The sequence below is a fragment of the Oncorhynchus keta genome, unplaced genomic scaffold (genome assembly GCF_023373465.1).
Source record: "Oncorhynchus keta strain PuntledgeMale-10-30-2019 unplaced genomic scaffold, Oket_V2 Un_contig_28385_pilon_pilon, whole genome shotgun sequence".
NCBI lineage: Eukaryota > Metazoa > Chordata > Actinopteri > Salmoniformes > Salmonidae > Oncorhynchus > Oncorhynchus keta.
This window is the reverse complement of record NW_026286011.1, coordinates 1-105,653: the sequence shown is the minus strand read 5'-3', so window position 1 is coordinate 105,653 and position 105,653 is coordinate 1. Positions and strand designations below refer to the sequence as shown.

Genomic DNA, 105,653 nt, shown 5'->3' with positions numbered 1-105,653 from the left:
ATGCTGGCTATTAGGCAGTTTACTTTGGGCACGTCAGTCAGGTGGAAAAAGAGGCTTAGCCCTAAGGAGTCTCAACTTTCCATAGTGGGATCATACTAGTTTGTAGCCCAAACTGTTTGGACGCTACAGACGTTTTTGCAAGAAAAACGATTTTCGGGATGTCTCCTGGTCTAACAAACACCCCTGTAACTCTGTCACCTTCCACCATATATTCGAAAGGACAACATGTTATCTGGCCGTGGATTGAGACGCAGCCAATAAAACAAATCTGATCTTAAACAGATGGATTCTGATGGGGATTTTTTTATTATGCTAATTCTATTTTCACAGGGAAATCTGTTGCAGCCTACTGAACAGTGTCTGAGGGCTGATTTCTGAAAGTACAGACATACATCTCTGATACCGAAGGTAAATGTCCATAATGCTTCTCATTACCGCCTTGAGAGATGATCCTCCTTCAGCTGAACTGAGATATACAGAAGACTGATGCGTCTCCATGTCTTTCAGAAGATTCTCTGACATTAACGATTGGCAAGAAAGACCTCTGTGGAGGCAGGGAGGGCGAGAAGTTACATTCTGGCAGAGCAGGGGTGTAGAGGGGTAGAGGAGTGGAAGCAGCTACATCCGTTAGTGTTTATCAGACATTGACAGCTGTGCTGACTTAATGAATGTTTGTAATTAACATGGATTTCCGCTAATGTTCTGCGTTGTTGTCTCCTTAATGGAAAGTCACTGTTAGTTTCAGACAGACAGACAGACAGACAGACAGACAGACAGACAGACAGACAGACAGACAGACAGACAGACAGACAGACAGACAGACAGACAGACAGAAGAGTGGGCATAATTATCTAGTGTTTCATAAACATTATCAAACACATTAGTATTCGAATACCATTTTAATTTATTTCATTCTTAGAAAACCTTGTTCTTAAATCAGACCTAATAAAATCCCCATTCTCTTATTGTTATTATGAGATGATAAAACAATAAAACAAGTTATTCTATCACATAGCCATTTATTTTCTCTCTGTCAGGTTGGTTTCATTTGCATAGTGCTGTATACCCAACTAGCATGTGGTCTTCCTTCCTGCCTCTTCCATCCTTTGTGGATGTGTGCTCTCTTTCCCTAATTTGAAGAATGTCTCCAAGCTTCAGTCTCCTTATGAAGATTCTGTTTTGCCTTGATGAGTTCCCTGCCTGACTGGAAGGCAACTTAGACAGGAGCCAAGAGACCTCTCTCTCTCCCCTTTCTCCCAGCCAATGTCATTCAGATAATATCTGTTTGTTTTTTGGAATTGAAAAAATTCATTTTTTTATAAAAAATTATGACTTTGTAAATATTAATCTATATTCCTGAGGTCCAAGCTCAAATATAATGGGATTGAAAATCTGCATACATAAAAGGAAGTTTGGAAAGGACTTATGTGTCGGTCGGACTGTCAGTCACTGAAAGGAGAACAGAGTCTGTAGCCAATAAGCCATGTTCATAGCAGATCCACAGTCTAAAGCCATCTGCTCTCTACACCAGGTCCTGGTCTGTCAGTAGGTCCACAGTCTAAAGCCATCTGCTCTCTACACCAGGTCCTGGTCTGTCAGTAGGTCCACAGTCTAAAGCCATCTGCTCTCTACACCAGGTCCTGGTCTGTCAGTAGGTCTACTGTCTAAAGCCATCTGCTCTCTACACCAGATCCTGGTCTGTCAGTAGGTCCACAGCCTAAAGCCATCTGCTCTCTATACCAGGTCCTGGTCTGTCAGTAGGTCTACTGTCTAAAGCCATCTGCTCTCTACACCAGGTCCTGGTCTGTCAGTAGGTCTACTGTCTAAAGCCATCTGCTCTCTACACCAGGTCCTGGTCTGTCAGTAGGTCTACAGCCTAAAGCCATCTGCTCTCTATACCAGGTCCTGGTCTGTCAGTAGGTCTACTGTCTAAAGCCATCTGCTCTCTACACCAGGTCCTGGTCTGTCAGTAGGTCTACTGTCTAAAGCCATCTGCTCTCTACACCAGGTCCTGGTCTGTCAGTAGGTCTACAGTCTAAAGCCATCTGCTCTCTACACCAGGTCCTGGTCTGTCAGTAGGTCCACAGCCTAAAGCCATCTGCTCTCTACACCAGGTCCTGGTCTGTCAGTAGGTCTACTGTCTAAAGCCATCTGCTCTCTACACCAGGTCCTGGTCTGTCAGTAGGTCCACAGCCTAAAGCCATCTGCTCTCTACACCAGGTCCTGGTCTGTCAGTAGGTCCACAGCCTAAAGCCATCTGCTCTCTACACCAGGTCCTGGTCTGTCAGTAGGTCCACAGCCTAAAGCCATCTGCTCTCTACACCAGGTCCTGGTCTGTCAATAGGTCCACAATCTAAAGCCATCTGCTCTCTACACCAGATCCTGGTCTGTCAGTAGGTCCACAGCCTAAAGCCATCTGCTCTCTACACCAGGTCCTGGTCTGTCAATAGGTCCACAATCTAAAGCCATCTGCTCTCTACACCAGGTCCTGGTCTGTCAATAGGTCCACAATCTAAAGCCATCTGCTCTCTACACCAGGTCCTGGTCTGTCAATAGGTCCACAGTCTAAAGCCATCTGCTCTCTACACCAGGTCCTGGTCTGTCAGTAGGTCCACAGTCTAAAGCCATCTGCTCTCTACACCAACATCCACTGAGTTGGATGACTGTCAGAACCTCTCCACTGTAATGAGCCTTTTATTTCTCCTCTCCTCTCTCTCTCTATATATATACAGTGGGGCAAAAAAATGTTTAGTCAGCCACCAATTGTGCAAGTTCTCCCACTTAAAAAGATGAGAGAGGCCTGTAATTTTAATCATAGTTACACTTCAACTATGACAGACAAAATGAGAGAAAAAAATACAGAAAATCACATTGTAGGATTTTTAATGAATTTATTTGCAAATTATAGTTGCTGACTAAATACTTTTTTGCCCCACTGTATATATGGTTTTGAAAGGAAAACATTTTTGTGCATTAAAATAACATCAAAATGATCAGAAATACAGTTTAGACATTGTTAATGTTGTAAATGATGTAGCTGTAAACGGCAGATTTTTTAATGAAATATCTAAATAGGCGAATAGAGGCCCATTATCAGGAACCATCAGTCCTGTGTTCCAATGGCACGTTGTGTTAGCTAATCCAAGTTTATTATTTTAAAGACAAATTTATCATTAGAAAACCCTTTTTGCAATTCTGTTAGCACAGCTGAAAACTGTCGTTTTGATTAAAGAAGCAATAAAACTGGCCTTCTTTAGACTAGTTGAGTATCTGGAGCATCAGCATTTGTGGATTCAATTACAGGCTCAAAATGGTCAGAAACAAAGACCTTTCTTCTGAAACTAATGGGGATCCCTAATTAATACAAAAACTACACCGGTAATCAATGGCACATGTACACTACACAGGTAATCAATGGTACATGTACACTACACAGGTAATCAATGGCACATGTACACTACACAGGTAATCAATGGCACAGGTACACTACACAGGTAATCAATGGCACAGGTACACTACACAGGTAATCCAGGGTACATGTACACTACACATGTACACTACACAGGTACTCAATGGTACATGTACACTACACAGGTACACTACACAGGTACTCAATGGTACATGTACACTACACAGGTAATCAATGGTACATGTACACTACACAGGTACACTACACAGGTACTCAATGGTACAGGTACACCACACAGGTAATCAATGGTACATGTACACTACACAGGTAATCAATGGTACATGTACACTACACAGGTACACTACACAGGTACTCAATGGTACATGTACACTACACAGGTACACTACACAGGTAATCAATGGTACATGTACACTACACAGGTACTCAATGGTACAGGTACACCACGCAGGTAATCAAATGTGGTACATTGGTTGAAAGTGGTGCCTTGTTCCCTTTAAATACACCTTGCTTCATATCATATACACTGACACCCCATGAAGGGTACTTGTGGTACATTGGTTGAAAGTGGTGCCTTGTTCCCTTTAAATACACCTTGCTTCATATCATATACATTGACACCCCATGAAGGGTACTCGAAAATGTACACGCGCTGCGTGTTGTTGCTTTATTACAACACAATTAGCAGCTGTTTGGTCATTTAAAACAATATAACTGTGTGAGTTCCTGTCCCAAATGGCACCTTATTTCCAATATAGTAAAATACTTTTATTTTACAACAGTAGTACACTATACAGGGAATAGGTCACCATTAGGGACATTGTTTTAACACTGTTCAGTCTAATGCATATTCCACTGAGGCTGGAATGAAAGTGGCTGAATGTCCAGTCAACGCTTGTTCCCTATTAGCTTAGACCTTATCGCACCCATAACTTCGGTGTTGTAATCTTATTGGAGATTAGACTTATTTAATGTTATCAGTAAATCGCCTTGATTAAGGAATTTAAATGGTTGATTGGTCGGTAGATGGAAAAATAACATGTATTGAGCTGTTTATCCATTTCACTCTGTCTGCTGTTGTTATTGGTGTGGTACTTAGAATCACGTCAGAAACTGATTTCAGATCATCGTATTGAAGGTCACCCAGAAAAGTTTATCCTAAAATAGGAAGGCACCACCTGGGTTCACGGTGAACCAGTTTATGTAGCTTATACACTACAGTTCAAAAGTTTGGGGTCACTTAGACATTTCCTTGACACCATAGTACACTCCAAACTCGTCATTAAGCTTGAGACCCTGGGTCTTGACCCCGCCCTGTGCAACAGGGGCCTGAACTTTCTGACGGGCCGCCCCCAGGTAGTGAGAGTAGGAAACAACATCTCCACCTCGCTGAGCCTCAACACTGGGGCCCCACAAGGGTGCGTTCTCAACCATCTTCTGTACTCCCTGTTCACCCATGACTGCGTGGCCATGCACGCCTCCAACTCAATCATCAAGTTTGCGGACGACACAACAGTGGTAGGCTTGATTACCAACAACGATGAGACGGCCTACAGGGAGGAGGTGAGGGCACTCAGAGTGTGGTATCAGGAAAATAACCTCACACTCAAGGTCAACAAAACAAAGGAGATGATTGTGGACTTCAGGAAACAGCAGAGGGAGCACCCCCTTATCCACATCAATGGGACAGTAGTGGAGAGGGTGGAAAGTTTTAAGTTCCTCGGCGTACACATCATGGACAAACAAATGGTCCTCCCACACAGACGGCGTGGGGAAGAAGGCACAACAGCACCTCTTCAACCTCAGGAGGCTGAAGAAATTCGGCTTGTCTCACAAACATTTACAGATGCACAATCGAGAGCATCCTGTCGGGCTGTATCACCACCTGGTACGGCAACTGCTTCTCCCACAACCGTATGTCTCTCCAGAGGGTAGTGAGGTCTGCACAACGCATCACCGGGGGCAAACTACCTGCCCTCCAGGACACCTACACCACCCGATGTTACAGGAAGGCCATAAAGATCATCAAGGACAACAACCACTCGAGCCACTGCCTGTTCACCCCGCTATCATCCAGAAGGCGAGGTCTGTACAGGTGCATCAAAGCTGGGACCGAGAGACTGAAAAACAGCTTCTATCACAAGGCCATCAGACTGTTAAACAGCCATCATTAACATAGAGAGGCTGTTGCCAACATACTGACTCAACTCCAGCCACTTTAACAATTAATAGTAATTAATTTAATAGTATTAAAGATCATGAAGGACAACAACCACCCGAGCCACTGCCTGTTCACCCCGCTATCATCTAGAAGGCGAGGTCTGTACAGGTGCATCAAAGCTGGGACCGAGAGGCTGAAAAACAGCTTCTATCTCAAGACCATCAGACTGTTAAACAAATCTCAAATCTCTAGCCACTTTAATAATAAAAAATGTGATGTAATAAATGTATCACTAGTCACTTTAAACAATGCCACTTTATATAATGTTTACATACCCTCCATTACTCATCTCATATGTTTATACTGTACTCTATACCATCTACTGCATCTTGCCTATGCCGTTCAGCCATCGCTCATCCGTATATTTTTATGTACAAATTCTTATTCACTCCTTTACACTTGTGTGTGTATAAGGTAATTGTTGTGAAAATGTTAGGTTAGATTACTCGTTGGATATTGTCGGAACTAAAAGCACAAGCATTTCGCTACACTCGCATTAACATCTGCTAACCATGTTTATGTGACAAATACATTTGTTTTGATTTGTTTTTTAAAGAAAAGCATATTTTTGTCCATTAAAATAACATCAAATTGATCCGAATAAAAGTGTAGACATTGTTAATGTTGTAAATGACAATTGTGGCTGGAAACGGCAACATTAACCATGTTTATGTGACAAATAAATTTGTTTTGATTTGTTTTTTAAAGAAAAGCATATTTTTGTCCATTAAAATAACATCAAATTGATCCGAATAAAAGTGTAGACATTGTTAATGTTGTAAATGACAATTGTGGCTGGAAACGGCAACATTTTTTATAGAATATCTACATAGGCGTACAGAGGCCCATTATCAGCAACCATCACTCCTGGGTTCCAATGGCACATTGTGTTAGCTATTCCAAGATTATAATTTTAAAAGGCTAATTGATCATTTGAAAACACTTTTGCAAATATCTTAGCGCAGCTGAAAATTGTTGTTCTGATTAAAGAATCAATAAATCTGGCCTTCTTTAGACTAGTTGAGTATCTGGAGCATAAGCATTTGTGGGTTCGATTACGGGCTCAAAATGGACAGAAACAAAAACCTTTCTTCTGAAACTTGTCAGTCTATTCTTGTTCTGAGAAAGAAAGGCTATTCCATGCGAGAAATTGCCAAAAAACAGAAGATCTCATACAACGCTGTGTACTACTCCCTTCACAGAACAGCGCAAACTGTCTCTAACCAGAATAGAAAGAGGAGTGGGAGGCCCCGGTGCACAACTGAGCAAGAGGACAAGTACATTAGAGTGTCTAGTTTGAGAACCAGACGCTTCACAAGTCCTCAACTGGCAGCCTCATTAAATAGTACCCGCAAAACACCAGTCTCAACGTCAACAGTGAAGAGGCGACTCCGGGTTGCTGCGTTCTCGGCTAAGTTGCAAAGAAATTGCCATATCTCAGACAATACAAATAAAAGAACGCCAGCATCCCAGACTCTCATCTTCACTGTTGATGTTGAGACTGTTTTTTTGTGGGTACTATTTCATTGCAAAAGGGTTTTCGCATGATCAACTAGTCTTTTAAAATGATAGACTCAGCTAAAACAACGTGCCATTGGAACACAGGAGTGATTGTTGCTGATAACGGGCCTCTGTACGCCTTTGCAGATATTCCATGAAAAATCTGCCGGTTTCAGCTACAATAGTAATTTACGGGGTTCCACTAGCGAAACGTTTCTACAACATCCGGTGAAAATGCAGACCGCGAAATTATTAAATTAATAAATCTATTAGATAAATTATTAGATATATTTAACTGTCATACAATCAGAAGCGTAATACAATATAATACACCTTAACCTCTTAACTTCAGCCACCATCCCCGATTTAATAACGAACTTGTAAGCCATCTGTAAATGCGAATAAAGTTGTTCAATTACAAGCCAATTTGGTTTAGCCACAGAAAAGCTGCAGCTAGCTACAAACCAAATGGAAAATACAACATTGCAAACTGCAAACCGAAATTCAAAATAAATTATTAGATATATTTAACTGTCATACAATCAGAAGCGTAATACAATATAATATAATATATATATATATATATATATAATAATATAACCTTAACCTCTTAACTTCAGCCACCATCCCGATTTCAAAAGGCAAACCATGCTATTATCTGAGGATCCCATCAAACAAACACATGACAATCATATTTCAACCCGCCAGGCGTGACACAAAACTCAGAAATAACGATATAATTCATGCCTTAACGTTGAAGATCTTCTTCTGTTGACAGTCCAATATGTCCCATAAACATCACAAATGGTCTTTTTGTTTGATTAATTCCGTCGTTATATATCTCCAAAATGTCCATTTATTTTGCGTTTAATTCAGAAAAACACCGGTTCCAACTCGCCCAACATGACTACACATTATCTAATAAGTTACCTGTAATCTTGGTCCAAACATTTCAAACAACTTTCCTAATCCAACTTTAGGTATTTATACTTTAAATAATCGATCAAATTTAAGATTGAATAAACCGTGTTCAATAGCTGAAAAAATGAAAGTGGAGCGAGCGGGCCTGAGTAGCAGGCAGTTTACTTTGGGCTTTTCATCCGGACGTGAAAATAGCGCCCCTATCAAAACAGGTTTTAACAACGTCTACACTGTATTTCTGATCCCTTTTATGTTATTTTAATGGACAAAGAACTTTTGAATGGTAGTGTACATACAGTACATACAGTACATACATACAGTACATACAGTACACACATACAGTACATACATACAGTACATACAGTACATACATACAGTACATACAGTACACACATACAGTACATATAGTACATACAGTACATAATAATAATAATATATAATATATGCCATTTAGCTGACGCTTTTATCCAAAGCGACTTACAGTCATGTGTGCATACATTCTACGTATGTATACATACTGTACATACAGTACATACAGTACATACATACAGTACATACAGTACATACATACAGTACATACAGTACATACATACAGTACATACAGTACATACAGTACACACATACAGTACATACAGTACACACATACAGTACACACATACAGTACATACAGTACACACATACAGTACATACAGTACTCACATACAGTACATACAGTACATACATACAGTACATACAGTACACACATACAGTACACACATACAGTACATACAGTACACACATACAGTACATACAGTACATACAGTACACACATATTTATTTTTATATTTTTTATTTCACCTTTATTTAACCAGGTAGGCTAGTTGAGAACAAGTTCTCATTTGCAACTGCGACCTGGCCAAGATAAAGCATAGCAGTGTGAACAGACAACACAGAGTTACACATGGAGTAAACAATTAGCAAGTCAATAACACAGTAGAAAAAAAAAAATGGGCAGTCTATATACAATGTGTGCAAAAGGCATGAGGAGGTAGGCGAATAATACAATTTTGCAGATTAACACTGGAGTGATAAATGATCAGATGGTCATGTACAGGTAGAGATATTGGTGTGCAAAAGAGCAGAAAAGTAAATAAATAAAAACAGTATAAAAACAGTATGGGAATGAGGTAGGTGAAAAAGGGTGAGCTATTTACCTATAGACTATGTACAGCTGCAGCGATCGGTTAGCTGCTCGGATAGCTGATGTTTGAAGTTGGTGAGGAGATAAAAGTCTCCAACTTCAGCGATTTTTGCAATTCGTTCCAGTCACAGGCAGCAGAGTACTGGAACGAAAGGCGGCCAAATGAGGTGTTGGCTTTAGGGATGATCAGTGAGATACACCTGCTGGAGCGCGTGCTACGGATGGGTGTTGCCATCGTGACCAGTGAACTGAGATAAGGCGGAGCTTTACCTAGCATGGACTTGTAAATGACCTGGAGCCAGTGGGTCTGGCGACGAATATGTAGTGAGGGCCAGCCGACTAGAGCATACAGGTCGCAGTGGTGGGTAGTATAAGGTGCTTTAGTGACAAAACGGATGGCACTGTGATAAACTGCATCCAGTTTGCTGAGTAGAGTGTTGGAAGCCATTTTGTAGATGACATCGCCGAAGTCGAGGATCGGTAGGATAGTCAGTTTTACTAGGGTAAGCTTGGCAGCGTGAGTGAAGGAGGCTTTGTTGCGGAATAGAAAGCCGACTCTGGATTTGATTTTTGATTGGAGATGTTTGATGTGAGTCTGGAAGGAGAGTTTGCAGTCTAGCCAGATACCTAGGTACTTATAGATGTCCACATATTCAAGGTTGGAACCATCCAGGGTGGTGATGCTAGTCGGGCATGCGGGTGCAGGCAGCGATCGGTTGAAGAGCATGCATTTGGTTTTACTCGCGTTTAAGAGCAGTTGGAGGCCACGGAAGGAGTGCTGTATGGCATTGAAGCTCGTTTGGAGGTTTGATAGCACAGTGTCCAATGACGGGCCGAAAGTATATAGAATGGTGTCGTCTGCGTAGAGGTGGATCAGGGAATCGCCCGCAGCAAGAGCAACATCATTGATATATACAGAGAAAAGAGTCGGCCCGAGAATTGAACCCTGTGGCACCCCCATAGAGACTGCCAGAGGACCGGACAGCATGCCCTCTGATTTGACACACTGAACTCTGTCTGCAAAGTAATTGGTGAACCAGGCAAGGCAGTCATCCGAAAAACCGAGGCTGTTGAGTCTGCCGATAAGAATTTGGTGATTGACAGAGTCGAAAGCCTTGGCGAGGTCGATGAAGACGGCTGCACAGTACTGTCTTTTATCGATGGCGGTTATGATATCATTTAGTACCTTGAGTGTGGCTGAGGTGCACCCGTGACCGGCTCGGAAACCAGATTGCACAGCGGAGAAGGTACGGTGGGATTCGAGATGGTCAGTGACCTGTTTGTTGACTTGGCTTTCGAAGACCTTAGATAGGCAGGGCAGGATGGATATAGGTCTATAGCAGTTTGGGTCCAGGGTGTCTCCTCCTTTGAAGAGGGGGATGACTGCGGCAGCTTTCCAATCCTTGGGGATCTCAGACGATATGAAAGAGAGGTTGAACAGGCTGGTAATAGGGGTTGCGACAATGGCGGCAGATAGTTTCAGAAATAGCGGGTCCAGATTGTCAAGCCCAGCTGATTTGTACGGGTCCAGGTTTTGCAGCTCTTTCAGAACATCTGCTATCTGGATTTGGGTAAAACATACAGTACATACAGTACATACACACAGTACATACAGTACATACAGTACATACATACAGTACATACAGTACATACAGTACATACATACAGTACATACATACAGTACATACAGTACACACATACAGTACATACAGTACATACAGTACATACAGTACATACATACAGTACATACAGTACATACAGTACACACATACAGTACATACAGTACATACAGTACATACAGTACATACATACAGTACATACAGTACACACATACAGTACACACATACAGTACATACAGTACATACAGTACACACATACAGTACATACAGTACATACAGTACATACATACAGTACATACAGTACATACAGTACACACATACAGTACATACAGTACATACAGTACATACATACAGTACATACAGTACATACAGTACATACATACAGTACATACAGTACACACATACAGTACATACAGTACACACATACAGTACATACAGTACATACAGTACATACATACAGTACATACAGTACATACAGTACACACATACAGTACATACAGTGCACACATACAGTACATACAGTACATACAGTACACACATACAGTACATACAGTACATACAGTACATACATACAGTACATACAGTACATACATACAGTACATACAGTACATACAGTACACACATACAGTACATACAGTACATACAGTACACACATACAGTACACACATACAGTACATACAGTACACACATACAGTACATACAGTACACACATACAGTACATACAGTACATACATACTGTACATACAGTACACACATACAGTACATACAGTACACACATACAGTACATACAGTACATACAGTACACACATACAGTACATACAGTACATACAGTACACACATACAGTACATACAGTACACACATACAGTACATACAGTACACACATACAGTACATACAGTACATACATACAGTACATACAGTACACACATACAGTACATACAGTACACACATACAGTACATATACACAGTACATACACAGTACATATGTACAGTAAATACCATATGTAACAGTATATGTAACAGCGAACCAGGGACCCTCTGCACACACCAACAACAGTCACACACGAAGCATCGTTTCCAATCGCTCCACAAAATCTGCGGCCCTTGCAGAGCAAGGGGAACCACTACTTCAAGGTCTCCGAGCAAGTGATGTCACCGATTGAAACGCTATTTAGTGCGCACCACTGCTAACTAAGCTAGCCGTTTCAAATCGGTTACACATAGTACATAGTACATATGAACAGTACTTATATACATACATACAGTACATACACAGTACATACATACAGTACAAATATACAGTGCATACATACTGTATATATACAGTACATATGAACAGTACTTATGTACATACATACAGTACATATACAGTACATACATATACTACATACATAGTGCATGACCTTTCCGTGGGATCTATCTGCACAGTCGGACCTAGATAGAACATACAGTATATGAAATGTTGAATATCCCCAAAGGGACTGTAATGCTCCGGGTGTCGTGGGTGTGGAGTCAAAATGCAGGAGGCAGAGTTCAATGCTGTGCGTCTTTTACTAGCACCAACGCACCATAGGGTGCTCACAAAAGTAACGTTCCCAAACACAGGGAAAAATTACAATGAAGAAATACACGACTAGGCACTAAACACGTACCTCTACAACAGAGCCGAAGGTTACAATGAAAATAATCCCGCACAACAACCAGGCGGGCCGGCTGTCTAATAAAGACAAACTAATTAAACTAATTACACATGAACAGGTGCTACCACTAAACATACAAGGAGGGAGAGGAAAAACAATCAGTGGCAGCTAATAGGCCGGTGATGACGACCGCCGAGCGCCAACCGCCCGGGAGGGGGAAACACCCTCGGTCGGACTCGTGACAGTACCCCCCTCCTGACGCGCGGCTCCCGCAGCGCGCCGACACCGGCCTCGAGGTCGCCCCGGAGGACGAGGTGCAGGGCGATCCGGATGGAGGCGATGGAAATCCCTCAACATGGATGGATCCAAGATGTCCCTCACCGGTACCCAGCACCTCTCCTCCGGACCGTACCCCTCCCAGTCCACGAGGTACTGCAGGCCCCTCACCCGGCGTCTTGAGTCCAGAATGGCCCGGATCGTGTACGCCGGGGTCCCCTCGATGTCCAGAGGGGGGAGGGACCTCCGGTACCTCACTGTCCTGCAGGGGACCAGCTACCACCGGCCTGAGGAGAGACACATGAAACGAGGGGTTAATACGATAATAGGAAGGGAGTTGTAATCGATAACACACCTCGTTTATTCTCCTCAGGACTTTAAAGGGCCCTACACACTGCGGACCCAGCTTCCGGCAGGGCAAGCGGAGAGGTAGGTTTCGGGTCGAGAGCCAGACCCTGTCCCCGGTACAAACACGGGGGCCTCACTGCGGTGGCGGTCAGCACTCCTCTTCTGCCGTCCACTCGCTTGTCGTAGAGATTCCTGGACGGCCCTCCAGGTCTCCTTGGAGCGCTGTACCCATTCCTCCACTGCAGGAGCCTCGGTCTGGCTCGGATGCCATGGTGCCAGGACCGGCTGGTATCCCAACACACACTGAAAAGGGGACACGTTAGTAGAGGAGTGGCGTAGTGAGTTCTGAGCCATTTCAGCCCAGGGAATGTATCGTGCCCACTCCCCTGGCCGATCCTGGCAATACGACCGCAGAAACCTACCCACCTCCTGGTTCATTCTCTCCACCTGCCCATTACTCTCGGGGTGATAACCGGAGGTCAGGCTGACAGAGACCCCCAAGCGTTCCATGAACGCTCTCCATACCCGAGACGTGAATTGGGGGCCCCGATCAGAAACGATGTCCTCCGGCACCCCGTAGTGCCGAAAGACATGGGTAAATAATGCCTCCGCAGTCTGCAGGGCTGTAGGGATACCGGGCAACGGGAGGAGACGGCAGGACTTAGAAAACCGATCCACAATCACTAGAACCGCGGTGTTCCCCTGAGACGGCGGAAGATCGGTCAGGAAATCTATGGACAGATGTGACCATGGCCGCTGTGGAACGGGGAGGGGTTGTAGCTTCCCTCTAGGAAGGTGCCTAGGAGCCTTACCCTGAGCGCACACTGAGCAAGAGGAGACATAACCCTTAACGTCCTTAACCAACGTAGGCCACCAATACCTCCCCTGAAGGCTCCCCACTGTCCTCGTCACCCCAGGGTGACCCGAGGAGGGTAGGACGTGAGCCCACCGAATCAGCTTGTCCCGAACATCAAGCGGCACGTACCTTCGCCCCGCTGGACACTGAGGAGGCGCGGGTTCAGCCCGTAGCGCCCGCTCGATGTCCGAGTCCACCTCCCATACCACTGGGGCTACCAGCTTAGAGGCGGGAAGGATGGGAGTAGGTTCGGTGGACCCATCCTCGGTGTCGTAAAGGCGGGACAGTGCGTCAGCCTTCACGTTCTGGGAGCCCGGTCTATAAGACAAAGTAAACCGGAACCGGGTGAAGAATATGGCCCACCTTGCCTGACGTGGGTTAAGTCTCCTTGCAGCCCGAATATACTCCAGATTCTGGTGGTCGGTCCAGATGAGAAAAGGGTGCTTGGCCCCCTCAAGCCAGTGTCTCCACACCTTCAGAGCTCTAACCACCGCTAGCAACTCCCGGTCCCCCACATCATAGTTACGCTCCGCTGGGCTGAGCTTCCTTGAGAAGAAAGCGCAGGGGCGGAGTTTGGTGGCGTACCCGCGCTGTGATAGCACGGCACCCACCCCAGCCTCGGACGCGTCCACCTCCACTATGAATGCTAGAGAGGGATCCGGATGCGCCAACACGGGCGCATCAGTGAACAGCGCCTTCAACTTGTTGAATGCTCTGTCCGCCTGTGCTGACCACTGCAATCGCACCGGGCCCCCTCAGCAGTGAGGTAATGGGAGCCGCTATCTGGCCAAAACCCGGATAAACCTCCGGTAGTAGTTGGCAAAACCCAAAAACCGCTGCACCTCCTTTACCGTGGTTGGAGTCGGCCAATTACGCACGGCCCTAATGCGGTCACCCTCCATCACCACCCCGAGGTGGAAATGCGATATCCCAGAAAAGAGACGGCTCGTTTAGAGAACACGCATTTCTCAGCCTTGACGTATAGGTCATGCTCCAGCAGTCTACCAAGCACTTTGCGCACCAGAGACACATGCGCGGTGTGAGTGGCCGAGTAGATCAGAATGTCATCGATATAAACAACCACTCCCTGCCCGCACAGGTCCCTGAGAATCTCGTCTACAAAGGATTGGAAAACGGCTGGAGCATTCTTTAACCCATATGGCATGACGAGGTACTCATAGTGGCCGGATGTAGTACTAAATGCGGTTTTCCACTCGTCTCCCTTCCGAATACGCACCAGACTATACGCGCTCCTGAGATCCAGTTTTGTGAAGAACTGCGCTCCGTGGAACGATTCCACCGCCGTAGCGATGAGAGGTAGAGGGTAACTATACCCCACTGTGATGGCGTTTAGACCTCTATAATCGATACACGGACGCAAACCTCCCTCCTTTTTCCTCACAAAAAGAAACTCGAGGAGACGGGTGAAATGGAGGGCCGAATGTACCCCTGTCCCAGCGACTCCGTGACATATGTCTCCATTGCCAACGTCTCCTCCTGGGACAGCGGGTACACGTGACTCTTGGGAAGCGCAGCGTCTACCTGGAGATCTATCGTACAATCCCTTCCCGGTCGATAAGGTGGTAATTTAGTCGCTTTCACTTTACTGAAAGCGATTGCCAAATCGGCATACTCGGGGGAATGCACACCGTGGAACCCTGGTCTGGACTCTCCACCGACGTGGCACCGATGGAAACTCCCAAACACCTTCCAGAACACTCCTCTGACCACCCCTGGAGAACCCCTGTCTCCACGAAATTTTAGGATTGTGCCGGGCCAGCCAGGGAGTCCCCAGCACCACTGGAAACGCAGGCGAATCAATAATAAAAAAACTGATACGCTCCCTATGATTCCCCTGCGTCACCATGTCCAGTGGGACCGTGGTCTCCCGACCATCCCTGACCCTAATGGCCGGCTATCTAGGGAGTGCACGGGGAAAGGAGAATCTATCGGCACCAGCGGAACCCCTAACTTAAGGGCGAGTCCGCGATCCATAAAGTTCCCAGCTGCGCCTGAATCGACTAGCGCCCTATGCTGGGAAGAGGGAAAAAAGTGAAGGAAAGAGATTAAGACAAACATATGGCCAACAAGGGATTCTGGGTGAGTCTGATGCTGACTCACCTGGGGTGACCGAGAAGCGTTCCGCCTGCCATCTCTACTCCCAGACGGACCCCCCCAGCACCGATCAGACGTGTGCCCTCGCCGACCACAGTTGGTGCAGGGAAGGCCGCCTCCTCCGGTACCCCTCGGCGTAGCCCCTCCCAACTCCATGGGAATGGGAGCGGAGGGGCTGGGTGGTGGAACGCACAGAACCCTCTCTGAACGCCCGCGGGCAGCCAGCAGATTATCCAGTCGAATGGACATGTCGATCAGCTGATCCAGTGACAGAGTGGTGTCCCGACACGCTAACTCCCGGCGGACGTCCTCTCGGAGACTACACCTGTAGTGGTCCATAAGGGCCCTGTCGTTCCACCCAGATCCGGCTGCCAAGGTCCGGAACTCCAGCGCGTAATCCTGGGCGCTCCTCCTCTCCTGCCTGAGATGAAATAGTCGTTCTCCCACCGCTCGGCCGTCTAGAGGGTGATCAAACACGGCACGGAAGCGGCAGGAAAACTCTGTGTGGTGCTCCCGCGCTGAGTCTGGGCCATTCCAGACTGCGTTCGCCCACTCCAGAGCACGACCCGTGAGGCAGGAGATGAGGACACTCACCCTCTCTGCTCCTGAGGGAGTGGGTCTGATGGTGGCCAGGTATAGCTCCAGCTGAAGCAGAAACCCCTGGCAACCCGCCGCCGCTCCATCATAAGCCCTCGGTAGCGTCAGACGGAGGGTGCTGGCGTCGGGAGATGGGGAGTCCGGAACCGTGGGTGCCGAAGGTGGAGAGAGGAGACCACTCCTCTCCCATCTTTCCATTCTCTCCATCACTTGATCCATCGCGGATCCGATCCGATGGAGGACAGTGGTGTGGTGGAGAACCCGTTCCTCCATCGATGGGAGAGGGTTGGCTGCTGCTCCTGCTGACTCCATCAATCTAATTGGTGCGGGATTCTGTAATGCTCCGGGTGTCGTGGGTGTGGAGTCAAAATGCAGGAGGCAGAGTTCAATGCTGTGCGTCTTTTACTAGCACCAACGCACCATAGGGTGCTCACAAAAGTAACGTTCCCAAACACAGGGGAAAAATTACAATGAAGAAATACACGACTAGGCACTAAACACGTACCTCTACAACAGAGCCGAAGGTTACAATGAAAATAATCCCGCACAACAACCAGGCGGGCCGGCTGTCTAATAAAGACAAACTAATTAAACTAATTACACATGAACAGGTGCTACCACTAAACATACAAGGAGGGAGAGGAAAAACAATCAGTGGCAGCTAATAGGCCGGTGACGATGACCGCCGAGCGCCAACCGCCCGGGAGGGGAAACACCCTCGGTCGGACTCGTGACAGGGACGTTCTAAAATACCAACATACGCTGCTCTTTGACTTTCTGAGCTCCTCTTCCCTCTTCCAGCAACTTCATATAATTTAATGAATAATACAAGCTACTAAACCTGCATGAAGCTGTTTCGTTTCCATACCTGTATTGATTTGTATTTCCTTTTGTATTGTCTTTGCTTTATTTTCTCTGACAGGATAATGTTATTACGAAATAACACTCTGAGGATCATCAACTCCAGTCGCTCTGACGAGGGGGACTATGTATGTCGAGCTGAGAATCAGTTTGGTTCGGCTGAGATGACGGCCATGCTCCGGGTAAAAGGTAAGTGATGCCCAGAGGGGGCTTTATTTTTCTGCCAAATTAATGCTGGTCACCCACCAGTAAACAGTTCCCCAATGTCGTTTCCGCCACCTTTGCCTGAGTGCCGGGGCGGGGCGGAGGTGAGAGAGAGGGGGAGAAGGAACGGACTTTCTGTTCGCTCGACCGTGAAGCAAAAGGGTTTTCACATTCAAGAATCATTTCACAAGGGAACACTATTTGACAGCGTAAAAGGGCCTGTAATGTAACGCAGCATTCAGATCTAGTAGCTAGTTATATTCAGATCTAAAGATCTAAAGAGACCCTGGGTGTAGAGTGTTTGACCTGCGTCAGGGTTTAGTGTTCAGGATTTGTTTTGATAATGACACTTCAGATGCCAAACGTGCTTTTGTCAATTTCTCTGGATTATTGATGCCATGCCACTATAGCCATAGGCCTACAAATGGCATAGTCCCATGTAGCTCAGCTGGCAGAGCATTGCGATTCCCCTGGGGGACCAGAATAAAATATGCTCTCACTACTGTAGTAGCTCTGCAAAATGACTAAACATGTATAAAATAACACCTATAGTCAGAATTGTCTCATTAACACATCCAGATCTGTGACCAGTCTAGCGTCAACTATGGTGGGTCCTAAGATGGCAATGTAATGGGCTAGAGTTAGTGGTTATCTCTGAATATCTTTGTCTTATATTATAAACCATAGACACACCATAGATGGTATGACACTAATAGTCAGACGAGTTGACAATAACCAGTGTTATCACTTGAACAGGACAGAGTCTAGGTTAGTGTTATATCCTAACAGTATAGCAGTATTAGTATGTGAAGAGACCTAGTCTAGGTTAGTGTTATATCCTAACAGTGCAGCAGTATTAGTATGTGAAGAGACCTAGTCTAGGTTAGTGTTGTATCCTAACAGTACAGCAGTATTAGTATGTGAAGAGACCTAGTCTAGGTTAGTGTTGTATCCTAACAGTACAGCAGTATTAGTATGTGAAGAGACCTAGTCTAGGTTAGTGTTGTATCCTAACAGTGCAGCAGTATTAGTATGTGAAGAGACCTAGTCTAGGTTAGTGTTGTATCCTAACAGTACAGCAGTATTAGCATGTGAAGAGACCTAGTCTAGGTTAGTGTTGTATCCTAACAGTACAGCAGTATTAGTATGTGAAGAGACCTAGTCTAGGTTAGTGTTATATCCTAACAGTGCAGCAGTATTAGCATGTGAAGAGACCTAGTCTAGGTTAGTGTTGTATCCTAACAGTTCAGCAGTATTAGTATGTGAAGAGACCTAGTCTAGGTTAGTGTTGTATCCTAACAGTGCAGCAGTATTAGTATGTGAAGAGACCTAGTCTAGGTTAGTGTTATATCCTAACAGTGCAGCAGTATTAGTATGTGAAGAGACCTAGTCTAGGTTAGTGTTATATCCTAACAGTACAGCAGTATTAGTATGTGAAGAGACCTAGTCTAGGTTAGTGTTATATCCTAACAGTGCAGCAGTATTAGTATGTGAAGAGACCTAGTCTAGGTTAGTGTTATATCCTAACAGTGCAGCAGTATTAGTATGTGAAGAGACCTAGTCTAGGTTAGTGTTGTATCCTAACAGTGCAGCAGTATTAGTATGTGAAGAGACCTAGTCTAGGTTAGTGTTATATCCTAACAGTGCAGCAGTATTAGCATGTGAAGAGACCTAGTCTAGGTTAGTGTTATATCCTAACAGTGCAGCAGTATTAGTATGTGAAGAGACCTAGTCTAGGTTAGTGTTGTATCCTAACAGTACAGCAGTATTAGTATGTGAAGAGACCTAGTCTAGGTTAGTGTTGTATCCTAACAGTGCAGCAGTATTAGCATGTGAAGAGACCTAGTCTAGGTTAGTGTTATATCCTAACAGTGCAGCAGTATTAGTATGTGAAGAGACCTAGTCTAGGTTAGTGTTATATCCTAACAGTACAGCAGTATTAGCATGTGAAGAGACCTAGTCTAGGTTAGTGTTGTATCCTAACAGTGCAGCAGTATTAGCATGTGAAGAGACCTAGTCTAGGTTAGTGTTATATCCTAACAGTGCAGCAGTATTAGTATGTGAAGAGACCTAGTCTAGGTTAGTGTTATATCCTAACAGTGCAGCAGTATTAGTATGTGAAGAGACCTAGTCTAGGTTAGTGTTGTATCCTAACAGTACAGCAGTATTAGTATGTGAAGAGACCTAGTCTAGGTTAGTGTTATATCCTAACAGTACAGCAGTATTAGTATGTGAAGAGACCTAGTCTAGGTTAGTGTTATATCCTAACAGTGCAGCAGTATTAGTATGTGAAGAGACCTAGTCTAGGTTAGTGTTATATCCTAACAGTGCAGCAGTGCAGCAGTGATAAGATATAGCATTGCTGTGCTTCCAAGGCCAGACCCCTGCAAAGTCTGGGGGAGGTTGCTCAGCTGTTGTATCCCATAACAGTGGCAGCAGCCCTCATTAGGATGGCGGACATTTTGAATAAGAGAGATGACCAATACAGTCTAGGTATAACTGTAGCTATTATAACAGTGCAGCAGTATAACTAGTATGTAGTTATAACTTAGACCTAGTCTAGGTACAGTAGTAGTTATATTCAAACAGTGCAGCAGTATTAGTATGTGAAGAGACCTAGTTATAACTCAATACAGTTAGTTATAACTGTATTAACAGTGCAGCAGTATTAGTATAACTCAAGAGACTCAATACAGTCTAGTTATAACTCAATTATATCCTAACAGTGCAGCAGTATTAGTATGTGAAGAGAGCTAGTTATAGGTTAGTGTTGTTATAACTAACAGTGCAGCAGTTATAACTATGTGAAGATAACTCTAGTCTAGGTTAACTCAATACAGTGTTGTATAACTAACAGTACAGCAGTATTAGTATGTGAAGAGACCTAGTCTAGGTTAGTGTTATATCCTAACAGTGCAGCAGTATTAGTATGTGAAGAGACCTAGTCTAGGTTAGTGTTGTATCCTAACAGTACAGCAGTATTAGTATGTGAAGATGACTGAGTCTATATCAGTGTTAATACAGTGTTTATAACTCCAGTAACAGTGCAGCAGTGGTGTGTCCTGTTCAGAGGTGTTATAATGATGACAGTGCAAAAAATGTAGCTAGTTATAATTCAATGTTGTGATGACAGTGATAAGATAGTAGCATTGCTGTGCTTCCAGAGGCCATAGTGTAGGAATTGAATACCCCTGTTATAACAAAGTGGAGGTATAACTTAATGGGGTAGCTAGTTATAACGTACAGGTGCTCAGCTGTAAGGTGTCACATGACCCATCTCTGGAAGTGGGCTTCCAGTGGCTCCTCAACCAGCAGCCCCTTATAATTCAATACAGTAGCTAGTTATAACAATACTTCCAACAGGAGGGCGGACATTATAACTCAATACATAGCTAATAAGTAATAGATGATAATCAATACAGTAGCTAGTTATAATTCAATACAGTAGCTAGTTATAACTCAATACAGTAGCTAGTTATAACTCAATACAGTAGCTAGTTATAACTTAATACAGTAGCTAGTTATAACTCAATACAGTAGCTAGTTATAATTCAATACAGTAGCTAGTTATAACTCAATACAGTAGCTAGTTATAATTCAATACAGTAGCTAGTTATAATTCAATACAGTAGCTAGTTATAACTCAATACAGTAGCTAGTTATAATTCAGTTATAACTCAATACAGTAGCTAGTTATAATTCAATACAGTAGCTAGTTATAATTCAATACAGTAGCTAGTTATAACTCAATACAGTAGCTAGTTATAACTTAATACAGTAGATAGTTATAATTCAATACAGTAGCTAGTTATAATTCAATACAGTAGCTAGTTATAATTCAATACAGTAGCTAGTTATAATTCAATACAGTAGCTAGTTATAATTCAATACAGTAGCTAGTTATAACTTAATACAGTAGCTAGTTATAACTTAATACAGTAGCTAGTTATAACTCAATACAGTAGCTAGTTATAACTTAATACAGTAGCTAGTTATAACTCAATACAGTAGCTAGTTATAACTTAATACAGTAGCTAGTTATAACTCAATACAGTAGCTAGTTATAACTCAATACAGTAGCTAGTTATAACTTAATACAGTAGCTAGTTATAACTCAATACAGTAGCTAGTTATAATTCAATACAGTAGCTAGTTATAACTTAATACAGTAGCTAGTTATAACTTAATACAGTAGCTAGTTATAACTCAATACAGTAGCTAGTTATAACTTATTACAGTAGCTAGTTATAACTCAATACAGTAGCTAGTTATAACTCAATACAGTAGCTAGTTATAACTTAATACAGTAGCTAGTTATAACTCAATACAGTAGCTAGTTATAACTCAATACAGTAGCTAGTTATAACTCAATACAGTAGCTAGTTATAATTCAGCTAGTTATAACTCAATACAGTAGCTAGTTATAACTCAATACAGTAGCTAGTTATAACTAAATACAGTAGCTAGTTATAACTCAATACAGTAGCTAGTTATAACTCAATACAGTAGCTAGTTATAACTCAATACAGTAGCTAACTCAATACAGTAGTAGTTATAATTCAATACAGTAGCTAGTTATAACTCAATACAGTAGCTAGTTATAACTCAATACAGTAGCTAGTTATAATTCAATACAGTAGCTAGTTATAACTTAATACAGTAGCTAGTTATAACTTAATACAGTAGCTAGTTATAACTCAATACAGTAGCTAGTTATAATTCAATACAGTAGCTAGTTATAACTCAATGCAGTAATGAAATACACTTTATTACATTAAGTAAATATAACTTGATAGAGTATTCTGACCCCTTGATTTTTCCACATTTTGTTACATTAAAGACTTATTCTAAAATTGATTAAATGGTTTATTTGACAAAGCAAAACCCCTTTTGTATTTTATTTTAGCAAATATTTAAAAGCAAATATTTCAAAAAAAAAAATGAAATATCACAGAAGTATTCAGACCGTTTTTGCAGTACTTTATTGAAGCACCTTTGGCTGCAATTACAGCCTCAAGTCTTCTTGGGTTGGACACTACAAGCTTGGCACACCAGTATCTGTGGAGTTTCTCCCACACCAGTATCTGTGGGGTTTCTCCCAGACCTGTATTTGGGGAGTTTCTCCCACACCTGTATTTGGGGAGTTTCTCCCACGCCTGTATTTGGGGAGTTTCTCCCACACCTGTATTTGGGGAGTTTCTCCCACGCCTGTATTTGGGGAGTTTCTCCCACACCTGTATTTGGGGAGTTTCTCCCACACCTGTATTTGGGGAGTTTCTCCCACACCTGTATTTGGGGAGTTTCTCCCACACCTGTATTTGGGGAGTTTCTCCCACGCCTGTATTTGGGGAGTTTCTCCCACACCTGTATTTGGGTTTCTCCCACCTGGAGTTTCTCCCACACCTGTATTTGGGGAGTTTCTCCCACACCTGTATTTGGGGAGTTTCTCCCACACCTGTATTTGGGGAGTTTCTCCCACACCTGTATTTGTGGAGTTTCTCCCACACCTGTATTTGGGGAGTTTCTCCCACACCTGTATTTGGGGAGTTTCTCCCACACCTGTATTTGGGGAGTTTCTCCCACACCTGTATTTGGGGAGTTTCTCCCACACCTGTATTTGGGGAGTTTCTCCCACGCCTGTATTTGGGGAGTTTCTCCCACACCTGTATTTGGGGAGTTTCTCCCACACCTGTATTTGGGGAATTTCTCCCACACCTGTATTTGGGGAGTTTCTCCCACACCAGTTTCTCCCATCTGGGGAGTTTCTCCCACACCTGTATTTGGGGAGTTTCTCCCAGGTTGGATGGGGAGCTTCACTGCACAGCTATTTTCAGGTCTCTCTAGAGATGTTAGATCAGGTTCAAGTCTGGGCTCTGGCTAGGCCACTCAAGGACATTCAGAGTCCCGAAGCAACTCCTGCGTTGTCTTGGTTGTGTGCTTAGGGTCGTTGTCCTGTTGGAAGGTGAACCTTCGCCCCCAGTCTGAGGTCCTGAGTGCAGGTTTTCATCAAGGATCTCTCTGAATTTCGCTCTGTTCATCTTTGCCTTGATCCTGACTAGTCTCGCAGTCCCTGCCGCTGAAAAACATCCTCACAAGCCTGATGCTGCCAACACCATGCTTCACTGTTGTGATGGTGCCAGGTTTCCTCCAGATGTGACTTTTGGCATTCAGAGTGACCATCGGGTTCTTGGTCACCTTCTTGTCCAAGGCTCTTTTCCCCCGATTGATCAGTTTGGCGGGGCGGCCAGCTCTAGGAATAGTCTTGGTGGTTCAAACTTCTTTCATTTAAGAATGATGGAGGCCACTGTGTTCTTAGGGACCTTCAATGCTGCAGAATGATGGAGGCCACTGTGTTCTTAGGGACCTTCAATGCTGCAGAATGATGGAGGCCACTGTGTTCTTAGGGACCTTCAATGCTTCAGAATGATGGAGGCCACTGTGTTCTTAGGGACCTTCAATGCTGCAGAAATATTTTGAACCCCTTCCCCCCAGATCTGTGCCTCAACACAATCCTGTCTTGTAGCTCTCGACAATTCCTTCGCCCTTATGGCCTGGTTTTTGCTCTGACATGCACTGTGTCGTGACGTGACTTTCATTAATCTGATGACCCCTTATTTTTTTAATCCACTGACTATGTTAAATTGTTACCCGATTAAATGAATAATGAAACAATTAACTAATTAGGAATTTGGGAGAGAGTGGTTGTTTAAAGAGATACCATCTTCTAAATTGAACTCCGATGGTATTAATTAAACTCCAAAGGTATTAAATTATTGTAACGTCGTTTGTCTGTTGAATGAAGAGAGTCAGACTGAAATGCAGCGTGTAGGTTACTCATGACTTTAATGAATGAATACGGTACATGAAAATAACCGATATAAGAAAACAACAAACGAAACGTGAAACTAATTACAGCCTATCTGGTGACTACAACACAGAGACAGGAACAAACACCCACAAAATACAAAGCGAACTCAGGCTACCTAAATACGGTTCCCAATCCGAGACAACGAGAATCACCTGACTCCAATTGAGAATCGCTTCAGGCAAGCCAAGCCTAACTAGACACACCCCTAATCATACACAATCCCAATTAATACAAACCCCAATACGAAACCCAACATATAAACCCATGTCACACCCTGGCCTACCCAAACATATACCAAAAAACACAAAATACAATGACCAAGGCGTGACAATTATAACATCTTATCATATCATCATTCTGAAGAGTCGTAACTTCCTGCATTTGTATACTTACTTATGATTCAGCACTAATTGGGTTAATTATTTATTTGCTAGCTAACTAAATAATAACACAGAATAAACATACACACTTAATGGTAAAAAGGTCCCATGCGGACTGAAAACATGTGGCGGCTTGTTAGAAGAATATGGAGAGAGAGAGAGAGTGTAAGGGGTGCGTACTGGCGGCAGAGAAGTCACACGCAGGAGAGCAAAAACTGTTTCCAAACGATGCAGTTTAATAACAAAACTGTTCCATTTGAAGCTGCGTATTTGAAGATAGGCCAGCCAGCCGTGTCGATTGTCCAGTGGGGTTATGAGAGTAGTGTACTACGGGGATTTGACAAGAGTAATAGGATGGTTTGAAGAGTTTGCTTTTGTAGATATTTGACTCAGGACAGCTTATCAGCCCTACCAGTCTTTGTTCAAGAGGGGAGTTTTCTCCTCTCTCCAAATCGTGTTGTTAGCCAGAGTTTGAATCACTTTACATGTGCAGCTGCAGCCTGGCGATCTTCTGGTCTAGTCTGGGAGGTGAGTTTATTTTCTTCACCTTGTGTTGAGGTTCATAGTTCCAACCATTTCAAACATGTAGCTACCGCATCCACGCTTTTCTGGTCTAATGTGAATTTCTGTTATCAATCCTTTTATGCACTCTGGCCGAAGGGGACGGTTCCGTCAGTCTGACACGCTCTCTGACCTCACTTGGGGCATGGCTACTTACTATGCTCAGTTTCTAAGAGATAGATTCTCTTATACCTCCTAAAATCACATCTTAACACAAATACTTATGCTTTTTCAGATACAACGTTAAGTATGGAGATTTCATACCTGTAGAGTAAATACTTTAAGTTACAGTATTTCCTTTATAAACATGTTAATGACATCACAAAATAAAAAACAATATAACATTCATTTTCTACAGATCATCTCTGACCATCCCTCGTTCGTATGTTAGAAATATTGTTCCAGTATTGCTTTAGAATGTGTTAGAGTTTTGGTGTGGACAAGTATGTTAATAAAGAACATTCCTTGGTTTTGAGACTGAGATCTCCTTTCCTTTACATTTATGACAGGGTGTGAGCTGTCAAACCGTTGGACGCCAATCAGGTTGTAGAAACATTTTAGGGATGATCAATGGAAACAGGAGGCACCTGAGCTCAATCGAGTCTCATGGCAAAGGGTCTGAATACTTACGTAAATAAGGTATCTGATTTGTATTATTATTTTATTTCAAAAACCTGTTTTCACTTTATCATTATGGCGTATTGTGTGTTTTTATTTAATCCATTTTAGATTAAGGTTGTAACTTAACAAAATGTGAAATAAATCAAGGGGTACTGTATACCTCATTAGAGCAGGCCATTATACCTCAATACAGTAGGCCATTATACCTCAATAGAGCAGGCCATTATACCTCAATTAGAGTAGGCCATTTTACCTCATTAGAGCAGGCCATTATACCTCAATAGAGTAGGCCATTATACCTCAATACAGCAGGCCATTATACCTCAATAGAGCAGGCCATTATACCTCATTAGAGCAGGCCATTATACCTCAATAGAGCAGGCCATTATACCTCAATAGAGCAGGCCATTATACCTCAATAGAGCAGGCCATTATACCTCAATAGAGCAGGCCATTATACCTCAATACAGTAGGTCATTATATACCTCAACAGAGCAGGCCATTATACCTCAATAGAGCAGGCCATTATACCTCAATACAGGCCATTATATACCTCAATACAGTAGGTCATTATATACCTCATTAGAGCAGGCCATTATACAATACAGTAGGCCATTATACCTCAATAGAGCAGGCCATTATACCTCCATACAGCAGGCCATTATATACCTCATTAGAGCAGGCCATTATACCTCATTAGAGCAGGCCATTATACCTCAATACAGTAGGTCATTATATACCTCAATACAGTAGGTCATTATATACCTCATTAGAGCAGGCCATTATACCTCATTAGAGCAGGCCATTATACCTCAATACAGTAGGTCATTATATACCTCAATACAGTAGGTCATTATATACCTCATTAGAGCAGGCCATTATACCTCATTAGAGCAGGCCATTATACCTCAATACAGTAGGTCATTATATACCTCAATACAGTAGGTCATTATATACCTCATTAGAGCAGGCCATTATACCTCAATACAGCAGGCCATTATACCTCAATACAGTAGGTCATTATATACCTCAATACAGCAGGCCATTATATCTCAATACAGTAGGTCATTATATACCTCAATACAGCAGGCCATTATACCTCAATACAGTAGGTCATTATATACCTCAATACAGTAGCTGTTTTACCTGAATATTGCCGTCTTATAGCTCAATCAAATAGAACATTTTACCGCAATACAATAGGCCGTTATATCACAATACAGTGGGTCGTTATACCTCCATACAGTAGGTCGTTATACCTCAATACAGTAGGACAATATACCTCAATACAGTAGGTTATTATACCTCAATACACTAGGTCGTTATACCTCAATACAGTAGGACAATATACCTCAATACAGTAGGCCAATATACCTCAATACAGTAGGTCATTATACCTCAATACAGTAGGTCATTATATACCTCAATACAGTAGCTGTTTTACCTGAATATTGTCGTCTTATAGCTAAATCAAACAGAACATTTTACCGCAATACAATAGGCCATTATATCACAATACAGTAGGACAATATACCTCAATACAGTAGGCCAATATACCTCAATACAGTAGGTCTTTATACCTCAATACAGTAGGTCGTTATACCTCCATACAGTAGGTCGTTATACCTCAATACAGTAGGACAATATACCTCAATACAGTAGGCCAATATACCTCAATACAGTAGGTCTTTATACCTCAATACAGTAGGCTGTTATACCTCAATACAGTAGAACAATATATCTCAATACAGTAGGCTGTTATACCTCAATACAGTAGGGTGTTATACTTCAAAACAGTAGGTAGTTATACCTCAATACAGTAGGCCGTTATACCTCAATAAAGTAGATAGTTATACCTCAATACAGTAGGCCATTATACCTCAATACAGTAGGCCAATATACCTCAATACAGTAGGATATTATACCTCAACACAGTAGGCTGTTATCCCTCATTACATCGTTATACCTCAATACAGTAGGCCGTTATACCTCAATTCAGTAGGTCGTAATAACTCAATACAGTAGGTCATTATACCTCAATACAGTAGGCCAATATACCTCAATACAGTTGGCTTGCCTTTTATACCACAATACAGTAGACCTTTATACCTCAATACAGTAGGCCGTTATACCTCAATACAGTAGGCCAATATACCTCAATACAGTTGGCTTTTATACCACAATACAGTAGACCTTTATACCTCAAAACAGTAGGTCGTTATACCTCAATACAGTTGGCTTTTATGCCACAATACAGTAGACCTTTATACCTCAATACAGTAGGTCGTTATACCTCAATACAGTTGGCTTTTATACCACAATACAGTAGACCTTTATACCTCAATACAGTAGGTAGTTACACCTAAATTGTCTATGATTTTTAGATTTTTCTCATTTCTAATGGTCATGAAAAAACCACGTAGTCTCTCCTGTAAGGAAAATGTATTTCAGTGAGGATAAATGGACAAACCTGGTTAAATAAAGTAGAATGAAAGACCCCATTGTTTCTGTGTAATGGATAAACATTTAGTAGAAGTGTAGATTGTATTGATGGAAGCAGTTTGTTGGATGATCTAACCTGTATTTTCCTATACTAGAAGGGCCATATGCAGAGCCATATGAAGTGCCATATGCAGAGCCATATGAAGTGCCATATGCAGTGCCATTTTCCATTTTCTTAAGAATTACAATTTACCCCGGCATTTGGTAGGTTTGAGGGGGAGGGTTTATAGTTACTGAGTTTAGGCACGGCTCATTGCACCAAAGACTTTTTGAATTAGGATCAATTAATGTCAAGGTCACATAATCCCTGATGTCACTGTGATTAAATCACACAATCAAGTGTATCAACTTCTACACAGAGACAAAAAGACAGTGAATCTCTCAATCATGTTTATGAACGTATACACAGTGACAGAGACACAGAGATGCAGATAATTACACTATCAAGTGTATCAACGTCTACATAGAGACAGAGTGAATCACACAGTTGATTTTAATAACGTCTACAGAGACACAGTAATACACATCTACAACACAGGGGATAATACACATTTACAACACAGGGGATAATACACATCTACAACACAGGGGATAATACACATCTACAACACAGGGGATAATACACATCTACAACACAGGGGATAATACACATTTACAACACAGGGGATAATACACATCTACAACACAGGGGATAATACACATTTACAACACAGGGGGTAATACACATCTACAACACAGGGATAATACACATTTACAACACAGGGGATAATACACATTTACAACACAGGGGATAATACACATCTACAACACAGGGGATAATACACATTTACAACACAGGGGATAATACACATCTACAACACAGGGATGATAGGTATCTACAACACAGGGATGATAGGTATCTACAACACAGGGGGTAATACACATTTACAACACAGGGGATAATACACATCTACAACACAGGGGTAATACACATTTACAACACAGGGGATAATACACATTTACAACACAGGGGATAATACACATCTACAACACAGGGATAATACACATCTACAACACAGGGATGATACACATCTACAATACAGGGATGATAGGTATCTACAACACAGGGGTAATACACATCTACAACACAGGGGATAATACACATCTACAACACAGGGGAAAATACACATCTACAACACAGGGGATAATACACATCTACAACACAGGGGATAATACACACCTAAAACACAGGGATGATAGGTATCTACAACACAGGGATGATACACATCTACAACACAGGGGATAATACAGATCTACAACACAGGGGATGATACACATCTACAACACAGGGGATAATACACATCTACAACACAGGGGATAATACACACCTAAAACACAGGGATGATAGGTATCTACAACACAGGGATGATACACATCTACAACACAGGGGATAATACACACCTACAACACAGGGGATAATACACATCTACAACACAGGGATAATACAGATCTACAACACAGGGGTAATACACATCTACAACACAGGGGATAATACACATCTACAACACAGGGATGATACAGATCTACAACACAGGGATGATACACATCTACAACACAGGGGATAATACACATCTACAACACAGGGGATAATACACATCTACAACACAGGGGATAATACACATCTACAACACAGGGATGATACGATCTACAACACAGGGGATAATACACATCTACAACACAGGGGATAATACACATCTACAACACAGGGATGATAGGTATCTACAACACAGGGGATAATACACATCTACAACACAGGGGTAATACACACCTACAACACAGGGGATAATACACATCTACAACACAGGGGATAATACACATCTACAACACAGGGATGATACACACCTACAACACAGGGGATAATACACATCTACAACACAGGGGATAATACACACCTACAACACAGGGGATAATACACACCTACAACACAGGGGATAATACAGGGGATAATGCACATCTACAACACAGGGATGATAGGTATCTACAACACAGGTGATAGGTATCTACAACACAGGGGATAATGCACATCTAAAACACAGGGGATAATACACACCTACAACACAGGGGATAATACACATCTACAACACAGGGGATAATACACATCTACAACACAGGGGATGATAGGTATCTACAACACAGGGATAGGTATCTACAACACAGGTGATAGGTATCTACAACACAGGGGATGATAGGTATCTACAACACAGGTGATAGGTACACACCTACAACACAGGTGATGGGTATCTACAACACAGGTGATAATACATCTACAACACAGGTGATAGGTATCTACAACACAGGGGATGATAGGTATCTACAACACAGGTGATAGGTATCTACAACACAGGTGATAGGTATCTACAACACAGGTGATAGGTATCTACAACACAGGTGATAATATCTACAACACAGGTGATAATATCTACAACACAGGTGATAGGTATCTACAACACAGGTGATAGGTATCTACAACACAGGTGATAGGTATCTACAACACAGGTGATAGGTATCTACAACACAGGTGATAGGTATCTACAACACAGGTGATAATACACACCTACAACACAGGTGATAGGTATCTACAACACAGGTGATAGGTATCTACCACACAGGTGATAATATCTACAACACAGGGGATGATACACATCTACAACACAGGTGATAGGTATCTACCACACAGGTGATAGGTATCTACAACACAGGTGATAGGTATCTACAACACAGGTGATAGGTATCTACAACACAGGTGATAGGTATCTACAACACAGGTGATAGGTATCTACAACACAGGTGATAGGTATCTACAACACAGGTGATAGGTATCTACAACACAGGTGATAGGTATCTACAACACAGGGTGATAGGTATCTACAACAACACAGGTGATAGGTATCTACAACACAGGTGATAGGTATCTACAACACAGGTGATAGGTATCTACAACACAGGTGATAGGTATCTACAACACAGGTGATAGGTATCTACAACACAGGTGATAGGTATCTACAACACAGGTGATAGGTATCTACAACACGGGTGATAGGTATCTACAACACAGGTGATAGGTATCTACAACACAGGTGATAGGTATCTACAACACAGGTGATAGGTATCTACAACACGGGTGATAGGTATCTACAACACAGGTGATAGGTATCTACCACACAGGTGATAGGTATCTACAACACAGAGGTGACACACACAAACACACACAGTAGGTGATACTCCCATGTTCAAACAGCCCAGCGCTTCCTACCAGCTGACCAGACCAAGATGCAACTGAAGATTATATGAGCCATTATATGTTCTTGGTTAGAAAGTGTCATTCTCCCTTTGCCAAGGATGGAGAAGGAAGGGCTGAAGGCTTACATGACCTTGGCAGGGAAATGAAAAGTTTAACAGTCTTCAAGTATTGATTAAGGGGGAGGGTACAGAACCCAGGCGGTGCCAGGCGAAACATACAGACAGACACACAAACTCACAAATGCACAAGCACGCACACACTCATGATCCCACACACACATCACATGTATGCACACTTGTGAGCAGAGACACACACAAACACACCCCATATGGCATTAGGTTTAACTCCCACTCAAAGAAATCAGCCTTGTTATTATCATCCCTGTCCTAATGCGATGATTCTCCCTGTTCTCATCCCTGTCCTAATGGGGATGACTCTCCCTGTTCTCCTTCTGTTCCTAATGGGGATGAATCTCCCTGTTCTCCTTCCGTTCCTAATGGGGATGAATCTCCCTGTTCTCCTTCCGTTCCTAATGGGGATGAATCTCCCTGTTCTCCTTCTGTTCCTAATGGGGGATGAATCTCCCTGTTCTCCTTCTGTTCCTAATGGGGGATGAATCTCCCTGTTCTCCTTCCGTTCCTAATGGGGATGAATCTCCCTGTTCTCCTTCCGTTCCTAATGGGGATGAATCTCCCTGTTCTCCTTCCGTTCCTAATGGGGATGAATCTCCCTGTTCTCCTTCTGTTCCTAATGGGGATGAATCTCCCTGTTCTCCTTCTGTTCCTAATGGGGATGAATCTCCCTGTTCTCATCCCTGTCCTAATGGGGATGAATCTCCCTGTTCTCCCTCTGTTCCAATGGGGATGCATCTCCCTGTTCTCCTTCTGTTCCTAATGGGGATGAATCTCCCTGTTCTCCTTCTGTTCCTAATGGGGATGAATCTCCCTGTTCTCATCCCTGTCCTAATGGGGATGAATCTCCCTGTTCTCCTTCCGTTCCTAATGGGGATGAATCTCCTGTTCTCCTTCCGTTGATAATGGGGATGAATCTCCCTGTTCTCCTTCCGTTCCTAATGGGGATGAATCTCCCTGTTCTCCTTCTGTTCCTAATGGGGATGAATCTCCCTGTTCTCCTTCCGTTCCTAATGGGGATGAATCTCCCTGTTCTCCTTCTGTTCCTAATGGGGATGAATCTCCCTGTTCTCCTTCTGTTCCTAATGGGGTTGAATCTCCCTGTTCTCCTTCCGTTCCTAATGGGGATGAATCTCCCTGTTCTCCTTCCGTTCCTAATGGGGATGAATCTCCCTGTTCTCCTTCCGTTCCTAATGGGGATGAATCTCCCTGTTCTCCTTCTGTTCCTAATGGGGATGAATCTCCCTGTTCTCCTTCTGTTCCTAATGGGGATGAATCTCCCTGTTCTCCTTCTGTTCCTAAAGGGGATGAATCTCCTGTTCTCCTTCTGTTCCTAATGGGGATGAATCTCCCTGTTCTCCTTCCGTTGATAATGGGGATGAATCTCCCTGTTCTCCTTCTGTTCCTAATGGGGATGAATCTCCCTGTTCTCCTTCCGTTCCTAATGGGGATGAATCTCCCTGTTCTCCTTCCGTTCCTAATGGGGATGAATCTCCCTGTTCTCCTTCCGTTCCTAATGGGGATGAATCTCCCTGTTCTCATCCCTGTCCTAATGGGGATGAATCTCCCTGTTCTCCTTCTGTTCCTAATGGGGATGAATCTCCCTGTTCTCCTTCCGTTCCTAATGGGGATGAATCTCCCTGTTCTCCTTCCGTTCCTAATGGGGATGAATCTCCCTGTTCTCCTTCCGTTCCTAATGGGGATGAATCTCCCTGTTCTCCTTCTGTTCCTAATGGGGATGAATCTCCCTGTTCTCCTTCTGTTCCTAATGGGGATGAATCTCCCTGTTCTCCTTCTGTTCCTAATGGGGATGAATCTCCCTGTTCTCCTTCTGTTCCTAATGGGGATGAATCTCCCTGTTCTCCTTCCGTTCCTAATGGGGATGAATCTCCCTGTTCTCCTTCCGTTGATAAAGGGGATGAATCTCCCTGTTCTCCTTCCGTTCCTAATGGGGATGAATCTCCCTGTTCTCCTTCTGTTCCTAATGGGGATGAATCTCCTGTTCTCCTTCTGTTCCTAATGGGGATGAATCTCCCTGTTCTCCTTCCGTTGATAATGGGGATGAATCTCCCTGTTCTCCTTCTGTTCCTAATGGGATTGACTCTCCCTGTTCTCCTTCTGTTCCTAATGGGGATGAATCTCCCTGTTCTCCTTCCGTTCCTAATGGGGATGAATCTCCCTGTTCTCCTTCTGTTCCTAATGGGGATGAATCTCCCTGTTCTCCTTCCGTTCCTAATGGGATGAATCTCCCTGTTCTCCTTCTGTTCCTAATGGGGGATGAATCTCCCTGTTCTCCTTCCGTTCCTAATGGGGATGAATCTCCCTGTTCTCCTTCCGTTCCTAATGGGGATGAATCTCCCTGTTCTCCTTCCGTTCCTAATGGGGATGAATCTCCCTGTTCTCCTTCCGTTCCTAATGGGGATGAATCTCCTGTTCTCCTTCTGTTCCTAATGGGGATGAATCTCCCTGTTCTCCTTCCGTTCCTAATGGGGATGACTCTCCCTGTTCTCCTTCTGTTCCTAATGGGGATGAATCTCCCTGTTCTCCTTCCGTTCCTAAAGGGGATGAATCTCCCTGTTCTCCTTCTGTTCCTAATGGGGATGAATCTCCCTGTTCTCCTTCTGTTCCTAATGGGGATGAATCTCCCTGTTCTCCTTCTGTTCCTAATGGGGATGAATCTCCTGTTCTCCCTCTGTTCCTAATGGGGATGAATCTCCCTGTTCTCCTTCCGTTCCTAAAGGGGATGAATCTCCCTGTTCTCCTTCCGTTCCTAATGGGGATGAATCTCCCTGTTCTCCTTCCGTTCCTAATGGGGATGAATCTCCCTGTTCTCCTTCCGTTCCTAATGGGGATGAATCTCCCTGTTCTCCTTCTGTTCCTAATGGGGATGAATCTCCCTGTTCTCCTTCCGTTCCTAAAGGGGATGAATCTCCCTGTTCTCCTTCCGTTCCTAATGGGGATGAATCTCCCTGTTCTCCTTCTGTTCCTAATGGGGATGAATCTCCTGTTCTCCTTCCGTTCCTAATGGGGATGAATCTCCCTGTTCTCCTTCTGTTCCTAATGGGGATGACTCTCCCTGTTCTCCTTCTGTTCCTAATGGGGATGAATCTCCCTGTTCTCCTTCCGTTCCTAATGGGGATGAATCTCCCTGTTCTCCTTCTGTTCCTAATGGGGATGAATCTCCCTGTTATCCTTCTGTTCCTAATGGGGATGAATCTCCCTGTTCTCCTTCTGTTCCTAATGGGGATGAATCTCCCTGTTCTCCTTCTGTTCCTAATGGGGATGAATCTCCTGTTCTCCTTCTGTTCCTAATGGGGATGAATCTCCCTGTTCTCCTTCTGTTCCTAATGGGGATGAATCTCCCTGTTCTCCTTCCGTTCCTAATGCCATTGGCTCCCATACAGCAGCAACTCACACCTCACATTTCAGACTGATCTGGCTCTTCCTTCAGGCTTATGCCTTTAATATTGTTAATTTTATACCATCTTCACTTATCATTGCTGAGCTATGAAGGACTCATTGAGCTCAGTAATTGGGATGGCTAAGTTTTAATAGCTGGCAGTCAGATGGGGTTGGCTAATTTATTAATCCTTGATTAGTCTCTGGGTAATCAAGATGGAGTGATGTTAATGAAACTAAACAGCATGTGCTGTATGTAGAAGAGATGGGCTGTTTGACAGGAAAATAAACTAAAACACATTTGATGAATCCAGACACTTACTCTACATTTCCATTTCCCTTAATTAGAAACGGAATGTAAAGAAAGTACACAGTTGGTACTTCCATTTCTGCCATGTTCGGTACTGAAACAAAAGGTGAGATTCAGGGTTCCATACAGATGTAGGACCTTAATTTGATAAAGCTGTTGCAGGAGAACTTTTCTTTAACTGGTATTTTACACCAAATTGGTTCGGAGAGGTTTTTCAAACTGGCGGGTTTCCCTCCTTCGGTTTCTTTGGACTGGTGTGAAAACTATCCACACTAAGGAGCGCACTTGTAAGGTGTGCGTGTTGGTGTCAGGGAAGTCAGGCGCAGGAGAACGAACTTGGTATAAACAGAGTTGTTTAATAAATGCTGATAAAACTCCAAAAACCAAAATGTACAAAAAAACAAAAGTGGGTACAAAACCCGTCGCACGCCAACACAATACATGCACATCACAGACAAGCAAACACTCTCCGACAAAACATGAGGGGAAACAGAGGGTTAAATACACAACATGTCATTGATGGGATTGGAACCAGGTGTGAAGGAAGACAAGACAAAACCAATGGAAACTGGATCAGTGAAGGCTAGAAGGCCGGTGACGTCGACCTCCGAACAAGGAGAGGGACCGACTTCGGCGGAAGCACTAAACATCGTTGTTTTTGGAAGACCAAATTGAAAGTAACACAGTATCAAGTTTGGGACAAACAAGTTATGTTTCAAGATAATCATAGATTTATTTTTCTACAATAAAAAAAATGACTTGCATGAAACGTGATTTTGTTTAGGCATTTTAGTTCATTTGACAGTTGGCAATAAAAAAAACAACCTGACCAAATGACGTAAAAACGTAAAAAACGTAAAAAACAATCGAACTCTGATTGGAACGATATATATAATGTGTGAAAACACCCTAAAAAGTAAAGCTTTTGATGTTTAAAAACGCTTCTGTAGTTGGGAATTTGGTCATTTCCACTTTTAAATTTCAGACTTGATTTTCCCTTACGAAAAAAGGTATCCATCCTTACAAAAATGTCCATTAATAATATCACATCATAATTCACATTTCTTGTTGATACAGGATTATCTTCCTGCTGAAGCAAACTGTCTCAAATAAAGATCCTTCATCTCATCTCAAACTGTCTGATGTTGCCTGACAGACCATGAAGATGATGATGTACAGTATACTGCATGTAAGATCCCACAGTTGACAGTGAATGTCAAAGCAAAAACAATCCATGAGTTGGAAGGAATTGTCCGTAGATCAGAGACAGGATTGTGTTGAGGATCTGGGGAAAGACACCAATAAAAGGAATTGTCTGTAGAGCTCAGAGACAGGATTGTGTTGAGGATCTGGGGAAAGACACCAATAGAAGGAATTGTCTGTAGAGCTCAGAGACAGGATTGTGTTGAGGATCTGGGGAAAGACACCAATAGAAGGAATTGTCTGTAGAGCTCAGAGACAGGATTGTGTTGAGGATCTGGGGAAAGACACCAATAGAAGGAATTGTCTGTAGAGCTCAGAGACAGGATTGTGTTGAGGATCTGGGGAAAGACACCAATAGAAGGAATTGTCTGTAGAGCTCAGAGACAGGATTGTGTTGAGGATCTGGGGAAAGACACCAATAGAAGGAATTGTCTGTAGAGCTCAGAGACAGGATTGTGTTGAGGATCTGGGGAAAGACACCAATAGAAGGAATTGTCTGTAGAGCTCAGAGACAGGATTGTGTTGAGGATCTGGGGAAAGACACCAATAGAAGGAATTGTCTGTAGAGCTCAGAGACAGGATTGTGTTGAGGATCTGGGGAAAGACACCAATAGAAGGAATTGTCTGTAGAGCTCAGAGACAGGATTGTGTTGAGGATCTGGGGAAAGACACCAATAGAAGGAATTGTCTGTAGAGCTCCGAGACAGGATTGTGTTGAGGCACAGATCTGGGGAAAGACACCAATAGAAGGAATTGTCCGTAGAGCTCAGAGACAGGATTGTGTTTAGGCACAGATCTGGGGAAAGACACCAATAGAAGGAATTGTCTGTAGAGCTCAGAGACAGGATTGTGTTGAGGATCTGGGGAAAGACACCTATAGAAGGAATTGTCTGTAGAGCTCAGAGACAGGATTGTGTTGAGGATCTGGGGAAAGACACCTATAGAAGGAATTGTCTGTAGAGCTCAGAGACAGGATTGTGTTGAGGATCTGGGGAAAGACACCAATAGAAGGAATTGTCTGTAGAGCTCAGAGACAGGATTGTGTTGAGGATCTGGGGAAAGACACCAATAGAAGGAATTGTCTGTAGAGCTCAGAGACAGGATTGTGTTGAGGATCTGGGGAAAGACACCAATAGAAGGAATTGTCTGTAGAGCTCAGAGACAGGATTGTGTTGAGGATCTGGGGAAAGACACCAATAGAAGGAATTGTCTGTAGAGCTCAGTGACAGGATTGTGTTGAGGATCTGGGGAAAGACACCAATAGAAGGAATTGTCTGTAGAGCTCAGAGACAGGATTGTGTTGAGGATCTGGGGAAAGACACCAATAGAAGGAATTGTCTGTAGAGCTCAGAGACAGGATTGTGTTGAGGATCTGGGGAAAGACACCTATAGAAGGAATTGTCTGTAGAGCTCAGAGACAGGATTGTGTGGCCTCCATCATTCTTAAATGGAAGAAGTTTGGACTCTTCCTAGAGCTGGCTGCCCGGACAAACTGAGCAATCGGGGAAAAGGTCCTTGGTCAGGGAGGTGACTCTTATACAGGCAGGTGTGCCTTTCCAAATCATGTCCAATCAATTGAATTTTCCACAGGTGGACTCCAATCAAGTTGTACAAAGGATGATGAATGGAAACAGCATGCACCTTAGCTCAATTTCAAGACTCATACCAAAGGGTCTGAATACTTATGTAAATAAGGTATTTATTTTTTAATAAAAACAGAAATGCTTTATTAAAACCTGATGTCAGTTTGTCATTATGTGTGTAGACTGATGAGGAAATGTTTTGATTGAATCCTATTTAGAGTAAGGCTGTAAAGCAACGTGGAAAAAGGGCTTTGACCACTTTGCGAATGCACTGTATATACAGCACCAATCAAGTTTGGACACAGCTATTCCTTCCAGGGTTGTTCTTTATTTTTACTTTTTTCTACATTGTACATTGAAACACGAGCAATGTACATTAGACCGGTGGAAATCTGTCCTTTGGTCTGATGAGTCCAAATTTGAGATTTCTGGGTCCAACCGCTGTGTCTTTTTTTTCACCTTTATTTAACCAGGTAGGCTAGTTGAGAACACCTTTATTTAACCAGGTAGGCTAGTTGAGAACACCTTTATTTAACCAGGTAGGCCAGTTGAGAACACCTTTATTTAACCTGGTAGGCTAGTTGAGAACACCTTTATTTAACCAGGTAGGCCAGTTGAGAACACCTTTATTTAACCAGATAGGCCAGTTGAGAACACCTTTATTTAACCAGGTAGGCCAGTTGAGAACACCTTTATTTAACCAGGTAGGCCAGTTGAGAACACCTTTATTTAACCAGGTAGGCCAGTTGAGAACACCTTTATTTAACCAGGTAGGCTAGTTGAGAACACCTTTATTTAACCAGGTAGGCTAGTTGAGAACACCTTTATTTAACCAGGTAGGCTGGTTGAGAACACCTTTATTTAACCAGGTAGACTAGTTGAGAACACCTTTATTTAACCAGGTAGGCTAGTTGAGAACACCTTTATTGAACCAGGTAGGCTAGTTGAGAACACCTTTATTTAACCAGGTAGGCCAGTTGAGAACACCTTTATTTAACCAGGTAGGCCAGTTGAGAACACCTTTATTTAACCAGGTAGGCTAGTTGAGAACACCTTTATTTAACCAGGTAGGCCAGTTGAGAACACCTTTATTTAACCAGGTAGGCCAGTTGAGAACACCTTTATTTAACCAGGTAGGCCGGTTGAGAACACCTTTATTTAACCAGGTAGGCTAGTTGAGAACACCTTTATTTAACCAGGTAGGCTAGTTGAGAACACCTTTATTTAACTAGGTGGGCTAGTTGAGAACACCTTTATTTAACCAGGTAGGCCAGTTGAGAACACCTTTATTTAACCAGGTAGGCCAGTTGAGAACACCTTTATTTAACCAGGTAGGCCAGTTGAGAACACCTTTATTTAACCAGGTAGGCTAGTTGAGAACACCTTTATTTAACCAGGTAGGCTAGTTGAGAACACCTTTATTTAACCAGGTAGGCCAGTTGAGAACACCTTTATTTAACCAGGCAGGCTAGTTGAGAACACCTTTATTTAACCAGGTAGGCCAGTTGAGAACACCTTTATTTAACCAGGTAGGCCAGTTGAGAACACCTTTATTTAACCAGGTAGGCCAGTTGAGAACACCTTTATTTAACCAGGTAGGCTAGTTGAGAACACCTTTATTTAACCAGGTAGGCCAGTTGAGAACACCTTTATTTAACCAGGTAGGCCAGTTGAGAACACCTTTATTTAACCAGGTAGGCCAGTTGAGAACACCTTTATTTAACCAGGTAGGCCAGTTGAGAACACCTTTATTTAACCAGGTAGGCTAGTTGAGAACACCTTTATTTAACCAGGTAGGCCAGTTGAGAACACCTTTATTTAACCAGGTAGGCCAGTTGAGAACACCTTTATTTAACCAGGTAGGCCAGTTGAGAACACCTTTATTTAACCAGGTAGGCCAGATCACCTTTATTTAACCAGGTAGGCCAGTTGAGAACACCTTTATTTAACCAGGTAGGCCAGTTGAGAACACCTTTATTTAACCAGGTAGGCCAGTTGAGAACACCTTTATTTAACCAGGTAGGCCAGTTGAGAACACCTTTATTTAACCAGGTAGGCCAGTTGAGAACACCTTTATTTAACCAGGTAGCCAGTTGAGAACACCTTTATTTAACCAGGTAGGCCAGTTGAGAACACCTTTATTTAACCAGGTAGGCCAGTTGAGAACACCTTTATTTAACCATGTAGGCCAGTTGAGAACACCTTTATTTAACCAGGTAGGCCAGATCACCTTTATTTAACCAGGTAGACCAGTTGAGAACACCTTTATTTAACCAGGTAGGCCAGTTGAGAACGCCTTTATTTAACCAGGTAGGCCAGTTGAGAACACCTTTATTTAACCAGGTAGGCCAGTTGAGAACACCTTTATTTAACCAGGTAGGCCAGTTGAGAACACCTTTATTTAACCAGGTAGGCCAGTTGAGAACACCTTTATTTAACCATGTTGGCCAGTTGAGAACAAGTTGTCATGTACAACTGTGACCTGGCCAAGATAAAACAAAGTGGTGCGACACAAATAACAACACATCCTATCCCCCATCCTCCCCTGTCTCCAGATAGCTACTCATCCTATCACCCATCCTCCCCTGTCTCCAGATAGCTACTCATCCTATTACCCATCCTCCCCTCTCTCCAGATAGCTACTCATCCTATCCCCCATCCTCCCCTGTCTCCAGATAGCTACTCATCCTATCACCCATACTCCCCTGTCTCCAGATAGCTAGACATCCAATCACCCATCCTCCCCTGTCTCGAGATAGCTACTCATCCTATCCCCCATCCTCCCCTGTCTCGAGATAGCTACTCATCCTATCCCCCATCCTCCCCTGTCTCCAGATAGCTAGACATCCTATCACCCATCCTCCCCTGTCTCCAGATAGCTAGACATCCTATCACCCATCCTCCCCTGTCTCCAGATAGCTAGACATCCTATAACCCATCCTCCCCTGTCTCCAGATAGCTACTCATCCTATCACCCATCCTCCCCTGTCTCCAGATAGCTACTCATCCTATCCCCCATCCTCCCCTGTCTCCAGATAGCTAGACATCCTATCACCCATCCTCCCCTGTCTCCAGATAGCTACTCATCCTATCACCCATCCTCCCCTGTCTCCAGATAGTTAGACATCCTATCACCCATCCCCTAGAGACCTCAGGTGCTAGCAGTGACAACAGTCTTCTGGCACACAGGAATCCTATCAGTCTGCTTCATGGGATGTCATTGTAATCAGGTTTCGTGCTAAACAGGTGTCTTTAGACTGAATGATTCCCCAGTTTTGCCTTAGGCGTTTCTCATTTCAAGAGAGAGAGTGAAGAAAGACGAGTGAGGAGTGGAGGAAAAGTAACAGCTAGCAACCACCTGAACTTGACAAGAATCCCTTTAAAGCCTGCATGAGCCTAGTACAGGATGTGAGCAGCATCAGATTTCTCAGGTGCCAATGACAGAGAGGCCAGACTTGGATTTCTCTCTGCTAACTTTATGTTACACACTCAATCAATTATACATGTGCACACACACACACAAACATACCCCTCCACCCCCACATATACACACAAACATACCCTCCACCCACACACACATATACACACAAACATACCCCTCCACCCACACACACACACAAAACATACCCCCCCACACATACACACACAAACATACCCCCCCCACACAAACATACCCCTCCACCCCCAACACACACACACACATACCCCCCCCACACGCACACACAAACATACCCCTCCACCCCACACACACACACAAACATACCCCCCACACACACACACAAACATACCCCTCCACCCCCCCACACACACACAAACATACCCCTCCACCCCCCCCACACACACACAAACATACCCCTCCACCCCCCACACACACACAAACATACCCCTCCACCCCCCACACACACACAAACATACCCCTCCACCCCCCACACACACACAAAACATACCCCTCCACCCCCCACACACACACAAACATACCCCTCCACCCCCCACACACACACAAACATACCCCTCCACCCCCCCCACACACACACACAAACATACCCCTCCACCCCCCCACACACACAAACATACCCCTCCACCCCCAACACACAAACATACCCCTCCACCCCCCCCACACACAAACATACCCCTCCACCCCCCCACACACACACAAACATACCCCTCCACCCCCACACACACACACAAACATACCCCTCCACCCCCACACACACACAAACATACCCCTCCACCCCCCACACACACACAAACATACCCCTCCACCCCCCACACACACACATACCCCTCCACCCCCACACACACACAAACATACCCCTCCACCCCCCACACACAAACATACCCCTCCACCCCCACACATCACACACAAACATACCCCTCAACCCCCCACACACACACAAACATACCCCTCCACCCCCCACACACACACAAACATACCCCTCCACCCCCCACACATCACACACAAACATACCCCTCCACCCCCACACATCACACACACACACCACACACATATCACGCACACATCACACACACATCACACACACACATCACACACACATCCTACACACACATACCCCTCCACCCCCACACATCACACACACATCACACACACACACATCACACACACATCCCACACACACATCACATCACACACACAAACATACCCCTCCACCCCCACACATCACACACACACATCACACACATATCACACACACTTCACACACACATCACACACACATCACACATCACACATCACACACACACACACAAACATACCCCTCCACCCCCCACACATCACACACACACACATCACACACACATCACACACACACACTTCACACACACATCACACATCACACATCACACACACACACACACAAACATACCCCTCCACCCCACACACATCACATACACACACATCACATCACACACACATCACACACACACTTCACACACACATCACACACACATCACACATCACACATCACACATCACACACAAACATACCCCCCCCACACACACACACAAAACATACCCCTCCACCCCCCACACATCACACACACACACCACACACACATCACACACACACACCACACACATCACGCACACATCACACACACACATCACACACACATCCTACACACACACATACCCCTCCACCCCCACACATCACACACATCACACACATATCACAAACACATCACACACACACATCACACACACACATCACACACACACACCACACACATCACGCACACATCACACACACACATCACACACACATCCTACACACACACATACCCCTCCACCCCCACACATCACACACATCACACACATATCACAAACACATCACACACACACATCACACACACAAACGTACCCCTCCACCCCACACACATCACACATCACATCACACACATCACACACACACACATCACACATCACACACACACAAACATACCCCTCCACCCCACACACATCACACATCACATCACACACACATCACACACACACATCACACATCACACCCCCACACACATCACACCCCACACACATCACATCACACATCACACACACATATCACACATCACACACACACACACACACACAAACATACCCCTCCACCCCACACATCACACACACATCACACACACACAAACATACCCCTCCATCCACACACACACACACAAACATACCCCTCCACCCCACACATCACACACACATCACACATCACACACACACAAACATACCCCTCCATCCACACACACACAAAACATACCCCTCCATCTACACACACACACACAAACATACCCCTCCACCCCACACATCACTCTCTCTAATTTTATGTTGTTGTTGACTTTCTGCCTGTCACACAGCAGTCCTCCACGGTGGACCTGATGATCAGAAGCATCTTACTGCAGCATGCTGGGAAATACAGCTGCCGGGCTCAGACCAGCGCCGACACTTTGTTTGCTGAGGCTGAAGTCCTTGTCAGAGGTGAGCTCATTAATCTCTCAAGTCGACAGCAGGAACATGGGGCATTTGGGAAGCAGCCCGAACCTAACCCCTGTGATAAACTAAACTATCAGGGGATGAGAAAAAGCTAACTGTGGATTAGTAGTTACGGGGCTAGTTTCTACCTACTACCTTGTTATCTGTAGGTTGGAGAGAGAGAGAGAGAGAGAGGGTCATATTTTGTTTCATCCTCTAATTGTTAAGGTTAGGGTTGATGCTAGGGTACATTTATCCTATACCAGCGGTTAGGGTCACATTCAACCCTCCTCCCTGACACTATCACGGCTTGCCTCCTGCTACATCACCCATGGAGGGTTACACTGTGTGATTGGTATTACACTGAAAATCACCTTCATTTTGACGGGATGAGGAGGGATGGAGGAAGAGGAGGAGGAGGAAGAGGAGGAGGAAGATGAAAAGGAGGAGGAATAAGAGGAGGATGAGGAAGACGAGGAAGATGATGAACAAGATTAGGTTGAGGAGGAAGAAGTGGCGGCAGATGAGTAAGATGAAGAGGAGGAATAGGAGAAGGACAGGAGGAGGAGAGGAGGACAGGGGAAGACAGGAGGAGTAGGATAAAGGGAGGAGGAGAAGAGGACAGGGGGAGGAGAGGAGGAGGACAGGAGGAGTAGGATAAGGGGAGGAGGAGAAGAGGACAGGGGAGGAAGAGAGGGAGGACAGGAGGAGAAGAGGAGAAGGGGAAGAGGACGGGGAGGACAGGAGGAGGAGGAGAGGAGGACAGGAGGAGAAGAGGAGAAGGGGAAGAGGACAGGGGAGGACAGGAGGAGGAGGAGAGGAGGACAGGGGGAGAAGAGGAAAGGACAGGAGGAGGAGGAGGAGGACAGGAGGAGAAGGAGGAGGACAGGAGGAGATGAGGACAGGAGGAGGAGGAGGGGAACAGGGAGGAGGAGGAGGAGGAGGAGGAGGAGGAGGAGGAGGTGGAGGAGAGGAGGAGATGAGGACAGGAGGACAGGAGGAGGGATTTGTTTGAATAGAACCAAGTATTGCCCTGTTTGAATGTCTCAGCAGTCTCAGCAGGAGGAGGAGAAGGGGAGGAGGAGAAGAGGACAGGGGAGGAGGAGAAGAGGGACAGGGGAGGAGGAGGACAAAAGGAGTAGGACAGGATTATAAGGGGAAGAGGAGAGGAGGACAGGGGGAGGACAGGGGGAGGGGGAGCGGAGGACAGGGGGAAGAGCAAAGGACAGGAGGAGGAGGAGGAGAACAGGGGAGGAGGAGGACAGGGGGAGGACAGAAGGAGGAGAGGAGGACAGGGGGAGAAGAGGACAGGAGAAGAGGAGGACAGGAGGAGGAGGAGGACAGCAGGAGGAGGAGAAGAGAACAGGAGGAGGACAGGACTAGGAGAGGAGGACAGGGGGAGGAGGAGAAGGACGGGGAGAAGAGGACAGGACGAGGAGGAGGAGAAGACAACAGGAGGAGGACAGGGGAAAAGGAAAGGATAGGAGGAGGAGAGGGAGGACAAGGGGAGGAGGAGGAGGACAGGAGGAGGAGGACAGGAGGAGGACAGGAGGCGGAGGAGGAGGACAGGCTGAGGAGGAGGACAGGAGAAGGAGGAGAGGAGGACAGGGGGAGAAGAGGACAGGAGAAGAGGAGGACAGGAGGAGGAGGAGGACAGGAGGAGGAGGAGGAGGAGGACAGCAGGAGGAGGAGAAGGGAACAGGAGGAGGACAGGACTAGGAGAGGAGGACAGGGGAGGGAGGAGGAGGAGGACAGGAGGAGGAGAGGAGGACAGTGGGAAGAGGAAAGGACAGGAGGAGGAGGAGGCCAGGGGGAGGAGTAGGACAGGAGGACAGGAGGGCAGGAGGAGGAGGAGAACAGGGGGAGGAGGAGGACAGGGGGAGGACAGGAGAAGGAGGAGAGGAGGACATGGGGAAAAAGAGGACAGGAGAAGAGGAGGAGGAGGAGGAGGAGGAGGACAGGAGGGAGGAGGAGGACAGGAGGAGGAGGAGGAGGACAGCAGCAGGAGGAGAAGAGAACAGGAGGAGGAGGAGAGAGGAAGACAGGAGGAGAAGAGGAGAAGGGGAAGAGGACAGGGGTAGGACAGGAGAGGGAGGAGAGGAGGACAGGGGGAGAAGAGGCAAGGAGATGAGGAGGAGGAGGAGGAGGAGGACAGGAGGAGGAGGAGGACAGGAGGAGGAGGAGGAGGACAGGAGGAGGATGATGAGGAGGAGGAGTGAGGACAGGAGGAGGAGGGGGACAGGAGGTGGAGGTGGTGGAGAGGAGGACAGGAGGAGGAGGAGGAGGAGGACAGGAGGACAGGAGGCGGGATTTGTTTGAATAGAACCTAGTATTGGCCTGTTTGAATGTCTCAGCAGTCTCAGCAGGAGGAGGAGAAGGGGAGGAGGAGAAGAGGACAGGGGGAGGAGGAGAAGAGGGACAGGGGAGGAGGAGGACAGGATTATAAGGGGAAGAGGGGAGGAAGACAGGGGGAGGACAGGAGGAGGCGGAGAGGAGGACAGGGGGAAAAGAGGAGGAGGAGAACAGGGGAGGAGGAGGACAGGGGAGGACAGGAGAAGGAGGAGAGGAGGACAGGGGAGAAGAGGACAGGAGAAGAGGAGGACAGGAGGAGGAGGAGAGGAGGACAGGGGGAGAAGAGGACAGGAGAAGAGGAGGACAGGAGGAGGAGGAAGAGGAGGACAGCAGGAGGAGGAGAAGAGAACAGGAGGAGGACAGGACTAGGAGATGAGGACAGGGGGAGGAGGAGAAGGACGGGGAGAAGAGGACAGGAGGAGGAGGAGGAGGAGAAGAGAACAGGAGGAGGACAGGGGAAGAGGAAAGGACAGGAGGAGGAGAGGGAGGACAGGAGGAGGAGGAGGAGGAGGAGGAGGGACAGTAGGAGGAGGAGGACAGGCAGAGGAGGAGGACAGGGGGAGGGGGAGGATGACAGGGGGAGGAGGAGGACAGGAGAAGGAGGAGAGGAAGGACAGGGGGAGAAGAGGACAGGAGAAGAGGAGGACAGGAGGAGGAGGAGGAGGACAGCAGGAGGAGGAGAAGAGAACAGGAGGAGGACAGGACTAGGAGATGAGGACAGGGGGAGGAGGAGAAGGACGGGGAGAAGAGGACAGGAGGAGGAGGAGGAGGAGAAGAGAACAGGAGGAGGACAGGGGAAGAGGAAAGGACAGGAGGAGGAGAGGAGGACAGGAGGAGGAGGAGGAGGACAGTAGGAGGAGGAGGACAGGCAGAGGAGGAGGACAGGGGGAGGGACGATGACAGGGGAGGAGGAGGACAGGGGAAGGAGGAGAGGAAGGACAGGGGGAGAAGAGGACAGGAGAAGAGGAGGACAGGAGGAGGAGGAGGAGGACAGCAGGAGGAGGAGAAGAGAACAGGAGGAGGACAGGACTAGGAGAGGAGGACAGGGGAGGGAGGAGGAGGACAGGGGGAGGAGGAGGAGGAGTACAGGGGGAGAAGAGGACAGGGGACAGGAGGACAGGAGGAGGAGGAGGACAGGAGGAGGAGGAGAGGACAGTGGGAAGAGGAAAGGACAGGAGGAGGAGGAGGCCAGGGGGAGGAGTAGGACAGGAGTACAGGAGGACAGGAGGAGGAGGGGGAGGAGAACAGGGGAGGAGGACAGGAGGAGGACAGAAGAAGGAGGAGAGGAGGACAGGGGGACAGGGGAGGAAGAGGGGAGGAGGACAGGGGGAGGAGGAGAAGGACGGGGAGAAGAGGACAGGAGGAGGAGGAGGAGGAGGAGAAGAGAACAGGAGGAGGACAGGGGGAAGAGGAAAGGACAGGAGGAGGAGAGGGAGGACAGGAGGAGGAGGACAGGAGGAGGACAGGAGGAGGAGAAGGAGGACAGGAGGAGGAGGAGGAGGACAGGAGGAGGACAGGAGGAGGAGGAGGAGGACAGGGAGAGGAGGAGGACAGGAGAAGGAGGAGAGGAGGACAGGGGGAGAAGAGGACAGGAGAAGAGGAGGGCAGGAGGAGGAGGACAGCAGGAGGAGAAGAAGAGAACAGGAGGAGGACAGGACTAGGAGAGGAGGACAGGGGGAGGAGGAGGACAGGGGGAGGAGGAGGAGGACAGGGGGAGGAGGCGGAGGACAGGGGGAGGAGGCGGAGGACAGGGGGAGGAGGAGAAGGACAGGGGAAGGGGAGAGGAGGACAGGGGGAGAAGAGGACAGGAGGAGGAGGAGGACAGGAGGAGGAGGAGGACAGGAGGAGGAGGAGGATAAGAGGAGGACAGGAGGAGGAGGAGGAGGAGAAGAGAACAGGAGGAGGACAGGGGGAAGAGGAAAGGACAGGAGGAGGAGGAGGACAGGAGGAGGACAGGAGGAGATGGAGGAGGAGGACAGGGGAGGGGGAGGACTGGGGAGGAGGAGGACAGGAGAAGGAGGAGATGAGGACAGGGGGAAGAGGACAGGAGAAGAGGAGGATAGGAGGAGGAGGAGGACAGCAGGAGGAGGAGAAGAGAACTGGAGGAGGACAGGACTAGGAGAGGAGGACAGGGAGGGGAGGAGGAGGAGGACAGGGGGAGAAGAGGACAGGAAAGAGGAGGACTTGAGGAGGACAGCAGGAGGAGGAGAAGAGAACAGGAGGAGGACAGGAATAGGAGAGGAGGACAGGAGGAGGACAGGAGGGGATGAGGACAGGAGGAGAGGAGGACAGGAGGAGGATGACAGGAGGACAGGAGGATGGATTTGTTTGAATAGAACCAAGTATTGGCCTGTTTGAATGTCTCAGCAGGTCACTATTTTGTCTCCTGCTGCATCACCCATGGAGGGCCCTTAACAGGCCCTTTTAGTGGACAGATGAGATGGGCTTCCTTCCCTGAGCTACACTCTGATGTCTGAATCTGACTCCACCATGATGTATTCTCCACCATTCAGATGACTTATTAAACCCACCATGCCACACAGCTCGCTCATAGTCCTCTCAATAGACATGAGAATCACACAGGAATCAAATGGAGCTCAATGACACCCTAATGATTTCCTAAATTCTGTTAACTCACCCGTACAGTGATTTGATGGTTTAATGGTTTCATACACCTGGGTTTTAATGGCTGACTGACTGCTGTGGAGCAGAACCTATTAAGGGCCATACAGACCAGACAGGGATGCGTATTTCACGCTGTTCATCCAGACTAAAAAAATGAATCCTCCTCTACTGGTTAGCTAGTTCCCATGGCGACACAGAATGCATATTAAATATTAATATCCCTCCTCAGAATGCAAATTTAACTTTTTATTGACCCTTCTCTGAGATACACAGCGTTGGCTTTCATTGGCCAGCACCAGCTGTCAGGAGAGGTTGATTTCCAGCGTGTCTCTCACGGCGCCTCCTGTCCTCTCCTTCAGACGTTTTTGGAATGTGTGTTTGTATGTGTTGCACCACTTGCAGATTACACATACTTCAGGTGAAGCTGCTGAGGTAAGCATATGTTTGACAGTTTGAAACCGGAGAAGGGTCCACATCCACACCATCACACAATCATGAAGTGATTGAAATGAAAACCTAAATATATAATAAATAAATAAATATATAAATAAATATAAACCTCATTCGTATTCATTTTAAGACCATATTTGGAGACCTGGGCAGCCTCCAGACCTCCCACTTCTTGTGTTGTGTTTCAACTTTGAATGAAAACAAGGGGTTGAGACCTGTGCCGCTTTGGGCTGGCCTTCTGGGCAAGGTGAGTCTTTAGTTGAGACCTGTGCCGCTTTGGGCTGGCCTTCTGGGCAAGGTGAGTCTTTAGTTGAGCCCTGTGCCGCTTTGGGCTGGCCTTCTGGGCAAGGTGAGTCTTTAGTTGAGCCCTGTGCCGCTTTGGGCTGGCCTTCTGGGCAAGGTGAGTCTTTAGTTGAGCCCTGTGCCGCTTTGGGCTGGCCTTCTGGGCAAGGTGAGTCTTTAGTTGAGCCCTGTGCCGCTTTGGGCTGGCCTTCTGGGCAAGGTGAGTCTTTAGTTGAGCCCTGTGCCGTTTTGGGCTGGCCTTCTGGGCAAGGTGAGTCTTTAGTTGAGCCCTGTGCCGCTTTGGGCTGGCCTTCTGGGCAAGGTGAATCTTTAGTTGAGCCCTGTGCCGCTTTGGGCTGGCCTTCTGGGCAAGGTGAGTCTTTAGTTGATCACTGAGCCGCTTTGGGCTGGCCTTCTGGGCAAGGTGAATCTTTAGTTGAGCCCTGTGCCGCTTTGGGCTGGCCTTCTGGGCAAGGTGAGTCTTTAGTTGATCACTGAGCCGCTTTGGGCTGGCCTTCTGGGCAAGGTGAGTCTGTCTCCACCAGTATCTCAGGTTCCCTCTAAATCAGACTGTCTCCACTAGTATCTCAGGTTCCCTCTACATCAGAAACAACCACAACTGGTACAGATTCAGGTTCCCTCTGGATCAGATTGTCTCCACCAGTATCTCAGGTTCCCTCTAAATCTGACTGTCTCCACCAGTATTTCAGGTTCCCTCTAAATCATAATTTATACTGTCTCCAACAGTATAAAATTGTATTTGTCACATGCTTGGTAACAACCGGTGTGGACTAACTAACTACTATCTATCCTACCCTGTCTTTCTAAGGTCTTCGAAAGCCAAGTGAACAAACAGATTACCGACCATTTCGAATCCCACCGTACCTTCTTCACTGTGCAATCTGGTTTCAGAGCTGGTCATGGGTGCACCTCAGCCACGCTCAAGGTTCTAAACGTCATCATAACCGCCATCGATAAGAGACATTACTGTGCAGCCATATTCATCAACCTGGCAAAGGCTTTCGACTCTGTCAATTACAACATTCTTATTGGCAGACTCGACAGCCTTGGTTTCTCAAATGATTGCCTAGCCTGGTTTACCAACTACTTCTCAGACAGAGTTCAGTGTGTCAAATCGGAGGGCCTGTTGTCCAGATCTCTTGAAGTCTCTATGGGGGCGCCACAGGGTTCAACCCTCGGGCCGACTCTCTCTCTGTATACATCAATGATGTTGCTCTTGCTGCTGGTGATTCTCTGATACACCTCCACGCAGACGACACCATTCTGTATACTTCTTGCCCCTCTTTGGACACTGTGTTAATTAACCTCCAGACGAACTTCAATGCCATACAACTTTCCTTCCGTGGCCTCCAACTGCTCTTAAATGCAAGTAAAACTAAATGCATGCTATTCAACCGATCGCTGCCTGCACCTGGCCGCCCGTCCAACATCACTACTCTGGACGGTTCAGACTTAGAATACGTGAACAACTACAAATACCTGGGTGTCTGGTTAGACTGTAAACTCTCCAACCAGACTCATTTAGCATCTCCAATCCAAAATTAAATCTAGAATCGGCTTCCTATATCGCAACAAAGCATCCTTCTCTCATGCTGCCAAACATACCCTCGTCAAACTGACCATCCTACCGATCCTCGACTTCGGTGATGTCATCTATAAAATAGCCTCCAACACTCTACTCAACAAACTGGATGTAGTCTATCACAGTGCCATCCGTTTTGTCACCAAAGCCCCATATACTACCCACCACTGTGACCTGTACGCTCTCGTTGGCTGGCCCTCGCTTTATATTCGTCGCCAACCCCACTGGCTCCAGGTCATCTACAAGTCTCTGCTAAGTAAAGCCCTATCTCAGCTCACTGGTCACCATAGCAGCACCCACTCGTAGCACATACTCCAGCGGGTATATCTCACTGGTCACCCACTAAGCCAATTCCTGCTTTGGTCGTCTTCCCTTCCAGTTTTCTGCTGCCAATGACTGGAACGAACTGCAACAATCTCTGAAGCTGGAGACTCATATCTCCCTCACTAGCTTTAAGCGCCAGCTGTCAGAGCAGCTCACAGATCAGTGCACCTGTACATAACCCATCTGTAAACAGCCCATCTATCTACCTACCTCATCCCCATACTGTATTTATTTATTAATCTTGCTCCTTTGCACCCCAGTATCTCTACCAGACTGGGAGGGACAGACCAGGGCAGGGGGGGAGGCAGCTGTACCAGACTGGGGGGGACAGGGCACCTGTACCACACTGGGAGAGACAGACCGGGGCAGGGGGGTGCAGACCATGAAGATGATATAATCGCAAACCAGAATGGTAATACAAATCGCTAACGTCCAGACCAGAGTAGATGGTCACATAAAAGCAGGGAGCAACATGTTTGGTGATCAGTTCCAGTGTGATAGAGGAGGAACATACATGTGAGATGAGTAAAGCAGCAGGTAAACATTATTAAAGTGACCAGTGTTCCATTATTAAAGTGACCAGTGTTCCATTATTAAAGTGGCCAGTGTTCCATTATTAAAGTGACTAGTGTTCCATTATTAAAGTGACCAGTGTTCCATTATTAAAGTGACCAGTGTTCCATTATTAAAGTGACCAGTGTTCCATTATTAAAGTGACTAGTGTTCCATTATTAAAGTGACTAGTGTTCCATTATTAAAGTGACCAGTGATTCCATGTCTATGTATATTGGGCAGCAACATTTAATGTGCAGGGTTGAGTAACCGGGTGGTAGCCAGCTGGTGATGGCTGTTTAACAGTCTGATGGACTTGGGATAGATGCTGTTTTTCAGTCCCTCGGGCCCAGCTTTGATGCACCTGTACTGACCTCGACTTCTGGATGCTAGCGGGGTGAACAGGCTGTGGCTCGGGTGGTTGATGTCCTTGATTATCTTTTTTGCCTTCCTGTGATATCGGGTGCTGTATGTGTCCTGGAGGGCAGGCAGTGTACCCCCGGTGATGCGTTAGGCAGACCGCACCACCCTCTAGAGAGCCCTGCTGTTGCGGACGCTGCGGTTTCCGTACCAGGCGGTGATACAGCCTTTACAGGAAGCTCTCAATTGTGCATCTTGTACATGTTGGAAAGAGTCTTAAGGGCAAAGCAAAAAATGTTCAGCCTCCTGAGGTTGACGAGGCACTGTTGCACCTTTTTCACCACACTGTCAGTGATGTGTACTGCGAGGAACTTAGGGGCGTGCTCCCTCTGTTGTTCCTGAAGTCCTTGATCAGCTCCATTTAGTTGACGTTGAGGGAGAGGTTACTTTCCTAGCACCACTCCGCCAGGACTGTTACAGTCCTACTGCTGTTGTGTAGTCTACAAACTTGATGATTGAGTTGAGGTGCGTGGCCACACAGTCATGGGTGACCAGAGAGTACAGGGCTGAGCACGCACCCTTGTGGTGCACCTGTATAGAAGATCAGCGAAATGGAGGTTTCGCACCTTCAGCAAACCTGGGCAAACTATCAGGAAGTCCAGAATCCAGTTGCGTAGGGTGGGGTTCAGACCCAGAGCCCCGAGCTTAATGATGAGCTTGGAGGGTACTATGGTGTTGAAAGCTGAGCTATAGTCAATGATTGAATCGTCTGTTGATCTATTGGGGTGGTAAACACATTGAAGTGGGTCTGGGGTGCCAGGTATGGTAGAGGTGATATTATCTTTAACCTCTCAAAGCACTTCATCATGACATAAGTGAGTGCTACAGGGTGATAGTCATTTAGTTCAGTTACTTTCGTTTTCTTGGGTACAGGAACAATGGTGGACATCTTGAAGCATGTGGGGACAACAGACTGGGATAGAGAGATTGAATATGTCCGTAAACACACCAGCCAACTGGCCAGCACATGCTCCGAGGATGCGGCTTGGGATGCCGTCTGGGCCGGCAGCCTTACGAGGGTTAATACCTTTAAATGTCTTACTCACGTCTGCCATGGAGAATGAGAGCGGGCTGCGTCGATGGCACTGTGTTATCCTCAAAGAGGGCGAAGAAGGTGTTTAGCTTCTCTGGCAGCAAGACGTCAGTGTCCACTATGTGGCTGGTTTTCCCTTTGTAATCCATAGACCCTGCCACATACGTCTCGTTGAATTGCAACTCCACTTTGTTTGACATTTTGCTTGTTTGATTGCCTTGTGGAGGGAATAACTACACTGTTTGTATTCATCCATATTCCCAGTCACCTTGCCATGGTTAAATGCATTCAGTTTTATGTGAACGGTGCAATCTATCCACGGTTTCTGGTTTGGGTAGGTTTGAATAGTCAAAATGGGAACAATATCCCCTCTACACTTCCTGATGAACTCAGTCACTGTCTCCATGTATACGTCAATGTTATTCTCAGAGGCTACCTGGAACATTTCCCAGTCCACGTGATCAAAATAATCTTGAAGCATGGATTCTAATTTGCCAGACCAGCATTGAATAGACCTTAGCACGGGTACATCCTGTTTGAATTTCTGCTCATAGGAAGGGAGGAGCAAAATGGAGTTGTAATCTGATTTGCTGAAAGGAGGGCAGGGGAGGGCCTTGTAGTCATCTCAAAAGGGGGAGTAGCAGTGGACACGTGTTATACCAGAGCAACATCTACAGGTAATGTGTTGATAAAACTTCAGTAGCGTTTTCCTCAAATTTGCTTTGATAAAATCCCCAGCTACAATAAATGCCGCCTCAGGATATGTGGTTTACAGTTTGCAAAAAGTCCAGTGTTCATTGAGGGCCATCGTGGTATCGACTTGAGGGGAATATATTTGGTGGTGAGTTATTCTAGGTCAGGTGAACAAAGGTCTTGAGTTGCTGTTATTTTTATTTCACTTGTATTTAACCAGTTGACCAGTTGAGAACAAGTTCTCATTTACAACTGCGACCTGGCCAAGATAAAGCAAAGCAGTGCGACAAAAACAACAACACAGAGTTACACATGAGATATTAACACTGGATTGAAAGATGTGCAGATGAGGATGTGCAAGTAGAAATACTGGTGCTCAAAAGGGCAGAAAAACAAAAACAAATATGGGGATGATGTAGTTGTGTGGGCTATTTACAGATGGGCTATTTACAGATGGGCTGTGTACAGATGGGCTGTGTACAGATGGGCTATTTACAGATGGGCTATTTCCAGATGGGCTATTTACAGATGGGCTGTGTACAGATGGGCTATTTACAGATGGGCTGTGTACAGCTGCAGCAAATGGTAAGCTGCTCTGACAGCTGATGCTTAAAGTTAGTGAGGGAGATATAATTCTCCAACTACAGTGATTTTTGCAATTCGTTCCAGTCATTGGCAGCAGAGAACTGGAAGGAAAGGAGGCCAAAGGAGGTGTTGGCTTTGGGAATGACCAGTGAAATATACCTGCTGGAGCTTGTGATACAGGTGGGTGTTGCTATGGTGACCAGTGAACTGAGATAAGGTGGAGCTTTACATAGCAAAGACTTATAGATGACCTGGAGCCAGTGGGTTTGGCGACAAATATGTAGCGAGGACCAGCCAACGAGAGCATACAGGTCGCAGTGGTGGGTAGTATATGGGGCTTTGGAATACAAAATGGATGCACTGTGACAGAAGTCAAGGATTGGTAGGATAGTCAGTTTTACGATGGTATGTTTGGCAGCGAGAGCGAAGGAGCCTTTGTTTCAAAATAGGAAGCTGAAAATGATTATTTGCTGCAGGAGGGACTGGTGAACTTCACAAAATAGACCGCATCATGAGGGAGGAAAATTATGTGGATATATTGAAGCAACATCTCAAGATATCAGTCAGGAAGTTCAAGCTTGGTCGCAAATGGGTCTTCCAAATGCACAATGACCTCAAGCATACTTCCAAAGTTGTGGCTAAATGGCTTAAGGACAACAAAGTCAAGGTATTGGAGTGGCCATCACAAAGCCCTGACCTCAATCCCGTATTAAATTTGTTGGCAGAACTGAAAAGTGTGTGCGAGCAAGGAAGCATATAAACCTGACTCAGTTACACCAGCTCTGTCAGGAGGAATGGGACAAAATTCACCCAACTTATTGTGGGAAGCTTGTGGAAGGCTTCCCGAAACGTTTGACCCAAGTTAAGCAATTTAAAGGCAATTCAACCAAATACTAGTTGATTGTATGTAAACTTCTGTCCCACTGGGAATGTGATGAAGGGAAAAAAGCTGAAATAAATCATTCTCTCTACTATTATTCTGACATTTCACATTCTTAAAATAAAGTGGTGATCCTAACTGACCTAAAACAGGGAATTTTTACAAGGATTAAATGTCAGGAAATGTGAAAAACTGAGTTTAAATGTATTTGGCTAACATGTATGTAAATTTCCAACTTCAACTTTATGTGTTTTTGCTGTTTGTTCTTTGTTATAGAGCCAAAAAGTTTGGAGAAGTGGTTTTGGATAGATAATGCTTCGTGTTGTTTAGAGTTTTCCAATTTTCCCAGAACTGGTTAGATTCTATGTATTCTTGTAGTGATGCTCGTTCTTTGTCCGTAGTGTATTTCTGTATTGTTTTTGTGATTTGTGATTGTTTTTGGTTGGATAGGTTTCTAAATTTCTCTCCGTCTCTCTCTCTCTCTCTCTCTCTCTTTCTCTCTCTCTCCCTCTCTCTAAATCTCCCTCTAGGCCCCCCAGGACCCCCTGGTGTGGTGATAGTAGAAGAGATCACGGACACTACAGCCACCCTGTCTTGGAGTGGAGGGGTGGACAACCACAGCCCCATCAGCAGCTACAATCTCCAGGCCCGGAGCCCTTTTTCCCTGGGCTGGCAGACCCTCAGGACAGGTATGGATGCTGTCCTGTTTTAGGCCAGAGATGTTTAGCTCCATAGGGGATGTATTGCATTGTGGAAAACGATATGGAGGCCAGAGATGTTAAATTGCATACAGGATATATTGGCTTGTGGAAACCGATATGGAAGGAAATATAAACTCTAGACTTCGAATGTCCCCGACTGGAGACTAATGCTGGATGTGCATTGTTTTGTTCTTGTCCATGATGATGAATTCATTGTAACTGTAATTTCCTGTTCAGAACTTGGCTGTTGTTCAAAAGAACTTAATAAAAACAAGTCTGTGGAGCTCAAAAGGTCATTTCAGTGGTCTAAATTACATGCAGAATTATGTCAGATTTTACCGGAAAATTAACCTCTATCCGTTAAGAATGGCAAAGCTGATTCCTGAGTTGGCAGTGAGAAACCACAGGATTTTTACTGAGCTTTCGCTATTTCATTGGGTTTATTTCCCCGTACCATGACAGTAATAGCGTATAATTATCTGTTCATGTCAGAGGATGACTGCTGACTCAGTAGGTGTAATCTGCACCGCTGCTGCTTCGGCGTTGGGAGGATAATAATAATAGAAAAGTTTAGAGCTCCATAATGAATCATGTCCATAGATTTAGGATGATTCACAATAACTGTGGCCCAAATGACACCATATTCCCTAGATAGAACACTACTTTTGACAAGAGCACTATGGTGATCCCTATGGGCTCTGGTCAAATGTAGTGCACAAGTGAATAAGGTGCCATTTGGGATACAACCCTTTTCATTTTGTTATTTTACATTAAGCCGTGTTCATTAACATAGAACATGAAGAAAGGCCATTAGGCCTTGTTCAACAACACAGACTGGGAAGAAAGGCCATTAGGCCTTGTTCAACAACACAGACTGAGAGGAAAGGCCATTAGGCCTTGTTCAACAACACAGACTGGGAAGAAAGGCTATTAGGCCTTGTTCAACAACACAGACTGGGAAGAAAGGCCATTAGGCCTTGTTCAACAACACAGACTGGGAAGAAAGGACATTAAGCCTTGTTCAACAACACAGACTGGGAAGAAAGGCCATTAAGCCTTGTTCAACAACACAGACTGAGAAGAAAGGCCATTAGGCCTTGTTCAACAACACAGACTGGGAAGAAAGGACATTAAGCCTTGTTCAACAACACAGACTGAGAAGAAAGGCCATTAGGCCTTGTTCAACAACACAGACTGGGAAGAAAGGCCATTAGGCCTTGTTCAACAACACAGACTGGGAAGAAAGGCCATTAGGCCTTGTTCAACAACACAGACTGTGAAGAAAGGCCATTAGGCCTTGTTCAACAACACAGACTGGGATGAAAGGCCATTAATCCTTGTTCAACAACACAGACTGAGAAGAAAGGCCATTAAGCCTTGTTCAACAACACAGACTGGGAAGAAAGGCCATTAGGCCTTGTTCAACAACACAGACTGGGAAGAAAGGCCATTAGGCCTTGTTCAACAACACAGACTGGGAAGAAAGGCCATTAGGCCTTGTTCAACAACACAGACTGTGAAGAAAGGCCATTAGGCCTTGTTCAACAACACAGACTGGGATGAAAGGCCATTAATCCTTGTTCAACAACACAGACTGAGAAGAAAGGCCATTAAGCCTTGTTCAACAACACAGACTGGGAAGAAAGGCCATTAGGCCTTGTTCAACAACACAGACTGGGAAGAAAGGCCATTAGGCCTTGTTCAACAACACAGACTGGGAAGAAAGGCCATTAGGCCTTGTTCAACAACACAGACTGGGAAGAAAGGCCATTAGGCCTTGTTCAACAACACAGACTGGGAAGAAAGGCCATTAGGCCTTGTTCAACAACACAGACTGGGAAGAAAGGCCATTAGGCCTTGTTCAACAACACGGACTGGGAAGAAAGGCCATTAGGCCTTGTTCAACAACACAGACTGGGAAGAAAGGCCATTAGGCCTTGTTCAACAACACAGACTGGGAAGAAAGGCCATTAGGCCTTGTTCAACAACACAGACTGGGAAGAAAGGCCATTAGGCCTTGTTCAACAACACAGACTGGGAAGAAAGGCCATTAGGCCTTGTTCAACAACACAGACTGGGAAGAAAGGCCATTAAGCCTTGTTCAACAACACAGACTGGGAAGAAAGGCCATTAAGCCTTGTTCAACAACACAGACTGGGAAGAAAGGCCATTAGGCCTTGTTCAACAACACAGACTGGGAAGAAAGGACATTAGGCCTTGTTCAACAACACAGACTGGGAAGAAAGGCCATTAAGCCTTGTTCAACAACACAGACTGGGATTAAAGGCCATTAGGCCTTGTTCAACAACACAGACTGGGAAGAAAGGCCATTAATCCTTGTTCAACAACACAGACTGGGAAGAAAGGCCATTAGGCCTTGTTCAACAACACAGACTGGGAAGAAAGGACATTAAGCCTTGTTCAACAACACAGACTGAGAAGAAAGGCCATTAGGCCTTGTTCAACAACACAGACTGGGAAGAAAGGCCATTAAGCCTTGTTCAACAACACAGACTGGGAAGAAAGGCCATTAGGCCTTGTTCAACAACACAGACTGTGAAGAAAGGCCATTAGGCCTTGTTCAACAACACAGACTGGGAAGAAAGGCCATTAAGCCTTGTTCAACAACACAGACTGGGAAGAAAGGCCATTAGGCCTTGTTCAACAACACAGACTGGGAAGAAAGGCCATTAGGCCTTGTTCAACAACACAGACTGGGAAGAAAGGCCATTAGGCCTTGTTCAACAACACAGACTGGGTGGAAAGGCCATTAGGCCTTGTTCAACAACACAGACTGGGTGGAAAGGCCATTAGGCCTTGTTCAACAACACAGACTGGGAAGAAAGGCCATTAGGCCTTGTTCAACAACACAGACTGGGAAGAAAGGCCATTAATCCTTGTTCAACAACACAGACTGGGAAGAAAGGCCATTAGGCCTTGTTCAACAACACAGACTGGGAAGAAAGGCCATTAGGCCTTGTTCAACAACACAGACTGTGAAGAAAGGCCATTAGGCCTTGTTCAACAACACAGACTGGGAAGAAAGGCCATTAGGCCTTGTTCAACAACACAGACTGGGAAGAAAGGACATTAAGCCTTGTTCAACAACACAGACTGGGAAGAAAGGCCATTAGGCCTTGTTCAACAACACAGACTGGGAAGAAAGGCCATTAAGCCTTGTTCAACAACACAGACTGGGAAGAAAGATATTTTAGGGGGGTTGAGAAGGATTACTTTATCCTATCCTAGGTATTCCTTAAAGAGGTGGGGTTTCAGGTGTCTCCGGAAGGTGGTGATTGACTCCGCTGTCCTGGCGTCGTGAGGAGTTTGTTCCACCATTGGGGGCCAGAGCAGCGAACAGTTTTGACTGGGCTGAGCGGGAACTGTACTTCCTCAGTGGTAGGGAGGCGAGCAGGCCAGAGGTGGATGAACGCAGTGCCCTTGTTTGGGTGTAGGGCCTGATCAGAGCCTGGAGGTACTGAGGTGCCGTTCCCCTCACAGCTCCATAGGCAAGCACCATGGTCTTGTAATATTATTAGTATTAAATTCAGTATTTCATATTACAGTATATCTACAGTATTATTATATTATTATTATTAAATTCAGCATTTCATATTACAGTATATCTACAGTATTATTATATTATATTATTAGTATTAAAGTCAGTATTTCATATTACAGTATAACTACAGTATTATTATATTATATTATTATTATTAAATTCAGTATTTCATATAACAGTATATCTACAGTATTATTATATTATATTATTATTATTAAATTCAGTATTTCATATAACAGTATATCTACAGTATTATTATATTATATTATTAGTATTAAATTCAGCATTTCATATTACAGTAGAACTACAGTATTCTTATATTATTATTATTATGTTATCAAAGCACACAACACTTAGTACAATACCCTAAAACTGACTGTATCATACTGTACAAAATTAAAAGCTACCATCATTGGAGTGAATGTTTGACTACAGTATTTTACTGTAATTACAAGGGATTGGTGAAAGCATGTTGGCTGCTAGGTAAAGTATTTCCACATTACAGCATATTAATGAATATTTGGTGTTTCATATGACTTACACTTCTAGAGCCAAAGGCTTCCAAACTGGTGACTACATGGCAAAACAGACTAAAAGAACATGGCAACATGCTCAACCATTTCAGGGTTATGACTTCCTGCCACTCCAATTTGTCCCCTATACATTTTAAATGGATGAGGCACTGTAACCTCATAAGGAGTTTAATTGGTACAGCATTCTCACTCAAGGGTGCAACAAATATAGCCTCTTACAAGAGACGCCTCAAAATAAATGAATGAGACAGAAACAACAACACCGTGCACCCACTAGCAGTCAATCGGTTTTTGGACCACCAAAAATACAATATGGCACTGTATTCTGTGGGGTTGAATTACACTACCATTCGAAATACAGCTATTCTTTCCAAGCCGACAACATTTTCCCACAATGCACCATCTTTTACAGTAAAACGTTTCAGATGATTTTACTGTGGATGATACCCCAAATGACAGTATAAACGAGTAAGTAAGGGTAAGTTAGGGTAAGTAAGGGTAAGTAATCCTTCTCACCCCCCTTCTCCCCCCAACAAGATTTAGATGCAAGTGGCTGTTCCACTGGTTGTCATAAGGTGTATGCACCAATTTGTAAGTCGCTCTGGATAAGAGCGTCTGCTAAATGACTTAAATGTAAATGTAAATGTAATTTTCCATTACTGTGTGTTTGTATCTTGTTGAAGAGACGGAGCTAGTTATACACAGTGTATAATATGAACATTGACAAATAGGCTCTATGCATTACACCGCATCCAATGTTCTAATTTACTTCCTACCGGGTTGATGACTTCCGGAGAGATTTCTGCTATTGTTTTCATCATTAGCTTGCTAGCTATCTAACTGACGTCGATACATTTATAGCTGAAATAGTTCACAATGACTACTTTTAAATTACAGCCCCACATGATTACTGTACCGTCTCTGATCTGGTCCAGACACATGATTACTGTGCCGTCTCTGATCTGGTCCAGACACATGATTACTGTGCCGTCTCTGATCTGGTCCAGACACATGATTACTGTGCCGTCTCTGATCTGGTCCAGACACATGATTACTGTGCCGTCTCTGATCTGGTAAAGACACATGATTACTGTACCGTCTCTGATCTGGTCCAGACACATGATTACTGTGCCGTCTCTACTCTGGTCCAGACACATGATTACCGTGCAGTCCTTGACCCCGCAGCCCTGGACATGGCAAACCATAAGCACGTAAGAGAAATTGAGGAGCTTTAATCCAAGCTGGAGAAACTGACCACCCAACACGGCTTTGGTTTACAGCGATTTGCTGGTTCTGACGAGGATATACATTTTTACACAAGGTACAGTAATCATTCATGACTTTATTGTCTCCATGGCGAAATTTTGTTTCAGCGTCATGTACACATTTAAAGTAGCATTTAAATACAAAACAAAATTGACAATACAACCTTCATAACAGTTACATACCAATAAAACATTTTTAATAAACAGACTAGGCTGGTGGCCTTACTGACTCGATAGGAACATTAGCCCTTTAGCTATTTAGGAGGGAGGCACAAATGACTGTCTAGTTGTTTTTCCTGCTGAGGGTTGCCCTATACCATATTTATTATTATCAAGTATTGTTTATTTACTATGAATTATTATCCCAAAGTCCATCTTACATTTAAGAACATGTTCACTGTTATTTAAATTAAACACTGAAGTGATAGATGTGCAGAAGACGAGTGTTGCAAGTAGCAGTACTGGGGTGCAATGGAGCTAAATAAATAACAATATGGTGATGAGGCATGTCATGACGTTGCCCTCTTTGGGTACAGCAAGCCCCACCCCCTCTCCCTGTCTCCTACACCCAGGCTGCTGTGGTCAGAGAGAGGTCGTAAATTCCTGGAGGAGATTATCTCCTCATGGCCACAGTGTAGAGACAGAGTGCATTTTCATAGAGAACAAAGGAATTTCTTCCACCTCACAGAACTGGAGAACCAAACTTAATTCATGTTCTGGAGAAGGTATAAAAGATCGGTGAAGAATCCAGCTAAGAACTGGTCCGTTTGGTACAATTTTGTGAAACTCATGGGAGTCGGTGGAACCCCGTTCCCAGACAGGTTAACTAAATCAGAGGACCGCCCATGAGCACAGTTAGGACCTGGCGTCATGAGAAAGCTTTTTCTGCTCTCCCGAATAAAACCCCCACTTTGAAAATTTCTCAACAGACCATGTTGTTCTCAATTACGAGAGGACAAAGGTTGCAGACCAGCTTACCTCGATAGCGAGAGGGACAAGGTTTGAGACCAGACTGCTGAATATTTTAACCATCCCACATGGTTAAACTCTTAGACTATTGATACCGACAGAATAAGAACAAGTCTTTGATATTAATTACTAGTCTGCCGACAACCACCGAAACATCTATTCTATAACGACATGAATGAATGTCACTCTGAACTCCCCATTCTAAGAGAGAGAGAGGACGGACAGATTCCAACAGAAACTTTTCAACAGAGACCCGACGACACACTGATTGTAAATATATATATTGATTGCAATTATTCCCGAATGAGTGAGCGTTCATGTGCAAAGGATTAGCATTTCAATTGTTATAATTATCAACTCTGTGTTGTCTTTGTCACGCCTTGGTCATAGTATTTTGTGGTTTCGTTATATATTTGGTCAGGCCAGGGTGTGACATGGGTTTATTTTGTTGTGTTTCGTATTGGGGTTTTGTAGGCATTGGGATTGCGGCTGAGTAGGGGTGTAGCATAGGTTTGGCTGCCTGAGGCGGTTCTCAATCAGAGTCAGGTGATTCTCGTTGTCTCTGATTGGGAACCATATTTAGGTAGCCGGGGTTTCACTGTGTATTTCGTGGGTGATTGTTCCTATCTCTGTGTAGTTGTTCACCAGACAGGCTGTATAGGTTTTCACGTTCCGTTTGTTGTTTTGTATTTGTATAGTTATTTCATGTATTCGCTATTCGTCATTAAAGAACATGAATAACCACCACGCTGCATTTTGGTCCGACTCTCCTTCAACAAACGAACGGCGTTACAGTCTTATCTCAGTCAACCCTTTTGTACACCAAGCCACGATGCTGGTTTATCCCACTAGGAAACTCCGTTGTCATTTCCTTGTAACTATCGACTGTTTGTGTGAATTTGCATTTCTGTGAATAACTTAGTTAGTAAACAAATTATTTTAAGACAATTGATGTATGGATGACTCATAGTGAAGACTTGGTTCGTGTAGTTAACCAACAATTTACGATGTTTGGAATGAGACTTAAAAAATATATATTTAACCTTTATTTAACCAGGTAGGCAAGTTGAGAACAAGTTCTCATTTACAATTGCGACCTGGCCAAGATAAAGCAAAGCAGTTCGACACATACAACGACACAGAGTTACACATGGAGTAAAACAAACATACAGTCAAAAATACAGTATAAACAAGTCTATATACGATGTGAGCAAATGAGGTGAGATAAGGGAGGTAAAGGCAAAAAAAGGCCATGGTGGCAAAGTAAATACAATATAGCAAGTAAAACACTGGAATGGTAGTTTTGCAATGGAAGAATGTGCAAAGTAGAAATAAAAATAATGGGGTGCAAAGGAGCAAAATAAATTAATTAATTAAATACAGTTGGGAAAGAGGTAGTTGTTTGGGCTAAATTATAGGTGGGCTATGTACAGGTGCAGTAATCTGTGAGCTGCTCTGACCGTTGGTGCTTATAGCTAGTGAGGGAGATATGTGTTTCCAGTTTCAGAGATTTTTGTAGTTCGTTCCAGTCATTGGCAGCAGAGAACTGGAAGGAGAGGCGGCCAAAGAAAGAATTGTTTTTGGGGGTGACCAAAGAGATATACCTGCTGGAGCGCGTGCTACAGGTGGGTGATGCTATGGTGACCAGCGAGCTGAGATAAGGGGGGACTTTACCTAGCAGGGTCTTGTAGATGACATGGAGCCAGTTGGTTTGGCGACGAGTATGAAGCGAGGGCCAGCCAACGAGAGCATACAGGTCGCAATGTTGGGTAGTATATGGGGCTTTGATGACAAAACGGATTGCACTGTGATAGACTGCATCCAATTTGTTGAGGGAAATTGGGGAATGGTAGAGGCAGTCTGGTGGTGAATAAGGGGGATGGTAGAGGCAGTCAGCATAGACAGGCTAGTGGTGAATATGGGGATTGGTAGAGGCAGTCCCTATTACTTCTGGGCCCTGGTCAAGAACCCTATTCCTTATGGGCCCTGGTCAAGAACCCTATTCCTTCTGGTTCCTGGTCAAGAACCCTATTCCTTATGGGCCCTGGTCAAGAACCCTATTCCCTTCGGGCCCAGGTCAAGAACCCTATTCCTTCTGGGCCCTGGTCAAGAACCCTATTCCCTTTGGGACCTGGTCAAGAACCCTATTCCTTCTGGTTCCTGGTCAAGAACCCTATTCCCTTTGGGCCCTGGTCAAGAACCCAATTCCTTCTGGTTCCTGGTCAAGAACCCTATTCCCTTTGGGCCCTGGTCAAAAGAAGTGCTTTATAACTGGAATTGGGCCATTTGGGACGAATCCATCTACTTTTTTAGCCAACTGTTCACTGACTTGCCCTATGGATAATTGGTTTAACCTTGACAAGCTGGGTTTGTGGCTAGCCAGCCGGCATTGGCTATCCCAGCCAGCCAGTCCTGTCCTGTTATATTTATCTTTACAATATTAGAAAGTCAGCCATAATAAGGAATCAGAGAGTACGATACAATATAACTGTAGTGGATCATCAGAGCGTATAGTGATCAGTTCAACTGCAGAGTAAGTGTATCTGCATTGGGTAAGTAAGGGTAAGTAATCCTTCTCTCCCCCCCCCCAACAAGATTTAGATGCAAGTGGCTGTTCCACTGGTTGTCATAAGGTGTATGCACCAATTGGATAAGAGCGTCTGCTAAATGACTTAAATGTAAATGTAATGTTAAAAATGCATTGTGGCAAGATTACATCATACCATTCCACGAGTGTATTTCAATAACAGAGTTATGATTCGAATATACAATATTTTCCCAACTGCAATGCTGCGGTGTCAACATGTCCTGTTTAATTCTGAGCCAACATCTCTGTTCTCCAGTGATGTATTTCGACTGTTCTGGCCCTGTTTATCATGCAGTTCTGGTTGTGAATGTCTCTCTATCTCCCCTCTCCCTCCGTCCTCTCCAGACCCAGAGCCAGTGACAGGGGACATGGAGTCAGCCATGGCTGTGGAGCTCAACCCCTGGGTGGACTATGAATTCAGGGTGGTGGCCAGTAACGCTATCGGGACAGGAGACCCCAGTGCCCCATCCAGAGGGGTCCGGACTAAAGAAGCAGGTAACTTTAATGTGTGTGTGTGTGTGTGTGTGTGTGTGTGTGTGTGTGTGTGTGTGTGTGTGTGTGTGTGTGTGTGTGTGTGTGTGTGTGTGTGAAACTGTGCCACCAACACCACCTCTGTGGGTCCCTCATGATGGAATATAGCTCCCCTTCAGGTGTTGGAGGTCTGGGTTGCGGTGTGGGCCTAGCAGGTGGAGGTCTGGGTTGGGGTGTGGGCCTAGCAGGTGGAGGTCTGTGTTGGGGTGTGGGCCTAGCAGGTGGAGGTCTGGTTGGGGTGTGGGTCCAGCAAGTGGAGGTCTGGTTGGGGTGTGGGCCCAGCAGGTGGAGGTCTGGTTGGGGTGTGGGCCTAGCAGGTGGAGGTCTGGTTGGGGTGTGGGCCTAGCAGGTGGCGGTCGGGTTGGGGTGTGGGCCTAGCAGGTGGAGGTCTGGTTGGGGTGTGGGCCTAGCAGGTGGAGGTCTGGTTGGGGTGTGGGCCTAGCAGGTGGAGGTCTGGTTGGGGTGTGGGCCTAGCAGGTGGAGGTCTGGTTGGGGTGTGGGCCTAGCAGGTGGAGGTCTGGTTGGGGTGTGGGCCTAGCAGGTGGAGGTCTGGTTGGGGTGTGGGCCTAGCAGGTGGAGGTCTGGTTGGGGTGTGGGCCTAGCAGGTGGAGGTCTGGTTGGGGTGTGGGCCTAGCAGGTGGAGGTCTGGTTGGGGTGTGGACCTAGCAGGTGGAGGTCTGGTTGGGGTGTGGGCCTAGCAGGTGGAGGTCTGGTTGGGGTGTGGACCTAGCAGGTGGAGGTCTGGGTTGGGGTGTGGGCCTAGCAGGTGGAGGTCTGGTTGGGGTGTGGGCCTAGCAGGTGGAGGTCTGGTTGGGGTGTGGGCCTAGCAGGTGGAGGTCTGGTTGGGGTGTGGGCCTAGCAGGTGGAGGTCTGGTTGGGGTGTGGGTCCAGCTGGGTGAGAACATATAGTATATAACTGACTACAGTTCAATCCAAAAATATTTTTCTCTCACTAAGCGAAAGCATCATGTTTAACTGACATGTTTTTCTTACTCAACTAGCAAAACAAAAGAACCCGTCTCGGCAGGATACTATTTCTAAAATAGAAATATACATAGCATTCAAGAAATCAGTATCTCCTGTTAAAAACGCAATGCAGATAAAGCAGCTGGTAAAATAGACTATTTACACCAGTCAACTTTGCTACGGCATTTCTTTGCGTCCCAAATGGCACCCTATTCCCTCTGTAGTGCACTATTTTAGACCAGGGCCCAAAGGGTTCCTATTCCCTATGTAGTCCACTACTTTAGACCAGGGCCCAAAGGGTTCCTATTCCCTCTGTAGTCCACTACTTTAGACCAGGGCCCAAAGGGTTCCTATTCCCTCTGTAGTCCACTACTTTAGACCAGGGCCCAAAGGGTTCCTATTCCCTCTGTAGTCCACTACTTTAGACCAGGGCCCAAAGGTTTCCTATTCCCTCTGTAGTCCACTACTTTAGACCAGGGCCCAAAGGGTTCCTATTCCCTCTGTAGTCCACTACTTTAGACCAGGGCCCAAAGGGTTCCTATTCCCTATGTAGTCCACTACTTTAGACCAGGACCCAAAGGGTTCCTATTCCCTCTGTAGTCCACTACTTTAGACCAGGGCCCAAAGGGTTCCTATTCCCTATGTAGTCAACTACTTTAGACCAGGGCCCAAAGGGTTCCTATTCCCTCTGTAGTCCACTACTTTAGACCAGGGCCCAAAGGGTTCCTATTCCCTCTGTAGTCCACTACTTTAGACCAGGGCCCAAAGGGTTCCTATTCCCTCTGTAGTCCACTACTTTAGACCAGGGCCCAAAGGGTTCCTATTCCCTCTGTAGTCCACTACTTTAGACCAGGGCCCATAGGGTTCCATTTGGGATGTAGACTGTTTCTGTTCCTAACTGCGTATGTATGTAATCCAAACCAGGGATTGTTTTCCAGAAATATAATATATAAACCTGGCCATGGCTGAGTGGCTGAGGCTCTGAGTGGCTGAGGCTCTGAGTGGCTGAGACTCTGAGTGGCTGAGACTCTGAGTGGCTGAGACTCTGAGTGGCCCAGTGGCTCAGGCTCTGAGTGGCTGAGGCTCTGAGTGGTTGAGGCTCTGTGGCTCTGAGACTCTGTGTCTCTGTGGTTCTGAGGCTATGTGTCTCTGAGACTGTGGCTCTGAGGCTCTGGGGCTCTGGGGCTCTCTCTCTGTGGCTATGAGGCTATGAGGCTCTGAGGCTCTGTTTCTCTATGTCTCTGTCTCTGTGTCTCTGTCTGGCATCTGCTTATTTAACAAACTCCTCAACCAATTAAAGCAGCTGCTCACATGCCCAAGATCACCATGCGCAATACCAAGCGTCTGCTGGAGTGGTGTAAAGCTTGCCGCCATTGGACTAGGGAGCAGTGAAAATGCGTTCTCTGGAGTGATTAATCACTACTCTTCACCATCTGGTAGTCCGACGGACAAATCTGGGTTTGGCGGATGCCAGGAGAACGCTACCTGCCCCAATGCATAGTCCCAACTGTAAAGTTTGTTGGATGAGGAATGATGGTCTGGGCCTGTTTTTCATGGTTTGGACTAGGCCCCTTACTTCCACTAAAATGATATGTTTTTATGTTTTATTAAACCGTTTGTAGGGGGTGAAGATCAGCTTTAATATTGCAGCTAGATTGTGGCTTCCATCAATGTAATTGTCTGCATCATCTCCAATCACCCAACATCAGTACCAGTCTCGCTAATACTCTTGTGGCTGAATGTAATGAAATCAAATCCAATGGAATCAAATGTTATTTGTCACTTGCGCCGAATGCAAGTCGTGGCCAAAAGTCTTGAGAATTACACAAAAATGAATTTCCACAACGTTTGCTGCTTCAGTGTCTTTAGATATTTTTGTCAGATGTTACTATGGAAGACTGAAGGATAATTACAAGCATTTCAAAGGCTTTGATTGACAATTATATGAAGTTGATGCAGAGTCAATATTTGCATTGTTGACCCTTCTTTTTCAAGACCTCTGCAATCCGCCCTAGCACGCTGTCAATTAACTTCTGGGCCACATCCTGACTGATGGCAGCCCATTCTTGCATAATCAATGCTTGGAGTTTGTCAGAATTTGTGGGTTTTTGTTTGTCCACCCACCTCTTGAGGATTGACCATAAGTTCTCAATGGGATTAAGGTCTGGGGAGTTTCCTGGCCATGGACCCAAAATATCGATGTTTTTTTCCCGAGCCACTTAGTTATCCCCTTTGCCTTATGGCAAGGAGCTCCATCATGCTGGAAAAGGCATTGTTCGTCACCAAACTGTTCCTGAATGGTTGGGAGAAGTTGCTCTCGGAGGATGTGTTGGTACCAGTCTTTATTCATGGCTGTGTTCTTAGGCAAAATTGTGAGTGAGCCCATTCCCTTGGCTGAGAAGCAACCCCACACATGAATGGTCTCAGGATGCTTTACTGTTGGCATGACACAGGACTGATGGTAGCACTCACCTTGTCTTCTCCAGACAAGCTTTTTTCCCTAAATAATCGGGAATGGGTTTCATCATAGAAAATGACTTTACCCCAGTCCTCAGTAGTCCAATCCCTTTACCTTTTGCAGAACATGAGCCTGTCCCTGATGTTTTTCCTGGAGAGAGGTGGCTTCTTTGCTGCCCTTCTTGACACCAGGCCATCCTCCAAAATGGCCTGGAGTATATGCAAATTGCCATCATACAAACTGAGGCAGCAGACTGTGAAAATGTATATTTGTGTCATTCTCAAAACTTTTGGCCACGACTGTATACCTTACAGTGAAATGCTGACAGACAAGCCCTTTACCAACAATGTATTTATAAGAAAAATCAGTGTCAAGAAAATATTTATCCAAATAAACTGAAGTAAAAAATAAATTAATAAAAAGCAACAATAAAATAACAGTAGCGAGGCTATATGCAGGGGGTACTGGTACAGAGTCAATGTGGAGGCTATATGCAGGGGGTACTGGTACAGAGTCAATGTGGAGGCTATATGCAGGGGTACTGGTACAGAGTCAATGTGGAGGCTATATGCAGGGTGTACCGGTACAGAGTCAATGTGGAGGCTATATGCAGGGGGTACTGGTACAGAGTCAATGTGGAGGCTATATGCAGGGTGTACCAGTACAGAGTCAATGTGGAGGCTATATGCAGGGGGTACTGGTACAGAGTCAATGTAGAGGCTATATACAGGGGTACCGGTACAGAGTCAATGTGGAGGCTATATGCAGGGTGTACCGGTACAGAGTCAATGTGGAGGCTATATGCAGGGGGTACGGTACAGAGTCAATGTGGAGGCTATATACAGGGGGTACCAGTACAGAGTCAATGTGGAGGCTATATGCAGGGGGTACTGGTACAGAGTCAATGTGGAGGCTATATACAGGGGTACCGGTACAGAGTCAATGTGGAGGCTATATACAGGGGGTACCGGGACAGAGTCAATGTGGAGGCTATATACAGGGGTACTGGTACAGAGTCAATATGGAGGCTATATACAGGAGGTACCGGTACAGAGTCAATGTGGAGGCTATATACAGGGGTACCAGTACAGAGTCAATGTGGAGGCTATATGCAGGGGTACTGGTACAGAGTCAATGTGGAGGCTATATGCAGGGTGTACCGGTACAGAGTCAATGTGGAGGCTATATACAGGGGTACCGGTACAGAGTCAATGTGGAGGTTATATACAGGGGGTACCGGTACAGAGTCAATGTGGAGGATATATGCAGGGGGTACCGGTACAGAGTCAATATGAAGGCTATATACAGGGGTACCAGTACAGAGTCAATGTGGAGGCTATATACAGGGGTACCGGTACAGAGTCAATGTGGAGGCTATATACAGGGTGTTACGGTACAGAGTCAATGTGGAGGCTATATACAGGGGTACCGGTACAGAGTCAATGTGGAGGCTATATGCAGGGGGTACCGGTACAGAGTCAATGTGGAGGCTATATACAGAGGGTACCGGTACAGAGTCAATGTGGAGGCTATATGCAGGGGGTACCGGTACAGAGTCAATGTGGAGGCTATATACAGGGGTACCAGTACAGAGTCAATGTGGAGGCTATATGCAGGGGTACCGGTACAGAGTCAATGTGGAGGCTATATACAGGGGGTACCGGTACAGAGTCAATGTGGAGGCTATATACAGGGGTACCAGTACAGAGTCAATGTGGAGGCTATATACAGGGGGTACCGGTACACGAGTCAATGTGGAGGCTATATACAGGGGGTACCGGTACAGAGTCAATGTGGAGGCTATATGCAGGGGGTACCGGTACAGAGTCAATGTGGAGGCTATATGCATGGGGTACCGGTACAGATTCAATGTGGAGGCTATATACAGGGTACCGGTACAGAGTCAATGTGGAGACTATATACAGGGGGTACAGAGTCAATGTGGAGGCTATATACAGGGGTACCGGTACAGAGTCAATGTGGAGGCTATATACAGGGGTAGGTACAGAGTCAATGTGGAGGCTATATACAGGGGGTACCAGTACAGAGTCAATGTGGAGGCTATATGCAGGGGTACCGGTACAGAGTCAATGTGGAGGCTATATGCAGGGGGTACCGGTACAGAGTCAATGTGGAGGCTATATACAGGGGTACCGGTACAGAGTCAATGTGGAGGCTATATACAGGGGTACCGGTACAGAGTCAATGTGGAGGCTATATACAGGGGTACCGGTACAGAGTCAATGTGGAGGCTATATACAGGGGTACCGGTACAGAGTCAATGTGGAGGCTATATACAGGGGTACCAGTACAGAGTCAATGTGGAGGCTATATACAGGGGGTACCGGTACAGAGTCAATGTGGAGGCTATATACAGGGGGCACCGATACAGAGTCAATGTGGAGGCTATATACAGGGGTACCGGTACAGAGTCAATGTGGAGGCTATATGCAGGGGGTACCGGTACAGAGTCAATGTGGAGGCTATATACAGGGGTACGGTACAGAGTCAATGTGGAGGCTATATACAGGGGGTACCGGTACAGAGTCAATGTGGAGGCTATATACAGGGGTACCGGTACAGAGTCAATGTGGAGGCTATATACAGGGGTACCGGTACAGAGTCAATGTGGAGGCTATATACAGGGGTACCGGTACAGAGTCAATGTGGAGGCTATATACAGGGGTACCGGTACAGAGTCAATGTGGAGGCTATATACAGGGGTACCAGTACAGAGTCAATGTGGAGGCTATATACAGGGGTACCGGTACAGAGTCAATGTGGAGGCTATATACAGGGGGCACGGTACAGAGTCAATGTGGAGGCTATATACAGGGGTACCGGTACAGAGTCAATGTGGAGGCTATATACAGGGGTACCGGTACAGAGTCAATGTGGAGGCTATATACAGGGTACCGGTACAGAGTCAATGTGGAGGCTATATACAGGGGTACCGTACAGAGTCAATGTGGAGGCTATATACAGGGGTACCGGTACAGAGTCAATGTGGAGGCTATATGCAGGGGTACCGGTACAGAGTCAATGTGGAGGCTATATACAGGGGGTACCGGTACAGAGTCAATGTGGAGGCTATATACAGGGGTACCGGTACAGAGTCAATGTGGAGGCTATATACAGGGGTACCGGTACAGAGTCAATGTGGAGGCTATATACAGGGGTACCGGTACAGAGTCAATGTGGAGGCTATATACAGGGGTACCGGTACAGAGTCAATGTGGAGGCTATATACAGGGGTACGGTACAGAGTCAATGTGGAGGCTATATACAGGGGTACCAGTACAGAGTCAATGTGGAGGCTATATACAGGGGTACTGGTACAGAGTCAATGTGGAGGCTATATACAGGGGGTACCGGTACAGAGTCAATGTGGAGGCTATATACAGGGGGTACCGGTACAGAGTCAATGTGGAGGCTATATACAGGGGTACCGGTACAGAGTCAATGTGGAGGCTATATACAGGGGGTACCGGTACAGAGTCAATGTGGAGGCTATATACAGGGGTACCGGTACAGAGTCAATGTGGAGGCTATATACAGGGGTACCGGTACAGAGTCAATGTGGAGGCTATATACAGGGGTACTGGTACAGAGTCAATGTGGAGGCTATATACAGGGGTACGGTACAGAGTCAATGTGGAGGCTATATACAGGGGTACCGGTACAGAGTCAATGTGGAGGCTATATACAGGGGGTACCGGGTACAGAGTCAATGTGGAGGCTATATACAGGGGTACCGGTACAGAGTCAATGTGGAGGCTATATACAGGGGTACCGGTACAGAGTCAATGTGGAGGCTATATACAGGGGTACCGGTACAGAGTCAATGTGGAGGCTATATACAGGGGTACCGGTACAGAGTCAATGTGGAGGCTATATACAGGGGTACCGGTACAGAGTCAATGTGGAGGCTATATACAGGGGTACCAGTACAGAGTCAATGTGGAGGCTATATACAGGGGTACCGGTACAGAGTCAATGTGGAGGCTATATACAGGGGTACCGGTACAGAGTCAATGTGGAGGCTATATACAGGGGTACCGGTACAGAGTCAATGTGGAGGCTATATACAGGGGGTACCGGTACAGAGTCAATGTGGAGGCTATATACAGGGGTACCGGTACAGAGTCAATGTGGAGGCTATATACAGGGGTACCGGTACAGAGTCAATGTGGAGGCTATATACAGGGGTACTGGTACAGAGTCAATGTGGAGGCTATATACAGGGGTACCGGTACAGAGTCAATGTGGAGGCTATATACAGGGGTACCAGTACAGAGTCAATGTGGAGGCTATATACAGGGGGTACCGGTACAGAGTCAATGTGGAGGCTATATACAGGGGGTACCGGTACAGAGTCAATGTGGAGGCTATATACAGGGGTACCGGTACAGAGTCAATGTGGAGGCTATATACAGGGGTACCGGTACAGAGTCAATGTGGAGGCTATATACAGGGGTACCGGTACAGAGTCAATGTGGAGGCTATATACAGGGGTACCGGTACAGAGTCAATGTGGAGGCTATATACAGGGGGTACCGGTACAGAGTCAATGTGGAGGCTATATACAGGGGGTACCGGTACAGAGTCAATGTGGAGGCTATATACAGGGGTACCGGTACAGAGTCAATGTGGAGGCTATATACAGGGGTACCGGTACAGAGTCAATGTGGAGGCTATATACAGGGGTACGGTACAGAGTCAATGTGGAGGCTATATACAGGGGTACCGGTACAGAGTCAATGTGGAGGCTATATACAGGGGTACCGGTACAGAGTCAATGTGGAGGCTATATACAGGGGTACCGGTACAGAGTCAATGTGGAGGCTATATACAGGGGTACCGGTACAGAGTCAATGTGGAGGCTATATACAGGGGTACCGGTACAGAGTCAATGTGGAGGCTATATACAGGGGTACGGTACAGAGTCAATGTGGAGGCTATATACAGGGGTACCGGTACAGAGTCAATGTGGAGGCTATATACAGGGGTTACGGTACAGAGTCAATGTGGAGGCTATATACAGGGGTACCGGTACAGAGTCAATGTGGAGGCTATATACAGGGGGTACCGGTACAGAGTCAATGTGGAGGCTATATACAGGGGTACCGGTACAGAGTCAATGTGGAGGCTATATACAGGGGTACCGGTACAGAGTCAATGTGGAGGCTATATACAGGGGTACCGGTACAGAGTCAATGTGGAGGCTATATACAGGGGTACCGGTACAGAGTCAATGTGGAGGCTATATACAGGGGGTACCGGTACAGAGTCAATGTGGAGGCTATATACAGGGGTACCAGTACAGAGTCAATGTGGAGGCTATATACAGGGTGTACCGGTACAGAGTCAATGTGGAGGCTATATACAGGGGGCACCGGTACAGAGTCAATGTGGAGGCTATATACAGGGGTACCGGTACAGAGTCAATGTGGAGGCTATATACAGGGGGTACCGGTACAGAGTCAATGTGGAGGCTATATACAGGGGTACCAGTACAGAGTCAATGTGGAGGCTATATACAGGGGGTACCGGTACAGAGTCAATGTGGAGGCTATATACAGGGGTACCGGTACAGAGTCAATGTGGAGGCTATATACAGGGGTACCAGTACAGAGTCAATGTGGAGGCTATATACAGGGGGTACCGGTACAGAGTCAATGTGGAGGCTATATACAGGGGTACCGGTACAGAGTCAATGTGGAGGCTATATGCAGGGGTACCGGTACAGAGTCAATGTGGAGGCTATATACAGGGGTACCGGTACAGAGTCAATGTGGAGGCTATATACAGGGGGTACAGAGTCAATGTGGAGGCTATATACAGGGGTACCGGTACAGAGTCAATGTGGAGGCTATATACAGGGGTACCGGTACAGAGTCAATGTGGAGGCTATATACAGGGTACCGGTACAGAGTCAATGTGGAGGCTATATACAGGGGTACCGGTACAGAGTCAATGTGGAGGCTATATACAGGGGTACCGGTACAGAGTCAATGTGGAGGCTATATACAGGGGGTACCGGTACAGAGTCAATGTGGAGGCTATATACAGGGGGTACCGGTACAGAGTCAATGTGGAGGCTATATACAGGGGTACCAGTACAGAGTCAATGTGGAGGCTATATACAGGGGTACCGGTACAGAGTCAATGTGGAGGCTATATACAGGGGTACCGGTACAGAGTCAATGTGGAGGCTATATACAGGGGGTACCGGTACAGAGTCAATGTGGAGGCTATATACAGGGGTACCGGTACAGAGTCAATGTGGAGGCTATATACAGGGGTACCAGTACAGAGTCAATGTGGAGGCTATATACAGGGGTACCGGTACAGAGTCAATGTGGAGGCTATATACAGGGGTACCGGTACAGAGTCAATGTGGAGGCTATATACAGGGTACCAGTACAGAGTCAATGTGGAGGCTATATACAGGGGTACCGGTACAGAGTCAATGTGGAGGCTATATACAGGGGTACCGGTACAGAGTCAATGTGGAGGCTATATACAGGGGTACCGGTACAGAGTCAATGTGGAGGCTATATACAGGGGTACCGGTACAGAGTCAATGTGGAGGCTATATACAGGGGTACCGGTACAGAGTCAATGTGGAGGCTATATACAGGGGTACCGGTACAGAGTCAATGTGGAGGCTATATACAGGGGTACGGTACAGAGTCAATGTGGAGGCTATATACAGGGGTACCGGTACAGAGTCAATGTGGAGGCTATATACAGGGGTACCGGTACAGAGTCAATGTGGAGGCTATATACAGGGGTACCGGTACAGAGTCAATGTGGAGGCTATATACAGGGGTACCGGTACAGAGTCAATGTGGAGGCTATATACAGGGGTACCGGTACAGAGTCAATGTGGAGGCTATATACAGGGGGTACCGGTACAGAGTCAATGTGGAGGCTATATACAGGGGTACCGGTACAGAGTCAATGTGGAGGCTATATACAGGGGTACAGAGTCAATGTGGAGGCTATATACAGGGGTACCGGTACAGAGTCAATGTGGAGGCTATATACAGGGGTACCGGTACAGAGTCAATGTGGAGGCTATATACAGGGGTACCGGTACAGAGTCAATGTGGAGGCTATATGCAGGGGTACCGGTACAGAGTCAATGTGGAGGCTATATACAGGGGTACCGGTACAGAGTCAATGTGGAGGCTATATACAGGGGTACCGGTACAGAGTCAATGTGGAGGCTATATACAGGGTACCAGTACAGAGTCAATGTGGAGGCTATATACAGGGTGTACCGGTACAGAGTCAATGTGGAGGCTATATACAGGGGTACCGGTACAGAGTCAATGTGGAGGCTATATACAGGGGTACCGGTACAGAGTCAATGTGGAGGCTATATACAGGGGTACCGGTACAGAGTCAATGTGGAGGCTATATACAGGGGTACCGGTACAGAGTCAATGTGGAGGCTATATACAGGGGGTACCGGTACAGAGTCAATGTGGAGGCTATATACAGGGGTACCGGTACAGAGTCAATGTGGAGGCTATATACAGGGGGTACGGTACAGAGTCAATGTGGAGGCTATATACAGGGTGTACCGGTACAGAGTCAATGTGGAGGCTATATACAGGGGTACCAGTACAGAGTCAATGTGGAGGCTATATGCAGGGGGTACCGGTACAGAGTCAATGTGGAGGCTATATACAGGGGTACCGGTACAGAGTCAATGTGGAGGCTATATACAGGGGTACCGGTACAGAGTCAATGTGGAGGCTATATACAGGGGGTACCGGTACAGAGTCAATGTGGAGGCTATATACAGGGGTACCGGTACAGAGTCAATGTGGAGGCTATATACAGGGGTACTGGTACAGAGTCAATGTGGAAGCTATATACAGGGGTACCGGTACAGAGTCAATGTGGAGGCTATATACAGGGGTACCGGTACAGAGTCAATGTGGAGGCTATATACAGGGGTACCAGTACAGAGTCAATGTGGAGGCTATATACAGGGGTACCGGTACAGAGTCAATGTGGAGGCTATATACAGGGGTACCGGTACAGAGTCAATGTGGAGGCTATATAGGGGGTACCGGTACAGAGTCAATGTGGAGGCTATATACAGGGGGTACCGGTACAGAGTCAATGTGGAGGCTATATACAGGGGTACCGGTACAGAGTCAATGTGGAGGCTATATACAGGGGTACCAGGTACAGAGTCAATGTGGAGGCTATATACAGGGTGTACCGGTACAGAGTCAATGTGGAGGCTATATACAGGGGTACCGGTACAGAGTCAATGTGGAGGCTATATACAGGGGTACCGGTACAGAGTCAATGTGGAGGCTATATACAGGGGGTACCGGTACAGAGTCAATGTGGAGGCTATATACAGGGGTACCAGTACAGAGTCAATGTGGAGGCTATATGCAGGGGTACCGGTACAGAGTCAATGTGGAGGCTATATACAGGGGTACCGGTACAGAGTCAATGTGGAGGCTATATACAGGGGTACCAGTACAGAGTCAATGTGGAGGCTATATACAGGGGTACCGGTACAGAGTCAATGTGGAGGCTATATACAGGGGTACCGGTACAGAGTCAATGTGGAGGCTATATGCAGGGGTACCGGTACAGATCAATGTGGAGGCTATATACAGGGGTACCGGTACAGAGTCAATGTGGAGACTATATACAGGGGGGTACAGAGTCAATGTGGAGGCTATATACAGGGGTACCGGTACAGAGTCAATGTGGAGGTATATACAGGGGTACAGAGTCAATGTGGAGGCTATATACAGGGGGTACCGGTACAGAGTCAATGTGGAGGCTATATACAGGGGGTACCGGTACAGGGTCAATGTGGAGGCTATATACAGGGGTACCGGTACAGAGTCAATGTGGAGGCTATATACAGGGGTACCGGTACAGAGTCAATGTAGAGGCTATATACAGGGGTACCGGTACAGAGTCAATGTGGAGGCTATATGCAGGGGTACCGGTACAGATTCAATGTGGAGGCTATATACAGGGGTACCGGTACAGAGTCAATGTGGAGGGTATATACAGGGGTACAGAGTCAATGTGGAGGCTATATGCAGGGGTACCGGTACAGAGTCAATGTGGAGGCTATATGCAGGGGTACCGGTACAGAGTCAATGTGGAGGCTATATACAGGGGTACCGGTACAGAGTCAATGTGGAGGCTATATGCAGGGGTACCGGTACAGAGTCAATGTGGAGGCTATATGCAGGGGTACCGGTACAGAGTCAATGTGGAGGCTATATACAGGGGGTACCGGTACAGAGTCAATGTGGAGGCTATATACAGGGTACCAGTACCGAGTCAATGTGGAGGCTATATGCAGGGTGTACCGGTACAGAGTCAATGTGGAGGCTATATACAGGGGCACCGATACAGAGTCAATGTGGAGGCTATATACAGGGGGTACCGGTACAGAGTCAATGTGGAGGCTATATGCAGGGGGTACCGGTACATAGTCAATGTGGAGGCTATATGCAGGGGGTACCGGTACAGAGTCAATGTGGAGGCTATATACAGGGGTACCGGTACAGAGTCAATGTGGAGACAATATACAGGGGGGTATAGAGTCAATGTGGAGGCTATATACAGGGGGTACCGGTACAGAGTCAATGTGGAGGCTATATACAGGGGTACAGAGTCAATGTGGAAGCTATATACAGGGGGTACCGGTACAGAGTCAATGTGGAGGCTATATACAGGGTGTACCGATACAGAGTCAATGTGGAGGCTATATACAGGGGTACCAGTACAGAGTCAATGTGGAGGCTATATACAGGGGTACCGGTACAGAGTCAATGTGGAGGCTATATACAGGGGTAGCGGTACAGAGTCAATGTGGAGGCTATATACAGGGGTACCGGTACAGAGTCAATATAGAGGCTATATACAGGGGTACCGGTACAGAGTCAATGTGGAGGCTATATGCAGGGGTACCGGTACAGAGTCAATGTGGAGGCTATATACAGGGGTACCAGTACAGTCATTGTGGAGGCTATATGCAGGGGTACCGATACAGAGTCAATGTGGAGGCTATATACAGGGGTACCGGTACAGAGTCAATGTGGAGGCTATATACAGGGGTACCGGTACAGAGTCAATGTGGAAGCTATATACAGGGGGTACCGGTACAGAGTCAATGTGGAGGCTATATACAGGGTGTACCGATACAGAGTCAATGTGGAGGCTATATACAGGGGTACCAGTACAGAGTCAATGTGGAGGCTATATACAGGGGTACCGGTACAGAGTCAATGTGGAGGCTATATACAGGGGTACCGGTACAGAGTCAATATAGAGGCTATATACAGGGGGTACCGGTACAGAGTCAATGTGGAGGCTATATGCAGGGGTACCGGTACAGAGTCAATGTGGAGGCTATATACAGGGGTACCAGTACAGTCAATGTGGAGGCTATATGCAGGGGTACCGATACAGAGTCAATGTGGAGGCTATATACAGGGGTACCGGTACAGAGTCAATGTGGAGGCTATATGCAGGGGTACCGGTACAGAGTCAATGTGGAGGCTATATGCAGGGGTACCGGTACAGAGTCAATGTGGAGGCTATATGCAGGGGTACCGGTACAGAGTCAATGTGGAGGATATATACAGGGGTACCGGTACAGAGTCAATGTGGAGGCTATATGCAGGGGTACCGGTACAGAGTCAATGTGGAGGCTATATACAGGGGTATAGAGTCAATGTGGAGGCCATATGCAGGGGGTACCGATACAGAGTCAATGTGGAGGCTATATACAGGGGTACCGGTACAGAGTCAATGTGGAGGCTATATGCAGGGGTACCGGTACAGAGTCAATGTGGAGGCTATATACAGGGGTACCAGTACAGAGTCAATGTGGAGGCTATATGCAGGGGTACCGGTACAGAGTCAATGTGGAGGCTATATACAGGGGTACCGATACAGAGTCAATGTGGAGGCTATATACAGGGGTACCGATACAGAGTCAATGTGGAGGCTATATACAAGGGGTACTGGTACAGAGTCAATTTGGAGGCTATATACAGGGTATTACGGTACAGAGTCAATGTGGAGGCTATATACAGGGGTAGCGGTACAGAGTCAATGTGGAGGCTATATACAGGGGTACCGGTACAGAGTCAATGTGGAGGCTATATACAGGGATACAAGGGGTACCGTTACACAGTCAATGTGGAGGCTATATACAGGGGTACTGGTACAGAGTCAATGTGGAGGCTATATACAGGGGGAACCAGTACAGAGTCAATGTGGAGGCTGTATACAGGGGGTACCGGTACAGAGTCAATGTGGAGGCTGTATACAGGGGTACCGGTACAGAGTCAATGTGGAGGCTATATACAGGGGGAACCAGTACAGAGTCAATGTGGAGGCTATATGCAGGGGGTACCCGTACAGAGTCAATGTGCGGGGCACCAGTTAGTCGAGGTAATTGAGGTAATATGAACCTGTAGGTAGAGGTAAAGTGACTATACATAGATAAACAGAGAGTAGCATCAGCGTAAAAAGGTGGTGGGTGACATTGGGTATCCATTTGATTAGCTGTTGAGGAGTCTTATGTCTTGGGGGTAGAAAAGCTGTTTAGAAGCCTCTTGGACCCAGACTTGGCACTCCGGTACCGGTAGAAGTGAGAACAGTCTGTGGAGTCTTTGACAATTTTAGGCCCTTCCTCTGACACCACCTGGTATAGAGGTCCTGGTAGGATGCTTACCCTAGTGATGAACTGGGCTATACGCACTACCTACCCTCTGTAGTGTCGTGCGCTCAGAGGCCAAGCAGTTGCCATACGAGGCAGTGATGCAACCAGTCAGGATGCCCTCCCTGCAGCAATGTTCCAACATCTAGTGGAAAGCCTTACCAGAAGAGTGGAGGCTGTTATAGCAGCAATGTTCCAACATCTAGTGGAAAGCCTTCCCAGAAGAGTGGAGGCTGTTATAGCAGCAATGTTCCAACATCTAGTGGAAAGCCTTACCAGAAGAGTGGAGGCTGTTATAGCAGCAATGTTCCTACATCTAGTGGAAAGCCTTACCAGAAGAGTGGAGGCTGTTATAGCAGCAATGTTCCTACATCTAGTGGAAAGCCTTACCAGAAGAGTGGAGGCTGTTATAGCAGCAATGTTCCTACATCTAGTGGAAAGCCTTACCAGAAGAGTGGAGGCTGTTATAGCAGCAATGTTCCTACATCTAGTGGAAAGCCTTACCAGAAGAGTGGAGGCTGTTATAGCAGCAATGTTCCTACATCTAGTGGAAAGCCTTACCAGAAGAGTGGAGGCTGTTATAGCAGCAATGTTCCAACATCTCGTGGAAAGCCTTACCAGAAGAGTGGAGGCTGTTATAGGAGCAATGTTCCAACATCTAGTGGAAAGCCTTACCAGAAGAGTGGAGGCTGTTATAGCAGTAAAGGGGGACCAAACACCATATTAATACCTATGGTTTTGGAATGAGATGTTGGATGAGGAGGTGTCCATGAGATGTTGGATGAGGTGACTATGAGAAGGTTGGATGAGGAGGTGTCCATGAGATGTTGGATGAGGAGGTGTCCATGAGATGTTGGATGAGGAGGTGTCTATGAGAAGGTTGGATGAGGAGGTGTCCATGAGATGTTGGATGAGGAGGTGGCTATGAGATGTTGGATGAGGTGCCTATGAGAAGGTTGGATGAGGAGGTGTCCATGAGATGTTGGATGAGGAGGTGTCTATGAGATGTTGGATGAGGAGGTGTCCATGAGATGTTGGATGAGGAGGTGTCCATGAGATGTTGGATGAGGTGACTATGAGAAGGTTGGATGAGGAGGTGTCCATGAGATGTTGGATGAGGAGGTGTCCATGAGATGTTGGATGAGGAGGTGTCTATGAGAAGGTTGGATGAGGAGGTGTCCATGAGATGTTGGATGAGGAGGTGTCTATGAGATGTTGGATGAGGTGCCTATGAGAAGGTTGGATGAGGAGGTGTCCATGAGATGTTGGATGAGGAGGTGTCTATGAGATGTTGGATGAGGAGGTGTCTATGAGATGTAGGAGGAGGTGTCTATGAGATGATGGATGAGGTGTCTATGAGATGTTGGATGAGGAGGTGTCCATGAGATGTTGGATGAGGAGGTGTCCATGAGATGTTGGATGAGGAGGTGTCTATGAGATGTTGGATGAGGAGGTGTCTATGAGATGTTGGATGAGGAGGTGTCTATGAGATGTTGGATGAGGTGTCTATGAGATGTTGGATGAGGAGGTGTCCATGAGATGTTGGATGAGGAGGTGTCTATGAGAAGGTTGGATGAGGAGGTGTCTATGAGATGTTGGATGAGGTGTCTATGAGATGTTGGATGAGGAGGTGTCTATGAGAAGTTGGATGAGGAGGTGTCTATGACATGTTGGATGAGGAGGTGTCCATGAGATGTTGGATGAGGAGGTGTCTATGAGATGTTGGATGAGGAGGTGTCTATGAGATGATGGATGAGGTGTCTATGAGATGTTGGATGAGGAGGTTTCCATGAGTGGTTGGATGAGGAGGTGTCCATGAGATGTTGGATGAGGAGGTGTCTATGAGATGTTGGATGAGGTGGTGTCTATGAGATGTTGGATGAGGAGGTGTCTATGAGATGTTGGATGAGGAGGTGTCCATGAGATGTTGGATGAGGAGGTGTCTATGAGATGTTGGATGAGGAGGTGTCCATGAGATGTTGGATGAGGAGGTGTCCATGAGATGTTGGATGAGGAGGTGTCTATGAGATGTTGGATGAGGAGGTGTCTATGAGAAGGTTGGATGAGGAGGTGTCCATGAGATGTTGGATGAGGTGGTGTCCATGAGATGTTGGATGAGGAGGTGTCCATGAGATGTTGGATGAGGTGGTGTCTATGAGATGTTGGATGAGGAGGTGTCTATGAGAAGGTTGGATGAGGAGGTGTCCATGAGATGTTGGATGAGGTGTCTATGAGAAGGTTGGATGAGGAGGTGTCCATGAGATGTTGGATGAGGAGGTGTCCATGAGATGTTGGATGAGGAGGTGTCTATGAGAAGGTTGGATGAGGAGGTGTCCATGAGATGTTGGATGAGGAGGTGTCCATGAGATGTTGGATGAGGAGGTGTCTATGAGATGTTGGATGAGGAAGTGTCTATGAGATGTAGGATGAGGAGGTGTCCATGAGATGTTGGATGAGGAGGTGTCCATGAGATGTTGGATGAGGAGGTGTCCATGAGATGTTGGATGAGGTGGTGTCTATGAGATGTTGGATGAGGAGGTGTCTATGAGATGTTGGATGAGGAAGTGTCTATGAGATGTAGGATGAGGAGGTGTCCATGAGATGTTGGATGAGGAGGTGTCCATGAGCTGTTGGATGAGGAGGTGTCCATGAGCTGTTGGATGAGGAGGTGTCCATGAGATGTTGGATGAGGAGGTGTCCATGAGATTTTGGATGAGGTGGTGTCTATGAGATGTTGGATTAGGAGGTGTCTTTGAGATGTTGGATGAGGAGGTGTCCATGAGATGTTGGATGAGGAGGTGTCTATGAGATGTTGGATGAGGAGGTGTCCATGAGATGTTGGATGAGGAGGTGTCCATGAGATGTTGGATGAGGAGGTGTCTATGAGATGTTGGATGAGGTGTCCATGAGATGTTGGATGAGGAGGTGTCTATGAGATGTTGGATGAGGAGGTGTCCATGAGATGTTGGATGAGGAGGTGTCTATGAGATGTTGGATGAGGAGGTGTCCATGAGATGTTGGATGAGGAGGTGTCCATGAGATGTTGGATGAGGAGGTGTCTATGAGATGTTGGATGAGGAGGTGTCTATGAGATGTTGGATGAGGAGGTGTCCATGAGATGTTGGATGAGGAGGTGTCTATGAGATGTTGGATGAGGAGGTGTCTATGAGATGTTGGATGAGGAAGTGTCTATGAGATGTAGGATGAGGAGGTGTCCATGAGATGTTGGATGAGGTGTCCATGAGATGTTGGATGAGGAGGTGTCCATGAGATGTTGGATGAGGTGGTGTCCACCCACTGTATATTATGAATAGTGATTCTTTATAAATAAAAAGTATTCTAAATGGCATATACTGGTATAACTCTACTTTTACGATTCCGTTTGGGTTTCTTGGGACAAGAGCTATGGGTCACCGATACTGTAGTGGTATTGAAGCTTGTATTTTCCACATTTCAACTCGTCTTGAGTCTCTTCAAATGAGTAGAGCTATGGGTTGAGCAGAGTTGAACTGACTTGGTAAACAACAGTCAACTAGGGTCTTGCAGGAGATATGACGTGTGATGGCTGGTGTTGTTTTCTTGTGTCCAAAACTTCCAGTCCCCTCGGTGGCCCCAGCTAACGTCAGTGGAGGGAACGGCCGCAGGCATGAACTGGTCACCTCCTGGGAGGTAAGGGCCTTTTTTAACCTCTAATCCTCAACAACACTGCCCTCGCTAGCTCAGATACACACACTCACACACTCACTCACTCTCACACACACAGATACACACACTCACTCACTCTCTCACACACTAACCCTAGTCCTCTTAACCCCACTCCATAAAACAGAACTCTCCTATTTCAGGCGCTTAGTGTCGTGACTTTCATTAATCTGATGACTGTTATTTATTTATTCCACTAACTATGTTTAATTGTTACCCGATTCAATTAATCACATAACAATTAACTCATTAGGAATTTGGGGCACCATGGAAGAAGTTGTTAATGAATTACTATCTCCCAAATTAAACTCAAGAATATATAAAGTTGATATATATACAAATATACTACATACAGTTGAAGTCGCAAGTTTACATACACGTTAGACAAATACATTTAAACTCAGTTTTCACAATTCCTGGCATATAATCCTAGTAACAATTCCCTGTTTTAGGTCGGTTAGGATCACCACTTTATTTTAAGAATGTGAAATGTCAGAATAATAGAAGAGAGAATGATTTATTTCAGCCTTAATTTCTTTCATACCATTCCCAGTGGGTCAGAAGTTTACATACACTCAATTAGTATTTGGTATCATTGTATTTAAACTGTTTAACTTAGGTCAAATGTTTCGGGTTGCCTTCCACAAGCTTCCCACAATAAGTTGGGTGAATTTGGCCCATTCCTCCTGACAGAGCTGGTGTAAATGAGTCAGGTTTGTAGGCCTCCTTGCTCGCACACGCTTTTCATTTCTGCCCACTGTCACGCCCTGACCTTAGAGAGCCTTTTTATGTCTCTCGCACACCACGCTGCACTTTGGTCCTCTTCCTTTGACGGCCGTGTACACCAACAAATGCTCTATAGTATTGAGGTCAGGGCTTTGTGATGACCACTCCAATACCTTGACTTTGTTGTCCACAACTTTGGAAGTATACTTGGGGTCATTGTCCATTTGGAAGACCCATTTGCGACCAAGCTTTAAATTCCTGACTGATGTCTTGAGATGTTGCCATCTATTTTGTGAAGTTCACCGGTCCCTCCTGCAGCAAAGTACCCCCACAACATGATTCTGCTACCTCCGTGCTTCACAGTTGGGATGGTGTTCTTCGGCTTGCAAGCCTCCCCCTTTTTCCTCCAAATATAACGATGGTCATCAAGGCCAAACTGTTCTATTTTTGTTTCATCAGACCAGAGGACATTTCTCAAAAAAGTACGATCCTTATCCCCATGTGCAGTTGCAAACCGTAGTCTGGCTTTTTTATGGCGGTTTTGGAGCAGTGGCTTCTTCCTTCCTGAGCGGGCTTTCAGGTTATGTCGATATAGGACTCGTTTTACTGTGGATATAGATACTTTTGTACCTGTTTCCTCCAGCATCTTCACAAGGTGCTTTGCTGTTGTTCTGGGATTGATTTGCACTTTTTGCACCAAAGTACGTTCATCTCTAGGAGACAGAATGCGTCTCCTTCCTAAGTTGTATGATTTCTGCGTGGTCCCATGGTGTTCATACGTGCGTACTATTGTTTGTACAGATGAATGTGGTACCTTCAGATGTTTTGAAATTTCTCCCAAGGATGAACCAGACTTGTGGACGTCTACAGTTTTTTCGGGGGTCTTGGCTGATTTATTTTGATTTACCCATGATTTCAAGCAAAAAGGCACTGGGTTTGAAGGTAGGGCTTGAAATACATCCACACGTTCACCTCCAGTTGACTCAAGTGATGTCAATTAGCCTATCAGAAGCTTCGAAAGCCATGACATAATTTTCTGATATTTTCCAAGCTGTTTAAAGAACTTCTTTGGGATAGGAGTAAACTGCCTATTACTCAGTCCCACATGCTAATATATGCATATTAGGGCAGTGCCATCCCACTGACAAGCTTTCTGACCTCATTTGGGGCGTGACTACCTAATGTGCAAAGAATATGATTAGAAGTTCTCTCTTATGACTCCTAAAATCACACTCCAATCTTAACAAAAATAGTTTAATCCATTTTGATATTACAGGCAATGTATTTGATGGAAACTTGACAGATAAAGGGGATTTCCTTCCTAAGTTACAGTATTTAGTTCATACCGTTTTTAATAACATCCTCAGCCAGGAGTCATGACACTAGCTACTAACATATGTGACACCAGGAACTGTATGTAATTGATCCAAACCGATTGCACAGGGCTTGAGTCAGAATAAGGCCCTAAAATGACTACAAAGAAAGCATGTATACATGCCCAGAGCCTGGAGCTACTAACCTCAGCCCGGAGCTACTAACCTCAGCCTGGAGCTACGAACCACAGTCTGGAGCTACTAGCCACAGCATGGAGCTACTAACCACAGCCTGGAGCTACTAACCTCAGCCTGGAGCTACGAACCACAGTCTGGAGCTACTAGCCACAGCATGGAGCTACTAACCACAGCCTGGAGCTACGAGCCACAGCCTGGAGCTACTAACCACAGCCTGGAGCTACTAACCACAGCCTGGAGCTACTAGCCACAGCCTGGAGCTACTAAACACAGCCTGGAGCTACTAAACACAGCCTGGACCTACTAATTATAGCCTGGAGCTACTAGCCACAGCCTGGAGCTACTAACCACAGCCTGGAGCTAGTAGCCACAGTCTGGAGCTGCTAGCCACAGCCTGGAGCTACTAACCACATCCTGGAGCTACTAGCCACAGCCTGGAGCTACTAACCACAGTCTGTAGCTACTAACCACAGCCTGGAGCTACTAGCCACAGCCTGGAGCTACTAACCACAGCCTGGAGCTACGAGCCACAGCCTGGAGCTACTAACCACAGCCTGGAGCTACTAGCCACAGCCTGGATCTACTAGCCACAGCCTGGAGCTACTGACCACAGCCTGGAGCTACTAACCACAGCCTGGAGCTACTAACCACAGCCTGGAGCTACTAACCACAGCCTGGAGCTACTAGCCAGAGCCTGGAGCTACTAGCCACAGCCTGGAGCTACTGACCACAGCCTGGAGCTACTAACCACAGCCTGGAGGTACAAACCACAGCCTGGAGCTACTAGCCACAGCCTGGACCTACTAACCACAGTCTGGAGCTACTAACCACAGCTTGAAGCTACTAGCCACAGCCTGGAGCTACTAACCACAGACTGGAGCTACTAGCCACAGCCTGGAGCTACTAACCACAGCCTGGAGCTACTAACCACAGCCTGGAGCTACTATCCACAGCCTGGAGCTACTAGCCACAGCCTGGAGCTGCTAGCCACAGCCTGGAGCTACTAACCACAGCCTGGAGCTACTAACCACAGCCTGGAGCTACTAGCCACAGCCTGTAGCTACTAACCACAGCCTGGAGCTGCTAGCCACAGCCTGGAGCTACTAACCACAGTCTGGAGCTACTAACCACAGCCTGGAGCTGCTAGCCACAGACTGGAGCTACTAACCACAGCCTGGAGCTACTAACCACAGCCTGGAGCTACTAGCCACAGCCTGGAGCTACTAACCACAGCCTGGAGCTACTAACCACAGCCTGGAGCTACTAACCACAGCCTGGAGCTACTAACCACAGCCTGGAGCTACTAGCCACAGCCTGGAGCTACTAACCACAGTCTGGAGCTACTAACCACAGCCTGGAGCTACTAGCCACAGCCTGGAGCTACTAACCACAGCCTGGAGCTACTAGCCACAACCTGGAGCTACTAAACAGAGCCTGGAGCTACTAGCCACAGCCTGGAGCTACTAACCACAGTCTGGAGCTACTAGCCACAGCCTGGAGCTACTAACCACAGCCTGGAGCTACTATCCACAGCCTGGAGCTACTGATCACTAATGAGGATCAATGACAAGTTGGTGTATAATGGCAATGTTTGGGACTATCACTGACTTTGTGGAACAGAACGAGGACTGGATGGAATATGTGGAAAGTTTGGGACACATTTTTGAGGAAATGGAATTACAGATTAGGCTAAACACACTATTGAGTGTCTGTGGGACTAAAACCTACAAGCTAATGAGGAATTTGGCTACACCACGGACACCGGGAGTTGCTCTCGTTCAGACTCACCACAATCCAACACCTTCAGTGATTGTCCAGAGGTTCAAGTTTAACTGCCATTTCCAGAAATGTGGTCAGTCTGTTACTAACTTTTGTTGCTGAATTGCGTGAGCTCTCTGAACGTTGTGCATTTGGGGCTGTGTTATAGGACATGTGACATATTAGTCTGTGGCATTAATGAAGACGCCACACAGCGCCGTTTGCTGGGAAGCCACACTGATTTTCAAGAGAGCATTGGAACTATCTCAAGGGATGGAGATGGCCGCTAGTAATGTAAAAATATGCAAAAAGTGGTGCAGCGCATCAGGTGACTAAAGGGATAAATCAGTGGAAAGTTTCAGATGTGGGGAACACATTATGCAAATAACTGTACATTCAAGGGTACTTACTGTACGTTCAAGGTACTTACTGTATGTTCAAGGGTACTTACTGTACGTTCAAGGGCACTTACTGTACGTTCAAGGGTACTTACTGTACGTTCAAGGGTACTTACTGTACGTTCAAGGAGTACTTACTGTATGTTCAAGGGTACTTACTGTATGTTCAAGGGTACTTACTGTATGTTCAAGGGTACTTACTGTATGTTCAAGGGGTACTTACTGTACGTTCAAGGGTACTTACTGTACGTTCAAGGGTACTTACTGTACTTTCAAGGGTACTTACTGTACGTTCAAGGGTACTTACTGTATGTTCAAGGGTACTTACTGTATGTTCAAGGGTACTTACTGTCTGTCACAATTGCAACCATAGGCCATAGGATGGGCAGACTGGACAAACACAAGTTCACAGCACCACCTAGAGAGCACAGAGGTGGAAGAGCACTGTTCCTACAACATGTTTATTGTGAGTGAGCCACGCACTGAGCCCATCTATGTTACAGTGGAGGTAGATGGAAAGCAGATGAGGATGTGGGTTGACACGGTGGGCTCTGCCGCTGTTATCAGTGAGGAGACCACCTTCAAAACAAATGTGGGGTTCAAAACAGGCTTTCACCCTTACACTGGCAGGGATCAGACTGTGTATGTACACTGGGGAGATCATACCATTGCTGGGGGCTCTGGAGATGGACATTGCATACAACATCCAGGAAGCGAGAGCACGGCTCCTGGTGGTTAAATGGAATGGGCCTGGTTTACTAGGGTGTGACTGGCTCACCAAAATACAACTGAACTGGGGTGAGAAAAACACACACGAAAGACTGAGAATGTCATTCAAAAGTACCCAAAAGTACCCTGATTCAAAGATGAACTAGGCGAACTGCAGTTAAGCTGTTAGTAGATCCTCAAGCCTAGTCTCACTTTTTCAAGCCCAGGACAGTGCTTTATGCCATTAAAAGAAAATGGAGGTGGAGTGAATTGCCATGGTAAGTTCCTCCCTGAGCTGTCAACAGTGTTAGCTCCACTTTATCACCACAAAGACTGTAAATGGAACTGGGGAAAGATCAAGAGAAAACTTTCAAGGAAGAGAAAGGGTTAGGGGTTAGGGTTAGGGTTAGTTTTAGGGTTAGGGGTTAGGGTTAGGGTTAGGGTTAGGGGTTAGGGTTAGGGGTTAGGGTTAGGGTTAGGGTTAGGGTTAGGGTTAGGGTTAGGGTTTAGGGTTAGGGTTTAGGTTTAGGTTTAGGTTTAGGTTTAGGTTTAGGTTTAGGGTTAGGGTTAGGGGTTAGGGTTTAGGGTTAGGATTAGGGGTTATAGTTAGGGTTAGGGTTAGAGAAAGCACTACTACAATCAGCACAAGTGCTGGTTCCTTTTGATCATGACAAGGAGATCATTCTGTCATGTGACACCTCGCCCTATGGCGTCGGGGCAGTACTCTGTCATCAGATGGAGTACCGGTCAGAGAAACCCATTGGATTCGCATCACACATGCTGACGAGTTCTGAGAAGGGTTATTCACAGTTAGACAAGGAAGGTCTGGCCATAGTCTTTGCTTTGAAACGCTTTCATTCATGCCTCACCATATGCACTGACCACAAACCACTGATGAGACTTTTCAGTGAATCAAGATGCATTGCTTCCATGGCTTCAGCGCTGGGCCCTTACACTGTCAGCTTACCAGTACACTATCGTGTACAGAGCGGGAAGGACAATGCAAATGCAGACGCGCTCAGCCATCTCCCGCTACCAGAGATGCCTGCCACAACTGTGGTACCTCCCGAGACAATTTTCCTAATGGAGAGATTGTCAAACTCATCTGTGAATGCCAAATAGATCAAACAGTGGACAGACCGGGATCCTATCCTGACCCAGGTGAAAAGGTTCCTTATGCAGGTTTGGCCTCCCGTCATAGAGGATGAGGGACTGAGACCTTCTGCAAAGTGTTAAACTGAGCTGAGTGTGCAGGATGGCTACATACTCTGGTGGTCCAGAGTGGTTGTTCCGGCCTCTGGCCGTGCACAAGCCATGGATGAGGTCCATGAGGCTCACCCGGGTGCCTCCCGGGGAACAGTTTAGCCAGATCTGGTGACCTAACATGGATCAGGATGCAGAAACCAATGTGAAATCATGTTCTGAGTGCCAGATCAACCAGAAGATGGCTCCGCCCACGCCACTACATGGTCCAGGCTGCACATAGACTTTGCAGGCCCTTTCGTGGATCACATGTTACTTGTCATGGTGGAGTCACGCACTCCAAGTGGCTGGAGGCTCACATCATGAGCAACATCACAGCGACCAAAGCTTCGCCAGGTGTTTCCATAGTCTGCCTGACTCTTTTGTGTCTGACAATGCGACAACCTTCCCATGTGACTTGTGCCAAGAATTCATGCGGAGAAACGTTATTCGCCATTTCCGCAGCACTCCGTTTCACACGGCCTTGAACGGCTTAGTGGAGCGGGCTGTGCAGACACTGAAAGAAGGGCTCAAAAAGATGACTGGGGGAACCATCACAACTAAGCTCTCTGTTCCAGTACCGCATCACACCACAAACAACCATAGGTCAAGCTCCAGTTGAGATGTCCGGACATCAAAGCATGAGTGGAACAGAAGCAGGAGAAACAAAAATAGAGACCACCACGCGAGGGACAGACAGTTAAAACCCAATGACACTTTCTACATCCGCAACTTCACAAGCAGCCAACGCTGGTTGCCAGGTATCAGTCAGAGTGGTCCAGCCTCCTGTGTGGTGACTGATGATCATGTAGAGGGCTCTATATGTCTTTCATTAGGCACCTCTCATCGTTCCGGGAATACTAGTCAGACGTTTCAACTTCATTAACCTCTTCAACCTATGGGGGCGCTATGTCATTTTTGGATAAAAGACGAGCCCGTTTTAGGCGCAATATTTTGTCACGAAAAGATGCTCGACTATGCATGGAATTGACAGCCTTGGAAAGACAAAACTCTGACGTTTCCAAAACTGCAAAGATATTATCTGTGAGTGCCCCAGAACTAATGCTACAGGTGAAACCAAGATGAAGTTTCATATTGGAAATGCCCCAGATTCTGAAGGCGCTGTGTTCCAATGTCTCCTTATATGGCTGTCAATGCGCCAGGAATGAGCCTGCCCTTTGTGTCGTTTCTCCAAGGTGTCTGCAGCATTGTGATGTGTTTGTAGGCATATCATTGGAAGATTGACCATAAGAGACTACATTTACCTGGTGTCCCGCGCGGTGTCCTGTGTCGAAATTATTGCGTAATCTGTAGGTCCATGCGCGTTCCATTTCTTCAGAAGAGAAAGTCAACTGCCACGAAGGATTTTATCGTCGATAGATATGTGAAAAAGACCTTGAGGATTGATTCTAAACATCAGTTTGCCATGTTTCTGTCGATATTATGGAGTTAATTTGGAAAAAAGTTTGCGTTTTAATGACTTAATTTTTTTTTTCTTACCCAAACGTGATGAAGAAAACGGACCGATTTGTCAACACAAATAATATTTTTTGTAAAAACGGAACATTTGCTATCTAACAGAGTCTCCTCATTGAAAACATCTGAGGTAAATTATTTTATTTGAATCCTTTTGTTTTTTTTGTGTGAAAATGTTGCATGCTGAAAGCAAGGCATAAATCCTATGCTAGGCTATCAATACTGTTACACAAATGCTTGTTTAGCTATGGTTCAAAAGCACATTTTGAAAATCTGAGATGACAGTGTTGTTAACAAAAGTCTAAGCTTGAGAGGAAATAGATTAATTTCATTTCATTTGCGATTTTCATGAATAGTTAAAGTTGTGTTATGCTAATGAGCTTGCTGATAGATTTACACAATCCTGGATACAGGTTTTTTTAAATGTAGCTAAACGTGACGTAGAAAACGGACCGATTTGTCAACGCAAATAATATGTTTTGTAAAAAAAAATATTTATTTATTTCACCTTTATTTAACCAGGTAGGCTAGTTGAGAACAATATCAGCCCAACATAATCACATGCATATCAGCCCAACATAATCACATGGATATCAGCTAACATAATCACATGGATATCAGCCCAACATAATCACATGGATATCAGCCCAACATAATCACATGGATATCAGCCCAACATAATCACATGGATATCAGCCCAACATAATCACATGGATATCAGCCCAACATAATCACATGGATATCAGCCCAACATAATCACATGCATATCAGCCCAACATAATCACATGGACATCAGCCCAACATAATCACATGGATATCAGCCCAACATAATCACATGCATATCAGCCCAACATAATCACATGGATATCAGCCCAACATAATCACATGCATATCAGCCCAACATAATCACATGGATATCAGCCCAACATAATCACATGGATATCAGCCCAACATAATCACATGGATATCAGCCCAACATAATCACATGCATATCAGCCCAACATAATCACATGCATATCAGCCCAACATGAATCACATGCATATCAGCCCAACATAATCACATGGATATCAGCCCAACATAATCACATGCATATCAGCCCAACATAATCACATGGATATCAGCCCAACATAATCACATGGATATCAGCCCAACATAATCACATGGATATCAGCCCAACATAATCACATGCATATCAGCCCAACATAATCACATGGATATCAGCCCAACATAATCACATGCATATCAGCCCAACATAATGTGTGGTTCTGGCATACTGTATGGCTTAATTGCATATCAAAACAATTGCTATATCCCCCTCTTACTATGTAAAATGTTTATGTAAATCTAATAAATTAATATTTATATTGATTCTATGTAGTTTTTCCCTGCTTGTGAAGGGAATTAGTTTTCCTCTCTGCAGTGATTTGATTTATACAGTAGTCAGTTTCAGTTCATATTTAGCTGTTATTTAGTGGAAAATGTGGGTCATTTTTGGTACCGTCTCTTACAAGATTGTTTGGTACCAAATGGCAGTTGGTGGTGTTTGTTTCAGGTGACCTGCTTTAACAATGGACACACCTGTTACTGCAACATTATTGAAAGCTGTTACATGTTTGTTGTCATCTGATGGACTGTATTGCTGTGAGCAGGCATGTCTGTTGGTAGTTTTTAGTTAGTGTGTGTGGTGCCTGCATGTGAGTCTTTTTAGTCTTATCTGCAGCAGTGTGGAATGGATGATTATGAAGCTGTGGTCTCCATGGAGAGCAGTAATGATCATTAACCTTCAGTCTCCATCCAATCCCCCATAACGCCATGCAGGGATGTTTAGGAACATCTGCTGTCCCTCTTCTTCTTTACAATGCTGCTACAAAACTTCATCAATCTCCCACCATGTTACCACCATATTAGTGTGGAATGTTTGTCATCTGAGAGAGCACCTTTGGCTCTATCTGAAGAGTAATGGTGAGAGAGAATTGCCTGAGTGTCAAATGGCACCCAAGTGCACTATTTTTGACCAGGGCCCATAAAGATTTGTTCAAAAGTAGTGTACTATATTGGGAATAGGGTGCCATTTGGGATGCAGATTTGTGATTGTGCAGAGGAAAGGAGGCGTAGACAAGTGAACAAAGCTGTAGCATATGAAATGGGGGCAGTTAAAGGTGCTATTGACTGGGAACGAGGGACCAGATGTGGATGTAGGTGATGGATATTCTTATTAAGTACATTATGCAGGTTCAACTGTCATTGGGGCTGTGTCCCATATATCCCTTAGGGTTCATGGTCAAAAGCAGTGCACTATATACGGAATAGAGTGCCATTTGGGTCGCAAAGAAGGAAAATAATATTCACATTGAGGAGAAGTACACCTCAGTGTAGCATTATGGGGGTCATATGCCCAGGTTCCATATAGCAGGATGTTTATCAGCCCAGGTTCCATATAGCAGGATGTTTATCAGCCCAGGTTCCATATAGCAGGATGTTTACCAGCCCAGGTTCCATATAGCAGGATGTTTATCAGCCCAGGTTCCATATAGCAGGATGTTTATCAGCCCAGGTTCCATATAGCAGGATGTTTATCAGCCCAGGTTCCATATAGCAGGATGTTTACCAGCCCAGGTTCCATATAGCAGGATGTTTATCAGCCCAGGTTCCATATAGCAGGATGTTTATCAGCCCAGGTTCCATATAGCAGGATGTTTATCAGCCCAGGTTCCATATAGCAGGATGTTTATCAGCCCAGGTTCCATATAGCAGGATGTGAATCAGCCCAGGTTCCATATAGCAGGATGTTTATCAGCCCAGGTTCCATATAGCAGGATGTTTATCAGCCCAGGTTCCATGTAGCAGGATGTGAATCAGCCCAGGTTCCATATAGCAGGATGTTTATCAGCCCAGATTCCATATAGCAGGATGTGAATCAGCCCAGGTTCCATATAGCAGGATGTTTATCAGCCCAGGTTCCATATAGCAGGATGTTTATCAGCCCAGGTTCCATATAGCAGGATGTTTATCAGCCCAGGTTCCATACAGCAGGATGTGAATCAGCCCAGGTTCCATATAGCAGGATGTTTATCAGCCCAGGTTCCATATAGCAGGATGTTTATCAGCCCAGGTTCCATATAGCAGGATGTTTATCAGCCCAGGTTCCATATAGCAGGATATTTATCAGCCCAGGTTCCATATAGCAGGATGTTTATCAGCCCAGGTTCCATATAGCAGGATGTTTATCAGCCCAGGTTCCATATAGCAGGATGTTTATCAGCCCAGGTTCCATATAGCAGGATGTTTATCAGCCCAGGTTCCATACAGCAGGATGTGAATCAGCCCAGGTTCCATATAGCAGGATGTTTATCAGCCCAGGTTCCATATAGCAGGATGTTTATCAGCCCAGGTTCCATATAGCAGGATGTGAATCAGCCCAGGTTCCATACAGCAGGATATTTATCAGCCCAGGTTCCATATAGCAGGATGTTTATCAGCCCAGGTTCCATATAGCAGGATGTTTATCGGCCCAGGTTCCATATAGCAGGATGTTTATCAGCCCAGGTTCCATATAGCAGGATGTGAATCAGCCCAGGTTCCATATAGCAGGATGTTTATCAGCCCAGGTTCCATATAGCAGGATGTTTATCAGCCCAGGTTCCATATAGCAGGATGTTTATCAGCCCAGGTTCCATATAGCAGGATATTTATCAGCCCAGGTTCCATATAGCAGGATGTTTATCAGCCCAGGTTCCATATAGCAGGATGTTTATCAGCCCAGGTTCCATATAGCAGGATGTTTATCAGCCCAGGTTCCATATAGCAGGATGTTTATCAGCCCAGGTTCCATACAGCAGGATGTGAATCAGCCCAGGTTCCATATAGCAGGATGTTTATCAGCCCAGGTTCCATATAGCAGGATGTTTATCAGCCCAGGTTCCATATAGCAGGATGTGAATCAGCCCAGGTTCCATACAGCAGGATATTTATCAGCCCAGGTTCCATATAGCAGGATGTTTATCAGCCCAGGTTCCATATAGCAGGATGTTTATCGGCCCAGGTTCCATATAGCAGGATGTTTATCAGCCCAGGTTCCATATATAGCAGGATGAATCAGCCCAGGTTCCATATAGCAGGATGTTTATCAGCCCAGGTTCCATATAGCAGGATGTTTATCAGCCCAGGTTCCATATAGCAGGATGTTTATCAGCACAGGTTCCATATAGCAGGATGTTTATCGGCCCAGGTTCCATATAGCAGGATGTTTATCAGCCCAGGTTCCATATAGCAGGATGTTTATCAGCCCAGGTTCCATATAGCAGGATGTGAATCAGCCCAGGTTCCATATAGCAGGATGTTTATCAGCCCAGGTTCCATATAGCAGGATGTTTATCAGCCCAGGTTCCATATAGCAGGATGTGAATCAGCCCAGGTTCCATATAGCAGGATGTGAATCAGCCCAGGTTCCATATAGCAGGATGTGAATCAGCCCAGGTTCCATATAGCAGGATGTTTATCAGCCCAGGTTCCATATAGCAGGATGTTTATCAGCCCAGGTTCCATATAGCAGGATGTGAATCAGCCCAGGTTCCATATAGCAGGATGTGAATCAGCCCAGGTTCCATATAGCAGGATGTTTATCAGCCCAGGTTCCATATAGCAGGATGTGAATCAGCCCAGGTTCCATATAGCAGGATGTGAATCAGCCCAGGTTCCATATAGCAGGATGTTTATCAGCCCAGGTTCCATATAGCAGGATGTTTATCAGCCCAGGTTCCATATAGCAGGATGTTTATCGGCCCAGGTTCCATATAGCAGGATATTTATCAGCCCAGGTTCCATATAGCAGGATGTTTATCAGCCCAGGTTCCATATAGCAGGATGTTTATCAGCCCAGGTTCCATATAGCAGGATGTGAATCAGCCCAGGTTCCATATAGCAGGATGTTTATCAGCCCAGGTTCCATATAGCAGGATGTTTATCAGCCCAGGTTCCATATAGCAGGATGTTTATCAGCCCAGGTTCCATATAGCAGGATGTTTATCAGCCCAGGTTCCATATAGCAGGATGTTTATCAGCCCAGGTTCCATATAGCAGGATGTGAATCAGCCCAGGTTCCATATAGCAGGATGTGAATCAGCCCAGGTTCCATATAGCAGGATGTTTATCAGCCCAGGTTCCATATAGCAGGATGTTTATCAGCCCAGGTTCCATATAGCAGGATGTTTACCAGCCCAGGTTCCATATAGCAGGATGTGAATCAGCCCAGGTTCCATATAGCAGGATATTTATCAGCCCAGGTTCGATATAGCAGGATGTTTATCAGCCCAGGTTCCATATAGCAGGATGTTTATCAGCCCAGGTTCCATATAGCAGGATATTTATCAGCCCAGGTTCCATATAGCAGGATGTTTATCAGCCCAGGTTCCATATAGCAGGATGTTTACCAGCCCAGGTTCCATATAGCAGGATGTGAATCAGCCCAGGTTCCATATAGCAGGATGTTTATCAGCCCAGGTTCCATATAGCAGGATGTTTATCAGCCCAGGTTCCATATAGCAGGATGTGAATCAGCCCAGGTTCCATATAGCAGGATGTGAATCAGCCCAGGTTCCAAATAGCAGGATGTTTATCAGCCCAGGTTCCAAATAGCAGGATATTTATCAGCCCAGGTTCCATATAGCAGGATGTTTACCAGCCCAGGTTCCATATAGCAGGATGTTTATCAGCCCAGGTTCCATATAGCAGGATGTTTACCAGCCCAGGTTCCATATAGCAGGATGTGAATCAGCCCAGGTTCCATATACCAGGATATTTATCAGCCCATCTGCTGTTTAGCGATGCTCTGCTGTTTGGCGGTGCTCTGCTGTTTGGCGATGCTCTGCTGTTTGGCGGTGCTCTGCTGTTTGGCGATGCTCTGCTGTTTAGCGATGCTCTGCTGTTTGGCGGTGCTCTGCTGTTAGGCGGTGCTCTGCTGTTTGGCGGTGCTCTGCTGTTAGGTGGTGGTCTGCTGTTTGGCGGTGCTCTGCTGTTAGGTGGTGGTCTGCTGTTAGGTGGTGGTCTGCTGTTTGGCGGTGCTCTGCTGTTTGGCGATGCTCTGCTGTTTGGCGATGCTCTGCTGTTAGGTGGTGGTCTGCTGTTTGGCGGTGCTCTGCTGTTTAGCGATGCTCTGCTGTTAGGTGGTGCTCTGCTGTTTGGCGATGCTCTGCTGTTTAGCGATGCTCTGCTGTTTGGCGGTGCTCTGCTGTTAGGCGGTGCTCTGCTGTTTGGCGATGCTCTGCTGTTAGGCGGTGCTCTGCTGTTAGGCGGTGCTCTGCTGTTTGGCGGTGCTCTGCTGTTAGGCGGTGCTCTGCTGTTTGGCGGTGCTCTGCTGTTAGGCGGTGCTCTGCTGTTTGGCGATGCTCTGCTGTTTGGCGATGCTCTGCTGTTTAGCGATGCTCTGCTGTTTGGCGGTGCTCTGCTGTTTGGCGGTGCTCTGCTGTTTGGCGGTGCTCTGCTGTTTGGCGGTGCTCTGCTGTTTAGCGATGCTCTGATGTTAGGCGGTGCTCTGCTGTTAGGCGGTAATCTGATGTTAGGCGGTGCTCTGCTGTTAGGCGGTGTTCTGATGTTAGGCGGTGCCTGCTGTTAGGCGGTGTTCTGATGTTAGGCGGTGCTCTGCTGTTTGGCGTTGCTCTGCTGTTAGGCGGTGTTCTGATTTTAGGCGGTGTTCTGCTGTTAGGCGGTAATCTGATGTTAGGCGGTGCTCTGCTGTTAGGCGGTAATCTGATGTTAGAAGGTGCCCTGCTGTTCGGCTGTGCTCTGCTGTTCAGCGGTGAACCTCTCAGGAAGAGGCCTCCCGAGTGGCGCAGTGGTCTAAGCCACTGCATTGCAGTGCTAGCTGCGCCACTATAGATCCTTGTTCAATCTCAGGCTGTGTTGAATATTGAATATTATATATTATGTTGAAGCCGGCCGCGACTGGGAGACCCATGAGGTGGCACACAATTGGCCAAGCGTCGTATGGGTTTGGTGAGGGTTTGGCCGGCCAGGTTGTCCTTGTACCTCGCACTCTAGCGACTCCTGTGGTGGGCCAGGCGCATGCACGCTGACACAGTCACCAGGTGTACAATGTGTCCTCTGGCACATTGGTGCGGCTGGCTTCCGGGTAAAGTTAGCATTGTGTCAAGAAGCAGTGTGGCAAGGCAGGGTCGTGTTTCTGAGGATGCACGGCTCTCAACCTTTTCTCTCCCGAGTCCGTACGGGAGTTGCAGTGATGGGGCAAGACTGTAACTACTAATTGGATATCACAAAATTGGGGAGAAAAACAGGAAATACATTTAAAACAGTTTTATTATAATAAATAAAAATAACCTCTCAGGAAGGTCATTAGACTACCAACAGAATAATCACCACACTTATATCTGCATCTACGCTGACAGTTCATCTATCTGGATCTAAGCTGACATTTTAATTACAAACCACTATAAATGTTTGTTCAAAAAGTACCAGTAGCACAAAAATGGTGTCGGGGTTAAGGTTATCTTGATCCGTGAGTGCTTCGTAGTTTTTTTTGCATGTGGTTATGATTACGCTTTATAACATTTACTTGAAAATATGTGAAGGTAGCACAATGTGTTATGGAATAAGAGATCATTTTAAACAGAGAGACCCACATTGGATGCATGTTTGTGTTCTTTCCTAAAGAGACCTGCTCCACATTTTAATGGAATCTATTAGACAAGATAGGTATTTAATCGAAAATGTTAACTGCCAGAATTAAATCTTTGTCTAAATTAAATAAAGTGAACAAACACCTGCACAGTCGGTGTCTTGGCATCAGGTCTGTCCATCATTATGTAATATGATGATTTGCAACAGGCTTTAGAATGATAGTATCCCCTCCAGGCGTGAGCCAAATGATCCAGCTCTGCCGAGGGAGAGTGGAGGTGGAGGGAGTTGGAACTCACAACTCAATCCTCCGTGAGGACCAATCACCATGGCTGGATAATTAACTAACTACGGTGTTCCTAGAAAACGGATTAGCTTCCATCAAACTGTCATTATCAGAGCTGGCTAGGGGGAGGGGGCTGCTTAGACTAGGCTGGCTACGGGGGGGTCTGCTGGGGCTGGCTGGCTGGGGGGCTGCTGGAGCTAGGCTGGTTGGGAGGGGCTAAGGCTGGCTAGGAGGGGGGCTGCTAAGGTTAGGCTGGCTAGGGGCTGCTAGGGATAGGCTGGTTGGGAGGGGCTAGGCTGGCTGGAGGGGGTCTGCTAAGGTTAGGCTGGCTAGGGGCTGCTAGGGATAGGCTGGCTAGGGGCGGCTGCTAGGGATAGGCTGGTTGGGAGGGGCTAGGCTGGCTAGGAGGGGGCTGCTAAGGTTAGGCTGGCTAGGGGGCTGCTAGGGATAGGCTAGCTAGGGGCGGCTGCTAAGGTTAGGCTGGCTAGGAGGGGGGCTGCTAAGGTTAGGCTGGCTAGGGGGGTTCTAAGGTTAGGCTGGATAGGGGGCTGCTATGGCTAGGCTGGCTAGGAGGGGGGGCTGCTATGGCTAGGGTGGCTAGGGGGGGGCTGCTATGGCTAGGCTGGCTAGGGGGCTGCTAGGGATAGGCTGGGGCTGCTATGGCTAGGCTGGCTAGGGGGTGCTATGGCTAGGCTGGATGGGGGGGCTGCTAGGGATAGGCTGGCTAGGGGGCTGCTAGGGATAGGCTGGCTAGGGGGCTGCTATGGCTAGGCTGGATAGGGGGGCTGCTATGGCTAGGCTGGCTAGGAGGGGGCTGCTATGGCTAGGGTGGCTAGGGGGGCTGCTATGGCTAGGCTGGCTAGGGGGCTGCTAGGGATAGGCTGGGGCTGCTATGGCTAGCTGGATAGGGGGGCTGCTAGGGATAGGCTGGCTAGGGGGCTGCTAGGGATAGGCTGGTTGGGAGGGGCTAGGCTGGCTAGGAGGGGGCTGCTAAGGTTAGGCTGGCTAGGGGGCTGCTAGGGATAGGCTGGCTAGGGCGGCTGCTAAGGTTAGGCTGGCTAGGGGGGGTTCTAAGGTTAGGCTGGATAGGGGGCTGCTATGGCTAGGCTGGCTAGGAGGGGGGGCTGCTATGGCTAGGGTGGCTGGGGGGCTGCTATGGCTAGGCTGGCTAGGGGCTGCTAGGGATAGGCTGGGGCTGCTATGGCTAGGCTGGCTAGGGGGTGCTATGGCTAGGCTGGATGGGGGGCTGCTAGGGATAGGCTGGCTAGGGGGCTGCTAGGGATAGGCTGGCTAGGGGGCTGCTATGGCTAGGCTGGATAGGGGCTGCTATGGCTAGGCTGGCTAGGAGGGGGCTGCTATGGCTAGGGTGGCTAGGGGGCTGCTATGGCTAGGCTGGCTAGGGGGCTGCTAGGGATAGGCTGGGGCTGCTATGGCTAGGCTGGATAGGGGGCTGCTAGGGTTAGGCTGGCTAGGGGGCTGCTAGGGATAGGCTGGCTAGGGGGGCTGCTATGGCTAGGCTGGATAGGGGGCTGCTAGGGATAGGCTGGTTAGGGGGCTGCTAAGGTCAGGGCTGGCTGGGGGCTGCTAAGGATAGGCTGGTTAGGGGGCTGCTATGGCTAGGCTGGATAGGGAGGGCTGCTAGGGATAGGCTGGCTAGGGGCTGCTATGGCTAGGCTGGATAGGGGGCTGCTAGGGATAGGCTGTATAGGGGGCTGCTTGGGCTAGACTGTATAGGGGGCCGCTAGCCCAAACAGCCCCCAACCCCAGCCAGCAGGCCTGCTGGGTGTCTCTCCATCAGTGACTCTGTCTGGGTGACTGAGAGGGCATCTGTAATGTTCTACTCAATAGTCTCCTAGTGAGGGAGCAGCCATCACACACACACACACACACACACACACACACACACACACACACACACACACACACATTCATCCTAATTAATAACCTGACTGAGCCCACTACCTTGGCTGCTCCATCCCCATCCCCAGACCTCTCATACACACATTCATCCTACTTAATAGCCTGACTGAGCCCACAACCTTGGCTGCTCCAGCCCCCCAGCCCCAGCCCTATCAGGCACTCTGGCTGCCAGAAGCAGCTCGCACACATTTGTGCTCTGTCTGTTTCAATATTAATCTCGATTGATCGCAGACATGCTGCAGACTTCCTGATTTATATCCAGAAACATTTAGCTGCATCTGTAACCAGGTGATCGTTCCAAATGGGACCTTATTCCCTACATAATGCCAGACCCATAGGGTTCTGATCAAATGTAGTACACTACTTGTGATACCGACCAAACGAATGACCATCCTTGACTCGTGATACCGACCAAACGAATCATCATCCTTGACTCGTGATACCGACCAAACTAATGATCATAATTGACTCGTGATACCGACCAAACGAATCATCATCCTTGACTCGTGGTACCGACCAAACGAATCATCATCCTTGACTCGTGATACCGACCAAACGAATGATCATAATTGACTCGTGGTACCGACCAAACTAATGATCATCATTGACTCGTGATACCGACCAAAAATCAAAATCAAATCAAATGTATTTATATAGCCCTTGGTACATCAGCTGATATCTCAAAGTGCTGTACAGAAACCCAGCCTAAATCCCCAAACAGCAAGCAATGCAGGTGTAGAAGCACGGTGGCTAGGAAAAACTCCCTAGAAAGGCCAAAACCTAGGAAGAAACCTAGAGAGGAACCAGGCTATGTGGGGTGGCCAGTCCTCTTCTGGCTGTGCCGGGTGGAGATTATAACAGAACATGGCCAAGATGTTCAAATGTTCATAAATGACCAGCATGGTCGAATAATAATAAGGCAGAACAGTTGAAACTGGAGCAGCAGCATGGCCAGGTGGACTGGGGACAGCAAGGAGTCATCATGTCAGGTAGTCCTGGGGCACGGTCCTAGGGCTCAGGTCCTCCGAGAGAGAGAAAGAAAGAGAGAATTAGAGAGAGCATATGTGGGGTGGCCAGTCCTCTTCTGGCTGTGCCGGGTGGAGATTATAACAGAACATGGCCAAGATGTTCAAATGTTCATAAATGACCAGCATGGTCGAATAATAGTAAGGCAGAACAGTTGAAACTGGAGCAGCAGCATGGCCAGGTGGACTGGGAACAGCAAGGAGTCATAATGTCAAGCAGTCCTGGGGCATGGTCCTAGGGCTCAGGTCAGTTGAAACTGGAGCAGCAGCATGGCCAGGTGGACTGGGGACAGCAAGGAGTCATCATGTCAGGTAGTCCTGGGGCATGGTCCTAGGGCTCAGGTCCTCCGAGAGAGAAAAGAAAGTAATATAATAATAATAATATATGCCATTTAGCTGACGCTTTTATCCAAAGCGACTTACAGTCATGTGTGCATACATTCTACGTATGGGTGGTCCCGGAATCGAACCCACTACCCTGGCGTTACAAGCGCCATGCTCTACCAACTGAGCCACAGAAGGACCATGGAAAGAAAGAAAGAGAGAAGGAGAGAATTAGAGAACAAACACTTAGATTCACACAGGACACCGAATAGGACAGGAGAAGTTCTCCAGATATAACAAACTGACCCTAGCCCCGACACATAAACTACTGCAGCATAAATACTGGAGGCTGAGACAGGAGGGGTCAGGAGACACTGTGGCCCCATCCTAGGACACCCCCGGACAGGGCCAAACAGGAAGGATATAACCTCACCCACTTTGCCAAAGCAAACAAATGATCATCCTTGACTCGTGATACCAACCAAACGAATGATTATCATTGACTCGTGATACCGACCAAACAAATGATCATCATTGACTCGTGATACCGACCAAACAAATTATCATAATTGATGAGTGATCAGTTCTTACATCAGTGTTCAGTTTAAAGTGATTAATCAATTCACTTGTATCTATAAATAGTTAATAAGAATCAAACCACTTGTATCAAAAGTAAGTGAATCAGAATCAATCCACTTCTATCTATTTATAGCAAGGGAATCAGAATCAATCCACTTGTATCTATAGTAAGGGAATCAGAATCAATCCACTTCTATCTATAGCAAGGGAATCAGAATCAACCCACTTGTATCTGTAGATAGTTAATCCGAATCAATTCACTTCTATCTATTGCAAGGGAATCAGAATCAATCCACTTGTATCTATAGTAAGTGAATCAGAATCAATCCACTTGTATCTATAGATAGTTAATCAGAATCAATTCACATATATCCGTAGTAAGTGAATCAGAATCAATCCACTTGTATCTGTAGATAGTTAATCAGAATCAATCCACTTGTATCTATTGTAAGGGAATCAGAATATCACATTTCCAACCTCTCAATGTGAGAAAGACGGTGGTAGGTTTGACATTGGGAAAACCAAATTCAAGAGATGAACAATCAACGTTTACAAAATATTCACACAATAGCTTACACCCCTAAGGACTTACCGACAGTAAACCCTGTACTTTATCTAGAGACGGGATATCTTCAGAAACAACACCATTAACCCTGTACTTTATCTAGAGACG

At 46.1% G+C, this 105,653-nt stretch overlaps 1 protein-coding gene across 1 annotated transcript; it reads left to right on the top strand.

Moving 5' to 3' along the window:
* The first annotated feature begins 17,625 nt into the window (after window positions 1-17,625).
* Window positions 17,626-89,570, top strand: LOC118377805 (contactin-5-like). The gene is made up of 6 exons (XM_052507020.1): window positions 17,626-17,742; window positions 44,476-44,596; window positions 56,920-57,078; window positions 66,352-66,501; window positions 85,294-85,364; window positions 89,562-89,570. The coding sequence occupies exons 1-6, from the start codon at window positions 17,626-17,628 to the stop codon at window positions 89,568-89,570; spliced, it is 627 nt and encodes a 208-aa protein (XP_052362980.1).
* The last annotated feature ends 16,083 nt before the right edge of the window (window positions 89,571-105,653 follow it).

What these genes read in the sequence shown, in the direction of transcription:
- LOC118377805 (XM_052507020.1), top strand. Translation starts at nt 17,626, where the DNA reads ATGTTATTACGAAATAACACTCTGAGGATCATCAACTCCAGTCGCTCT. An exon ending in AGATGACGGCCATGCTCCGG is followed by an intron (nt 17,743 to 44,475) that starts GTAAAAGGTAAG and finishes CCTGTCACACAG; the next exon opens with CAGTCCTCCACGGTGGACCT. An exon ending in GGTCCGGACTAAAGAAGCAG is followed by an intron (nt 66,502 to 85,293) that starts GTAACTTTAATG and finishes CAAAACTTCCAG; the next exon opens with TCCCCTCGGTGGCCCCAGCT.